The 104045-nt window shown below is 37.4% G+C and overlaps 14 protein-coding genes, 5 long non-coding RNA genes and 3 pseudogenes across 27 annotated transcripts; 9 read left to right on the top strand and 13 right to left on the bottom strand.

Annotated features, from left to right (window-relative positions):
* Positions 1-2321: 2321 nt before the first annotated feature.
* On the bottom strand, positions 2322-2843 carry LOC119990020 (calcium-binding protein KRP1-like). Its single transcript, XM_038835828.1, has one exon. It carries the CDS (start codon positions 2773-2775, stop codon positions 2422-2424), a length of 354 nt encoding a protein of 117 aa, XP_038691756.1. The 5' UTR covers positions 2776-2843; the 3' UTR covers positions 2322-2421.
* Positions 2844-6962: 4119 nt separating this feature from the next.
* Positions 6963-16095, top strand: LOC119987812. The gene is made up of 15 exons (XM_038832723.1): positions 6963-8397; positions 9301-9411; positions 9520-9752; positions 9844-10054; positions 10192-10429; positions 10516-10663; positions 10761-11066; positions 11350-11410; positions 12133-13509; positions 14046-14183; positions 14279-14445; positions 14542-14752; positions 14835-15072; positions 15174-15324; positions 15402-16095. The coding sequence occupies exons 1-15, from the start codon at positions 7086-7088 to the stop codon at positions 15711-15713; spliced, it is 5214 nt and encodes a 1737-aa protein (XP_038688651.1). The 5' UTR covers positions 6963-7085; the 3' UTR covers positions 15714-16095.
* A 3018-nt stretch (positions 16096-19113) lies between these two features.
* On the top strand, positions 19114-20638 carry LOC119989071 (U-box domain-containing protein 8). Its single transcript, XM_038834375.1, has one exon. It carries the CDS (start codon positions 19207-19209, stop codon positions 20335-20337), a length of 1131 nt encoding a protein of 376 aa, XP_038690303.1. The 5' UTR covers positions 19114-19206; the 3' UTR covers positions 20338-20638.
* Positions 20639-26249: 5611 nt separating this feature from the next.
* On the bottom strand, positions 26250-28827 carry LOC119989069 (transcription factor bHLH112-like). Of its 2 annotated transcripts, none has more exons than XM_038834372.1 (7): positions 28406-28827; positions 27795-28290; positions 27616-27717; positions 27432-27497; positions 27234-27299; positions 26966-27010; positions 26250-26857 (listed from the first exon to the last, which is right to left on the bottom strand). In XM_038834372.1, exons 1-7 carry the CDS (start codon positions 28738-28740, stop codon positions 26705-26707), a joined length of 1263 nt encoding a protein of 420 aa, XP_038690300.1. In that variant the 5' UTR covers positions 28741-28827; the 3' UTR covers positions 26250-26704. The 2 variants fall into 2 exon arrangements, with proteins under 2 accessions (XP_038690300.1, XP_038690299.1); XM_038834371.1 differs by having other exon boundaries at positions 27795-28293; positions 28406-28826.
* A 9196-nt stretch (positions 28828-38023) lies between these two features.
* LOC119989075 (DAG protein, chloroplastic-like) lies at positions 38024-39881 on the top strand. The gene is made up of 5 exons (XM_038834381.1): positions 38024-38422; positions 38878-38975; positions 39062-39127; positions 39220-39409; positions 39642-39881. Exons 1-4 carry the CDS (start codon positions 38064-38066, stop codon positions 39396-39398), a joined length of 702 nt encoding a protein of 233 aa, XP_038690309.1. The 5' UTR covers positions 38024-38063; the 3' UTR covers positions 39399-39409; positions 39642-39881.
* Positions 39525-42571, top strand: LOC119987811 (annotated as a pseudogene).
* Positions 42572-44012: 1441 nt separating this feature from the next.
* LOC119987810 (pentatricopeptide repeat-containing protein At3g13150-like) lies at positions 44013-45158 on the top strand. Its single transcript, XM_038832722.1, has 2 exons — positions 44013-44393; positions 44442-45158. Exons 1-2 carry the CDS (start codon positions 44013-44015, stop codon positions 45156-45158), a joined length of 1098 nt encoding a protein of 365 aa, XP_038688650.1.
* Positions 45159-46929: 1771 nt separating this feature from the next.
* On the bottom strand, positions 46930-51777 carry LOC119989068. 2 transcript variants are annotated; one of them, XM_038834370.1, is made up of 6 exons: positions 51427-51777; positions 50170-51175; positions 49884-50074; positions 48033-48069; positions 47883-47953; positions 46930-47775 (listed from the first exon to the last, which is right to left on the bottom strand). In XM_038834370.1, the coding sequence occupies exons 2-6, from the start codon at positions 51115-51117 to the stop codon at positions 47259-47261; spliced, it is 1764 nt and encodes a 587-aa protein (XP_038690298.1). In that variant the 5' UTR covers positions 51118-51175; positions 51427-51777; the 3' UTR covers positions 46930-47258. The 2 variants fall into 2 exon arrangements, with proteins under 2 accessions (XP_038690298.1, XP_038690297.1); XM_038834369.1 differs by having other exon boundaries at positions 51423-51775.
* Positions 51778-53493: 1716 nt separating this feature from the next.
* LOC119989072 (protein HEAT-STRESS-ASSOCIATED 32) lies at positions 53494-56390 on the bottom strand. 2 transcript variants are annotated; one of them, XM_038834376.1, is made up of 5 exons: positions 56143-56390; positions 55720-55911; positions 55416-55626; positions 53927-54150; positions 53494-53832 (listed from the first exon to the last, which is right to left on the bottom strand). In XM_038834376.1, exons 1-5 carry the CDS (start codon positions 56269-56271, stop codon positions 53722-53724), a joined length of 867 nt encoding a protein of 288 aa, XP_038690304.1. In that variant the 5' UTR covers positions 56272-56390; the 3' UTR covers positions 53494-53721. The 2 variants fall into 2 exon arrangements, with proteins under 2 accessions (XP_038690304.1, XP_038690305.1); XM_038834377.1 differs by having other exon boundaries at positions 55720-55972; positions 56141-56272.
* Positions 56391-59674: 3284 nt separating this feature from the next.
* On the bottom strand, positions 59675-61161 carry LOC119989070 (probable transcription factor At1g11510). The gene has a single exon (XM_038834374.1). It carries the CDS (start codon positions 61083-61085, stop codon positions 59910-59912), a length of 1176 nt encoding a protein of 391 aa, XP_038690302.1. The 5' UTR covers positions 61086-61161; the 3' UTR covers positions 59675-59909.
* Positions 61162-63465: 2304 nt separating this feature from the next.
* On the bottom strand, positions 63466-70948 carry LOC119987809 (annotated as a pseudogene).
* An 849-nt stretch (positions 70949-71797) lies between these two features.
* Positions 71798-73203, top strand: LOC119989082. 2 transcript variants are annotated; one of them, XR_005465728.1, is made up of 3 exons: positions 71798-72380; positions 72553-72638; positions 72986-73203. It is a non-coding gene; the product is annotated as an uncharacterized LOC119989082 (long non-coding RNA). The 2 variants fall into 2 exon arrangements; XR_005465727.1 differs by having other exon boundaries at positions 71805-72389.
* A 220-nt stretch (positions 73204-73423) lies between these two features.
* LOC119989084 lies at positions 73424-77883 on the top strand. 2 transcript variants are annotated; one of them, XR_005465731.1, is made up of 4 exons: positions 73424-73659; positions 74592-74689; positions 77214-77365; positions 77742-77883. It is a non-coding gene; the product is annotated as an uncharacterized LOC119989084 (long non-coding RNA). The 2 variants fall into 2 exon arrangements; XR_005465730.1 differs by having other exon boundaries at positions 73424-74022.
* Positions 73697-74579, bottom strand: LOC119989086. The gene is made up of 2 exons (XR_005465733.1): positions 74211-74579; positions 73697-74099 (listed from the first exon to the last, which is right to left on the bottom strand). It is a non-coding gene; the product is annotated as an uncharacterized LOC119989086 (long non-coding RNA).
* LOC119989061 (putative receptor-like protein kinase At4g00960) lies at positions 74927-78824 on the bottom strand. Its single transcript, XM_038834362.1, has 7 exons — positions 77620-78824; positions 77406-77531; positions 77203-77321; positions 76897-77107; positions 76547-76784; positions 75899-76049; positions 74927-75800 (listed from the first exon to the last, which is right to left on the bottom strand). Exons 1-7 carry the CDS (start codon positions 78401-78403, stop codon positions 75453-75455), a joined length of 1977 nt encoding a protein of 658 aa, XP_038690290.1. The 5' UTR covers positions 78404-78824; the 3' UTR covers positions 74927-75452.
* A 2266-nt stretch (positions 78825-81090) lies between these two features.
* On the bottom strand, positions 81091-81984 carry LOC119989073 (cysteine-rich repeat secretory protein 38-like). The gene has a single exon (XM_038834379.1). It carries the CDS (start codon positions 81945-81947, stop codon positions 81210-81212), a length of 738 nt encoding a protein of 245 aa, XP_038690307.1. The 5' UTR covers positions 81948-81984; the 3' UTR covers positions 81091-81209.
* Positions 81985-83120: 1136 nt separating this feature from the next.
* On the top strand, positions 83121-83860 carry LOC119989081. Its single transcript, XR_005465726.1, has 2 exons — positions 83121-83278; positions 83377-83860. It is a non-coding gene; the product is annotated as an uncharacterized LOC119989081 (long non-coding RNA).
* A 214-nt stretch (positions 83861-84074) lies between these two features.
* LOC119989083 lies at positions 84075-84731 on the bottom strand. Its single transcript, XR_005465729.1, has 2 exons — positions 84595-84731; positions 84075-84478 (listed from the first exon to the last, which is right to left on the bottom strand). It is a non-coding gene; the product is annotated as an uncharacterized LOC119989083 (long non-coding RNA).
* A 5439-nt stretch (positions 84732-90170) lies between these two features.
* Positions 90171-95848, top strand: LOC119989078 (putative cysteine-rich receptor-like protein kinase 30). Of its 4 annotated transcripts, XR_005465725.1 has the most exons (5): positions 90171-90580; positions 91490-91632; positions 91728-91879; positions 95128-95280; positions 95718-95848. XR_005465725.1 is itself a non-coding variant. In XM_038834382.1 (3 exons), exons 1-3 carry the CDS (start codon positions 90352-90354, stop codon positions 95155-95157), a joined length of 411 nt encoding a protein of 136 aa, XP_038690310.1. In that variant the 5' UTR covers positions 90171-90351; the 3' UTR covers positions 95158-95264. The 4 variants fall into 4 exon arrangements, 3 of the variants coding, with proteins under 3 accessions (XP_038690310.1, XP_038690312.1, XP_038690313.1); XM_038834382.1 differs by lacking the exons at positions 91490-91632; positions 95718-95848 and having other exon boundaries at positions 95128-95264; XM_038834384.1 differs by lacking the exons at positions 91490-91632; positions 95128-95280; positions 95718-95848 and adding an exon at positions 93363-93493.
* LOC119989077 lies at positions 91890-92730 on the bottom strand (annotated as a pseudogene).
* LOC119989060 (putative receptor-like protein kinase At4g00960) lies at positions 93238-96519 on the bottom strand. Its single transcript, XM_038834360.1, has 7 exons — positions 95535-96519; positions 95321-95446; positions 95117-95235; positions 94811-95021; positions 94461-94698; positions 93812-93962; positions 93238-93713 (listed from the first exon to the last, which is right to left on the bottom strand). Exons 1-7 carry the CDS (start codon positions 96316-96318, stop codon positions 93366-93368), a joined length of 1977 nt encoding a protein of 658 aa, XP_038690288.1. The 5' UTR covers positions 96319-96519; the 3' UTR covers positions 93238-93365.
* Positions 96520-101338: 4819 nt separating this feature from the next.
* On the bottom strand, positions 101339-102207 carry LOC119989074 (cysteine-rich repeat secretory protein 38-like). The gene has a single exon (XM_038834380.1). It carries the CDS (start codon positions 102187-102189, stop codon positions 101452-101454), a length of 738 nt encoding a protein of 245 aa, XP_038690308.1. The 5' UTR covers positions 102190-102207; the 3' UTR covers positions 101339-101451.
* Between the last annotated feature and the right edge of the window lie 1838 nt (positions 102208-104045).

Raw genomic sequence — 104045 nt, 5'->3', positions numbered from 1 at the left:
TTATGGAAACTTGCTCTTTGCAAGATATAATTATTTTGAGAAAAAGGTTGGTATGAAAAATACTATCAACTCATGATAGCTTTGGAAAAAGGGTTTGAAATAACACTTATCAACTTATGATAGTGTTTGAAAAAAGGTTTGGAATATTACTATCAACTTATGATAGTTTTTATTTGGGAATACACTGCCAACTTTGGTAGGTTTAAATTTAAATACCAACTTATGGTTTATTGAACAAAATGCCCTACCAACTTTTGGTAAGTTTGATTTTAAATACCAACTTATGGTATAAATGATTATATGTACTACCAACTTTTGGTAGGTTTAATTTTCAATACCAACTTATGGTGTAAATGATAAAATACCCTACCAACTTTTGGTAGGTTTAATTTTGAACACCAACTTATGGTATAAATGATTATTTGAAAAAAATGTCATTTGCCAATTTAATCCATTATTGCCAACTCATGGCAAATTCATAAATGAAATCAAATATGGTCCATAATCCAGATAAGTGAAATCAACTTATGATTTCCTTAATTGAAATGACAACATATCAAAGAATCAAGATTTGCACAAAACAGATTTTCAAACCACACATTGCGCACAGATTTTTCAACTCTGATTTCACCTATCAAATGAGGTCGAAATGCAACGAAATTTTATATACAATGTCACAACACCTCAATAAACACTATATCAAAATTTCAGAGCAAAATTCAAAGTTTAAAGCAGTCTGCTAATCTCGGACAGATTAGGGTCTTGAAAATCCTGCAATTTGAAGTCCTTGATTGTAGAGGCTCGCATTGGAGAAGATTGTTGTAGCAAAAAAAATAACAGGAAAGCTTGATGATTGATGAACTTGATAGCAAGAAGTTTCTCCCATTTTCTTTCTCTCTTTTTCTTTTTCTCCTCCCCTAGCTCTCTATTTTTGCTCTCTTCCCTTAGCTCTCTCCCCTAGCTCTCTATCTTGCTCTCCTCCTTTAGCTCTCTCCCTTAGCTCTCTCCCTTAGCTCTCTATTTATAGGAAATTAGGAGCTACCCATCCATTGAATGACCAACCATGGCAACCTAAGTGGAGTCACCACCATTGAATAACCAATTTGCACTAAGTAAGTGGATTCACCACCATTGAATGTAAATGGAGTCACCACCATTGAATTTGCACTAAAATGATGGATTCACCACCATTGAATGTAAATGGAGTCACCACCATTGAATTTAAGTGGAGTTGCACATCAATTTGCACTAAAATGATGGTGATGCATGGAATGATGTCAAGAGAGATATACATATATGTGTATTTATGTATAGGTGGAAATAGTAATGGGTTTGACAAATCATGTGGTGGGCTTTCAAATGATAATCAAGACATTGGTCAAGATGGTAGTGGACACAAGCAAATTAGCTCTTCATGAAATGGGCCAACAAATGTTGAACATAGGTTGGTATGAATTGGGCTAAGATATGAGTATTTGTGGGCTTAAGAATCCAAGAAAGAGAATATTTATGGGCTTATAGGTACAACAAATGTGTTTTTTTGCATTTTTGCATTTTTGTGTTTTTTCTCATTTTTGTATTTTTTTGTATTTTAGCCGGACGAAAATCGGGTACTACACAAGGGAAAGGAAGGATTTTGTTTGGATAATGATTTGTTTAAAGAACTACACAAATTAAAATTTTAATGATATGTTAAGATTCAATACTTTTTTTTTATTTAATTTAACATCTTTCTCTTGTTGGAAAGTGAAAAAATAAAATAACGAAATACCCAAGGTTGGGCTCAAAGACCATGTGTGATAGCCCAATATTTGGTTTTGGGCTTATATAGGCCCAAGCTCTTTCGTAAGTCCGAAGTGCATATTATAGAGCATGTCCAATTTCAAATCAGATTTTCACGATCTTTGTATGGTATATTTTAAATATTTATCAATTTAATTGAATTCTCAAAAATAGAATTAGTACGAAACAAAATTTTCCAGTAGCCAGAAAACTACCCACCAAAGAGCAAAAAAGTTAATTTTTTTTTTAACTGAGAACGATATCGAACAAGTTTGTCCTTTCTTTAAATATCTTATATGAGTCTAAACTTAAACCGTCAGACATGTACACACAGAAATTTTTCACCCATGCCAACAGAGTAGGTTGAACCAAAACATAGCGCATGAGCACAAGGGTTAACAACCTAGCTATGAGAGGATAACAAATTAATTAAGGACCGCAAAAGATGATGAACAAGTGACATACATATATACATACATATATATATTCATCAAAATTAATATTAATGCCCTCATCCAACAATTCAGTTGATAAATAGATGAAAAAGAGATGAAGATAGCAATTCCACTAAAAACTAGAAACTGAATTACATTGAAATCAATAGAGAGCAACAAGAACATATATAGATCATAATATAACCTACATTTCTTCAAAACTGATATCAATGGCTTCAGCCAACAATTCATGCGAATCTCTCATCAAGGCAGGACTCAACCTAAACATAAGGGCACAGAACTCCATCTCATCCAAACCTCCATCTCCATCCAAATCACCTTCTCTAATCATACACATTACCTCCTCATCACCCATATCTTTCAAACCCAACCACCCTGACTTCATCTTCAAGCTCTCAAATGTGATCACTCCCTTCTCTTCATCCATCAACAGACGAAACCCATTGCACAACTCCTTTATAAACCCATCTGCCCCTAACTTCTCCATCATTGTAGGAAAGAAATCCTCAAACACCACTCCTTCCCTTCTTGATTCCATCACAAGTTAAATGATTGGGGAGTTATTGAAATTTTTTGAATGTAGATGAATAGGTGGGTTTCTATTTATATAGATGGAGGAAAGTGAAACAAAAAACACATTTGACGATGAGATTCTGATGGGATTGACAAGGAAGCTACGTATAGAGATAAATAAGGAGGTTGGTTTGCTTCATAAACTTCGTGGCATTTTCTTATGTGAACAAATACTCCTTCCTCGAAGTTGCATGAGAAGTTACCAAATTTAGGTTTGGTCGTTGAGAGCATCTTCCTATCAAAACACCCAAGCTTGGCTTGAAGCATAATTTACAGAGAAAAGTAATACATTATACTACATTCAAACGTAGCAGATTCCCAAGCTTGGCTTGAAGCATAATTTACAGAGAAAAGTAATACATTATACTACATACAAGCGTAACAGATTGAGACACAAGTATCTTGTTCTTTTCAAGGAGATTCGAATCATCAACAGTACTTCTCATTTATCTTCATAACCGGTGCAACAATATTCTCTTGACTCGACCCTTTTGTGATACAACAGTCCAACTTGATCTTATACAGTGTTATTAAAATCGACTCATGCATCGCCCTGTGACAATACTTTTTGAATATTCAACCAACTGACCCGAAAGATCAAGGGTTGAACCTCATTTTTTTTTTAAAAATAATTTATTTCATTTATGAGTAGTAGTAATAATAGAATTACATAATAAATCAAATATTTACGCATCCCAACTCCAACGAGAAAAATACACCTGAGCCACTAGTTGGAGTGGTAAGAATAGTGTGTATCACCCTGGTGATCAGGGTTCGAATCCCCCTCGCCCATTTTTTTTTTAAAAAAAAAAAACTCCAACGAGAAAATTACCAAGAATAAATAAACCTGTCAAATAGAAATATGTGACGTACGAAAAATTGAAACCCATATTTTAAAATTTAAAATGTTAAATTAATGAGTTTGGGCTTGACACATATTTGTTGTTGTGCCTTACACTGATGTTGTTGTGCCTTACACTGATGTGTTTGGGCTTGACCCATTACACCGAAGGCCTAGTCCACAACAATAAATAAATAAGCAAAAATAATGGCCTTTGAAGAAAGGCAGTGTGAATGGATTATGAACTCTAAAGTCTCAAGCACGTGGTCATAACGTGACTCCACAATAAACCCACGCAATCGGGTGTTACGCACACGGGCTATCAAAATTTCGTCTGGTTCGGATGATCGAATTTGTCCAACTCAGATTAAATCAAGTTTGGACATCAGTGATACGTTCAAAATCTAGGTCCAAACATAAAAATTTTATCCTGTTTAAAACCGGGTCCGAGTCCTAACACGAAAATATTGTCCGATTTACTTGTTCGGACCCTAACCCGTATTAGATTATTGTTCGATTTACTTGTCCGGATTTAAACCAATCCGGGTATTGTCAATTAAATACGTCCGAAATCCAATCCGAGTTAGGGTTTGGACATGTAAATATTTCTTAAACATGTGTTGTTGTTCGACTCGAATCTAATTTTTTGTCATCCCTAACACCCTGAGATTGTTGGGTCAACGTATGGGTGAGCTATTTGCTCAGTATAGAAGTGTGTGTGTGGGCTAGTGTGGCTAGAAGGAAGGTTGTATATATAGTTGGGCTGGAGTAAATGGACTTGTACAGTTAGAGTGGAACGGGCTAAGAGATCTTATGTTCAATTCTCACGTCCAACAAATTTTTTTAGAGTCATCCACTTGGAGAACTCACTTGGCTGGAGTTTACTATGTATTTCGAGTTAATTATCTGTGTGCAGATTCGAGTTAGTCATACAACGGAGTTGGCATGTCGTATTCTCAAAAATTGTTTGATTCTTGACCTTGCGAAATATTGCTCTGTCTTAATGATCTTATATTCTTGCATCATCGAAGTTTTGAATATCATTGTGCTCTTGGATTTTATCTTGGTTAACCTGTTGGTGCGTAGCTTTGGATATTTCCCTAATAATTGTGAGAAAAGTCTTATCGAGTGTCCAAGAATGCCGCTCACTTAACATTTCAAGGCAAAAATATTTTATCAAACTCAAAAGTGCATATATTGATATAGCAGTGGCTATATTTTCCCTCAGTATGCAATGGGAGGGCATATTTAGGAGAAATATGATGTCTTTAGCATTGTAGGTTATAACATTGTCTATTCATTCTTTATGGTTTTGAATATGGAAAAAAAAGAAGAGATTCTCTTTATTGGGTTTTTTAATTCAAAATCAATCAATGCTGCAGGTATTTCCTGGAAACCCAACTGCCTTGGAAAGGCTATTGACTAGGGACCAAGGATTCTCTACTCTAATAATCTCCTTCATTACAGCTCGAAATCCAGGGCATTAGGTGGGTTTATTGCGTTTGGTGTGCCCCTCTGACCTCTTGTAGATGCGTTTTCTTGGGCCTAAGTATCATTGGCGACGGCTTATGAAAAACAAATCTATGTGGATCCATGGTCCAGAGTGGAATATCTTCAATGTGTTTGGGTTGACAATTTCAAGATGGTATCATAGCTATGTCTTGGTCCAGTTGAACATGTCTCTACATGTTCACTTGTTGGGTTTGACATAACCCAACCCATAAGTGCAGGAGAGTGTTAAGACTGAAATCTCACATCGATCTGGCATAACCCAGTCAAGTAGTTTATAAATAAAGTCTAGCTCCTTTCACATTGAAGACGCGTAGAAATAAAACTTTGAGGGTAAATCGATATATCCACAAAGAACCAGAGCCCAAAGAGGACAATATCCCATGTGGGTTTAGTGCGTCTGCTCCATCACTTTGACTCATTGTAAATGCGTATAAATAAAATCTTGTGGGTAAACCTATGTATCGAAAAAGAACTAGAGCCCCAAGATGACAATATTTCATGTGAATTTCGTGTGTCCGTTGCACCATTCAAACTCATTGTAGACGCATTTTCATGAAAAACAAATATGTGCGGACCACATGCCGCTAAGTGAACAATATGTTTAATGTACTATAGCCAGAAATTTCAATATCAACATTCCAACTTGTTTTTCCTTAAATGTCTCGGAAAGTATGTGTCACATGGGAATATTGTTCTTTTTTTCAAATTATTAAAGGGACTTTTGACCTAAAATCGACATGGGTAGGGCCTTAAACTTGGTAATTTTATGTATTCCAGCATCCAAAAACATATATCAACTTTTCCAAATATATATCTATATATATTTAAATACTCAACCAAACGGAATGCTAATTTTCCAGAATTATTTACAATGAAAAATAAAATACTCCCTCCGTCTCATTTTAATTATCCCCTTCAATTTTATACACAGTTCAAAAAATTGCATTACTCCCCTTCAATTTGATATTTATACCCTCATTTATAGAGGACAATTAAGATGTCAATGACTCATTGAGAATTCACTCCATCAGTTTTTCAATTTAAGGGTAAATAAGGATAAGATGGGAAAAATGAATGAAATTAGTTTTAATTAATTGAAATGGACATGCATTTTGGGACATCCCAAAAAGAAATATAAGACAATTAAAATGGGACGGCGGAAGTACAACTTTGTTATCTACCTAACATGGTTGTTAAAACTTAAAAGAACTGAAATAGAAGGTGTGAAAAAGTGAAGCAAGACACTGAAAATCACGCGGTCAATCTTCCTGAAATCAAATTGTATAGTATTGAAATATCTTTAGTTTAGTTTTCATTTAAAGCAATACTCTTGTGATCACGAACTGAACTTAAAGATGAACCTTTTGGGAAACATATAATCAGAATTACTTGACAAAGATAGTTGCTTAAACCATACCACATCGTGCATCAAATGTGAAACAAAACATAGGATTAGTACAAAACCTTAGTATCACATCACATCATCAAAAACGTCAAAGGGAAGCTTGGACGGTTGTGATGGAATGTGGAACGCGGGAGATGCCCAACTGGGTCCCAATGTTTTTTCGTAAAGTAAGACTTGATGAATTCAATCAGTGTTTCATATTTTACCAAATCGTCACATGTTTATTGGATATGAAGTACTGTAGAATTTAAGCTACAGAGAGAAACGACTCGGAGCATGAATTTTCATTGCCACGTGTTTCAACTCTCTGAAGTCTGAACAAAGAAATGCTTCGGTCAAAGCCGGGCCTTCGAAGTTGACGACTCCACTAGTTAAATGAGGCTTTAAAAATTAAAAGTCTTAATTCTCAGCCACCAAACCTTGGCCACCTTGATTTTTCTTCATCTTCTTCTTCTTTCGTTTCTTCTGAATTTCTGTGTATGTGCTTTGGAGGGTACTGGAGATTTTAGAACTTGCCATGATGGGCATAAACCCTGTTTCTCTGTTTCTTTTTTCATTATTTTGGGTTCTGTCTTCTGTTGGTTTCTTTTGCAATGCAAATAACACGATCACAAGAGCTCAATCCGTAAGAGATGGGGAATCCCTGATATCAGAAAATGAAATCTTTGAATTGGGTTTCTTCAGTCCTGAAAATTCTTCCTGGAGATATGTGGGTATTTGGTACCACAACATTGAGCCTCAAACAATTGTCTGGGTTGCTAATAGAGAAATCCCAATTTCGGATAACTCTGGGGTTTTAACTATTGGGGGTGATGGGAATCTGGTGGTTTTGTCTGGAAATGAGACGCTTGTCTGGTCCAGCAATGTTTCAATTTCGTCTGGAAATGAAACAACAGCAATTCTTGATGATACTGGGAATTTCATGCTGTCGAGCGGTGACAGCATTGGTGATAGTGACCAGGCGTATTGGCAGAGCTTTACAGATCCAACGGATACATACTTGCCATACATGAGAGCATATATGAGTTCTGCAACTGGAGATATTCTTCCCTTCACATCATGGAGATCTATAAACGACCCTTCCCCTGGAAACTACTCTATGAGGATCGATTCAAGGGGGCCACCGCAAATAGTGATACAGGAAGGATCGAAAAGGCTGTGGAGAAGTGGCTACTGGAATTCCCAGATATTCCTAGGTGTCCCTAATATGACAGTTGCGACTAATTACCTTTATGGGTTTAAGCTTACCAATGATGGGAATGGGAGTGTTTATTTTACGTATATTCCGGCGAATAGTTCTCATTTGTTAAGATTTCAATTGAGATGGGATGGAGTGGAGGAGCAGTCTAGGTGGGATGCAGATGCAAAGCAATGGCAACAGGTGCAATCACAGCCTGCAAATGAATGTGAAGAATACAATTATTGTGGAAATTTTAGTACTTGCACTGTGTTTGATTCTCCTAAATGTAGATGTATGGATGGGTTTGAGCCAACACATCAAGAGCAGTGGAGAACAGGGAATTGGACAGGTGGGTGTAAGAGGAGGACTCAATTGCAGTGCCAGAGGAATGGGAGTGTGGCAGGGGGAGGTGGTGGAGAGGATGGGTTTAAAGGGTTGAAATGCATGAAATTGCCTGATTTTGCAGATATGGCGCGTCTTACAGACTCCGAGACGTGTAAGGAAAGGTGTTTGGCGAATTGTTCTTGTACTGCATATGCAGACGTTCCTTCCATTGGGTGCTTGATATGGACTGAGGACTTGGTTGATGTTCAGCATTTTGACAAAGGTGGGAGTTTGTTCTTTCTCCGCCTTGCTGATTCCGAATTAGGTAAGGAAAATTTCTTTCCTCACCATCTTTATTATTGTGTTTGCTGTTGTTTTTGCTCCTTTTTGAATTTTGATATCATCTGTTGTTTAAATTGGATTATTTAGATCAGTTTGTTCAGTGTTTCCTGGTGAATTTATAAACGAAATTTTCATTTAAATTTTTATTTAGAAGTTCAATGAACCCACCACAAATGCGAGGCAAGTGATGTGGATATATGGCACTTCATCTAAGTTCAAGATACTTCTTTAACAATTTGACGTTAAAAATTGATTGCATGAGGAAATTCGAGGGAGTGAGAGGCCGTTTTGTAGTTTTAACCAATTGATTGATGTTGATATATTTGTATTCTTGCCCTTGAAGCCGTTATATGTATGCAGCAGCCTGTGATGAATGATCCAACATATCAGATTAGGACAAATAATCTGAATATTTAATAGCACCATTATGTTTTGACAGTAATATCCTGCACCGTATTCTATGTTTCTAGCTTTGCTGTGAGATTTTCTTTAGCATGTTTTAGTATTTTTACTGATTTGCCAAGTTCTTTCGTTTCAGACAACTGCAATACCTTGATATTTAGGGCAGATTTGGACCTTGCCAACTCCCTTATTCTTGATTAGATTAAGGAAACCGCAGAACATAGTGTTCTAAGGTTAGCATAAGCAACTTGAGTGCTTGTGATTTGAGAAGTATGTAGTAGAGAGCTTGCCTAATATGCAATTGAACTCATCTATAAATTTAGCCAATTTCTATGAATTAGTGTTTCTTCTGATCTGTTTTCTTTGTTGATGATGAAGAAAAAGACGAAACAGATAAAACCTGTAGTAGTTAAGATAGATGCTCTGCTGTTTTCGCAATTCGTATGAAAATTGTGACTTTTCTCATTCCGTGCTTCATTTGTAGGCGGCAAGAGAAAATTATCAACACCTTGGATAATTGTAATTGCTTTTGCCGGAGCGTTCTTCCTTGGAATATTCATATGGTTCCTGTGGCGAATGAAGGAAAAGCTGAAAGGTAAGATTTTGGTTAGTTATGGAAAAAAATGTTTCAAGGTAGCTTAATCAGGGCACAACTACTTCAAACAATTGACTTATCCTGTTGTTCTCAATTTGTCTTCTCTAGTTTTACCCACATCGGCCCCACCGTCATTGATGAGGACCAGCGAGATACCAGCTTTTGAAGTAAGCAAGGAATACTCAACAGATCTTTCAGGACCAGCTGAACTTTACTTGGGAGGAAATGAAATTGATGGGTCAGACTTGCCTATGCTCAATTTCGATTTTGTAGCAGCTTCTACAAACAACTTTTCCATAGAAAACAAGCTTGGGCAGGGGGGATTTGGACCTGTCTACAAGGTTGGTATCTATATTAAAGCATAACAGAAGAGTAAAGAAGTTCCGAGTTAAAATTCTAACGAGATAACTGAACTTTACTTTTGTTTACCAGGGAAAGCTCCCCGGGGGACAGGAGGTAGCTGTAAAGAGGCTGTCGAAGAAATCTGGACAAGGGTTGGAGGAGTTCAAGAATGAGATGATACTGATTGCCAAATTACAACACAGAAACCTTGTTAGATTATTAGGCTGCTCTATTAAGGGGGAAGAAAAGATGCTGCTATATGAATATATGCCGAACAAAAGCTTGGATTGCTTTCTTTTTGGTTAGTTAATTTCTCATCTTGTTAGTGCCATTTTAAGCAAATTTTGAAGCACAAAATCATGAATCCTTAAGAGTTCGCCATCTTAATGGGTCTTGTCCTGACAATGGTGTACATTTTGTTGGTTAATATAATGGCAGACCTGGCCCAGCAGGCAATTCTAGACTGGAATCGACGCTTCATGATCATATCAGGGATTGCCCGAGGACTCCTTTATCTCCATCGAGATTCAAGACTTAGGATAATTCATCGAGATCTCAAGGCCAGCAACATTTTGTTGGATGAGGACATGAACCCGAAGATTTCAGACTTTGGTATGGCCAGAATATTTGGGGTGAGCCAAAATGAAGCAAATACCAATCGTGTTGTTGGCACATAGTAAGTATTACATTTCAATGCGATTCCGCCCAGTTCTACAATTTGGATTTATCCTAATACCACTTATTTTTTACTTTGAAAATCAGTGGGTATATGGCACCTGAATATGCAATGGAGGGTCTATTTTCAGTGAAGTCAGATGTTTATAGCTTTGGTGTGTTACTGCTAGAGATTGTGAGTGGCCGGAGGAACACTAGCTTCCGGTTAACTGAACAAATGACCCTTGTAGCTCATGTAAGTACATATGCCTTGTTCGTTAATCACCTTGTGTAGTTTTGTTACTCTAAGCCAAATTATGATGAGCTCTTATATTTGAATCTCGGTTTTGCAGGCATGGGATCTTTGGAGTGAAAGTAAAGCAATGGAGCTCATCGACCCTTCCATCCAAGATTCTTGCTCTCCAGATGAAGTTTTGAGATGCATACACGTGGGGATGCTGTGCGTACAGGACTCCGCAAGTTCAAGACCAACCATGGCCTCTGTGTTACTAATGCTAGAGAGCGAAACTGCAACCCTACCATTGCCTAAACAACCCACTTTTACTTCGATGAGGAGTTCCTTGGATACGGAGACTTACTTGGAATGTCATGAATCTCGCGAGATTGTATCCTCAAAAGAATTGACTGTTACGATACTTGTTGGAAGATAGATTCGATTCAGTACTTTATTGCATACACTCATATGCCATCATAAGTAATAGATATGTATACTGAATCGCCACCACATCACAGGCCCTCCACGGGCTTTATATATAAGTAATAGATAGATAGATATGTATACTGTATAGGCAATGCATAGCTTCCTTTCTGTTCTTTTTTTTCTCCTTCTTACACATTGTGAGGAAAAGAATTATTTTCATGTTCATAACTAAATATGAATGAATATATAGAAGATTGGTTTTCATTAACTCGTGTGATCAGTTCGAAGTTTCAGAATTTACAGAAGAAGCAGAAACTGAGTTGATGCTTGTCTCAAGTGCAGGTTTGAGCCCAATGGATGTACAGATGCAGAGAGTCTGAAATCATACAAAGAAATCATGGCCTGTTATTTGAAAAGCTGGTCCCTTGGTTGTTAAGAGTGGGATGTATCCTGCCATACATCATAGAAATCATGTAAAATGTGAAATAAGCAAAAACATATGATCCAATACAAAACATATAAGTTAAATCTGGCATGTTACGACTTATGAGCATGTATTGTTTGTACATGGATTTTTCTTATAAATGACCCAACAAGTGGATATGTCGAGACTTTGATATCATGTTTAATATCTCAGGCTACTCAGATCAATTTGGAGCCCTACTTACATAAACGATATTATCCGTCTTGAATTTATCGATAAATATATATCGAGTCCACATAATTTTGTTCTTCCTAAGTCGTCCTAATTAATGGTACTTAAGCTTAAGAAAAAAATGACAATGGGATAGGGCATGAATTTTTCTTCTAAACCATCTGGTTTGACTTTACCAAACGAATGTTGGGAATTTAACACAATGGTCAATAGAGCCAATTGTATGAGTCATTGACTTGGGTCATTTTTGTAACCAATGGTTCAATGCATCGATTAAAATATACTCTGAAAATGAAGGATAACTGGGACTTCGCATTTATTTATGTTGGAAAAAGGCTTTGGCATGACTAGGACTTTTTAACGTCAGAGAAAACAGACGAGGCTTGTTCACATCCCATTTGTCCATGACATTTCTTCTCTTCCTATCAAACCACACTAAATGTCATCTACATGAAGAGACTAAAGAAAGCATCTTCACTAGAAAACCCAGATCTCTTGAGAGAGGAAAATCCCCTTATTGAAGGAATGATGGCCGAAAGAAAGCTGTTTATCACTTTTTTCACCCTCATCCCCTCCATAGTAATTTCAACGGACACCTTAACGGCAACCCAGTCACTCACAAATAACCAAACTCTTGTCTCTGCAAGTGGGGTTTTTGTTTTTGGGTTCTTCACACCAGGCGATTCAAGGAAATTGTACTTGGGTATTTGGTACAAAACCATTCAAGTCAAGACAGTCGTTTGGGTTGCTAACAGAGATAGCCCACTCACAAACCCCTCTGCATCTCTCAAGATCAACAACCAAGGGCTTCTCCTTGTTGATGAAGCAGAGAATCTCGTTTCGTCGCTGAATGAAACCAAAATCAAGGCTGATAATCCAGTTTTACAGTTGTTAGATACAGCAAATCTCGTTATAAGAGAAGCAAACAACAACGATCCAGATGGGTATTTATGGCAGAGTTTTGATTACCCAACTGATACTCTTTTACCTTCAATGAAGCTAGGTTGGGATCTTAATACCAGTTTGAACAGGTACTTAAGTTCATGGAGAAACAGTGATGATCCTGCCTCTGGTGATTTCTCTTACGAGATAAATTATCATGGATTCCCAGAAGTATTTTTTTACAACAGAGAGGTTCGAATGTTTCGAAGCGGGCCATGGAATGGTTTGAGATTCAGTGGTGGACCAGAAATGAATCCTCTTCCTTACGTACACTTCACTTTCGTCACTAATCAAGATGAGGTATATTACACTTATGAAATAACAAATAAGAGTTTGTTTTCAAGGTTAGTCATCGCTCCATACGGGGAAATACAAAGATTGACATGGATTGAAAGCAAGCAAGAATGGTCAAAATTCTGGTACGCACCCAAAGATCAGTGCGACAATTACAATGAATGTGGTCCATATGGTATTTGTGATTCAAATTCTTCTCCAGTCTGTAAGTGTACAAGAGGGTTTGAGCCTAAAAATCCAACAGTATGGAATTTGAGAGATGGGTCTGGTGGGTGTGTGAGGAAAACACAGTTGGAATGTGTTAAAGATAAATTCTTGCGTATGAAGAACATGAAGTTGCCTGAGAGTATTACTTCATTTGTGGATGCGAATATGAGTCTTAAGCAATGTGAAGGTTTGTGTTCCAAGAATTGTTCTTGTACAGCTTATGCTAATGCTTATATTACCAATGGAGGCACAGGTTGTGTTATTTGGACAAGTGATCTCTTGGACATTAGACAAAGAAAATATGGTCAAGATCTCTATGTTAGATTGGCATCTTCTGATCTAGGTACGTTCTTTCTCTCTGTCTCTACCTTTTAGTTTCCTCTGTTTTGTTCTGTTTTCCTAATGGAAAAAAAAATATCCCTAAAAACTCTATTAGATGTAATGACATGGTAACTTTTGTATTTGATTAGCTTTGGAGGGACTAGTAATGTCACTAGAATGTAGTAAAGTTTTGAGCTTTATGTATATCAGTACCATTATCAACCAATAAAGTCGGCTATGGATTTACCAAGGGATTTGCGACTTGTTCGGACTCCATTGAAGTAATTTGTGGGTCCTGTGGGTAAGTCAGGTAGAGAGCCACACCCAAGTTTTCATGTCATCTGTTGATTTATTTTCTTTCTGGTTTTATTTGTTTTTCTTCAAGCGGTTCTACTTATATCCTGTTCAATTATGATGATATATGATCTACTTGGTTGCTTCCACTGTTATAGAGTTGTGTTTTATAAATTCTTAGATATAATTATACTTGCTGTTTTTATAACTGTGGCGGATGAAGATAGATGGGAACTGAGGTGATGACCAATTTGTACATTTCAGATGATGGAGGGAACATACACCTTGTGGTAATTGGGGTTGCAGTTGGTAGTGGAATTTTAGTATTAGTGCTAATTGGGTATTTTGCATGGAAGAGGAAGGCAATGGGAAGTATATACAAGGGAGAAACTGATAAAAAAGGTAACATAAACATGATATTATATCCATTATCAGAATTGGATATCTCAATGATTTGTGCAGAGAGTTATTGTCTTGTGTTCCTGTGTATGAATCAGGTGAAAGAAGCCAAGATGTGCTATTAAGTGAAGTAGTAATCTTGAGTGAGAAGACTGTTGATTATTTGGAACTGCCCTCATTTGATTTTGGTACGATAGCAATGGCTACCAATAACTTTGCTGATGAAAATAAACTGGGACAAGGTGGATTTGGTTGTGTTTACAAGGTGAATATTCATCGTTTTCGCTCAAAAACCAAATGCATTTAAGCTCTAATACCTGTGGGAAATTAAAATCCTGATAAAACAATGTCACAATGCCAGGGTAGGTTGATAGAAGGTCAAGATATAGCGGTGAAGAGGCTGTCAAAGATTTCTGGACAAGGAACGGAAGAATTCAGGAACGAGGTCAGGTCAATAGCCAGGCTTCAACATAGAAATCTAGTTCGCTTGCTTGGTTGCTGCATTGAGATGAATGAAAAGATTTTGATTTACGAGTACATGGAGCACAGAAGCCTTGATGCTGTTATATTCAGTTAGTCCGTCTTGGTTTTCTTTGGTGTTTTATACTCCAGTAGAGTTTTCTTGGCATTCGTTCATTTGAAAAGCTGTTCCAGGTCAATCGAGGAGTGCCTTATTGAATTGGCCAAGGCGGTTCAACATCATATGTGGGATTGCTCGAGGACTTCTATATCTTCACCAGGATTCCAGATTCAGAATCATCCACAGGGATCTCAAAACAAGCAATGTTCTACTTGATGGAGATATGAACCCCAAGATATCAGATTTTGGCTTGGCTAGACTTTTCGGTGGAGATCAAATGGAAGAAAAAACTAGGAGAGTCATTGGCACGTAGTAAGTATCATAAACCAAGTTTTGCATTCGGGTTGAGATTGGCGACACTTCACTAAGCTTTGCCTTTTTGTTTTTTTTGTTGTTGTTGTTGGTGCATGCAGTGGATATATGTCTCCTGAGTATGCCATGGACGGTCTCTTCTCTGTGAAATCTGATGTTTTCAGCTTTGGCGTTCTCGTTTTGGAGATCATAAGTGGCGAGAAAAACACGGGGTTTTATCATTCAAACGGTGGACTAAATCTTCTTGGACATGTAAGTACAAGTGAACAACTAAACAGTCTTCAATTGATCATTCTTTTCCAGTAAACCTAAAATGTGAGACATTGCAGGCGTGGAGACTATGGAGAGAAGGGACGGGACCGGAACTGATAGATCAATCAGTGGGTGAATCGTATTCCCCGAATGAAGTTTTAAGGTGCATACAGGTTGCTCTGTTATGTGTCCAAGAGCGAGCAGAAGACAGGCCAACCATGTCATCTGTGGTCTTGATGTTGAGCAGTGAAACTGCAACTATGCCAAAGCCTAAAAAGCCCGGGTTCTGTCTTGGAACAGATTATATTGAATCCAGTTCATTTTCAATTAAGCAAGATGAATCATGCACCGTGAACCAAGTGACAGTCACAGCGCTTTACCCTAGATAGAATAAGGGTTCATCCTTATCCGGCGCATCTGTATATTGAAGGCAACTTATGCAGTTTCCTCTGTATATCCTCTGCTGCAATTTTTGCAACACATTTGAGCAGCAGCATGCTTAACACTACTCTAAGTATGGATCTAAAGAGATTTGCTGAATGTGGGAGTTGAACGTAGCTAGGACCTCTTGCCTTTGGCAAGAATTAATCCCGTCAACTTACCACCCAGTAGAAGTGCAGACATAGGCATAGGCATAGGCATAGGCATAGGCATCCTATTAACTGTATCAAAAACAACAATGAATATGTATTTCTTTTGTAATGAGTTATTACCATTTACCACAGAGGAAAAAACAATTGTTTCAAGACAAAATGATAGTCTACCAATCCATATGTATTTGTTCATTTTCCTTTATCAGTTGATCAGCAATGCAATTTGGACATAAATCCCAGCCTAATATCCATTGGTCATACATTGTAAGAAACGATCACTAAGGCACAGAAGAGAATTTGATTAAACATGAATGAAATAGGAAGAGATAATATGAGTGCAGCAACGGCCCAACTGCCATGGATATGGACGAGAGGGAACTCCCATGATTTTGATGAATTGGAAGATTATGATAATGAAAAGCAAAGCAAAGAGACCACCCACAGGTTGTGGTTTTTGATTGGTTTTGGGCTGATTGTCAGTGACTGCCATTGTTGTGTCCCTCTCAAGTAATAAGCCAAGGAACACTAGAGGCTGAAATTGTTGAACCAATCTAATCCGTCCGCCCATCACTCTCTGTACTTTCCCAAGATAAATCTAAGCCGTCACTTTCTCAGCAGTCGTCTGTGCACTCCCACAAGAGTTAAACTAATAACTAGTGTAGACACAAACACAAGATTGAATAAAATTTTCTTTTTTTTTTTTTATTGAAGATTATCAACAACTCAGCAAAATATATTCCTAGTCAAATCCCATATTTTTCACGTTCAAATGAATATTATATGATTGATTGATGGCACATCACTACATCAGAAGATGAGAATCTCTCAGTACATGTAAGAACTGAACTTTCTATTTCTCTTTACCCTTTTGGTTTTACAATTTTAAGTTAGTCAAACGAATGGTGGTTTGTTTCTTTTCTTTTCTTGAGAGCGGCGGCTTGACAATTGGAGCTTTTCTTTTTTGTGTTTATAAAATATGCACCTCACGAATGGCAAAAACAATCAATCCGAGCACTATTCGCAGGGTACCCGATACATTTTAAACCCAAAAACCGATCTTATAGTTTTTGGAAACTGTTTTGGTTTTGATTTTCAAACCCGTCATGATTTAGGGTCGGGTTTGGTTTTTAGTATCAGGTTTAGGGTACCCGAACCGTTTAATAAAAAGATTTATTATAGTAATAATATTATAAATCATCTATAAAGGTATACTACTAGGATACTAAATTATAATATGATAAAGCATATTAAAATATATATATTTATAGAAACATACTAATAAAACTATAAATTAGACTAATTTGAATTATAAAATCATGATTAATATAAACCATACTCAATATTAATTTATATTAATATAATCATCAAAGAAACAAATAAAAATATTAAAAGTTAAACGGTAAACGGGTGCCCGATGGTAAACGGTTATGAAACAGTTCCGGGTTTGGAAATTTAAATGGTTTTAGAACGATTTTGGTATAGAGTATTTTAAATGGAAAAGATTTTGGTATTTCCTAATTGGAAGGGTACCTAATCCGTTGTCATCCCAAACCTCACAAGCTCACATCACTATCACATTTTTGTTTGTTAGAGCCAAAGCTTTTACCCATCTGACTGACATAAAATCTTAAATTAATCATATGTACGTTATTTACAGTCAGCACTTGATATTCTGTATTCTACTAGGGTTAATAGAATTCTATAGTCTTTGTCTTGTAACAATATTAGGAACGTATCCAAATGAAAGATGAATGTTTTGAGTTTATACAGGATGGTCTAAACTATTACATTCAATTGTGATCAATTAGATTTTTGTTTCCAATAAAACATGTCTTTAGATTTATTATATGAAATACTACGCATTTATGAGATTTTTCCCTCCCACAATCCCTTGACAACAAGTGATTTCATAAAATTAAAAGAGAGTTGAATTGAAAGAAAGAATGATTTGAAAAGTAAGAGGAGAAAAAGCGAAAATGTTAAATATCTCAGCAGGTTTTATATTAAATCTTCTCAAATATATGTGACATTGTCATTTATGATGCTTACATGGATAACTATGCTTATATGGCATATATTTGAAATTCAAATATTTCCTCTTTTCTCACACTTCTTTTCTTTTAAAAAATTTGAAAATCAAATAATCTCTCTCATATTTCCTTATTTTCTCCCACTTTCATCTTCTCTCATATTTTTTTATGCACAAATCAATGTAATTTCCAGACAGACCTGCAAGTTACACTGTTTCTTACCAAACAAACCTACAGGTTACACTATTTTCTTGTTAGACAATCATACGGGTTACACTATTTTCAAAATAGGCCAAATACAAGTTGGGGAGAAAAATAGTCTACAAACCAATCAAAAATAACAAGGCAGATACATTGTCTCAAAAGCATATACATTGCTGGAGCTGGCGGGAGGCGCGGTTGGAGGTGGCTGGATGTTCGAATTGAAAAATTACATTGTTGTTAGAACAGTGTAATTTGCTCGAGTTGCTAGATTTCGGTAGCTATCTGATCGGAAGTAGGTGGGTAAGGAGAGCCTCGACATGTGGGAGTCCAAATACGAGGTCAGTTGACGGAGATGTCGTCGGAGGTGGCCGGATCGACTCGATTTGTGTCGTGGTTACCTCCTCCTTTGGATGCCTTTTTTCTACGATACGAGCGGCGATGGGTGGTGCAGAGGGTCGGGAAATGACTGTGGTGGTGGGGCGCTTCCGTTCAGTGGGTCGATGGCTCCGATCAGTGGTCGGACGGAGGAACTCCAGTTGGCTGTGGTGGTTGTCTTGTGTGAGTGGGAGGGAGAAAAGGAGAGAGGAGAGAGAAAGTGGAAAGAGAAGAAAGAGAGAGGGAGAGCGTATATATATAGACATAAATGTTGATGTGGCATGTGATGTGTAATGTCTCATGGGATTGGGAACAATTGAGATAAAAAATACTGGGTTATTTAGTAGGACTGGAGAAAAAGTCCTAACCATTCAACTTATTCTTTGTTTCCATCAAAGTAACCGACAAAACCCTAACCAGATTTCAAAATCTACAGTCCCTACTCACGAAATCCCCAACATACCCTTTCCCTTTTCGTCACCAAACCCCATTGCCATGGGTAATTTGCATGGTTTTGGAAAGGACGTAATGGTCATTTTCGGTGATTGATCCAGTAGCCTCTCACGAGCTTAAAGGCCGAGACCTTTTCTTTCCAAAACCTCACAAAACCCTCCCCAAATATTAGAGAGAGAGAAACTGATAACTGGATTTTAGAGAGAGAAATTGAGTGAGGAGAAGAAATGGCGTGTCAGTTCCCCGACGATTTCAAGTGCCCCATTTCGCTCGAGATTATGACTGACCCGGTAATCTTGACATCGGGTCACACCTTTGACCGCCCTTCAATCCAACGGTGGCTAAACGCAGGTCATCGGACGTGTCCGATTACCAACCTTCCCCTTCCTGAACAACCATCTCTAATCCCCAACCACGCTCTTCGGAGTCTCATTTCCAACTATATCCTCGTCTCCCCTCTCAAGTCGCAACCCGACCAACCATCACCAACGTATTCCCGGCCACGGCTAGAGCCGCGAGAATTAATATCCTCTCTCACTTCGCGAAGTTCCTCTAGTGAGACCAAATTGGACTCCCTTGCGCAACTCAACAGACTCTCCAAGCGAGACCCGGCGATTCGTCGCCACTTGACCGAGTCAGGCGCCGTGTCAGCTGTTCTCCGCTGCGTTAACTCGCCCGAACAAGCGCTAGGAGAGAAAGCCCTCTCTTTGCTACTGAATTTATCTCTGGATGACGACAATAAAGTGGGTCTCGTTGCAGAGGGTGCGATTGGCAGGGTAGTGGCTGCTCTCAAAAGCGGGTCACCGGATTGCCGTGCCATAGCCTCCACGATTCTAACGAGCCTTGCGGTTGTGGAGGTGAATAAGGCGACAATTGGTGCGTATCCAGACGCAATTAGAAACCTTGTGAGGATTATAAAGTATGGAGAGGGCAGAGAGGTGAAAGAGGCAGCCACTGCTTTGTACACAATATGCTCTTTCCCTGATAATCGGAGGCGTGCACTGGATTGTGGGGCGGTACCTATTCTGTTCCAGATTGCAGAATTGGGACTGGAGAGGGCAGTGGAGGTGTTGGGAGTGTTAGCAAAATCTAAGGAAGGGAGGGAGGAGATGGGGAGAATTGATGGGTGTGTGGGAATTTTGGTGAAGGTGTTGAAGAATGGGAGTGCAAGGGGAGTTCAATGCGCACTCTTGACATTGGATTTTTTGTGCAGGTATAGCGAGTTAATGTGCAGGGAAGCAGGGAGAGAAGGCGTTTTGGAGATATGTGTGAGTCTGGTGGAGGATGAGAATGAGAAAATAAGGAGGAGTGCTTCGAGTTTGGTGCAGACTCTGAATGGGAACCGCTTGATGTGGTAGTGAAAGGATTGAAGTTTTGCGGCGGTGAAGGGTTGTTGTCGGCCATGGAGGTGAGTTTGGAGGTCTTTTTTTGGTTGTTGATGGCTCCGCTGATAATTTATGTAAAAAAGAACATAGGTAAACTGAAAAAAAAGATAGATTTTGAAGGAAATATTGTGTTCTTCAGATTTTTTTTTGGCATTTTGTACATTTGAATAAAGGAGTCAAAATTAAGCTCCCCTCTGAATGGGAAGGTTTCTTAATTGAAAGGTTTCAAATTGGTTGTAGCTTGCTACAGTTTTGAGAAGTTTCTTGGTCTCAATTCACTTTTCGCTTCGAAATATTCATGTTACTTTTAATAATGACAAATCACCTTAAGTTGGGTAAGTAAACTGGAATGAAATTCTCGATATGCCATTTTCCTTTTCTGACTATATGAGAGGGTTTGTGTTGTAGTATGTGTAATCAATCAGACACAACTTGATAATATACTATTATCATGGAATAAATAGGGTTGAATTGTCGTCTCTAATGAATTTGGGTGATTGATGGTTACTTTTTTTCTTGTTGAAGCACCATAATTTTTGTGAAAATGTCTTATTTGTTGCTTACTTGCATGTATTACTGAGTTAATGGTATTACGTGGTGGTGCATCAATTAGTTTCTTAAATATTCGATTCTGCTGTTTCTGCTTTTTGCGTCAATTAGTTAATGATACTTGAATGTTGTTGGATTTGCAATTATATTAATAATGTGGTTGATCAACATTTTACTCTTTTTCCTTTTGTACTTGTAATTGCACACAGCTTATAACCTGGATTTACTCTTATATTGTATGTAAACGTTCAGGTTTGTCTAGAATTTGTTGTACATTGTGATTGATTTAAAGTGGGTATTCTTCGGCATGTTATTTTGTGTTTAGTGGAGTGTTACTTTTTTTTTTTCTTTTTCCAACTGATGTCCCTTGAATCCTTTCAGTGGGGTACTGTCAAGGAACATATCCATGGAGAGATTTGCTCTGTTCATGAGACAAATGTGATTCCAAAATGAAATTAGATCGACGTGATTTTATGAAGACAATTATCGATAGACTTGAACAATTATTTGACTCAAACACCGACTCTAGTGACGTGATTCTTGGAAGCCTTTCCATCAATCTTGCTGTGTTAGGGAAATATTCAAGTCAACTTTTTGGGACACTTTTAAATCTTCCTCTGAAATTGATTTGTTTGGAGGTTGGAAAGGTGGGCAATGCAAGTTTCTGTGGCATATAGACTGGTTGTTGGGTGGATGAATTTGCTCCGTAGATGGGGTTTCTTAGATTTTGTCCATTTTATTAAGTTTTTTTGCCTCTTATGAGAATACCTCTGATGTGGGTGTTATACTGTAGAAGGACCTCATTTACGATAAACTCTGCAGTCGCCATCACAAATGTGAAATTCTGGCTGGCAAGCATACATTGCAGGCTGAAGAAATTAAGTAGCTTAGACATCCTAATCTTCTGAGATTAGACAATCTATGCCTTAAAAGTGTCTTTTTTTAAGAAGGCATGCTAGTGATGTAGGTATTGTCATCTTAAGCATGCCAGTAGTGTATATATTGTCCTCTTAAAGCTTATATGATCTTTCATTTTGTGACAAACTGTTATATTTTGGATTGCGCTGAGAACGAGTGGTCCGTTGGACACAAGCATTATATTGGTGCATGTTCTGCTTGATGAAGGTGGTTGCTTGGCCTTGGCGTATATATTTATTGTTCACCTTTTTTTTTCTGGAGCTTATGAGCTGTGGGCATACAATGGCTTTAACGTGAAAACCTTATGTAGACGGCTACTTTCTTCCAGGAACATAACCTTGTATAGTTGTTACATTTATGGAACTGCGGAAGTGTCTATTTGTATATCTATGTATGAATGTTCTTGAATATAAGTAATATATGCATACTTTTGAACATTCGTTCTATACAGCCATAATTGGATATTGATTGTGTTGGGGGAGTTGGTGAGTCCCGTTGAGGAGTTGTTGTCTGCATTCGGTAGGTTTATCTGCCATGAAAAGAATGCTCTATTAGGTACTTGCTAAGTTGTTTTATGTTATGATTCCTCAGCCAAACAAGGTGCATTCAAACCCCATAGCCTTCTTCAGTCATCAAACTTTGTCGTCCAGATTCATTGAAAAAGAGTTTGCGTTTGAAATGTGGGGGCTACTGTTAGCTAATTATTTTGTCATGGTGGTTCCTTCCATATAAGACTCCATGATGAAGAAAAAATGAAGTGGGTGGGTACTAAATTTATCCAGTTTGACCTTGATTGGGACATGTTGAAAGAAGGGAGCCACAATTGCCTACCTCATACTCTCCTAGTGGTGTACACAGCTTGAAACAAAAGGAAAAAAAATAAAATCATAATACAATCCTTTGAAATCCCAACACCAACCACCTAAAAAAGAGGAAAATTTTGAAGGCCATGATTATGAAGTGGAAGCTTCTGGCTTTCTAGTTAAAGAAATGAAATTTATGAGAAGACATGTATGGCCGCCGCCTCCTCCAATTATTCCTCTTCACAACCAATGCTTAATTAATGGAGCTAAAGCCATTTTTCCTGTTTAAGCACAACCGGATTATATTGTACTATTTGATAACACAGATAAAAAAAAAAAAAACTAATTAAGACAGAAGACAATTAAGTCCTAGCTGTTCAGAAACAAAAATAATAAAGATCCTAGTAATAATCATCTCAGAAGCATCCCAGCAGTGTATGATATGCATTGATTGAGTGTGGTTTTCAATGGGTCCCTTGTTATGATGTCACCATACCCAATGAATGCATGTCACACACTGCTGGGATGGTTATTACTGGGATCCCTAACATTGTTGGTTCAGAAAATTATGAGTCAAATGCTTTGTTTGAATCAACGTGTCAAGCCCAGTATAAAAAGCTCATGTTATTAATATATAGGATTTCAAATGCATCATGTGAGATATGTAGAGTCTACAAATTCATTTGGAGTTTGTATATTCAACTCAGCATTGCTCGGATGTTTGTCATTAGGTAAGAGAATAACCTGTTTGTCTTTCTAAACATGGTCTCATCTCATGATAAGTATACTGATTAGGAAGAGAAGCACGCTTGAAGACAATGATCATTCGCGTCATCTTTCAATTCCTTGAGACAGAAACATAGTTGATGCCTATTTAATGTTTTATTGTACTTTAGTAATCTGTTGGTGATTTGGACACTTTTTTTGGGTGACTAATAATTCTCCAACCCAACATGTTCACCAGATAGTTGGATTAGCTTTAAATTTGGATTGTCGATCCAATCTGCTTCACGCTAGTGAAAGTTTAAACTGGACCAAAACTCATACGGGAAGAACCCCCATGGGCCTTTGGCCCATACAAAGAAATAACGCCAAAACTGTTGGACTTTAATTGGGTTAGCTTTAAATTTGGACTGTTAATCCAGTCTGTTCCGCGCTAGCGACAATTTAAACTAGACCAAAACCCATGTCGGAAGAACCCCCATGGGCCTTTGGCCCATGTAAAGAAATAACGTCGAAACTGTTGGACATGTGAATTGAACCTATGACCTTCTGTATTTACAAAGAGTTATCACAGTGAACTTCACTACTCCATCCACAACTTCTCTATTTTGGGACACTCTCTCCCTTAAACGTATCTCTAAAAATGAGTGGAAAATGGAATATTGACATTGTTGCTTGAGTTTCTTCAATTCTGTAATGGACATTTTATAATTCTATTATTAAATTACCCTTTTATAATTTCGTAGTATGCACCTGTTAATGGGCTATTTTGTCTACCTAGAAAGATGGATCGGCCCATTTTCTCTACAACAATATGGGCTAAATATATAGGCCCATATACTTATTGAAATCTCAGTCTTTCTCAAAGTAGGCCCACATCAAAGTGATTGTGTTGACTTTTGAGTCTTGACCCCCTGGGCAGCATACAAACTGTCCTAAAAACTAGTTAATAATTAATATACAACATAAATAAATGAATTGTTTCATATCTCTTTCTACAAAGAATTATGTGAGAGAGGTATGTCGATCATCATCATGTAGCCGTGAATGTGAAGGAATCTACTATGTACAAGTTTTTAAAGCATTTTTTGAGGGCTAAAATCATATGATTTGGTTCTCAAAAGGGTTACAAGATTAGATTCAAAGGCACAAAAAAAGAAATAACCCTTTAGAAGATTATTAGAGGGGAAAAACACTTGTGGCAGAAGACAGAATATATGTTGATTTCTCCTTTGATTAGCCAAAACAAGAAAAAAAAAGAAATTCTTGGTATATTGATTATAGTAATATAGCAATTGTGTTGTTGACTACTCATAGAGCAATGCTACGGATCATCAATTTATAATCCTCATTTTACCTCTAATCTTATATGTCATGTGTGATAGTAATTGATTATAAATACACATGGGGTATGTTGTACTAAAATTGCATTAGACTAGATGTAGTCCTTTTGGGGGTCGAAATTTTATATGTATTTTTTAAAAATCATAAATATGTAGTATTCGGTCTAACGAACCCAATAATATATTTTTTTATTCGAAACGAAAATCAAAATTCATCGTGATCGAAATTTATATTCAATGGTCTAGAAATGATATATATTTTTCATATTGAATTTGATTTTTGTTTTGAACAAAAAATATATCGTTGGATTCATTAGACTGGATACTACATATTTACGATTTTTTAAAAAATAAAATATTTTTTGATATGAAAATGACAAAATGGTATTACAACGGGTTTTAGGGATAAAATCATAAAATGAGGTTATAAATTGAGAGTTTCAAGTATTTTTCCTACTCAAATTTGCCTCGTTTTGTTATTAAGATCACGACAATACTGCCCTTAAGATGCTTTTTCCTTCTTTCTTTTTTTTTGGTTATCCCTGTCATCTTTATGTTAAGTAACAGAGATTTAAAAGAATTCAATTCTGTCAATTGACTCATTGGAGTACCAATCCCGATGCTTGGAGGTACCAATCCATCGATCAATTCAATTTCAAAAAGATGATAAAAGTAAAGTAAGAGATCGAGCCGAAGAACATCACTCGGAGAAGATATTTATATTAAAGTAGTTTTTCCATGATTAGTCACTTGGAATCTTCAATATTAAGCTACTTTGCATATTAGCATACTTGAATATTAATCTCTTGATATATATGTATCCATTGGTTCGCATATTCTTATAGTAAGTTATGCTTTGCAGGCTTAACTATTGTGTGTAATTTGTATTTAGGTATATTTTTAGGGAGTCTTTGATAGGAAGTATAAGTACCTAAAGATTTTTCAAGGATTCTCTAACGCGAATTCTTGGCTAGCTAATCTTAGAAAATTCATCCCAAATACATCAAGGTGATATTGTCCTCTCTGTGTTAAAAGCTCGCACAAATTTGTTCGACTGCATTGTCTCCAAAATATTTAGTCCCACAGAAAACGTGTCATTAGAGAATTGAAGTGACATAGCGACTGTATTAGGCCCATGCATGCGATACTGTTCTCTTTATCACTTGAGTACTTTTGGCTCTTGATGTGTTAGTGGAGAATTAGATTCAATAAAACATAGTCATGCATCAAGATCATCACTCACCTCTAACTGAGACAATATTATTGAGTCGGCTAGCTTCTCCACTATCAGATTATATATAACAAGCAAAGAACCCATAATGTATCAATATCATGTCTGTCTTGAAGCACACACAACAATTTCATACACGCGCACTCATGCTCTCTCTCTCTCTCTCTCTCTCTCTCTCTCTATATATATATATATATATATAATATATCAAAGAAATGATGAAAAAAAAACCCTAAAAGCAGGAACAATGGGCCTTGCCCTTCTGACTTCCACTAACACATTCCAAACACACACAAACAAATACGAAAAAGAAAAAAGTGAATCCAGAAATTATCTCCATTCACTTCCATTAATAATCTTGAATAACAAGCAATAATTCAATAAAGAAAAATAAATAATTTCCTTTTTGTTTATTTTTGTTTCGTTGAAATAATAAAAAAGGTGATGGTTCTAGAATCCCTTAGTCTACAAAATTAAACACATAAACATGGAGAGAAGTCACAGGAACAAAAGGCCCTTCATCCCCAATCTACTAAATTCAGCTCCTAATTAAATTATCTCTCTGAATTTAGCACTTGTTCCTGTGCCTAACCCACCTTTAATTTAAAACTATAAATAATAACAAAAAAAATACTTATCAATTAGGTTATTACAAAGATATATTCCTAGCTAAATCTAATCATTTGCTTTCTAGCTGGTCCTAGCTAGCTCCCTCTCTTTTCATTTGTAATCAAACGAGAATATTTATAAGTTTTTGTAACTTTGTCTTGTCTCTACCTGAAAGTTGCACCAAACGTTGGTGTCCAATAATCAGCATTATTAGTTTCATTGGCGACCGGGAATGTGCTGGAAATGGGTACCAAACAAAGTCCTCGACTCTTTAGGTCTTGCTTTTCCCCTTCTGATGAGTCCAATTGATCACAAGACTGCATTGTAAATAAAAGTAAATTACTTTAAGTCACAAAAGATAGCTAAAATCTTCTGATTAATTCATGTGGTGGTGGTCATTTAATTAGTAGGTAGAAGGTACGTACCTGCTGAATGGAATGACCATTTTTCATATAAGGAGTACTCAAAACCTGAAATAATATTTCCATTGAAACAAATACGTATTAATAGAATTTTATCCATTTGGGTTTCTATAAAAATGCTCAGGTGTGGACGTTTATAACTTACAAAGTTTTAGACTTTATTCTAAAAGTGAAATAACAGTGAACTCTATAACTTTACGTACACACCGCACATGAGCATTACATCTAGAAATTAAGGGAAAAGAACAGTAAAGGAAAAATTGAAACATACATTTACTTGATCGTGAAGGAACTTGATGTACTCTACAGCTTCTTGAAGAACTGATGCTGTATCCGTCTGTAAAATAAGAAGAAACAATAATTCACAGTGCATTAATCCACACTATCTTTTTTTTTTTGTTATTGAGATTTGTATGTTGCGCAGTAATCTTTGCAGAAGTAACGTAGAGAAAAATACAAAACAACTCACCTTTCCAAAAGGTGAAACCAATTGCTGGAGCACAGTTATGCGGTCCCCTAGCTTCTCTTTTCGCACCTGATCATACAAAGAAATATATATATAACCACTTCACATTATCCATTTCTGTTTTCGGACAAAATTCAAAGAATCACAAAAGAAAAATAACTAGTCAAGAGAGCATATGGTAAAGTACCTTAAAAGTCGGTAATGGAGAGGGTGTCTCAATTCGAGGCTTCTTGAATGGAGGTTCATTGCTTCCTTTGTTAACCATCTCTCCAACTTCTTCAGTGTTAACCTAATCAATTGTTACAAGAATCTTTAATCCCCAAACCCAAAATTTATTAATCACTACCCAATATGAATTATATTTACCTTTGTTGGGAGGGAAGAATTGGGTTTTTTCTCAAATGTTGTTGGTCCAAGAAATTGTGCTTGTTGAGTTGACGGAAAGAATCCAGCTGCTTTGTTGTCACTTAAAGCAGTCCCAGATGAGGCATTCCAAAAGGGTGTGTTGTTGGTGAAGTGTAAGCCTGTGGGTTGCAATGAGGGTTTCAAGTAATTGTAAGCAGAAGGCATTAATTGATCATTCAAATCAGTCCCATAATTGCCCGTCGCGGCAGCCGGATAATTCATCGACCGATTGTTGAATAAAGATTGTTGCGGATCTGATGTTTCAATCAAACTTTGTATCAATGTTGAAGTGTACCCATAAGAAGCAGTAGCTGATACTGGAAACCCAGCAGACAAGCCTTGACAAGAAGTTGTACTATTGCTTGAAGTGTTGATAGAATTCAGTCTTTGTTGATCTAAAGAGAATTCTTGATTCATCGCAATGAAGTTGTTAAGTACAGAAGAATCTTCTCCAGTACTACTGCAAAATAAAACCCAATTCGTTTGACTACTTAATTTACTTCACCAAACAAAATCACCGATTAAGTGAGTCTTGTGCATGAAAGTCGGTTAAAATAACAAAAGGAACTTACAGTGAAGTTGGGTTCCAATCTGAGGATGATTGGAGCCCAAAACCCATCATTTGCAAGGTTGAATCAATCAAACGACTACTGCTACTGCCTCCGCTATGATCCGAATCCGTCTGTTGTTGAGGTTTCTGAGGTGTTTGAAAGCTATCGGCCGAGGCAGAATTATTAGAGTCTTGATCACAAGACGTTGTTTTCATGTCCATATAATCAACACCCCAACCCATATAATTACTAGTAATGGCCGTAGCACACGGCGAGCCTCCCGCGAGCACATTTCTCGACGAATCCATATTCCACCAGCCTCCGCCGCGAATACCCGCATGAAACTCCTCTGCCATGACTAAGATAATATGATATCAGAAGTAATTGTTTAGTTTTGTGAGTTTTGGAAGGTCCTCTTCCTATAAAATGAGTTTTTGTGTGTGTGTGTATATATCAGTAATAATAGGTGTCCGAGCAGTTGGTATCCCAGCTGCTACTGAGTTATACACATGATTACATATGTATGATGTGGGACATATGAAATCCATAAATTCACTTGAATCTTGTACATTCAACTCAACAGTTGGGATAACTATGATATGAACGACTGTGGTATTTATCATTTTCTGTGTATATATATGGTTGTGAATACAGTGATGTTGTATCATGATGAAAATGATGAGAATTCCACATCACAAATTTGGACCAATAATGGGACGTTGCTTTTTGTGAAATCGAACGGTTGATACTGTGGGTTGATTATTATAACGAAAAGGTCAAGTAAACCTGAAAATAAGGAGTATTCGATGGTCCCTCGTATATGATTGTAGAGACAATTAGTCGGTTACGTTTCTATATTCCAATTCACAAGGTGGCGCGTGTCATCCATTTTCTCTAAAGTGATTGAAGCTAAAAATATTGTGATTATCTTTTCAATACTAATTCATGTGACTAATTAAATTTTGTATACGGAAATGATAAAGATCTCAGTACTTGATATTTCAGATATCTCAGTTGTTGAGTTGGACGTATTAGATCCAAGTGAATTTGTACACTCTACATGTCCCACATGATACACATAAATATTTATATTGTACTCAGTACTTAATAGTCGGGATAACTGAGATATCAACCGTGATGAGATTCCAATCATAATTGTTTTGCATATCAGGACAACCCCTAACAAATTAACACAAAGTAGGCAACACCAAAATCATCCAAACCCTGTTCATTAATGATCATTTGAACGCAAATGAATTCATGAGTTGGAGTCAAATGATGGTCCATGTCAAGCTAATTAATAGTAGACGAAGAAGAACCACAATTCATGGAGGAAAATCCTCAAGAAAAACAAGGCATTTAGGGAACGCCCTTAGAAGTTTATTAGGAAAAGAAGGAGCTTTCTCAATTACTTGCTCGAATGGACGAGATATTGTTCAAAAGTTGAAACAAAAACTCTATGAAAAGTGGACCGTTGATGCAAGAATTCAACAATAAAAAATGATAAGTGTTTGACTTAAGAGAATTAGGAAATAACAAACGGATTTACGTGGTTCGGCTTTGAGCCTAAATCCACGGTGTTAGAGTGTGAGTCATCTTATTATTTGGTGGTTATTACAAAGAGTATAAACTAAAGATCAGACCTATTAGCCAGAATATAGACTCAAGATCTCCTCAAAAATTATATCCCCCTTCCATTGTTGATTGTTTCTCTTTTATACTTGTCTTGCGCAGTTTCGTAACAATTGAGGAAGTTTGTAGCAGTTGAGGAAGTTGGTTGTCTCTTTTGGAAATAACCGTTACTATATAACTGTCCGATTTTCGGCTTCGTCAATCGACTGTCTCTCTTTCGCCTTTTGGTCCGCCTTAAGCATCATCTGTTTTTGTCTGCCGGGTGTTCGGTTTAATGTGAAGTATTGAGCTTAATGACCATGTCCTTTTGGATTTATGTTTTGGTCTGTTGTGTTGTGTTGTGTTGTATTGTATTGGGCTTATGGACCTTGCCTCTTTTGGGCTTACGTTTTGGTCTTGCCCTTTTTGTATTTGAGTGAGCATGGTTAATTTTGACCCCTACATGGACATTTTTGCTCCTCTTAATAATTTATGGGGGAATCCATCGCAGATCAACATCTAACAAATAAATGACTCTTCAATATCTCTCATGAGCCTTTGATTCCAAAGTGGCATCGATCAAAAATATACATCAACCCACATCTTTACTCGGCCAATAAAATCACTTATGTAAAGGTGTGGGGGCATGTGATGATACCAAAAATATTCTTCAATGATACGACGACACGTGACACTAAGATGTCGAGTTCATATGGTGTTGTGGTGTTGAACAAGCTCCCATGAGCTGTCAATTAAAGTACATTCGATTGAGGTGTGGTGTAGTGCAAATGGCACCTGAGTAGCAACATCTCAAAAATCCTCAAGTGACCAAACACCAAAGGAAATTTGAAGTCTTAAGTGAATTAAACCCCTACCAGAAAATGAAGAAAAGATATTCACTCCCGAAGAACTCTTCTAGGAATCTGGAAAGAATAAACTTTCTTATCAAAATTGGACTACCCAAGGCCATATAAAAAATGGGCCTCCTCATCAGATAATTCTTAGTCTCAACATTCGTAACTTTTGACTACTAACAAAGGGAGAGTTCTCTCGAGTATCAACCCGGCCCCCCATAGTTCACTTTTTTTTCTATGCGGGTCATCGAAGAACAACCAAACAATCACTAATCCTGATGATTAGTCCGACCTATTGATATCTCGAAAACTCGAATAAATTTTGAACGTTATCAATTACTAAAAACTTAAAGCGAGAATTCGGTCGGATCAAGCAAGGAACCTACATGGCATTCTCTATCCCCATCAAATGGAAGATTAAGTTACACGATTCCATTTGTGGAAGGAGTTGCTTTTTTCTTTCATAAATTCCTAATCCATACAATAAATAGTATTATTCCCACATATAATATTTTCCCTACTTTTCCATATTCGTTAATTGACAGCTTAAATTTTCCAACCCAGAAAAACCAAAAAAAGAGAAGAAAAGAGAGCGGGAATTAAGTGGTCATGCTTAATGTTGATTCTATTCGGGAGTCAACGTGGAGCCACGCGGCATGCGCGCGTGCTACGGCACCTGGGCCCTCTTTTCGCGTAAATCTCTGACTTGTCGAACGTCTTCGATCCGTATTATTATAAAACCATGGCGGTCAAGTTTGTGTACGTAAATATACGTGTATACTAGTGATAGGGACTTCGCAATTGTTGAAAATTAAACTCTACAATTTGAATTCAATTGTTGGAAGGCCATAAATCACACACGTTAAGTCATGTCTAAGGGGTATGAAGGCCATTACAGTTGATAAAAATTACTCAAATCTCAATTCCCTGGTAAGAATGAAACCCTGGACCTCAAGGTACTGGACAGACAACCTGACTAATTAGGCTACCCCTCAATTTGAATTCAATAGTTTGAGAGGTGTGTCATATCATAACGTATTTTTGTTTTTCTACTTTTAAAATTTGTGTGATTTTTTTCTCTAACTAATGATGTGAATGGTAAAGTTTAGGAAATTATGGAATCCCAAAATCCGTGATAGACAGCGCGTGGAAGAAAAGAAATATTGACCCGATTATTCTATATGATAGGGTAGGACACCATGGTCGCTCTCTCTTTGATGAAAAAAAAAAAATCGATATTAGGTCGTCACTCGTCACAAACTCGATCATCCAAATCTTTGGATTTTCTACTTGTCTTGTTCTTCCCTTCTAATGTTCCTTTTCATTTTTGAAATTACCATTTTGGACCTTCTTGCATTGCTTATGTCATGCCTTATGACTCCCACCATACACACATGAAGTTGTTCAAACTTCTTATTACCATATCAAACACTAATTAGAATCAGAATTCGTGAGCAACTACTTCCCTTAATTATATACTCAGTTGACTACAATTGTTAACCAACGAAACTCGAATGTAGAAAATTGTGGAAACAAAAAAGAGAAAGAAGACATAAAATTTAACGAGGTTCGACATTACTTGCCTACATCATCGGAGAAAAACAACGAAGAATTTCACTAACGTGAAGAAGATTACAAAAGGGATAAACTCTTGAACTTAAGAACTAACCCAAAATCCCTTTCTCTCGTATTATCACACTCTTCTCGGGCTCAGACCAGATTGTCCTTCCTCGAGAAAATCTCGTTAAATATTGTGTTTTCTTTCTCTTTCTTATTTCCTTAGTTTTCTATATTCGAGTTTGTTCGTCAATTCACAACAATATCATCACGACGGTACAATTTAACCACCAAGTTTAAGATGGATTAGTGTGGTTTCTCTACGCCTAGGACACCAAACCATCGAATCATGAACAAAGAAAGACATGATAAAAAAAAAACATATAGGCTACTAATTGTGAGGCCACAATTCTTAAATGGAAGGGACACCAAATTGATCAAATTGATCAGGTCATGTAAGAACAAAGTTCAAGTCTATCGGTCTTTTAGGATGCCTCAATTGCACACATCACTACACCTTCCACTTAACTCCTTTCTATAGTTTTGTTCTTCATTTAAAATTAAACCCCACTTACAGAGACTACCAACACATGCATCCTAATTTAATCAACACTAATAAACTAGGAATGTGATGTCATGCTACGGTAATATTGAGGTGTTGAAGATGACAGGGAAGGACAATTGGGCGCACAAGTATATTGTGGTCCGTGTTAAAGTAGAATGGAATCACGTGACAGTCGGAATTAGAGGGCAAAAAACACGTGCCAATGGACCCACCAAAGAAAAAAAAGTAAAAGACTTTCATTTCTTTTGTTTTTTTGAGTGTCCTTTGAACATCATTAAAAAAAAACAAACAATTGATGACAAAAAGAATAAACGATCACGAGTTGACTTGACCATGAGGGTTGGAGTTGGAGTCCATATGTTACATAAATCCAACATAATTTGCTAATTTGGTCAACCCCAAAACTCATTACACACGCACCCCCATAAAGACCTAGCCGCCGCCCATTATATAAGCAATTCACTCTACTTTATAAAATTTAATTTCTGGCCATTCAAATATTCTTCTTATTAGGACCATTAGTGCTCGGTAATATGTTTAAGATTATATTTTTGCAATTATGGTCATTGTAATGGTAATACTCGTTTAGATGTAATCACAATAAACTTTAAGGGTATAACTTTTCTCTCCACACACACACACACTTTGATGACGTGCAAAATTGGACCGACTCCTCGATTGTTCGATAACCGGTTGCTTGGTTCTATAGGTGTATTAGTTGATCAGTCTAGGGATTAGATGGTTAATGTTTTGTATCTGCATAGTAGAAAACATGAGCTTTGAGGCCCTTGAGGTGTAATTCAGGGGATGCTTCACTCAAGTCAGCTCGGTACATAATAACACTATTGAGATTATTCGGTGTTTAGATCTCTCTCCTTAACAAGTAGTGAATAATGCGAAAGTGAGAGAGATTGACCTGAGTACAAGTCTCCTTTTATATGAATTTTGAATTACTAATTGATTGTAGGCAAGATTTTTGGTGGTGAGTCTCATATAGATCTATTGTATATTTCTTTCCTATTCGGTGGTGAATGCTCCTCAATACTTCGAGGTGTTTGGGTCATTTGGGTTTTTCGAGGTTATGCTTGTTAGGCCATAACAAGGAGTTTAGGCCAAGGTGATCTCTGGTTTGGCCGAGATGCTCCCCAACATGATATCATCTCCTTTGTGGTGATAGATGTTAGCATCTTGTTGGAGGAGTATTTTTGATATTATAATTTTCTATCTTTACGGTAAAATTTAATTAAAAAAATTCAACAAAAAGAATGCTAATTGTACCGTTCGCTATTTTAATGGTAAGGTTAACCAATGGTTTGTCTAATGACAATACTATTTTCATGACACAATTTATTTACTTATTTTAACAAAAATAAGAGACAAAAAATTCTATCAATTATGGATATGGCATGCTTGATAAAACATTGATGATTATAGATGAAATTATTTATCTCCCTAAACTTGCTTTTCTTTTATATTCCTGCCGTCCTAGTGGTGGTTGAATAATTTAATTTAGGAGTAATTATTAGTGTTTAGGATAGTTGTTCAAATCCTTGTAGTCCTCACCTACTCTCATTCTCTCCCGAATCCTTATTATAATAAAAATTTCTTGAATTAATGTTATATATACGTGTTCCTTTTATTCCATGGCCACCCTAGCTTGTCTAGATTGACTTTTTTTTATGGGTTGAATTTTTTTAAATGCATTTTGCACCACAAAAGAAATCATTGCCTTTGTGGACTATAAAATTAGTCCTAGCTCCCTTTGGTGGGCCGGGTTGACATGGATGATAATTGACCCGTATTTGATCACCAAACATTCTTTAATTTGTTCGAAGTCACCTTAGTAAGAAATTAAAAAAAGAAGATTGATATATATCTTTGGACATTGATTGATATATACATAGGGGGTCATTTCTTGTCAACTACTCGTGTGTTCTTTACGTAACATATGTTTTGATTCCCCTAAATTCATATATATATTTTTCTATACAAAGTTAGCAGGATTTGACATCTCCTTTTTCCCTTGATGTTTTTTATTGTTTGCTAATAATACTCAATATATCCCACTACTAGAAATCTCGAATTCGAAAAGGAATTCTAATATTTGTAATTGGTTACTAGTGAATATGTGTTGAAAATGGTGTCTAATCTATCCTAGCTGACTAATTAAGCTAATTAAACAAGTATAAAATCTAGCTAGATGCACACAAATGTTCACACTTGGGATAATAACAAATTGAGGGTTTAAATTGCGGAAGATAAGGGCTTGTTTGGATTGATGTTTTAGAGAGTTAAGTGAGAAGGGTTAAGGAGGGAGGGATAACTTCACATTGTTTAGATTGTAAGAGGGAGAGTTAAGTGGGGTGAAGGAGGGGGAAAGGTCCCCCTCACCTAACCCTTCAACTCAACATTTTGTAAACCCTCAATTTGGGGGTTTGTGAGGTGGGAGGAAATTTTTGTTTAGCATTTCTTAAATCATCCCATTATCTCACATATCTTATCTCTCATTAACTCTCATTCACTCTACCCTCTATCCAAGTAAAGGTGAGTCATGACACTCCCCCTCCATTAACTCTACTCTACCCTTCATTTTCCAAACCGAGCAAGCCCTAAGGTTTGAACCCAATACCTCATGTTCCGATACCATGTTAAGATTAGTTATTTTGCCATTTAACCCAACAAATCAATTTTTTGGATTTGAACATTTAATGTCATTTATATATATTTAACATTTGAAATTAATTGTTTTAGGTTTCATGAAGATACAATAGAGTTTATTAAGAGATGGGTTAGACCTACTCTTGCTGTTTGTTTTCTCGTATTGTCATGATTGCCGATAAAACAATAATTCCCACTTGCATAATCGTTTGTTTGGACATAATATTCATGATGTTCGCATTGTCCCAAATCTAGGATCATTTAGTACCACAATCTAATCATCGTTCACATTCACGTGTGTTTGCATCTTCTATATATTTCATATCATGTTCTTTAAAAACTCATTTTAGGACATTATAGGAGAAGTTCTATATATATATTCTCACATGCGAACGTCCTAACATCCGCAAACTGTTGGAGTAAAGATCTGTAAACAAAGTCGGTAGGAGAGAAGTTCTTTATATATTTATTTGAGAATATTAATGTCCAAACAATATTAGTGAAGTTGGGATGCTTAGGTAACTTGCTCTATATAATAATGGAAGCAAACACAGGACAAAGTATGTACAGATGGAGATCCAGCACGACATCCAGCTTCTGCTTGTACCATGTGTTTAGGGGACAACTAAGTGTGGGAGACATGATTAGATTTATATTTGCCTCATAAGAGTACCAGTTTAAGTCAAACAGCATATGACGTGGCATGTCATCCTATACTGCTTACCAAATAGTCAACATGGCTTTCGTCCATGAACAACATAAATTATAGCCCGATAATACATCAATGTATTTCTCACAGCAAAAGTCAATCGCAAATTAAGGGATAAAATAAGATACGTATACATACCGGTGAATCTCTTTGGGACCAAATTTTATAGATTTGGAAGATTATGAGTTTGATTCTCACTAGAAGTAATATTTTTTCTTACCACATGCTGAGTTTTAACCCAATTTATTATCGTCAGATGGAAAACTTTTATGCGTGCAGGCTTGACGGCCCAAATTTGGGCCCATATTAGTTGTCCAAAAGACAAACTTGTATGACGTGGTTTTAAATAAAAAAACTGTTATGTGTATATATTATATATATGTATAGGTCCAAAGGGTAGGTTTTGTTTTGATAGACTTCACCACATATGCCCAAGGGTGGTTTGTGTTCCTTGCTTCTTTTTTTTTCCCCTGCATCTTCTCTAAAACAATCAATTTTTGTTAAACCACACTGATGTTATCCAAGATTTGGTCAAATAATTATAACTAAACTAATCCTCACTTATTTCAATATTATTAAACGAATAATTAAGAATAAATATTCAATACTATATATCTAAGGCTCATACGATAAATCACCCCAAGAGGAGTTGTTTAATCGTTGACGTATATCTCAACAACTTTTCTATTCTTGTAGTGATATCATGTGTACCAAACCTTGTATGTACTATGAACTAAAAAACGTTTTAGTCAATGCAGGAATTAACATGTAGATACGATATTTATTAGATTTTTACGGGGCATTTGGTTTGTATTTAGAATATGGAATAAGAGTTGATGAGGGTGACAATCATCAATTCCCTTGTGAAGGCCAAGCTAACCAAAATGCGAGAATGAATATTCTCTATTGTGGAGAATGAGATTCAATATATAAAAAAAAATGACTATACTCTTATTACAAATTAAAATTCTCACATTCATATTCACTTTCTATTTCATGTGAAACATGGTCGTGTTCATCTCATACTTATTGCTATTGGTACACTAATCTCATGCTCACCAGACACTCATATTAATTCATTCAATTATGAACCGAATACTCCGTTAGTTCCTTCATAAAGATTCGTTGAATTTTAACATTTGCAAGTTAATTCCATATGAGAAATACATATGAGGGGAGGTTTAATTGTGAAGTCTGTATATCATGTTCCCTAAGTATGACTTGGACACACAATGATGTGATAAATAAAAAGGTAAACAATTTTCGAGCACAAGAGGCTCCCGCCCGTTGTGGGATTGAAGAGATGGGTTGAGATAAACACGCACAAAAATATCAACAATAAAACATGTACTCTAAGTTAGATAAGTTGGCTTAATTAAAGCTAAATCTCTATTTAAATGCTTGATCTGGATACAATTGTACAAGCCCATGACTCATGATCTACATTCCTGGAAAAGTCCACAATGCACAAACAAGTTGGGCCCAAGGCATGTTTCCAGGTCCATTCAGATGGGTCATTGAGCTGGATCATTAGCTTTTTCTTATTGGCCCAACTCAACAGTTAACTGAACTAAGGCCCATTATACAAGTTAGATTGGACTGGATCCAAGCACCGCTAGAAGTCCAGCTGAATGGGCCCAATAATATAACCTAAATTTTCTCCACTAATTCGCCTTATCCTCTGAACCTCTACCGCCTACACTCTCTCAGGCCACCAGTCCTGTAATGGCTACATTTACAATCTCTGCGAATTTCTCACTTACCTCTAAAACCCTAACCCCACCCCTCTCTAACCTCAAACCCTCTTCCCTCAACCCCTTCCGTAACCTCCACTCGTGCTCTTCCTGGGGTTTTACGCATCATAAATCATGCCCGATTCAGTCCAGGTCGTCGGTTCGGGCTGCAGTGGATGCTGATTACTCATCGAAGAGAGGCAGCAGTGGCGAGACCAGAGAACCCATTCTGCTCCCGGGTTGCGATTACAATCATTGGCTCATTGTTATGGAATTCCCCAAGGATTCCCCTCCCACGAGGGAGCAGATGATTGAGACTTACCTTAACACACTTGCCACAGTCTTAGGAAGGTTTGCTAATTGTGTTATGAATTTGTTTATATCTGTGTGTTTTGTGCAAGTATGAGGCATTGTTCCTTGTCAGTTGATATTTTAGATAATATTTGATTAAAGGCACTTCTATTACATTTGGGGGAGTGATGATAAAAAATTTCTTGGAGATGTATTTAATGTAGTTTGTACCCAATAGATTTCATCACATTTTGTTTGGAAAATGTAATATGTTGTTTGAGATATCATATACTGTTGTTTGCTGTTGGTCTGTTTTTGCTTTCATATAAATTCACATGGAATAACTGTCGTTGCCACATATAGTTGAAAATTTCCTGGCTGCAACACTTGTGATTGGAGTTTGATACATGGCATTCATGAATGGTAATTGTGAATAATAAGAATTCGGTGTTTTTGTTTAAGGAAATATTATCTTAACTCTTTAATTCTTTTTCTCTTGCATGTGCCTGCATCAGTATGGAAGAGGCAAAAAAGAATATGTATGCGTTTAGTACCACGACGTACACTGGTTTTCAGTGCACTGTTGATGAAGCAACTTCTGAAAAATTCAAGGGTACACACTAATCAGTTATCTTAATTACAAATTGTTCATTGCAAGTACTTTACCTCTTAAGTGTGATTTTATATACATGATTACAGGTCTGCCTGGGGTTCTCTGGGTATTACCAGACTCATACATAGATGTGAAAAACAAGGATTATGGAGGTGACTTTTGGACCTTGATTTCTTTTGACTTGCTTCTTGTTCATTTTTTCTTTACGTTTTTAATTGATTTTTATTTGTGCCCCTCATTTTAGGAGATAAGTACATTAATGGAGAGATTATTCCTTGCACTTACCCTACTTATCAACCAAAGCAACACGGTAGTTCAAAATTTGAGAGCAGAAGGTACGAAAGGAGGAAAAATGGGCCACCTTCACAACCAAGAAGTTCAAAACAAGCAGCAACACCTTCATCAGAGTCAACATCTGGATAAGCTAGTAGAAAGTAATTTACATTCTATACTTTTTTCCTATATGAAGTTCTGCTTTTTCTTTATCCGTGGATTTTTCTTCTTTGCAAACTTCGTCCTTGTTACTTTGAATCTCTCCTATCTGTTATTATGACTTGTAATTTTTTTCTAGAACTATATATTTGATTATTGTGTTTTTTTATCTTAATATTCCTTTTCATGATTTGATAATGCGAAAAAACTATCTTGTCTTGTTTGTTTTTGCAGGCTGTCATGTTTTTGGTCTCAAGGTGGATGGAGTTTTTGGAGTTGTATCTATGGTGCCTTTGGCTTTTGCTTTGGTGGAAAATGGGCGATGATAATTAGGTTGAGGTTAGAAATTAGAAAGCATCACTTACTTAGCAAATTCTGAAGGTGCATAATTTGTGTATCTCTTGAATGATGAGATTAATAGTTCCTTATCGAGAGAGACGAAATTTGACTAATAGAATATAGAAGGTTATTTAACAAGGATGTGTCATTCTAAATTCCTTTTTCGATGTTAATTTCCTGGTAGTTGAATTTGTTTGTCAGATTTCTTCATGAATTCTGTGGTATGGTTAAAAATCTGTTGAAGATTGTTAGCTTTAGGCTTTAGCCATTGCCACACCTTGATCTAGCTTTGACATCTGGCTTCATAGCATTTTGAGCTGTACCTAGGTCTGATGAAACATGATTTGAGTTCCATTTTTAACAGTCTCTATTACCACCCCCATTTGTTAAAAAAACAGAGGACAGAGCTTGTAGAAAATGGATTTATGCTATGCTTTTATGAAGTCTGTGAGGTTCATGTAGCTGGAGCGCCATTGGACAGTCCAAAAGGCCTCTCTATTAACATTATTTACACTTTTGAAGAGCAGCAATCCCATGCTGATGACTATGATAGCAGCCATGAGAGTTCTCAAGGAGACCAATTAGACTTTAATAGAGAAGAAGTAGAAGCATACATATTTGGCAGCAATTATGTAAGTGGAGATCTGGATATAACTATTTTAGGCTAGGGAATCAAGTTCCATCTGGGTATGGTCTGGAAGCCATGGACATTTGTGAAAGTTTATTTGGGTATTGGCCTTGCTTGGCTCGTGCCAAGAGCAGCGAAAGCGCAGAAGTTTATGGTGAAGTAAGCAATGTCAATGAGTGGAAAGGAACCGCTGATTATTTGTTTTGAGATTCATATCCGTAGGGTAATAGCAGTGACATGGGGGCCAGTTCTGGATAACCAATTATTGACGAGTTAAGTAAACTTTTGGTCATTAAAAATATCTAAGATTTCATTTTGGTCACTCAAAGATCAAACGTTCCAAATCAGTCACAAAAAAAAAAAAAATTGCTACATTTTAGCCACTCAGGTAGATTTTGGGATTCTGGACAGTCAACTGTTCTATATGTCACTTTTGACCATTAATTCCTCACTAATAAATACACCAAAATCAATATTGGGTTTCACATCTATTACAACAAAAATTAAACCAACAAATCTATATCATTATACCAATATATTTTGTTGTCCCATCCACATTAACAAAACATGTCTCCCAATCCATTTATTGTCCCCAGCAAAAAACCATCGTTGCTCTATAATGGCATCAGTAACTCCGTACGTTAATGGGGCCTTGAGCCCATCGATCTTGTAATTACCTTGATGATCGGATAAAGATAAAAAGCCCAATTAGTCATACATTTGAAAAGCCCTTAAAACCCCGGAAGACCCAAGGAATAAAACCCTCAACACTCCAAGCCAAATACCGACCCAAGCCAAATACCAGACTGAAATATGTCCCTCTCTGGCTTATTCAATCCCTCCGCCGCCACCAAATCCACCACCGCCATATCCACCACCACCAAATCCACCACCGCCGTCCCCAACGACGCCTTTTCCTCTATCTACAAAGAGCGCACCTCAAGCTCCTTGTCGAGAAATTCAAGAAATTTTCCGAATTTAATAGCTTCCGCGGAAAGAATGGCTTGTATGAGAATACCGTTCACCGGCTTGCTTCCTCTGGGCGCTTGGAATTGGTCGAGGAGATACTCGAGGATCAAAAGAGGTATAAAGACATGTCCAGTGAAGGATTTGTAGCCCGTTTGATTTCGCTCTATGGGAAGGCAGGCATGTATGAAAATGCCCAAAAAGTATTCAGTGAAATGCCTGAACGTAATTGCAAGCAAACGGTTTTGTCCTTCAATGCGCTGTTGGCGGCTTGTGTCAATTTTAAAGGAATTTGACAAAGTTGATAGACTTTTCAAGGACTTGCCCAAGGAGCTGTCAATTGAGCCGGATTTGGTTTCATATAACACAGTTATCAAGGCGTTTAGTGAAATGGGTTCTTTGGAGTCGGGGGTTTCAATGGTTCAGGAGATGGAGAAGAAGGGTTTTAAGGCAGATTTGATCACATTTAACACTCTTTTATCTGGTTCTTATCGGAGTGGTCGGTTTGAGGAAGGTGAGGGGATTGGGCTGCTCTACTGAAGGAAAATAATTTGGTTCCTGACATACGGAGTTACAATGCAAGATTGGTTGGGTTGGCACCGGAGAAGAGAGTGAAAGAGGCTGTTGAGGTTTTTGAGGAAATGCGGACTAAAGGTGTTGAACCTGATAGGTTTAGTTTCAATGCTTTGATTAAGGGGTTTGCTACTGAGGAAAACTTGGAGGAAGCTAAGCGATGGTATGGTGAAATAGAGAAGAATGATTATAAACAAAATAAAGCAACTTTTGCCATACTTGTTCCCTTTCTTTGTTATAGGCTGAAATTGCCTTCAAAAGGGTAATAAATATGCCTTTACTGTTCTGAAATCGTGCCTGGAAAATGTTGGAAGACCATAAGTTTTGGAACTAGGAAGGTTGAGTTATTATTCTTATTTTAGCTGCAAGAAATGTAGTTCAACTGCGTTTCTGTTGTATTCTCGTAATTGCGCTTCTGTTGTCATGAAGATATAGGTACTGTATTGGAAATTTGTTTGATCACACTTGTCATAATTTTGCCTGTGTATATATTTTTTCCTTTTGGAGCTATAAGTTATGTTTTCCATTTTCATTTCAAGAAATTCAAGTACAGAAATCATTCATGAAAATCCCTTTGATGTGCTATGCAAGCTGAAGTACGGCGTAACCTTAAGGAAATTCGGTAGATAAGCTTTATTAATCTATTTATTTTGTATGAGTCTGCAGTATCTTTCAAGTCTCAAGTTTGAACCTACAAAATGCTCAAAATGTCTTGATTCAAAAGATTAAGTTCTCTATATATTCTTGCATTGCACTCTTAGTGTTTAAATGCTTGAAAGAGGGTTGTGTTTGTCTCCTTCCTGATCTTCTGAGTTAGTGGTATTTTAAGAATCAAGCATTGCATCTATACTGTACTGTACTGGAGTACCTTCTACACTGCAGCTTGATTTCTTCCGTTACTTCTATCATATAGGCTGCTTATTCTCACATGTAACCTGCTGATGACAGTATGGGAATTGATGCGTGGACATTCTCTTGCAAATGGTGCAATTGTTAATTGATTTTGGAACAACCGTCGAGTTCTTCTGTGTGCTTTATTGTGTTGGCTGCTCATTCCTCCATGTAACTAGCTGATGACAGTACCAGTACGTGAATTGATGTGTGGAAATTCTTTAGAAATTGTGATTATGAGTTGACATTGCTTGACCTTTTCTCTGTCCGTTGTTTCCTCTGTTTCATAGGTGCACTCTGATCAGATTTTCCCTTGTTCAACTGTTCCTATATCATGATTGTCATAGAACCTTCAGTCCTATATTATTCTGATAAATTCTGTACATATTTGAACTCTGGATCTATATTTAGCTAGTTTCTCGCAGAGACAGCTACAGGGAGACAGAGAGAACTTCGCAAAGACAGAGAATTTAGCTAGTTGCTCGCAGACACCTACTGGGAGACAGAGAGAGAACTTTGGACAGAGACAGAGCCACCACCGACTCCTGGCCTGGCGTTTTGACTGCGAAATCAAGATATAGTTTCAGTGAAGCAAAATCAAGGTATGGTGTGTTCCTGGCAACCCCATCCCCTGCCCATTGTTTGACGCGTCCTCTGAAGTATCTAAACAAGGGCTTCTTCTATATTGGCCTAGGAGCTGGGTCTCTGACAATGAGCTAGAATTTTTGGATCCTTGGAGAGAAGTTTTGTTTGTTTTCCAACTCTCTCCCAAGTACCCAGTTGAAGAGTTCTTTAGGGCTATTGATTTGAGCTCGCATGGGAGCTTGGTAAAGACAGGCGATTCTGGAGTATCATGACCGACTTGTATGTGTAGGGTTGCTGTTACATGGTCGAAAGCTGAGCAGTCTTATATGGTGCAAGTTTGTTTTCTTGTAGCCTGAAACTTTGCACAGGTTCTTGTTGAAGTTTTTGTAATATTTGATGTTATGTACTATTAGCTGTTTCTGGAGTTAATTTTTCAATGTGTCAAATAAGGGTTTCAGTTGACCACTTAAAATTACACTTTCAAAATAGTTGCTCTTTTTCAGCATTTACTGTTAAAACGGTGCGCATAAAGGGTTATCCATCTTACTGTAGTACAACGGTAGGCAGTCTTCAAGTCTTAACCCCTGGCATTTTCCCTAGCCGAAGTCACCGGCAAAACCTCAATGTCGTCCCTTTACAGACGCCTCCACGGCTTATTCCTCACCAACAAGAGTTACAAACCCGCCACCAGAGTCACCAAGGCTACCACCACAGCCACCCCTAATGAACTCAGACTCCGAAAGATGGTTGAGAAATACAAAAAGTTATCCGAAACCCCCGAGTTCCGTGGCCACCGTGACAGGTACACGAAAGTCGTTCGCCGCTTTGCCTCCGCAAACATGCCTTCCCTCGTCCACGAATTCCTCCAACACCAGAAGAAGGTCGATGACATTACTAACGAAGAATTCACTGCTCGCCTCATTTCGCTGTACGGAAAGTGTAAGATGTTTGATTATGCCCGCAGCTTGTTCGATGAAATGCCGCAGTTGAACTGCCCCCGTACAGTTCGCTCTCTCAATGCACTGTTGTCAGCGTGCGTTAATTCCCGATAGTTCCCAAAGATTGAGGAGATTTTGGGAGATCTGGCTCCGAAATTGGGGATAGAACCGGACAGGGTATCATATAATACTGTTATCAATGCATTTTGTGAGATGGGTGCTTTGGATTCTACGCTTTCAGTGGTGGATGAGATGGAGAAGAAAGGAATACAACCTGATGTAATCACTTTCAATACGCTACTCCATGCTTTCTATTGGAGTGGGCGGTTTGCAGATGGAGAGAAGATGTGGGATTTAATGGAGACCAAGGATATTGTTCCTAATGTGTGGAGTTATAATGCGAGGATGCGAGGATTGGTTTCCGAGAATAGGCTGCAAGAGGCTATTGAACTGCTTGACAAAATGAGGAGTAATGGAGTTCAACCCGATGCTGCAACTTACAATGCTTTCATGAGAAAGTTTTGTCTGGATAAGAACTTGGAGGAAGCTAAGAATTGGTACCACAAACTACGCGAGAATGATTGTGAACCAGATAGGGTGACTTATCTGACCCTTGTTCCCTTTCTTCGTGAGAAAGGTGAGTTTGATATGGCTCTTGAGATGTGCAAGGAGATCATAAACCGAGGTTTGTACGTTCCACCTACTTTATTACAGCCGCCTGTGGTAGATGAGTTGATCAAGGAGTCGAGGATTGAAGATGCTAGGGGGCTTGTTAAATTGGCGAGGACTAATCGTCGTGTCCGTTACTATAAACTAAATCTGCCATCATGATACGTGTGCTATTAGTTTCCCTTTTCTTGTCTTGTTTTGCTGGTTAGAAGTTTTATTGGTTATTTTGTGCTTTTCAAATGATAAATATTCGCAAGCTCAATTTTTTTTTTGAGAAAACGCAAGCTCAATTATTATTCTGCTGATATTCACATAACGTGGTGTATGTTGTTCGAGCATGTATATGATGGAGAATGTTGACTTTGACTACACCCATCACTTCTTTCAATCAAATTTAAGTTTGTTGATTCATTGAGGTAGCTGAGGTGATTCAAATCAAGAAAAAAAATACATTTCATGCATTTAACGGTCACATCAGCACCAATATTTAAAGTACAGGACATGAACTTGTTTAGCCCGAAACAAAGGAAAGATACTTGCTTGGAATTTTTTGAAATACAAAGGTCATTTATATACTTTTCCCTTTTACTGGCTATATATACATTTCAATTCACTGAAGCCTCGTCACCAAAGAGCAAATATGAAGCTATATTATTTCTGATTAGCTTGTTAAGCAGGTTTGTCCAGCAAAACATTTGCTAGAGACGGAAATGGAATTGCAAAGCAGAGGACTCTGCAAGTTCAATACAAGAGAATTCCAGATTTTGTAAGTAGAAGACATTGTGGAGTGAGAAAGCACAGAGGACTTCCGGTACTGATCCTGATCCCACATTGTTTTAGCGGTAATGCTTGTAATGGTGAATGTTGTTGTTTATATTGTGAGCAGAATAGGGAATTAAAGAGGAAAACAAAGGCTACGATTGAGGGCGGAGATGGTGGAGATTGGGGAGGAACAAAAATACATAAAAGAGGGGCAAAGACAAGTGAGGAACAAGTACGAGGAGATTGAGGCAGAGCTAGAGCAACTCAAGAGGGAAACAGAGGTCAATTGCCAAGCAGAGTGCGAGGATTCATATTTTCTCTTGGGTGACGAAATACAAGAAAGAGAGATTATGCTTAAAAAGGTTAAACATAACCAACCAAACCAACCGTATTGACTGAGTAAGTTGATCAACCAAAACAGAATCGTTTTGACCTCTTGCTTTCAAGATTTTGAGCATCAAATTTAGACTCGACTGAATGCTCACACTCTGCTTGGCAATGTCCTCTGTTTCCCTCTAGAGTTGCTCTTGCTGTGCCTCAATCTCCTTGTACTTGTTCCTCACTTGCCTTTGCCATTCTTTTATGAATTCTTGCATTGAACCTGCAGAGTCCTCTGCTTGCAATTCCATTTCACTTGCTAGCAAATGTTTTGCCATACAAAGCTAACCAGAAATAAAATAGCTTCATATTTGATGACAAGGCTTCATTGAATTGAATGTATATATACTTATATAGTAAGTGAAACTGCAGACGAAGTCAATGTAGTCTTTCAATTTTCATTACATAATAGTAAGTAAAACTGCAGACGAAACCCATGGAAGTCTAGCGTTGACAAGTCATTGTAGTAGTCGAGCGAAGTCGCGCGAGGGAGGTATTTCTAAATACACAACAACGCATAAAACAAATTACTGGGCTAATCTAAATTTCTTAGTATACAAACCATTCAGATACACAACAAAGCATAAGACAAAACAAATTACTGCGCTAATCTAAATTATGGACAGAGTTTGGAGAACAATTTCATTGTATCTGCCTTTTGGGGCTGCATTATTTAGTTTTGTCACATTACATTGCATTGAAAATTCACGGTTTGTCAACTTTTAACCAGTCATATTGTATAGAAGATCTTGACCACTACTTCTACAAGGGCAGCAGTAAAGTAACAGTCCTCTTATAAAAAAAAGAGTCGAGTTACCATTCATGATTTTGTAAATTATTAGGACAAAAACAAATCAATCGTCCTCTGAAAAAATTGAGGAACCATATAATTGTCAACTAAAGAGACATTGTCAATAAGGAGGCCACACTCAAAAAAGTGGACAACGCAATCCCTTCGCATGGCCATCATTTGCGTGAAAAATCAGTGAGTTGGAAGTCAGACGCCCTCTATGCTTCCCAGCTGTGGGCAACCCAGCTAGCACCTAACTATATCTAAAATAACTGAGACCATCTTTTTACCACCAATGTTGCAAACACCATTGCGCAAAAAAGTATTCAAAGCTAGTAGCCATTGATCTTAGGTCTTGCTGCTGGGTCCATGAGTCTTGAAAAGGGCACTTGTGTCTTGCCTGGGAGGCCTCTTTGACTAGAATACGGATCTGCTACATTTGGATCTGAAAATGATCTTGAAAATGCTTGGGCTAGCTCCACCGCTGAAGCCGCTTTTCCATGGCGCGCACCAGTTGCATCAGACAATGATTTCGGTTGCTCAACAGGCTTTCGCCAAGTTTCTGGAGAAGGCTGCCTCTCCTGTGACAATTGCTGCTGCTGCTGCCGCCTCTCATTATTCTTCTGGTTCTCATTACGCCAATTCTTCCTCTGCATCTCACCTTTTTCAACATCCGCACCATAATTCCTCCTCTGCATGTCACCTCTTTCAACATCTGCACTGAAATCCTTCCTCTCAAATTTCTTTACCGTTCTCAGATGATGAGTAGGATTCTCAATTCTTTCACTGTGGCTAGTGGAAATTGAATGCTCGGCACCTCTTTCAGTCTTGAGAATGCTATGTTTATTCCTTCATATCACAACAAATAACATTTAGATAAAGACATTTGTCATCAAACATGACAAAGAAATCAAAAAGCAAAGGAAGGGAAAAAAAAAAAAAAAAAACAAAACTACCCATCAGAATGTTGACCCAAAATATCAGGCCTGGTTATAGCAACATCATCCAACCCTCGCTCCTTAAGAACCTGAGGAGACCAGGAATAGGACATCAAGCTTCATCGACCATAACAAGGAAAACGAATAATATGAAATATATTTACTCACTTGTTCTCTTGGACGAGCACCACCAAACAATGCCCTCCTGCATCAGTTAAAGATAACATAATCAAATCTAGTTTCATGACAGAGTACCTCAGTAGGTATGGTTCAATAAATATCCTTTCAATTAACTTCCAAATAAATGCCCACTACGAAGTTAAATAGCAGGAGAAGAAAACAAATTCTACTGAAGGTTAAAATATTAAACAGAGATTGAGTAAGACAAAAAATTTAAAGGAAACTGCATGGACTAAGAAGCATAAATTAGCCATTGTCAGTCAAATCAATGTCCACAGTCCAGTTATAAAAGAAAACAACTTCTCCTCTATCATTTACCGAAACTTATGCCCAGCACAAATTTACTCAGCTTTTTACTACCATGCCATGTAGTATAGCCTTCCTATTGCCCATTTTCACTTCTCTCTTGTTTTCATTTTGCGTAGGCCCATTCACTTTTCAACCGCCCATTGTAACCATTGCAGTTAAAATAACAACACTACAACCAAAAATCTTGTTCAAAATTTTCATCCATTACGGCATTACCCACTGGCTCTTACACGTCGAAATTCCATGTACATATACAAAAGTGACATCAAGAGTTGCTAAAACATTTTCCCAAAGATCTTTTTAAAATGTCACAAATAAAAGTCTACAATAGAAAGATATTGATTGACAAGCAATTAAAAGATTTGGGACTCATCCGTAGAATACTGTAAACTCTAAAGAGACTGTATCCAGATATCTTGAGATGTTTCCATCATCAAAGTAAGCAAAAGTGTGTCATTTCCCTTGCAACTGTCACAGTATAAGGAACACTAGGGATTGAAAAGACCAAGGCTCCCTGACCAACGTATTGAAAGGGTATACCGAAGAAAATTAACAAGGACTCCTGCCAACTTTATACACTCCAACATTTATAGCATAAAAATCCTAACTAGACAGAATATGGATATGCAAAAAATACATTTTAAAAAGCCATTCATTTCTCTTCTTAACTATGAAGTATAACCTATTAGATTCATGACAATATACTTCTTTATTCCCGAAGCATTCATGATGCAGGTATCCAACACCAGAGTGCATTCAAGTGGTTTTATGAACCTCATATAAGAAGCCAGGAAGATCCAAGACTTTTCAAAATGGCAAAGAAGACCTAAGTATTGAAAAACTAAGCTCCTCTGAGTCTAGAAGCCCCACTTGCGCAACTTTTCAATTATTGAATCTTAGCTTGATTATTGGATATACCTCAACCCACATAAATTAAAGGTTAAATGTTCTGGAGAAAATTCAATACTTTAACAACCTAATTGAATAGGTAATGAGTAATTAAAGACATGCTTTAAATCTAACTCTATTTATTTTTGACACGCAATGAGGTTGCTCTCCTTGACTATATGTTCCGAAGCCACTCAAATATCTCATTGTCTAGTTATTAGCACATAAAAAGTAATTTTAATGGACTTGATTGCAATAGATTCATTATAGGAGCAATTATTGGTCAAGTTCTTATTTTATTTCTTATTTCCCGCTAATATACCCTGACCTACAAGCAAATAAAATATACAATATCCAATTCCATTTCCACTTCACCTAGGTACCAAAGGGGGTCACATCTAAAATCCCATCCTGCCATTTTGGGCGAAGGTAATGAAGAAATCAAGGTAAGTTACCATGTTAGTAGCTCGAAAGGTAAGTTATAATGCCGGTTTTGGTCAACAAACATTTACACCCTATGAGTAAAAGGCATAAATAAGTATCAACGTGTCTATCTACATCCAAAATTTTCCAAACTGAATTAAACTTTTTGAAACTCAGAAAATGCAGAATGGATGACAAGTGTCAAATCATAATACTAACCCTTCCCGAATATCACTCCCTTCTACTTGTTGAGGCTGTGATCGTGGCTTTAGATTTAATTTCGGGCGTTCTACTGCATGGTTTCCACCCATAGAGACGGCTAAACCAGGTTTTGCGGGATTTTTTACTGTATGAAATACAGTAACTGTTTCAGTGATACCTTGAGCAGGACTGATCGGCTGTTGGCAACCCTTCATTCAATCATAACAAAATTGTGTTCAGTTAATGAATTGAACCAAATAATAACAAATTATGAAGAAGACTCAAGTGGTATAAATGTGGATACCTGCTTGTGATCAATGGCAGGAGGTTCGCCACTCTCCAATGTTTTTGTTCTTGGAAGCAACTTCAGTATAGGACATTGCAAAACTTCAGAATGCACTAGCGATTGCACATCAGACACACCATATTTGCTCTCATTAAGAGGCAGTTGAGCGCCATCAGCATAACCTAATGATTTATTCAATTGTACTTCTGAAGCCAATGGACACCCAACCATTTCATGATCCAAAAAGTCCTTTCTAGCAACCTGGAACTCGTGATCAATATTCATGCCCCTCTCCATTTGCCTTGCCAATGTCGCATCAGCATACTCTGTCTGGCCGACCACATCCACCCTCTTGTACATATTATCATCATAACCCTTGGAATCTAGGCCACCATCTGTCTCCAAATTCTTAACCGTATCAACCTTCACAGGACAAGGGATGGTGTTCTTCGACTGCCATCTTCCCGACGAGACTTTCTCAAGCGCACTGGCATGCGTCAGCTTCTGAGCAGCACTCTGCCTAGACCAGTTTGATTGCAGTGGCTCAGGAACACCCATGGCCTCCTTTCTTGCTGCCCAAACATTTTGATGAGGCCCGCCAACACTCTTCCCAATATTAGCCCCCACATTTTGTTGATTCCCAACATGCACAGCTTCAGTAACCCTAACAGAGTAGGAACTCACCGCCCCACTCTGCACAACCGGACCCATCCCTTGCCTAGGGGTAACACAACTGGTTGACACAGGCTCCGGTCTCAGCTCTGTACGATTCAGAGGGGCCCGAAAGCTGTCATCACTAACAGTTCTCCTGGGGGCCGAACCTCCATCCAAGGGTTTACGTTCATCTTCATCAAAATTACGGCCAATCTGCGCTGTATGAGTAAGAAATGGGGATTTATCATCGAAATGCCTCGTAGCTGGAGATGAGTGAGGCCGGGCACGATGATCAGGCCGGCCCATACCCATCGAGTGTCCCCGAGATCCTGGTCGGTCATAACCGGACCGATCCACAGGTCTAACAGTTCTAAAACAAAGCGAAGATTTACGAGTTAGGGTTTTACAATTAACAGATCTAGTTCATCCAATTAATCAAAAATCAAAGAAGCAGACCGCTAGCTATGTAAATTGAGATAATAAAAAAGATTGATTGAATTAATATAGGGAGGGCACAGATCCTGTCTAATTAAAAGCAAGAAACCATCAACCATGATAAATAAAAAATTGATTGAATTTAATTTAAACAAGAGAAAGAAGGGTCAACTGATACTTACACACCAGGAGCTGACGGAAGAGGCAGATCAGATGGAATGGAGCCGCCATGGAAGTCCTTGAGGGTCATAGTGCTGCCAGCGAAAGCTTTCTTCTTCGACATGATTCTCTCTCCTCTTCTCTCTGTCTCGTCTCTTCTCTTCTCTCCGTATATGCGCGTGTGATTCGGTGGTCGAGATGTAGGGAGTGAGACTGCGAGGGAGAGAAGGCGGAGAAGAGGAAGCACCACCTAATTCCGTCAAGACGAAAATAAGGACGGCGCTCAGATTGGAGAATTCACGGTGGGCTACCACTTACTCCCCAAGGCAATCACTGGCTTTTTTCTCCTGGTCCGCTTGGTCCAATACATCCATCCACGCCACGTATTATTTCATCCTGAGATTTTCGGTCCATTTTTTAATTTCCGTACATTACATATATGTCCATCAAACTAATCACTAAAATATAGGAATTAGGATAGTATAATTTTATTATCAAATGTATAAATCAATTATTGTCTTAAGTATTTGGACAAAAATACTTATATAAAGTATTTGGAAAAAATCTTTTATGTATAGTATATTTCTTATATAATAGGGTACTTGAGTTGTATGTTATACAAAATGATAATATAAAATTTGTTATTCTCTATTATTTGATATATTCCCTCTTATTTTAAGTGTTTCGTATTCCATATCATAAGATCTGCACCATATCATAGCAATTTTTACATAAAATTATGTTATTTTGATTTTTAAAACATCATTCAGACACCTAATAATATTATTAAATAATAATTTTACATTATAAGGAGCTTTATCCTTTCTTCCAAATGGACGCTCAACACACCCCATGCATTTGACTATAGTTATTCAAGGTAAAAAAAGAAAATGTATTTGTGATTCTCTTTATTGTTTACAAATATACATTCCTGTGGATCATTGAAGCAAAAGGAGAGTTAGCGATGTCAATGGCTACTTTCGGATTGATATTTCTCACTACCTGTCAAGCCAAATTACCAATCATGTTATGCTGCTGGTAATTTCACCAACAATAGCACCTTTTTTTTTTTTGATAAGCAACCAACAATAGCGCCTACCAATCAAACCTCGATCAAGTCCTCTCTCATCCATCACCCCTAACACCGAAATCAAAGGATTTTACAATCTCTCTTTCAGGCCGACACCCTGACAACTTTCTTTCCTTAAAAAGGGTACCCAAACAGAGCAAAATCCTGTTATTTCGATCCATTCGGTGGATACACCATTTCCCTATCAGTAACACATAATGAATGACCATAACGTGTATAAGACCCCTCAATACAATCTCAGAAAAAGAAATTCTCCATTCCAGGGTCCATTTTTATGAGGAGAAAAAAAGAAACTGTCAATTCCAGGGTCCATTTTTATGAGGAAATGCAAACTAGGCTCAATATAGAATAGATAGCTTTGAGAACTAAACCTTACTCTACGTCTCTTCCGACAAACTTGCATTACAAGTTAAACAAAAGATTCAAGAACCTTTTCACCCCCTTTTTTGACAGAGGTGATTTATTAATGAAAATGATTATGCAAAAATAGTGCAAACATATACACGTAACTGTCCCAGCAGCCACAGACCTAATAGAAAAAAGACAAATCTAGCAACACAAACCTAAGAACAGAGATGCAGGAAGAAAGTGACTTAAAAGCAATACAGGGAATGAAAAACAGGTACATAGATTAAAAACAAACGGCATTGTCTCCCCAGCAAAAGAGCACCAGGAAAATAGGACCCCCAAAGAACATTTTCACCAATGATGTCTCGACATTTTGTTATAATTGGGTAATAGACCAGTGGGGCTTTATTAATCAAAGCAGAATTCTTCAAAATTCGCCACAATTTGACAGTGCATGCAAGCCAAGGCTGAAACAAATTAGCCACAGTCATTATGTTACTACACTTGATTTGCAGTTCACTCCACATTGTGTCGAGTGTCGACAATGGCCACTGTCTCATATGTACAAGTGAGACAGAGCCATGAAATCCACTAGAATATCAAGGAATTGGCGGAGAACTCACTCCGACACAAGGAAAATCACATGCAAAAGAATGCAGGATGCAAGGAGGACAAGTTTAGGACAAAGAAACATTGGCCATAGACTAATTCAAATACATAAGTGAACACCAATCCACATACTTGGCAAGCTTTAAAAGTTCTCATAAGATACCACACACACTTATAAATTTTCTTTTTTATTTTAGAACAAACATCCCAAAACTACAACATTGATATAATCAGTTCTCCCAAGGCAGGGGCACAACTCTACAATATGCACCAGTTCAAAAGAGAAAATATGAGGAACCAAGGACTGAAGCATGATTTTTACCCAAGTTACGCCCTCGGAAGCACTCTAAATCCATTACTTGCGAGTGATCCACAAAGAGGTTAACCTGGAAACACGGGCACATTAAATAAAATGCAATTAATGTGTAGCACAATGTCGATGCAATTATTTCAAAAAACAGAGAATGAAAGGCATGGTACCTTGGGTCCATAACGTCTGATAAACCACTCCGAGGTTCTTGCATTTGATGCCTCAAACATGGTCCTCTCAAGCCCGAGACGCCCAATGACCTTTGCAATTATGTCTGATCGCATAGACTCTGCATGTTTGCAGACATCATCAGCATCAATCATTATAACGTCTGCCCCAGCTTCTAAGCATCTTTCAGCCCGTCTGATCAAGAGATCTACATCTTCGACAAGCTCTGCAGAAACAAACATATTTAAGTTCTGGAATTTGACTATTATTCTTATATTAAGAAAAACATCACTATACATAGAATTCACAAGTCTTAGATAAAAAGGATTAAATCATCCAAATGAAAACATTTGGTCAAACTGAAGAAAGATTTTGTCAAGTATAAATATATAACTCCAAAGGTTTTATATGACAACTGATTTCCATATTTGCAGTTTCATTGCTTTGACTTTCCTACGTTATTTTACTAGCAAAAAATGGAAACTATGTAATTGACACCAAGAATATAGGCTATAGTCTGTTCCATGCTACTACGTAAAACCTTCCACGTCTAAACACCCCACCAAGGAGGTAAGAAATTAGTTGAACAAAGCGGTGAATGCATTCTCATAGAGCAGCACACCAAGATCATTTAAGGAAATGGAAACAGACATAGAAAGTCGCAAAGTTCTATTCACTTTTAGCAGAAAAACACATTACATTTTTTTCAGCGATTGACAGTTCAACCCTTTACGTGTATAATATGAGGGCATAGAGAGAGAGAGAGAGAGAGAGGAAAAAAAGGGGGAGAATTAAAACTACCAAACACTGAAATCACCACACAACCAAACACTGAAACCACCACTTATTTGAAGACCCACATCCAAGCAACATAGAGGAACTAAGACCTAAAGGTAAATGTCTATACACTTTTTCAGTTCTCACACCCAGACTGACATCGAGCACAAATATCTTCATGAGCATGATTATTTTACTTTAAAGAACAATATATCACCATTATTCCAAGATCACAAAATCATAAAACATAAACTGTATGCAAGAGGTCTTCTACCAACTGAGGTAAAACTCTCTACTAGACAAACAAACATCCTCCTACAAGTTAGCCAAAACCCTAGAAGCTCCAAAAAATGCTACATATGTCAAAGTTAACAAGGGTACACAAGATTATCTAAAAATGAGGAATTGCATATCACAAACTAGCCACGAAGCTACTTGAACTTTGCCAAAAGATTAACGATCTACATAATTATGACCATTGAAAGAAATACAATTGTGTGAAACTAACTTCACAGGCTTTGTATTCATATCTTCATGGACAAGAGACAGCCATATGCTAAAACCAGGTACAAGTACAATAAAAAACTCTAGGTGCCAGTTAATAAGCAGAAATGAGCTTAGGAAACAGACATGAATAACAACAAATCTAGCATTCATTCATTCTAAGAAAAATTGAATTGCAATAGGTCTTTTACTAAGAATCTGCATCCTTACCATTTGTTCGAGGTGTTGGGGCAACATATGCCCCAAATGCTCTATCACCACCAGCAGGGATGTCAGACTCGTTAAACTTGACTGAAAATTGAGGCTTGGCCTTTAAACCACCACTCTTAATCAAGCGCACATATCTCAATAGAGTTTCTTCAGGAACTCCAAGTGATCCAACATTTAACTCAATTGTGTCAAATCCCATGTTTTTGCATTCCTACAACGTAAGATGATAAGAAAGACTCAAACAAACTCTTCTTCCCATATACTTCAGATAGACAGTAAAACAAGATTCCTTTCCATATCTCACCTCAACATATTCCTTGAAAGCGGACGGACCCTTACGGATCATATGTTCAGCCCAGTCTCCAGTACTGACATACACATCATGTCGGTGAGCCATGTCAATCACTTCTTTAATAAAAGACTTGTTCATCAAGCTATGAGAACCTCCAGAGAACTTTAAGCCATCAACAAACTGTCCCATTGACTCAAAAATGTCCTGCAACAACATAATTGTCGAAATCAAGTGTAAACAACACAACCAACCAACTCACAACATCTGAAAGAACACAATAGCGCTCGATCAATATCAAGCCAAAGCGTGGAGTTATTTTTACATTTCAATTGAAATTGGCGAATAAATCATTAACCCTTTCATTCTACTTGCTACCGAAAGCCAAATAACAGCAACTACAATAATGAAAGAGAAAAGGAGCGAGCAGGTGATTACTTGAAGGAAATTTTGGCTGAGGAGGTTGTAATTGGGGCCTCTCATCTCGGTGACTCCAAATCGACGGGGCTTATCCGGCCGATCCTCGTCCTCGTCGAAGCTCTTCCATCCGTAATAACGCATTGCCATCTTAGCCGAGAGAGATGAGATTTCACGAGGGAGAAGAGGATTGCTTCAATTTCCTTTCCTTCTCTTTGCCTTCCCTACCGAACACTAATATGGAGAAAATGTCCATGGTAGTAGTCTGTAGAAATATGAAGCTCCTTCTAGAAATTGATAGTGACTCCCATCATTAATTTTTTATGCCTTTTTTTTTTCAATTTTATCTTGACACGTGTCATTCATAGGATTTTCTTTATAACTCAAAACAACCAATACTCCCCGTCTCATTGTAGTTGTCCATCGTTTCATTTTAGACGGTCTCAGTTTCGTTTTTCTTGATTAATTAACAATTTTACTATCCTATTTTAAAATTGTCTTTGTTACTTTAATTATACTTATTTTAAAGAAAAAAAATATCATCATAAATAAGAATAAATTTAGAATAACCGTTACTTTAATTATACTTATTTTAAAGAAAAAAAATATCACCATAAATAATGACAAATTTAGAATAACATAATTATTTTGTGTAGTTAAAATTGATTATTTTGTATATTTAAATTTTCAAAGGATGACGTATGAATTGGGATAGATGAAATAAGAATTTTAGCTGGGAATTTTTCAATTCAACAATTTTTGAGACCCAAAATACAATTCGCATTTTATCAATGAATATTTCACCTACAAAACAAAGAGGTCGTATTTAGGAATCTGTAGCATTACTCTTTTCCATTAATGACTCAGTTTTTCAAAAACTGTTTTTGTTGATTTGAGATGTGGATATTTTTAGTGTAGAGAACCAAGCTCCCAAGCTTTCAAGCTATGGTTTTCCGCAGCTCTAGTGTATTTTCTGGCACTTGCCCATGTCATTGCTAATTTACTTGGTGGGCGCACCTGCATTTTTTCCAAAGAAGAATATGATCGCATCCCCTAACAGGCAATTTTCCGTGGCTTCCCTCTTCTTTCCATGCTAAGCAATCTGAAGAAAAGTTGTTTTTGTTTATGTAGACATACTGTGACTCACACATTTCCATCCACTTTGCACATCAATCCAGTAAGTGACATTGTCAAGGCAAACATTCTGCCTAACCTTATGTTTTTTCTTGAACGCAAGGATGGAATTTGAAGCTTGTATTCCACGCGACATGAGCTTTTTAGTGATAGATCAGAAAACGCAGCACATGATTTATCGATTTTACTGATACAAAGGCAGTCACAGAACTGTATCCACCAAGAACAAATGAGTTTTTCAAACTAGTAACAATGAGTGGAAGGGAGCAAAAAGCAATTGGGGAATCCCGCAATGCTTACTATAGAACAAGGACGGATGAACAAGATTCAACCGACAGAAGTGAAAATACAACACACACAACGAACGAGCGGCAGCAGCATTCAGATGCAACAACAAAATTCTCAACTGTAGAACGAGACATGGAAAAAGAGCTGATAAATAAGCAAACATCTATGGCACATAAAAAAAATTCACCAACTACAGGAACCCCTCACATCTTCAAGAAACAGCAGACAAGACCACTGAATCTTTCTACGCAGGCTTTCTTTTTTATGCCTCTCCTTATGAAAATAAATGTCACCGTCAAGACAAATAAAGGCTGTGTGAGTAAACTCAAGACATTGCAGAACAAAGTCGAAAATTGGTAAATACACTATCCAACACTAGGTCAGAGTACTGCTGCAAATTCAGTGCATTACACAAAAAATCAATAATGATTTTAACAGCAGAAATATATCCACTTTTATCAAGAAGCTGAAATTCTCTCTATAATTCAAGATGAATGCATATCTCTACAACTCTACTGCAATAGTATTCTGTTAATTTCTTTTGGCCGGTTGAATCTAACATTCTGGCAACCATCACAATTGAAATTTCCAAATAAGCCAGGATCATACACCCATAAGATTAGTCCAACTGTCTTTAGAGTTTAGAAAGACGACGTGATCTCATTTAGCATGGTACTCTTTACCTAGAAAGCATAACCTCAATCTGCAAGGATACCTTTGCACCTCTAGCAACTCAACGATTTTCATTCATCAAATCATTGACGCATAAAAATTAGAGACATTTAATAAGCATAAGAAACAAAAGCCTCTTTCCCAATTTTCTTCAATGAACTTTTAACAGCAAACAAATACCCTTGTGAATTTGCCAAAGTAACATGAACTGCAAAAAAATGTGACTACACCAATAATCCAAATCCAGTCTGTAAATTACATGAACTATATGATGATATGATCCATTCAAAAAATGACACAATAGTTACGATTGCCAACTTAGAGAACTGCTATCATTCAACTCATTAAATAATAGCAAACAGGAAAACAAAAAAAACTCAATTCGTTGTTAAAGATTAAACTAGTTAGAATAGGGGGGGGGGGAGGGAGGGAAGCAAGCGAGACACTGAGCTTTTAAATGAGTCGAATCACCACAACTCTCATGCATGGCATCGTAAGATCATATACTCACATGTCACATCACATATAAAAATAATAACTATCAAACAGTATAGTTGCATAAAAGAAGTGATGATCAAACATCATTCGCAACAAACACCAAATAAAATTCCATCAAGCACTTGAGTGGATCCCAATTGCTCAAACAATAAAAATATGCCAAAAATATACAGGTGACATATTGATGCAGCGGGCCCCACCCCTTGGAGGACCTCGGCCTCTCAAGGGCGTGGGCTGTCAACCCCTCCCATTGGGCCATGGGCCTAGCCCAACCACATCAGGCCTGCAGACCATACACCCCAACCCATCATAATCCATTCCTGGAATATAGGTTGTTGGTGCCGGGATTCGAACCCGCGGCACCCTTTAACATAAGGTCCGCAGACGCTCATGCTAACCATTGAGCTGCAGCTCAATGGTTAGCATGAGCGTCTGCGGACCTTATGTTAAAGGGTGCCGCGGGTTCGAATCCCGGCACCAACAACCTATATTCCAGGAATGGATTATGATGGGTTGGGGTGTATGGTCTGCAGGCCTGGTGTGGTGGGCTAGGCCCATGTCCCGATGGGATGGGTTAGTCCCACGGCCCATGCGGGAGGGGTTGACAGCCCATAGCTCCGTGGCCCTTGAGGGGTTACGACGGAGAGTGGGGCCCACCTGCATCACATATGATGCTTACAACAGAAGCACTTGTCTGCATCAATTGTGACATGCCACGAAAACCACCGTCCACATTCAGTAACAAACATTACCAAGTCTAATTTCACACTCAACCTTGTAAATTATAAGAAACACTAAATCATAGCAGCCTGAGCATGATATACTACTTGGAACTACTACATATAAAAAGATTAGCAGTACCAACAACTCAAGATAAACAACGCCATGTGTTATATAAGTCATAACAGGAACAATCAGCAGGAACAAAGCAGAAAAATAAAAAAAGAAGCTAACATAAAAATTTAAGAAATTAAATAAGTATGACACCTCTAAGGTATCTAACTGATAATTAAACTCAAAATGCAGCTCAACTTCATAAACAGAAAAAGAGTTTCAGGCATTGTACTTATAGTACCTTAATTTGGTAATAGACAAAACTCCTACCTTGGGGATTGATAAAACATAAAAATAACTGACAATATAAATACTAAAGTATTTAACTACGAAAATCCGCAACTTATATACCTTCTAACCACCTAATTCTCCGCTGACTTGTATGCCTCCAGCACCAACTTTGCCTGCTCCGCGATCACCTCTGCCCTTCTCACAAACAGCTCCATCTCCGCCAGCTGAATGCTCTTCCACTTCTCCTCAAACTCCACTCTTTTTGATTCCTCGACCAAGCCCAACCCATTGTTCAACAAAAACCCTTCCATCCCAGCTAAGCCAATGCTATTGTCAATTTTTACACTCTCATTCCCCCTCAGCAGAAGGGGGCCGTTCCTCTCCTTCGCACTCTCCACCACCTTCATTTCCTCCTTAACCCGAGGGGTAGAAATAAACTCCGAACTCACACCTGCAGAACTCTTGCTCCCCGTCTGACCCTTCTTAGGAGCTTTGCCATTGGGCTTCACAGTAGATTCCACCCCAGCACCATTTGTTCCTTCTCCACCCCAGATTTTCTTGGACAACTCGTAAGCTCTCTGCTCGTGGGGTTTGGAAAACGTCATTTCCTCACCCTTCTTCTTGCCTTTACCAGCATTGTTTTCGTACTTCTTCTTCAACCTCCTCATCTTCTCCATCAATTTTGATCTGGTTGCATCAAAGCCCAGCGATTTCTTGATAAATTCGAGGAAACCATCAACATCGGCATTCGGACTCTTACCGTTTTTCTCAGTAAAGTCGATCATACCTTCCAAAAGGACGATTTCGTCGTCCTCACTCCAAAGGCGTTGGAACAGAGGCTTCTTTGTATCGTCGCCAGACTTTTCTGTCGATGCGTCATTAGGAACATCTTTTTCCTTCTTCTTGGCCCGTTTAGAGTCCTTCGGTTCCTGATCTGTCTCGTTGATCCGCTTGGATGCAGTAGCAGATTTCGAAGCAACAGAGGGTTTGGATTGGGGCTTCTTCGTTGCGGTGGTATTGTCCTCCATATGTATAGAAGCAATGGGCTTGACGTTGGAGTGAATGGGTTCCGAGTCAGAGCCGGAATCAGATTCAGATTCAGTTTCAGAATCTGAAGCGTCGGTGTGCGTAGAAGCCGTAGTTTTCAGTTGTGGAGGGGTAGGAGATGGTTGTTTGGGCTCAGTCTCTTCTTCTTCTCCAGAAGAGGATTCAGCTTCCTCTGCTTCTTCTTCAGAGGAAGCAACTTCTTCATCTGACGAGGAAGCAGCTGGCGGCTCCTCCATGGCTGTTAAGCGCTTCTTTGCCATCTGTAGCGAGATCGCCAAGAAAAACAGGGAGGGGAGTTGGAGAGTGTTAGGGTTTTTCTGAATTTATGAGAAGAAAATTTGAGAATTGAAGTGCGAGAGTCGATGAGGACTCGACCTTTCGTTTTCACGGCTGACAGCGTGGCATCTATGGGTGGCAGGGGTCTGCTGTAATAAAAACTAAAGCAGATCCCGCTGTAGGTAATTTGGATCCCAAAAAATTTTTATTTTATTTTGAAAAAATTATAAATGTGTAGTTTATGATCTAACGAATCCAACGATATATTTTTTTGTTAGAAACAAAAATCAAATTCATCGTGGTCCAGACACCGAATGTTTTGAGTTTATATCCGACGGTCTAAAATTGTTAAGCATTTTTCATATAGCATATGATTTTTGTTTTGAACAAAAAATATATCGTTGGATTCGTTAGACCGTAAACTACACATCTATAATTTTTTTAAAATAAAATAAAAAAATTTTTCGTGTCAAATTGTTATTACAGCGGGGCTTGCTGTAATTTTTTTACAACAGAGCCCCGGCACCCGGCATCTATAGTGCAAGTCACTGCCACGTACTACACCGCCCAACCCAGATCTAAATCGTCAAAATTTTAAATAATGGGCCTGGATGTGGGCTAGACTAAGTAACATTAAAAAAAAATAAAATAAAATTTTAGTCACACCCCATTGTTTACTAAGTATACCTTGTTAAGCGTAACCTATAAAATCTTATATTTTTATAAATGCTCCAAAAGTAATAAAAAAATTGAGAGATTTTAGAAGGGCACCCCAAGTTGAAAACAGAGAAAAACAAATAGGGATAGACAATAAACACGGCAATAATCAACCTGCAATCAAGATCCAATGAAAGGGGGGAGAAATTAGCCTCAAATGGGGGCTATTCAATCAAGATCCAATGAAATACCAGTGGGTAATCGATGGGAACAAGACTATTTTCTCTTGGAGGTGGAAGCTGGAAATGAACAAGTCAGGAAAACTAGAATTTGACAAGTGTCGAGTGTTTGCCAAGTGCTTCCCTTCCCTTCCTCTCTTTCCCTTCTCTTTTGTTGGTACATCTTCTCCAATCCACAAGCATTTTCATTCCCAGCTCACCCCCATGCACACAAGAACAAAACCTTAACAACTCACCATTGTGAGGCTTTAGCGATCCACATAGTTGTGGTATGCATAGGTCTTCCTCTACTCTATTCCGGTTGCTCCAATTCAGAGAAGGGTCGTTGAGGGCTGAGGATCCACACTAGGAAGTCTTGGGTTGGATGGGGATTCTGACGGGGTTTGGGAGGAGGTGGGGCAGTGGGATTTTGTCAATGATAGCAAAAGCAAAGCGAGAAGGAGAGGAAACAAAAGTTAGATTCGATAAAGAAATCGCAAATCACTTTCAGGCTTTCGTCATTTGGGCAGAAGAAGTCACGACTCTGCCTGTTTTTCAAAGACAGTGGGGGGTGGGATGTTATAAGCTGAGAACCAAAAAAAATAAAGTCAATGGGAGTCAGGGTGTGCTTAGGAAATAATGGGGTGTGATTAAAGTTTTTCAAACAAAAAACCAACCAAGCCGCCCGAGAAGGATTTTTAGCTGACAAGCTTTATTTACAACTCTATTGTTTTCCAACTACACCTCAGTTTTAGTCAAATTAATTTTGACCTTCTATTTTTTAAGAAGCATGATTATCAAACCCCACCCTTTTTTTTCGGAAATGATATATATCTATAGGATTTTTCATATATAATCGTCCATAATCATGTGGCAACTACATTATTTTAACAGTCTCTTAATACACTTTTCTGTACATAATCACATTAGTGTTGCAGATTTTTATACATTGTTTCAAAAATAATGTAATAAAACAATGTAATTAAGAACGCCCAGGTCAAATCTGTCAACAATTACTCTTTTTGGAAAGAGTTTTACATGCTAAATCCGAATAAGTGATTTTTTTTTAAAAATCTAACATGTATTTTAAGAGACAAAACATTTTGAAGTTTTGTTTAAAAAAGAAAAAATAAAAAGTTGTGATGTTTATTTCTTATTAAGCATACCACATTGATTATGAACCCTTATTAATGATTTCATTATGGATACGTAATGCTGTCTTTTTTTTTTTAAGGCCCCGCCCTCTATTTTTTGTAGTTTGGTGATGGACTGATGGGTGAGTCCCAGTGTGACTGCTAGCAGCAAACATTAGGCACACGCCCTACCAAACACACCTTTAATCCAGCTGGGATAAAAAAGCAGGGTATCAGTGGATGTAAACACAAACGAAGAATAAATGCAGGGTGGATTGACACCCGCATTGCTGATGTCTTGGAAGAGTTTCGCTGTGAGATCCTTTAGAGATTGCTTTTCTTCTTGAGGCAAAAATAAATACGAGATTTTTATAAGCAAAACACTGTATAATGTATATCCTTTCCAACTTGATGAATACAAAATTATAGGATAAATTACATGCTTTACTAATTCATTCAACTTCAATCCTTAGGTGCTATCGGGGATCTAGGTCAGTGATTGAGGCCTCGTTTCTTGATAAATGACCAACGTTGGTGTTTAATTGATCTGACTCAATTGCCTCTGAATTATGCTCCAACAGCGAAGATGTCTCTTGATCTAGTGTACTTCGCATAAAGAAGGCAGGTTTAGAAGGCTGTGGGAGATTCATGGCATAGTTGGCAAGCATCACACCAATTGAAGCCATGGTTGGTCTGCTAGCTTCATTTTCTTGAACACATAGTCGTCCTATGTGGATGCATCGCATCATTTCATTTGTTGCTCCACCAGCTAATGTGGGATCAATCAGATTCAAAGCTTTCCCCTTGTTCCAGCTTTGCCATGCCTGCAATACAATTAGTCCAAATGCACATCCAATGTCAGTGCCTCTGCTTGAGTCCAATAACAAGGGGTAGAATAGATTAGTTCTTACATAAGTTTTAAGGTCCACAACATTCTCCCCGATACGGAAACACCTGTTCTTTTGGCCACTGACAACTTCCAATACTATCACACCAAAACTATATACATCTGATTTTGCTGAGAAGTGCCCGTTTGCAACATACTCTGGAGCCATATATCCACTGCATATCACCATTGGAGTGAATGATCTTTAGTTCCAAAAATTGATGCTAATATAATTTTTGAAAAAGTACTTGTAATAAACCAGGAAATTCAATAACAATTTGCAGCATATTACAGGGAAGAGTAACCGTACGGTTTATGAGAGTTCAACATTTTTTACCAAAAATAGAATTTCGAAATTGAAATGTGACCGAAGAAACTAGAACTAAGGATTTTCCTTTGTTCGTATTTGGGAATGTCAACGGGGCAGGGACCCCTTTGACCGTCCCCTCGTTACATAAACACTTACATGTCCCCGCTAAGTATTTTAATCTTGACCTTATTTCCAAATCCATCTGGTGGAGAATTCCCACCCCTTTATCCGTCCCGATCAAATACAACAATGTCAAATTTAGTAAGTGTACAATAAATAAATTGAAATCACCACTTAAATGTATACATTTCACAAATAAAGATTTGAAAGTGAGAGAATAGTTTTTTTCAGAGGTTAGAGATTTTATAACAAGTAGTATCTAACTATCTATATACAAGTAAATAAAAAATATCATAACTAATATATACACAACTAATATTACACGCGAGTTTGGAGTGAGATTGATTTCAACAAACCCGTCTCCATCTCCGTTGTTTTCCCCATAAAAATACTTATATCTATTCCCGACCCGTTAATTAATGGGACATACTTGTCTGATTCGGGGCAATGACAATGTACTTTTTAAGCGAATTGTGAGGGTTTAGTCAGATAAAGCCCATTAAAGTAACTAAGCTGAAATAACATACGGTCCATCTGTAATCACCCAACCATCTTATAGAATATAGGCTAAAAGCTCAAGGATTAACCCAAACTTGAAAGGCTCGGAGTTGTGGCCCTCTCCGAGTTCTAATCCCCAAACACAAATTACACAATAAACCCCCAACCCTAACAGCTAATTACCAAACTTCATCTCTAGCTTTCAACTTTATGTTCTTCTCTATGGATCATCCCTCTTTTTAAGCATTGTCAGATTTCAAATTACTTGTTCAGGGTTCGTGTTAGTAACAATAATCATCAATGTTGCTGTTATATGAGGTGATAGGTAATGCAAAAACAAAAGTTCAATTCTTGTACTTACTATGTACCAACGATTCTGTTCGTGTCATCTTGTTTTTGATCAATAGCAAACAATCTCGCCATACCAAAATCTGAAATTTTCGCATTCAGAGCTACATCTAACAGAATGTTACTAGTCTTGAGATCGCGATGAATTATCCGATGTTGAGATTCTTCGTGCAGGTAAATCAGTCCTCGAACTATGCCATATATAATATTGTATCGACGTTCCCAATTCAATTGTGCACGCGTAGTGTGATCTGCAAAGTAAGATTTCTCTATGAACTGTATATGTTTGTTGGTTTTGAGAGCATCCCCAATTACGTAAGCATCACTACATCATATAATTGAGGGGGAGGTTTAATCATACCAGATAAGACGTTGCTGAGGCTTGAGTTAGGCAGAAACTCATAAATGAGAAGTCTTTCTTCGCGTTCATAGCAGAAACCCATGAGCCTAACCAAATTCCTATGCTGAAGCTTGGCTAATAACTGCACCTCATTCTTAAATTCTATTTCTCCTTGTGAAGATTCCTTTGACAATCTCTTAACGGCTACTTCTCGTCTGTTTGGAAATGTACCCTGAAGAAAATCATAATAAAAATGGGCAGCTTGATTTACCTTCATTTTGGATTCAGCTGACTTATGGTGATTGATGATCAATTTTTTTACTTGCCTTGTATACAGGTCCAAAACCACCTCGTCCAAGCTTATTAGCTTCAGAGAAGTTATTTGTTGCAGCTCTAATGAAGCTAAATCCATATTGCAAGCATTCCTCTGTTTTGATTTCATCAACTGCTTCAACAAAAGAATAAGTAAAAGAAAACACAAAGAAAGGGGATCTTCAAACTATTTTGTTTAAAACTGATTCAACGTACTTGTGATTTGTGTTTTGGGTTTCTGTACTCTTAAGTAGATGAAGATCATGACAATAACCAATACTACAAAAACCTTAACTGCCATGAGGTTAATGATGACAGTCTCAGATCCATGGCTTTCCTTCCCTGCAAAACAAGAATTTAATCTAATTAAATCAATTGGAGAAATGCATAGTTATTTATCTGCCACTATAAATAGATATAGCTAGTTACCTTTGGAAGTAGAAGAAGGTGGTAAAGCTGCATCAACAATGGCATTATAGAAACGATTCGTTTCATATCTAAAATTACAACTTGGAAAAATCACTCTTCCTCCTTGTCTTTCTGTGCAACAGGTTGTTGGAATTAGTGCAGAAGCATTATATAAACAATATTTGCATTCTTCCTCTGATAAATCAGGAGTACATTGCACAAGAGCAAATACTGGTGAAACGTTCAGCTCTGCTAATTCTCCCACAGCATACTTCCTTTGAGAATTTCCTTTTGCAGCTTGATTCCCGAGCCTATCCAACAAGGTAAACATTGACCTATTGAACCCAACTGCATCTGTGACATTTTCAATATTATAGACCAAAAGGAAAGGTCTTTCTTCGCTGAGGCTAAATATGTTGCGGTTTGCATATCGTAATAGACATAAATCATAACCTCCGACTGCCTCCATGTAGTTGGAACAGGTTCTTGGGAGGGCTTCACTAGCATTTCTTATGCATTTGCGACAAACATCTGGAGTTATATCTGGTCTACAAAGCGCAATTGAATAAACCTTATTGGGGGTTTCTCCATATGAAAAGTTGTAGAAGCCATAGTCTATTTCATTGTTGGTGTAGATAGAGGTGAGGAGGCGATCGAGGTTGCTCTGATAGATGCTGTTTGTGGTGTAATTCCCCCTGTTTGGGCAGTCGTAGTACAGCAGAGGTTCCGTCTGAGCAACTGCAGGATGAACAACATTTAGAATGAAAACAAAGCAAGCAAGGAAAAACATTGGTCCTGAAAAAGCCATGTAGTATGTGCTAACTTTGTTGAACTTCTTCTTAAGTTAAAATATATTCAGAAAATATGGATGATGAATGAATGATTTATACAGGTTTGTTTTGGTGCAATTTTAAGTCTATACCGTATCAGAACATGGATGAGGAATGAATGGTTGGTATACCACTGACTATATTCATAATTTTTTGGTCCAAATTTTAAGTCTATGTCGTATTAAATTATTGATGAAATATTTTTTTTTAAATTCCACGTCATCATTTCTAATTTGCCAAAATATTAACGGGTCAGCTACGATGAGAAATTAAATTAACCAGAATTGGACTGTAGTAGTCTATTTGTCTAAATTGAAATATTCAAGGGACCTAATTTAAAACGTCTCTCTTTCCTAGCCCAATTGTCAACATCTTCATCATTAGATCAGCATAATTCAGAGTCAATTGAGTCAGACCAATCAAACACCAAGTTTGGTCATTTATCAAGAAACGAGGCTTCAATCACTGACCTCCATCCCAGATAGCTCCTAAGGATTGAAATTGAAATTCGAAGATGCTCTGTCGCTTCTTCTCTTTTCCTTCTTCATAAGTTGCTCTGCTTTTATGCATCTGGACATGATTTATCTTCTTAGTTAAATTTGGTTGAGGAACATATTTAAATTATAAAAATAATTAGTTATGTATTAATTATTGCAGCAAAGATGCGGGCTTAAGTTTATAAACCACACATTAACACTCCCCGCACTTGTGGGCTGGGTTATTCCAAACCCAACAAGTGAAGTAGCGCGGAGTAGAGGTCATGTCCAACTGCACCGAACTGAATTGCCACACATCAACACTCCCCGCACTTGTGGGCTGAGTTATTCCAGACCCAACAAGTGCAGTAGCGTGGAGTAGAGGTCATGTCCAACTGGACCGAACCGAATTGCCACACATCAACACTCCCCGCACTTGTGGGCTGGGTTATTCCAGACCCAACAAGTGGAGTAGCGCGGAGTAGAGGTCATGTCCAACTGGACCGAACCGCATTGCCACACATCAACACTCCCCGCACTTGTGGGCTGGGTTATTCCAGACCCAACAAGTGGAGTAGCGCGGAGTAGAGGTCATGTCCAACTGGACCGAACCGCATTGCCACACATGAACACTCCCCGCACTTGTGGGCTGGGTTATTCCAGACCCAACAAGTGGAGTAGCGCGGAGTAGAGGTCATGTCCAATTGGACCGAACCGCATTGCCACACATGAACACTCCCCGCACTTGTGGGCTGGGGTATTCCAGACCCAACAAGTGGAGTAGCGCGGAGTAGAGGTCATGTCCAACTGGATCGAACCGAATTGCCACACATTAACACTCCCCGCACTTGCGGCCCAACAAGTGGAGTAGCGCGGAGTAGAGGTCATGTCCAACTGGACCGAACCGAATTGCTAACAAGTGGAGTAGAGGTCATGTCCAACTGAACCGAATTGCTCCGATACCTGTCCGCTTTGGGTTGTTCGATTCTCGTGAATACATCGAACCCGCACAGTTTTGTTTCTCCTTAGGCCCAAGTAGGTGAGCTAGGCCCAACCCACTCAAGCCTAGGAAAAGGCCTTGTTGGGTGTGAAGGGGTGGGCTTAAGTTTATAAACCACACATGGTTGGTTATCCCAACTGATGTGGGATATTGTTTAACAAAAGAGGATATAGAATTAAATTGTCGTAAAACTGTGTTGGTTGTTCAGTGGTTCTGGAATCTGGAGGTTGCGCATTGAAATTTTTTTTATTATGCTAAATTCATTTTTTGGAAAATCGCAATTTTAATTCCACATAAACTAAATTTTCAGTGAATTTGACTTGTAAATTTGTAATTGTTCAAAATTAGACTTATAGAAATTATTGACAAATATTAATTTGATTTAGACCAATTAGTTGGTAGCTCAATCTTACAATAATCAGAATATGATCATCCTACTTCTTTTTAAATTTTTTAGCTGTTTGCTATTTTCCGGGGAGGAAGCTGTTTCTTGTTCGATAGGAAGTGAGCTTCCTTGTGATTTGACTGGTTTCAAGGTGGACTAGTCCAATTTCTGCTAATGGAATGTTTTATGGAGTTTAGTGGTCATCCCTGCGGAAGATTTGCTTTTGCAAAGTCTACGTCAATGCACCATGGTTTACTCTACCGTCTACTTATCATGCCCGTTTGCTAAGGTGGTTAGATTGGTTTTCAATGCTAGTAGAAAAATTGAGTTTAAAGCTGTGTAATATGTTGCGAGCTATTGCCAATGGATTTGCCGGCGACAGTGCACCGTTTAGTATTCTTATTATCATCGGTGATGATTGTAACAGCAGCACCATTAGCAGTGTAGATTGACCTAGATACAAGATGTTGGCATCGCAGTCGAGCTGATACCGATTTCGTGATACAAAGAGGATTCATTTAAGAAATCAAATAGTGAATATAGGCCAATTTATGGAATGTGAAGTGAGAATTATGAGGCACGAGTGGCAGTGTTGTAACATGGTGGAAGTAGGCAATCTTGGCAAATAAATGCATCTTGCTTGTATTATTTTTGAATTTCACATCTAGAGCTCGTCTAACTTGATACCTTAAAAAGAATACTGCTGCAGCAAAACAAAGTACAGTTCACAATCAAATTGGTTCAACTTTATTTCACTTGGGCTTTTTTATTCCTGGATCAATTCGATCTCCCATATTGAGCATCACAAAAAGAGTACTGAAACCAGAGTTATGGCAGCTGTGAAGACATTGCTTTGCTTCCCTGGAAAATCATAAATGAAATCAAATTAGAGAAAGATGAGAATTAGGACCAAGTATTTTAGCAGTAACTCGTTATATATTCAACACACTATTGCTTAGCTTGTTATTTCAGTATGTTTAAAAGCTTGACAAATATGTTTTACCTTTTGTAGTCGCTGCGTTCATCGATGGAGGAGGAGAAACCGGTGCTGATGGAGGTGGTGGTGGCTGTGGTACTTGTGGCGACGTTGATGGAGACGGTGGAGGAGAAGAAACTGGTGTTGGTGAGGGTGTCGATGGAGACGGCGCATCAGCTGGAATTACGTCATAGAATTGCTCTTTCTCGTACCTAAAGTTACAGCTTGGACCTAAAACTCTCCCACCTTGCCTCCCGTCACAACATTGTGGAAGCACTTTTGTGGTATTAGTCAAGCACTCACTACAATCTTCCATGGACAAATCAGGAGTGCACTGAACAAGTGCAAATATATTTTGTGAGCTTGCTGTGGTTGTATTTCCTGTTGCAAACTTAAGATGAGAATCGCCCGATGCAGCTTTACTTGTGAGGTTACCCAACAGGGAGATCACTGCCTGATTGAACTCGGTCGGCTACGAGACATTATTCAGGTTATACATCCAAAAATAAGGTCCAATTTCCATTCTGCCAAAGATGGAGCGATTGGAGTACCTCAACAAACGATTGTCATACCAGACAATGGCCTCCTTCTGGGCTGGACAGAGGTTTTTGATATCTTGGGTGGAGTTACTTAAGCAGCTACGACAGACTTCAGGCTTAACATCTCCTCTACAGAGTCCGATGGCATGAACTTCGTCAGGGTTTTGGCCTGAAGAGAAATTGTAAAATCCATATGTGATTTCGGTGTCAGAGGTGATGGAGGAGAGGACTTGATTGAGGTTTGATTGGTAAGTGCTATTGTTGGTGAAATTACCAGTATGATAACAGTCTTGGTAATTAGGCTGGGCAGTAGTAGTGAGAGCTAAGAGTAGTATGAAAATGGCGCAAGAGAGAAATATAAATCTTGAAGCAGCCATTGGTATCACTATATAAACTCTGCCTTTGCTTCAATGATCCACAAGAATGTGTATCCTGGTATTTGTAGAGGTTTGTTTTAGTCTAATTTTTAAGTCGATGCCCCACTTACTTGACTATATTCATTGACTTGGTCGTTGGTCCAAATTTTAAGTCGGTGTTCTGCCAAAAAGTCGGAAAACCAAACAATACGTTCACGTTCATTAGCAATCAAGGTCTAAGAATGGTCAGGAGTCGTAAAACCAAACAATACGTCTACGTTCATTAGACGTCAAGATCTAAGAATGGTCATATATGATTCGGGTTCTGGGTTATCGGATCGGGTCAGGCCCGACCCGGTGTTTTTGGATAATGGAGTGACCCGTCCGATAACCCTATTAAAGGATCACCGGGTTACAGGGTCCTGGGTCACCGGGTTATCGGGTTTCGAGTGACCTGATATCCTTAACATGGTCAGTCCATTGTCACAAACCCGCACTAGTCACATAAAAGTATCACATTAATCACATAAAATATATTTTTTTAAAATAAAACAATGTTCTTACCGAGTTATTGGGTCCCAAAAAAAGGCACCCGGGACCTAGACCTGTTAGGCCAAGATCAGACCCGGTCCGGTAAGAATTCGTTCGGGTCGGCTTGATAATCACCGAGTCAGACCGGGTCTTTGGGTCGGGCTGGGTTTCACCATCAGATAGATATCCCTAATAGGAGGTTTGTTACCCTTTATAAACTAGACTCCAAACCCATCATATTTCGATATAAGATTCTCATCACTTATATTATAGACACCGCAACATTTGTAGAGATTGTTTGGACCTAGGGAAATTAGAGCGATAACAATAGATGGGCTAGCCCGGAATAATCTTGCAAGCTTTCTTGGGGTCCAAATTCTTGAGGAATCGGCTTTTACTCATCCGTTCTTGTTGGGCTTAAGGTCCAAATTATTGGTATTGTTCAATTTACCCCAAATGGTATTGTTCAATTTACAGTCAATGTAGCTTCAGCTACTGAACGGAACCACGACGGTGCTTAGTGTTGAAAAATACTTCCTTCTTTGGGCGATGAAGAAAGGACATACTTTCTTCTTCTTTGTCAATCAGCGCAATCATCTCTTTCCGATGTCTTGATCAAACTACGGCATCATGTTACGATACAGGTAACTTCACAAGTAATGCTACCTATGCCGAGAACCGCAACCCTCCTATTTTATTCTCTGGCTTCCAATGTCTCTGCAAATGGGGGTAACAATATATGCACTTGTGCAGTGCACTCCATATCTCTCTCGCAGTGATTGCAGCTATTGCCTGAAAGAAAATTTTGGGTCACTTTCATAGATGTTGCCATAAGAAGCAAGGATGTTTTGTTAGAAGACCTAATTTTATTTTCCGGTGGCACTTGAATCCCTTCTATAATTCTACTACTGCCAATCCCCTTGCAGCATCTCCTCCAGGGTCAACCAATATAACAGGTATAAATGGTATGTCTGTTCCTCAAATGCGCAACTTCTATATGAATAAATATGATGTAGTGTAGAGTCATCTTCTAACATAGGTAATTGGTACACATTACTGGGCTTCGCAGACGATGGTAGCATTAATCATCAAACAATTGTAGCTAACTAGCTATTCTTGTTCCTACAGGCTACAGGTACCGTGATTGCCTGTGTGGCCATTGCTTGCATCTTTTTTTCCTCGGGGGAGGACGAAGCTCGGGCTGGAGAACGAAAGTAAGTTTTGAAAAAAATGCTTTGATTCATGTTTCTGCTTGAAAGGATCTCAAGGAAAAAACAATAGAAAATCTTTAATGCCTCAACCTTCTGTTTGTAAAAACGTGGATGACATTGATAGCACAAAATCCTTGCATTTAGAATTTGGGATGATTAGAGCTGCAACAAATAACTTTGCTGATGCAAATAAGCTTGGACAAGGGGGATTTGGTGCTATTTAAAAGTTACTTGTCTGTGGACGCCTGGGAAGGATGTTATATCAAAATTCCATGTTAAAACCCTAAGATAAAAAATGTCTAGCTCCTTGTGGATAAAAGATGCAGTTTTAAGTTTCATGAATTTTCCAGGGCACACTTTCAGATGGACAACAAATAGCAGTGAAGAGGCTTTCCAGACATTCGAGTCGAAGGGAAGGATAATTTAAGAATGAGGTGTTGTTAATGACTAAGCTTCAACGCAGGAATCTGGCCAGGCCTCTTGGCTTCTAGCCTTCTGCTTGGAGGAAATGAAAGACTTCTTATCTACGAGTTTGTGCTGAACGCAAACCTCGATCATTTTATATTTGATACATACTCTTACATCTATCTGCTTTGATTTCGAGTTCTGTTTTCCTGGTCAGATTTTGGGAAGGGGATGCATGTTTTGGTAGGCCACAAATTTTCTTCTATCCCAAAATAGCAACTAAGACCTAGACAATAAGCAAAACATGAAACATGTTGTCTTGTAACCCCTCCCACATTGATGATTGATATCCACAAACTGTAACAATCTTGTGAACTTCTAGATCCAATGGAGCGTGCTATACTGGATTGGGAAATGCGATACAAAATCACCTGGGGCATTGCTCAGGGACTTCTTTACCTTCATGAAGATTCTTAACTTCGAATTATTCATGGTGATCTCAAACCAAGCAACATTATGTTGATTCAGAAATAAATCCAAAATTTTCAGATTTTGGAATGGCAAGTTTGTTCGCAATGGATCAAACCCAACACGATACAAGCAGAGTCATGGGAACCTAGTAAGTAAGATAGTCATCGTAGAGCTTCCGACTACAGTTTTTATCAAACATTAAAAAAGATCTTTAGATTACTTGTTAAGCGTTGGTGTTAGTAACAATAATCATCAATTTCGCTGTTATCTGAATTAATATCAATTTCGCTGTTATCTGAATTAATAAATAATGCATGACAAAAAGTTTGATTCTTATACTTACCAGTTACTATGTGCTGACGATTCTACTCGTTTCATCTTGTGTTTGATCCATAGCAAACAACCTTGCCTTGCCAAAATCTGAAATTTTTGCATTCAGTGCTGCATCTAACAGAACGTTACCAGTCTTGATATCGCAATGAATTATCCGATGTTGAGATTCTTCGTGCAGGTAAATCAGTACTCGAACTATGCCATGTATAATATTGTATCAACTTCCCCAATCCAATTGGGCACGCTTAGTGTGATCTGCAAAGTGGGATTTCTCTATGAACTACAATATGTTTATTGGTTTTGATAGCATCTCAAATTACATAATCATCACTACATCCTATAATTGAAGAGGAAGTTTATGCATACCAGATAAGAAGTTGCTGAGGTTTGAGTTAGGTACAAACTCATAAATGAGAAGCCTTTCCTCGCGTTCAGCAGAGAGCCGAAATCCCATGACTCCATGAGCCTAACCAATTCCTATTCTGAAGCTTGGCTAATAACAGGACCTCATTCTTAAATTCTACTTCTCCTTGTGAATCTTTGACAATCTCTTGGCAGCTACTTCTTGTCTGTTTGGAAATGTACCCTGGAAGAAAATCATAATAAAAATAGGGACGCTTGATTTACCTTCGTTTTGGATTAATCTGACTTATTGTGATTGATGATAAATTTTTTTTACTTGCCTTGTATACATGTCCAAAACCACCTTCTCCAAGCTTATAGCTTCAGAGAATTTATCTGTTGCAGCTCTAATGACGCTAAAGTCGAATTGCAAGGATTCCATAGTTTTGATTTCATCAGCTGCTTCAACAACAGAACTAGTCAAAGACAACACAAAGAAAAAGGTATCTTCAAACTATTTTGTTTAAAATAGATTCAACCAGCTTATGATTTCTGTTTTTGGTTTTTGTACTCTTAAGTAGAAGAAGATCACGACAATAACCAATACCAAAAAAACTACAACTGCAATGACAATAATAATGACAGTATTAGATGCATTACTTTCCTTCCCTACAAAAACAAGAATTTAATTTGATTAAATCAATTGGAGAAATGCATAGTTATAAAGTACAAGGGCTACATTGACCCAAAAATAATAACTTTCAAAACATTCAAACATAAGATAGATATTCTCTGTTGGCTTTTTACATTTGGACACGTGTCAACATTTCTATGGACATAGACACGTGGCTAATGAGTCAGCAAATTACAAATTAATAACAAATATTTCAACTCATTAGTTAACAGAAATTAAAGTCAGTTAGTATCAGGGGCTAACGTGGCCCATTCTCAAAAATACAGGGGTTAAGTTGAGTAGGAAAAAAATAAAAGGGCTCAGTTGAGCCCTTTTGTAAAGTAGAGGGGCTTTCTGATACAGTGATACTTACCCCAAGATTTTTATTAGCAAAACACTGTAGAAAAATTTTCAACCTGACGAGTACAAAATTATAGCATAAATTACATGCTTTACTAATTCATTCAATTTCAATGCTTAGATGCTATCGGGGATCTAGCTCAGTGATTGAGGCCTCGTTTCTTGATAAGTGACCAATCTTGGTGTTTGTTTTTACATGCTTTACTAATTCATTCAATTTCAATGCTTAGATGCTATCGGGGATCTAGCTCAGTGATTGAGGCCTCGTTTCTTGATAAGTGACCAATCTTGGTGTTTGTTTTATCCGATTCAATTGACTCTGAATTATGCTCCAATGACAAAGATGTCCATCGGTTTAGTGTACTTCCCATAAAGAATGCAGGTTTAGAAGGATGTGGGAGACTAATAGAGTAGCTGCTAAGCATGACACCAACGGAAGCCATGGTTGGTCTGCGAGCTTCATCTTCTTGAATACATAGTAGTCCTATGTGGATGCATTGCATCATTTCACTTGTTGGTCCACCAGCTAATATAGGATCAATCAGATTCAAAGCTGTCCCCTGATTCCAGCTTTGCCATGCCTGCAATACAATAAGACCAAATGCACATCTAATGTCAGTGCATTTGCTTAACCGAGTTAGTCCAATAACAAGAGGATGTAGAATAGATTCATACTTACATAAGTTTTAAGGTCCACAACTTCCTCCCCGATGCGGAACGACCTGTTCTTTTGGCCACTCACAACTTCCAATACTATCACACCAAAGCTATATACATCTGATTTTGCTGAGAAGTGCCCGTTTGCAACATACTCTGGAGCCATATATCCACTGCATATAACCATTGGAGTGGATGGTCTTTAGCTCCAGGAATTGATGCTGATGTAATTTTTGTAGAAAGATTTGTAATGCAAGACAATGGTTTACGGGAATTTCACTTTTACTAAAAATTGAAATGGGAAAGAAGACATTGAAATCTGACTAAATAAACAAGAACTGAGGATTCTTCCTTGATCACACTGCAGCGGCTTTGCTAGAGTTCCCCTTTAATCATAATTGATAGGGTTTAGTCTTTCCATACCCACGAAAAGAAAATCTGACCCTCTCCGAGGCCTAATTCCCAAACACAATCAACCCCCCGAATCCTAATGGCTAATTACCCAACTTCATCTCAAGCTTTCATGTTTCTGTTCTCTCTAGATCATCCCTTTTAAGCATTGGCAGATCTTCAAATTACTTGTTAAGAATTGGTGTCAATAACAATAATCATAAATATAAATTTCAATTGATAGATAATGCACAATCAATATCACGATTCTTATACTTACTATGTACCGACGATTCTGCTTGTGTCATCTTGTGTTTGATCAATGGCAAACAACCTCGCCGTGCCAAAATCTGAAATTTTTGCATTCATTGATGCATCCAACAGAATGTTGCTAGTCTTGAGATCGCGATGAATTATTCGATGTTGAGATTCTTCATGCAGGTAAATCAGTCCTCGAACTATGCCATATATAATATTGTATCGACTTTCCCAATCCAATTGTGCACGCTTGGTGTGATCTGCAAAGTGAGATTTCTCTATGAAATACAATATGTTTGTTGGTTTTTGAGAACATCCCAAATTACACAAGCATCACTACATCATATAATTGAAGAGTAAGCTTAAGCATACCAGATAAGAAGTTGTTGAGGCTTGAGTTAGGCACAAACTCATAAATGAGAAGCCTCTCTTTGCGTTCATAGCAGAAACCCACGAGCCTAACCAAATTCCTATGCTGAAGCTTGGCTAATAACAGGACCTCATTCTTAAATTCTACTTCTCCTTGTGAAGATTCCTTTGACAATCTCTTAACGGCTACTTCTTGTTTGTTTGGAAATGTACCCTGGAAGAAAATCATCATAAAAAAGGGCTGCATGATTTAACTTCACTTTGGATTAATCTTACTTATTGTGATTGATGATCAAATTTTTCACTTGCCTTGTATACAGGTCCAAAACCACCTTGTCCAAGCTTATTAGCTTGAGAGAAGTTCTCTGTTGCAGCTCTAATGAAGCTAAAGTCGTATTGCAAGGATTCCACAATTTCGATTTCATCAGCTGCTTCAGCAAAATAATAATTCAAAGACAACATAAAGGAAAAGGTATCTTCAAATTATTTTGTTTAAAACAGATTCAACTTACTTGTGAATTCTGTTTTTGTTTTCTGTACTCTTAAGTAGATGAAGATCATGACAATAACCGATACCACAATAACCATAATTGGAATGACGATAATGATGACAGTCTTAGATGCATGGCTTTCCTTCCCTGCAAAAACAATAATTTAATTTGATTAAATCAATTGGAGAAATGCATAGTTATTTATCTGCCACTATAAATAGATATAGCTAGTTACCTTTGGAAGTAGAAGAAGGTGGTAAAGCTGCATCAACAATGGCATTATAGAAACGATTCGTTTCATATCTAAAATTACAACTTGGAAAAATCACTCTTCCTCCTTGTCTTTCTGTACAACAGGTTGGAATTAGTGCAGAAGCATTATATAAACAATATTTGCATTCTTCCTGTGATAAATCAGGAGTACATTGCACAAGAGCATATATTGGTTGAAGGTTAGGCCCTGCTAATTCTCCCACGGCATACTTTCTTTGAGAATTTCCTGTTGCAGCTTGATCCCCAAGCCTATCCAACAAGGTAAACACTGACCTGTTGAACCCAGCTACATCTGAGACATTAAATAGACTATAGACCCAAAAGTAAGGTCCTCCTTCCATGAGGTTAAATATGTTGCGATTGGCATATCGTAATATACATAAATCATAACCTCCGACTGCCTCCATGAATTTGGGACAGATTGTTGTAAGGGCTTCACTAGCATTTCTTATGCATTCGCGACAGACATCTGGAGTTATATCTGGTCTACAAAGTGCAATAGAATAAACCTTATCAGCGTTTTCTCCGTATGAAAAGTTGTAGAAGCCATAGTCTATTTCATTGTTGGTGTAGATAGAGGTGAGGAGGCGATTGAGGTTGCTCTGATAGGTGCCGTTTGGGGTGTAGTTCCCCTTGTTTAGGCAATCCTTGTACAGCATAATTTCTGTCTGAGCAACTGTAGGATCAACAATATTTAGAATGAAAACAAAGCAAGCAAGGAAAAACATTGATCCTGAAGAACCCATGTAGTATCTGCTACTAACTTTGTTGAACTTGTAAGCTTAATTATATTCAGAAATTTTCATGGTTAAATGATAATTGAAGACTAGGAAAGTGGGAGTTTAAGACTCAGGATGTCCTTTGGGATTTAGTCATTGATAATTGTTCATCTGCTGACGTATTTTGAACAAAACAAACCAGTTTCTATCTGGAAAATAGTTCAATAAGCTAGAGCTACAGAAATTTTATGGAGGATTTTCTTAGATCTTGACTCAAAGCACTAGTAAAACTTTTCGTTGAATTGTTGCCAGCTTCATTAGATTAAACTGTGTTGCTTCAGGCATCTGCTAGTACAGTTGAATGTTCACAGGGACATTCAAATACTGATATCTGCTGCCATTAAGTCATAGAGTTGGTCTTTCTCGCACCAAAAGTTACAGCTTATTGGAGCTGACTTTCCCATCTTGTCTACCCTAAATTATTGGGTAGAAAGCCGCTCAAATTGACGTAGTCACCATTGGGTGGGGGGGCCACGTCATTGTCGTCTTTGAATAAAATCATGTATTTTTCCACATTTTTTCTTCTAAATTCTAATATTTATGATTAGACTTGGTCCAATTTCTGCCAATGGAATGTGTGTGGAGTTTGGTGGTCCAAGTTTTAAGTCCTCCACCAATATTAAATATTAGTGGTCATCCCCGCGGAAGATTTACATCCGAAAACCCAACAACAGCTGACTCAAATGAGTGCTTTTAGGATCAAGTTTATACTACGATACCATGTCAGAAAATTCAATCCAAACAACTTTGTCAGAAAATTCAATCCATCTTTTACTAAAGATACCTCAATTTGAGTTGACCATCCCTTATAAAACTCAGTTGACGGGATGTCTTAAGTAAAAAGTGGGGTGTGATTAAAGTTTTCCAAAATTCAATCCAAACAACTTTGTAGAAATATCATCTGCTTTGGGCCTCAAAGCCCACGTGGTCTTGTTTTGAAAGGGGCACTATAAAACGCACTGTTGTATTTCTAACAGCTTTTGAAAAGTCTTCGTCAATATACCATGGTATACTCCACTGTCTACTTATCAGATATAGATGCCCAGGCTGATGCCCACCTAAGAGTGGGCGGCCGCCCCTTTAAAATATTTTCTCAAAGTAAACCCTTAATATATTAATATCTTAAAATAAACCCTTAATATATTAGCTTATTGTGCACAATAAATGTCCCACATCAGCCTAATAAAATATTAATTATATAATCTGAGCCTAAGAGAATAGATTACTGACGTAATTAATGATGATGATACGTATCCCTTAACCCAATAAAATATTAATCACCACGAGTTAGTTATATTTGATAAGATTGAAAAGTCATAGTTATATATATGTATATATAATAAAATAAGTTAACAAGTGATATATATAGAAGAAAAAAAAAATCCCAACCCCGAACCCCACACAAAGTTCTGATCCCTTAAAATCCAATCCTGGTTCCGCCCTGCTCTGGTTATATCCAATTTCTTATAGTAGTACGACATAACTTCTCATGGTTGTCATGCTTAAGCAGTATTTATACCAAACCTCAAATGAAATTGAAGTCGACCAAATAATAAATGGTAAATAGAGTTTAGGTTCGAATTCCATAGATGATATGGGCGTATTGTCTATAATGATAGATAACTGAAAGAGTCCCTAACGAGTTTTATTCATCCTTAAAAGGGCTGTTGAACTTGAAACTTCACTCATTATGTAAACAACACACAAGATGTACGCACTATTTGGCTTTGTTTGGATTGAAAAATGAAGAGTTAAGTAGAGTTAAGGGAAATAGAGTTAGGTGAGTAGGAGTTATGGGAGGGGAGACTACCTATACTCACCCTTATTTGGATAGAATGTAGAGTTAGTGAGAGTTAAAGATTTGAGAGTTACAAAAGTTGAAATGAGTGTAAAATTTTTATGGATGATTAAATTGAGGGGTTACAAAATATTGAGTTGGAAAGTTAAGTAAGGGGGAATTTCCCCCCTTCTTCACCGCACTTGACTCTCTCTTCTCCAATTCAAGCACGGTGAAGTTAATCCTCACTCCTCAACCCTATTCACTTTGAACTCTCTAAAACACCAATCCAAGCAGTGCCCTATCTCCACATAATATGACTTTATCCCCACGTAATATGTGAAGAGGTTAGTTCCAGAAATTCAACTTGTAACCTCTAAAGAAGGATTGGGGGGCTCTATAATTAGTTTAAAATTGTAGAGTCAACAATTAAAACCCAATGGCTTGAGAGATGTGTCACAGCACACCACATTTTTGCTTTTTCATTTTTAAAATTTGTATGACTTTCTCTTCACCATTGGATATGAATTGTAGACTCTAGGGAATTGAGGAGCCCCAAATCAAATTGCACATCTGCAACTCTATTACCGGGCCACATTGAATTTAAAGAGGGAGTTCTCAGAAGAACATTTATGTGTTGGTTGCTTCTTAGTATTGTTATTATCATCATTGATGATTGTAGCAGCACCACTGTTAATTTTCACATCTAGAGCTCGTAGTACTTGGTAACTTACTAAGACTACTGCTACAGCAAAACCAAGTACTATTGATTGAAACACAATTTGCTTCAAGACCACTATAATTGGATTGCAGTATGTTCGAACTTTCTAATGTTAAAATTAGAAAACTTTCTTAGATCATGAATGACTCAAAACACTAGTAAAACTTTTCATGGAATTGTTGCGACCTTTATTAGATTCAACTGTTTTATTTAAGGTACATGCTAGTACAGTTGAATGCTCATATGGACATTCAAGTATTTATATCTGCTGCAATTTAGTTATAGAATTTGTCCTTCTCATACCAGAAGTTACAGCTTGGAGCCATAACTCTCCCACCTTGCCTCCCATCACAACATTTTGGGAGCAATCTTGTGGTATTAGTCAAGCACTCGCGACAAGCTTTCGTGGACAAATCAGGAGTGCACTGAACAAGTGCAAATATAGTCTGTGAGCTTGCTGTGGTTGTACTAGCTGTTGCAAACTTAAGACGAGAATCACCAGATGCAGCTTGATTCGTGAGCTTACCCAATATGGCGGCCACTGCCTGATTGAACTCTCTAGGGTTTGAGACATTATTCAAGTTATACATCCAAAAGTAAGGTCCAGTTTCCAAACTGCCAAAGATGTGACGGTCGGAGTACCTAAACAGACAATTGTCATACCATACAATGGCCTCCTTCTGGGTTGGACACAGGTTTGTGATTTCTGTGATGGAGTTACGTATGCAACTACGACAGATATCGGGCTTAAGATCTCCTCTACAGAGTCCAACTGCGTGAACTTCGTCAGGGTGTTCGCCTAAAGAGAAATTGTAAAATCCATATGTGATTTTGGTGTCAGAGTTGATGGAGGAGAGGACTCGATTGAGGTTCGATTCGTAAGTGCTTTTTTTGGTATAATTACCAGTAACAGCACAGTATTGGTAATTTGGCTTGGCAGTGGTAGTGGGAGCAAAGAGTAGTATGAAAATGGCGCAAGAGAGAAATATCATTCTTGAAGTAGCCATTGACATCACTAACTCTCCCTTTACTTCAATGATCCACAAGAATGTGTATCTTGGTATTTATACAGGCATGTTGGGGTCCATGTTAAAGTCGAAACCTTACTTGATGCACGTAATGAAAGCAACGTGAAAGCCTTTTTTGTATAAATACATTATTATATCATTCAATCCCCGAAATTTTGTGCATTTAAACCTAACACACGAACACCTTATTATTTATGTATTTTGAAATTGTGGCCTTTTTTCATATGCATAAGCAATGAACTCCTCCACCCCACTTAAGAACTCTTCAATAATTTTGTCCTGACTAGGTCCAACTCTGTTGTATATCCACATATGATGCTTAGGCACTTCCATAATACATAGCGAATCAAAGGTGAATGGAAGAAGGAGAAAGGGGTAGCAAGGTAAATGAAGTAGAGAAAGGAGAGAATGATAAAAGAGATAGAAGGGAGCAAACTAGAATGGACGTAAGAAGAAATATTGTCGGTATAAACAAATTTAGCGATGGAATTTAAATTCTTTTGCTAATTGTGTAAGAAAAAACAAATTTTCTCTTGTGGGTTGTTGGAGGAATGAACTTTTTTTTATCCTTGTCAGCATGTGAAACTATTTAGCGATGAAATATGTTTTCTTGTCGCTAACCATGTCAGATAAAATTATGCCCTAATAATTTCCGCATCAGTTGTCATGTAAGGAAACTTAGCGACGAAATATAGTTTTTGTCGCTAATTTAAGGGGAAAAAAAGTTTTTTATTTTAGCAATGGAATATGAATATAGAGACGGAATTTAGTTTCCATCGTTACTCCGTTGCTAATTAATGCGGTAATTCGCACGAAAAATTTAGTTTCCGTCGCAAACAGACGTTTTTTCTTTTTCTTTTTCTTTTGTGATTTTCCGTTCACTAAACTCATGTTTTCTTGTAATGTAAACTCAAGAACTAACTCACAAATCCCTTTTTTTGAACTTTCACACCTCGAATAACTCTCTCTCCTCTCGAGAAATTATTCAGTGGTCCGGACACACCACGTGGCTGGCTGATGTGGTGTGCCCGGACCAATTAAAACTCTACATATCAGCAGCCAATGACAACTCATTGGGAGAGTTACAAAACTAACGGAGCTCAACCTCCGTCAAACTCGAAAATTGAAAACAAAAGAGAGCGGTTATAATTGCAAGTTCAAAAATTTTCAATTGGCCGCCAAACTCAAATAATTACTTAATTTTATCCTTATTGACACTCTCATTATCTAGTCCTCTTTCATTAGTCGCTATTTTCTTCTTTAGAGAGAGTGAGAGACCTAGCGAGAGCTGTAACAATGGTGGCGGGCAAGAAGAGGTATACTTCTAATCTTCTCCTTCTACCCTTTGTGTTTATCTGTTTGATTTTGTCTACTTGTATGTTGATCTGGGTATGGGTTTTGATTTATCTTTCAGATAAAACACTTGAGAGTGGTTTGGTGTGAGACGAATCTACAGGTACACGAAGGACTCCTACCCAGATCGAGAATTTCAAGAGATTGCAAGCACAAGCACAATTCACATAAATACTTGTGTAGAAAAGAGAGAAAATCCTCCGACAATACTCTAGTTTCATTTCTTTCAGAACCTTTGTTAGCGTTGCTTGGAGATCGGAGAGTTGCTGGAGAAACGAAAGACAATTATTGAATCTGTCAAGGCCGTCGACATCACCATAGCCCTCCACTTTGCCGCAATTGCTTAACTCATGTGTCTTGCGTTTAATTTTAGATCAACTGGTGTTAGTTTTGTTGGTTTCAAGAGACACACTAGGTGTTTGATAATTTGCTTGTGAGAAAGCCTTATTGTTTCTCTCTATCAACTGGTGTTAGTCTTGTTGTTCGTGATCATTACTTATTAGATAAAAAACCATGTGACTTTCGCTTAACAAAGACTACTTCAAATACATTTTCGTAGCACTTGCTGATAGCTTTGATCTTCTCTTCAACTTCCAAGAAAATACAAGTAATCACAGGGACATTTTATCACTCTTATTAATCGATGATCTCCACTAAAAATGGTAGAGATAGCCAGAAGAAACATCATCGAAATTTACTTGATAAGTTTGTGTCAAATGAAACCAAAACCATACACAATCAAACACCATTACCCAATCCTGGAAATAAAGTGTCTCCATATAAGGTATAATCAGATGCAATTACATGCAGAAGAAAAGGGGCATTCTGTAATCCCTCAAATACACCATAATTTTATAGGAAAATGTATCTCTATATCTCATCAAATACATCAACACATTCAGAGCAAATATACCACCTCAACCCCTGTATTCTGTTATCACATTGTTGATGAGGGTGAGATCCAAAATGGATTGCTGCAGAAAACTTGACTTAATAAACTTGTAAATGATATATTTTCTCCACTAATCATCTACATTCCACCAGAAGGAGCATGCTGCACAAAAAATCATTCCAACACGAAATTCAACTTCATTCCAACACGTTCAACTTCATCATTCTTGTTGTTTGCATCAAATGGATTCTGGTCACACATTTCATCAAATCTGCAAGCAAAATTAAGTCAAAAAATAAGTTACATTTATATGCAATATCACTTAATCTAAGCAATATACACAATCGAAGAAATAAGATTTGAGAAATTAAGGGACATTAGACTCACTTTGCAGTCAGATGAGTTCGACCTAGAAAAAATGGTGCTAGATCGTGAAGAAAGAGAGAGAGTGAGAGAATGGGGAGTCCGGAAAACAAATGCGCAGGTTCTCAAAAAGAAGGAGGCGAGGGTTTTGTTTTTAGGAGAAAAATTAGGATTTTTTATTTTCGAATTTAACGGAGGTTGAGCTCCGTTAATTTTATAACTCTCCTAATGAGCTGCCATTGAATGTTGATATGTAGAGTTTTAATTGGTCCAGGCACACCACATCAGCCAGTCACGTGGTGTGTCCGGACCACTGAATAATTTCTCCTCTCTCTAAGACTATCAGAAAATTACACAAACCTTAACTCTTATGAACTATCCTAAAACACAAGAGAAAAAAACTCAAATTCGTTTTAGATTCTAACTCAAAACCTACTAGAATTCTTATTTTACAACTTAAAAAATATTAGGTCCTTCCTTCTGTCCGGACTGTTTCTCCAGGTGTCCGGACAGAAGCTTCAGACAACAACTGCAGCACCAACTTTGAGCCGAAAGAACTCCACAGATTCAGATTGGAATATCACTAACCATTCTCAACGACCTTGTTTTGGTCCAAAATGTAAGTTAATGTTCAGCAAAAAAGTCAGACTTCGGAAGTCATATAAACGAACAATACATTCATTAGCAATCAAGATCTAAGAATGGTCATATAATCGTGGTATACCACCATATTCACTAATTTCTTTGCATAAAATCATGGATCGATCTAATCCACTTTCTTTTTTCTAATAGTTATTATTACTAGACTAGTCCAATTTACGCTAATGGAATGTGTGTTGAGTTTCTTGGTCCAAGTTTAAGTCCTCCACTATAAGAGTTATGGTGCATGTGATACCACTCACTTTGTAAATGGTATATTCATAAAAATATTCGAAAGGCCCAACAATAGGTAACCCAATCGGGTGTGGAGGTCTTTTTAGGATCGAGTCTTTTATATGATAGCATGTAAGAAAATACAACGCAAATAATTTGTACATATATTGTCCGTTTTGAGTCTCAATGACCGCACAGTCTTGTCCTTAAAATTTTCTTCCACAATTAAGAGGAGTTGAACTCAAACTTATAAATCACGCGATTGTATTTTTAATCGCTTTTGCAAAGTCTTGGTCAATGTACCACGAGTCTTCGCCAATATACCATGCTCTACTTTATAATTGTCAGATGTAGATGACTTGATAGCAACATCCTTCAATAATAAGCTTTGGTTATGGACTTCACCCAAAATTTTGTCCACTGTAACCATTAATATTGTCTTTATTCATTTTATTCTTGGGTGGATTTACGTAAGCATCTACGACAGATTGCAGGCTTAACATCTCTGCAGAGTCCAATTGCGTGAACTTTGTCAGGGTGCTGGCGTAAAGAGAAATTGAAAATCTATATTTGATTTTGATGACTTTTTTCTCATCCTTATTGGGTACTCATTCTCCCATCACTAAGAGGTCATAGATTCTAATGAAGGAGACAGAATATTATGCTAAAATAAATAAAAGCTATGCAGGGTGGCCTAAGGGTACTTAGCGCATAGGTCCTTAAGTGGGAGCACGAGATCGAAAAAAAAAGAGTCAGCACATAAAAGGCGAGATATTATTTTGAAATAAATAAAAATTATAAGGGGCAAACCCATGATTACTTAGCGCACAATTTCGTGGGTGGGAGGATAAGACAAAAGTCACCACAGTTATTATCATCGTTGATTATTGTTGGTCTTTGAGTCACAGTAGGACTCAAAATATGTCCACATTTCTTTGTAAAGAGATAATTGATTCTAAGTAAAAAATTAATTTAAAGTCCAATAGGAAATAGGATTAAATATCCTAACTAATTTGGAATTGGTGTACTACTAGAGTCACCATTTTCGAACTCTTAGACTTGGTGTGCGGGCAAATATAGGAGCTCTGGTAGCCCCTTGATCAAGAGTTGTATAGTGGAATAACAAAATCCAGTGATTTAAATTAATTGAATAGCTAAAATCTATTATTTTAAGTTTAAGAATCAATCTAAGAAATGTTAAGTTTAAGAATTAATCTCAGAACAAAAGGTGATTTCATTGACTTCCGTGAAACCCCCCAATTAAGAATATCTTTATTCCACAGATCTAAATCAGTGGAAGGAATATTTAAATCTACTGATTTAAATCAATGGAATAACAATATCCATCGATTTAAATTAATGAAATAATGTAATTCACTGATTTAAATAAGTGAAATAGCTAAAATCCATTGTTTTAACTTGTAGAGCTCGTCAAGACAATTCCAACGGTAGTGTTAGTTTGCAGAGGGGTGGCATACAGTGGCCGGACAGGCCTCCAAAAGTTTTGGTTGACCGCTGTTTAAGTCGAGATTCTAACGAAGTAAGCATCTACGATAGATTGCAGGCTTAACATCTTCTCTGCATAGTCCAATTGCATGAACTTTGTCAGGGTGTTGGCCTAAAGAGAAATTTAAAATATATATTTGATTTTGGTGACTTTTTTCTCGTACTTATTGGGTACTTATTCTCCGATCACCAAGAAATCATGGATTCTAACGAGAGGCGAAATTCTATTCTAAAATAAATAAAAGTTGTGGGATGCGAGCCTAGAGATACTTAGCGCATATTATGTTGAAATAAATAAAAAATTGTGCGGGTTAGGCCCATGGGTACTTAGCGCACAATTCCTTCAGTGGAAGGACGAGAAAAAAGTCATCACAGTTAATATAAATTGTTGATGATTTTAGCAGCACCACCAATAATGTAGATTAATGTAGATACAAATTTTGTTGGTAAGTAAGAAATGTATTAAAAAAAGAAACTGTACAAATACTAGGGGCGTATCCAAAAAAAAGTCTAAAGAGAGCAAGAGCCCAAAGAAACGCCCAAAAGCCACTAGACTGGAAAGCCAACAACGAACCAATGCCTAAAGGCACCAAAGCCCAAACAAGAAAACCAAACAACGAGGAACAAAAAGGCCATAATTCTACAAGAAACCGGAAAAAAAATCGAGAGGTAGACCTGCACTCACTCGCAGCCAATTAATCTAGGAAGGGCTCTCGTAAGTGAAGCTTCAGGTCCACCTGTTGTCTGGACAGGGGCCTGCATTTGGAGGCGGAACACAAGCTGTTCGGACATGTACACCTGGTGTTTGGAAAGGAGAAGCAGTCAGTCGCTTATAAGTTGTTTTATCGGGACATAATTGTTATGTTATGTTTTGTTTTAGATGTTTGAGAGAGTGAAATCGAGTGAAGAGAGCTTTATAAGATCAATTCTTGAGTGAACAAAAGTGAGATTTCTTGTGAGATTCTTGAGAGATGTTATCAAAACTTGGTTACGCAAACTTGGAGGTTGTCGTAGAGGCTTGAGTTTTTCATCTAGTAGAATACTCTTGCAACCCCTTCAACGTAGGCTTATTCTAGCGGAACCACTTAAATCTCTCTGTGCTCCTACTCTTCTCTACTTGTTTTTACTTCCATTATTGTGTGTGATTATTGCTTGTTGATTGCACAACCTTCTCCCGATCGATTATGGCCAGTTATTGTTATTTGTGATGTCATACCTTGTGTGTGTTCCAATACGTTGTGCCCCAACAGTATCTGTTGCCATACCGCAGCCCGACATGTGAGCTTATCCAACATGGAGATCACTGCCTGATTGAACTCGCTAGGGTTTGAGACATTATTCAAGTTATACATCCAAAAATAAGGTCCAGTTTTGAAACTGCCAAAGATGTGGCGGTCGGAGCACTTCATCATACAATTGTCATACCATACAATGGCCTCCTTCTGGGTTGGACAGAGGTTTTTTGATTTCTTGAATGGAGTTACGTAAGCAACTACGACAGATTTCAGGCTTAACGTCTCCTCTATAGAGTCCAATGGCCGAAAATGTGTATATAAATCATGTTCATGGATTAACGAAAATGTACAAAAGCTCTATAGAAATTGTAAAATCCATAATTGATTTCGGTGTCAGAGGTGATGGAGGAGAGGACTTGATAGGGGTTTGATTGGTAAATGCTATTGTTGGGGTTTTGGTGCATTTTGCATGTGTGCCGATACTTGCAAAGAAGTAGCCTTGTGAATGAGCTTGAGATCAAGGACGGAGTCAAGAATTTATAATTTATAGGAGGGTGTGAAAGTTTGATGGGATTTGGGAGAAACATCCTGACATTTTTTTAGAGTTATTTAATGAAAAGAGAATAATAAACAAATATCTATATAATCATTAACTTATACATTATAAATTAAAACATAAAATATTCAATAGAACAAAAAAAAAATAAAAATTGTCTTGATCGTCGGAGAACATTTGGCTGGCACCCCATTAGTCTCCTACAGCTTCAGCCCGTAACTCACCACGACGTGGTGACACCCCAATGCACTGCATGCCCAAACTATTTCGAACCAAACACGGTGTGGTATGTTTTGGCATGATGCATTTCTAAGCTACAAATGCACTGTCAAACGGACCCAAATTTAAGATATAGTGCCTGTTTGGCACAGCGGCTTGCAAAGCGGGTCCGCTAACGGTCCCGCTTTGCGGAACCGCTGTGCCAAACGGCACAGCGGTGCCAGCGGAAACGCTGGCTATGCAACAGCGTTTCCGTTGGCATTTCATCCGCTCCCAATGGGAGCTTCTGAAGGCGGAAACGCCTTCTTTTTTTTCTTTTTTTTTTAAAGTTCACGTGGGGCCCACACTGGCCCCATAGTTTGTACTTAAATAAAATTTTTAAAAGATAACAGTGGGCCCATACTGACCCACTGTTTGTAAGAAAGCTGTAATTTATTTTTTTAAAATTAAATACAATTTATTCAGCTTTAAATTTTTATAATAATTAATGTGGACCCCACAATTTTAATAATATATATTTCTACTTAATATTATAAAATTATTTTTTACGAAGAATTATAAAATTAAATTTAATATTTATAATTAATTAATATTTTCTAAATTAAATTAAATGATTAAAAATATATGAAAAATTATTATTAAAAATAATTTATATTATTATTTCCACTTGTATCATATTAAAATATTTAATTAATAAAAAATATGCTTAAAATTAATTTAAATAAGAATTATATTTATTATATTAAATTTAATATAAACTTTTGATATAAAAATAAAAACTAATATTATAATACTTTATTGTAACAGTTTTTCCGCTAGCGTCAGTTTTTAGTTCACCAAACACCTCATAGCATATTTCACAGCTTTAAGCTCAGCATATTTTTTACAGCATTTCCGCTAGCATTGAAAATCAAGCTTTTCACTCTGCCAAACAGAGCCATAGTGGATTATGGAATATGACGGAGAATGTTAACTAATAACATATTCTATTAACCAACTACAAGATTTTAAATTTGTGGAGATTGTTTGGAGTTTGGACACCAGGGAAATCAGAGCGACAACAACTGATGGGCTAGCCCGGAATAATGTTGAGAGCCTTCTTGGGCCAAGCCTTTTATACACCTGTTTCTCGATGGGCTTGGGGTCCAAATTCTTGAGGAATGGCCTTTTACTTCTGATGTTCATGTTCTAAAGCTTCGTTGCTCCTCTCTCCCGTTACAGGAAACCTTGAGCTAAATCCTATTTATGTTGGTAATATTCTGGGGAGCATAAATTTGAATCTAACAGATTTTGATCAGATATGGGAGGGTTTCATGGACAGACTTGTCGAGAGAGCTTCAACGGGGTTTCCAGGCTTTTGCTACTGGAGAAGTGAAATTGAATGAAGCTTCAATGGGGTTCTCCTGGCAGTGCACTCCAGATGTTTCTCGCAGTGATTGCAGCTATTGCCTGAAAGAAAATGTGGGTTACTTTTATAGATGTTGCCATAAGAAGCAAGGAGGTTTTGTTAGAAGACCTAGTTGTATTTTTCGGTGGAACTTGTATCCCTTCTATAATTCTACCACTGCTGATCCTCCTGCACCATCTCCTCCAGGGTCAACCAATACAACAAGTATAAATGGTATGTCTGTTCCTCAAATGCCCAATTTCTATATGAATAAAATGTAGATCATCTTCTAACATAGGTAATTGGAACACATTACTGGCCTTGGCAGATGATGGAAGCATTAATCATCAAACAATTGTAGCTATTGTAGTTCCTACATTTACCGTCATTGCACTTGTGGCTGTTGCTTGCATCTTTTTTTTTTCCCTAGAAGGAGGAGGAAGGTCAGGCTGGAGAACGAAATTCAGTTTTGAAAAAATGCTTTGATTCATGTTTCTGCTTGAAAGAAAATTAGAAAAACGATAGAAAATCTTTAGTGCCTCAACCTTCTGTTTGTAAAGATGTTGATGACAATCATAAAACCTTGCAATTTAAATTTGGGACAATTAGAGCTGCAACAGATAACTTTGCTGAGGCAAATAAGCTTGGACAAGGGGGATTTGGTGTCGTTTTCAAGGTACGTTTCCATGGACGCATGTGAAGGATGTTATATCAAATAGCAGATGGACAACAAATAGCTGTGAAGAGGCTATCTAGACATTCTGAGTCAAGGGGAAGGAGAATATAAGAATGAGGTGTTGTTAATGACTAATCTTCAATACAGGAATCTGGTCAGGCTTCTTGGCCTCTGCTTGAGAGGAAATGAAAGACTTCTTATCTACGAGTTTGTGATGAAACTCAAGTCTCAATCACTTTATATTTGGTACATACTTTTACATCTATCTGCTTTGATTTTGAGTTCCGTTCTCCTGGTCAGATTTTGGTAAAGGGGATGCGTGTTTTAGTAGGCCACAAATTTTCTTCTCTACCAAAATAGTAACTAAAACCTAGACAATAAGCAAAACATGAACACATGCTGTGTTGTAACCCCTCCCTTGTTGATGTTCGATATCCACAAACTGTAACAATCTTGTGAACTTCTAGATCCAATGAAGCGTGCTATACTGGATTGGGAAATGCGATACAAAATCACCAGGGGCATTGCTCGTGGACTTCTTTACCTAAACCAAGCAACATTATGTTGATTCAGAATTGAATCCAAAATTTTCAGATTTTGGAATGGCAAGGTTGTTAGCAAGGCCGGACCTTCTCTACCTTCATTTTGGATTAATCTGACTTATTGTGATTGATGATCAATTTTTTTTACTTGCCTTGTATACAGGTCCAAAACCACCTTCTCCAAGCTTATTAGCTTCAGAGAATTTATCTGTTAGAGCTCTAATGAAGCTAAAGTCGTATTGCAAGGATTCCATGGTTTTGATTTCATCAGCTGCTTCAACAAAAGAACTAGTCAAAGACAACACAAAGAAAAAGGTATCTTCAAACTATTTTTTTAAAAATAGATTCAAGCAGCTTATGATTTCTGTTTTTGGTTTCTGTACTCTTACTAAGTAGAAGAAGATCACGACGATAACCAATACCAAAAAAACCACAACTGCAATGACGATAATAATGACGGTCTTAGATGCATGGCTTTCCTTCCCTGCAAAAATAAGAATTTAATTTGATTAAATCCGGAGTACATTGCATAAGAGCATATATTGGTTGAAGGTCCGGCCTTGCTAATTCTCCCATGGCATACTGTCTTTGAGAATTTCCGGTTGTATCTTGATCTGGGAGCCTATCCAACAAGGTAAACACTGACCTATTGAACCCAGCTACATCCAAGACATTATTTTCACTATAGACCCAAAAGTAAGGTCCTCCTTCCATGAGGTGAAATATGTTGCAGTTTGCATATCGTAATATACATAAATCATAACCTCCAACTGCCTCCATGAATTTGGGAGAGATTGCAGTGAGGGCTTCACTAGCATTTTTTTATGCATTCGCGACAAACATCTGGAGCTATGTCTGGTCTACGAAGTGCAATTGAATAAAGCTTATGGGCATTTTATCCATATGAAAAATTGTAGAAGTGATAGTCTATTTCATTTTTGGTGTAGATAGAGGAGAGGAGGCGGTTGAGGTTAGTCTGATAGGTGCTATTTTTGGTGTAGTTCCCCTTGTTTAGGAAATCCTTGTACAGCATTGGTAGCTGAGCAACTGCAGGATCAACATTATTTAGAATGAAAACAAAGCAAGCAAGGAAAAGCATTGATCCTGAAGAAGCCATGAAGAATGTACTGACTTTGTTGAACTTCTAAGTTTAATTATATCAGAATATTGAGGATGATTTATATCAACTACAAAGAGTGAGTCTTAAACTGTTTTCTAGGTTGAATGATAATTGAAGATCTGGAAAGTGAGAGTTTAAGACTCAGAATGTCGTTTGGGATTTACAGTGATTGATAACTGCTTATCGGCTGACTTATTGTGAACAAAACAAACCACTTTCTACGATTCTGGGGAAAATTAGACTCAAGAAACTAAAAAAATGCAGCCCTGAAGACCCATTTTCTTTCCTGGACTTCTTTTACTCCTTAAAATGATTTAATGAAGACTATCTAGAAAACACTATCACAATAGAAGGAGAAAAAGTCTTTTGCGGAATAAGCATTGGACGGAGACAAGAACGAAAGCAGTGTGGCCAACCTTCTCTGTGTAAAGAACTTCTCTTGTCCAATCGGAAAACCTTTTCCACTGTTTGACTTCTTCTGCGTCATTGCAGAATATGGTAAAGTAAAACTCGAGACAAGTTTGATTCGACAAGAAATAATTGATAAGCAAAATAAGCGCAAAAATAAATATGAGATTTTTATAAGTAAAACACTGTTGATAACTTCTTCAACCTGACGAGTACAAAATTATTGCATAAATTGCATGCTTTACTAATTCGTTCAATTTCAATGCTTAGATGCTATCGGGGATCAAGCTCAGTGATTGAGGCCTCGTTTCTTGATAAATTACCAATCTCGGTGTTTGATTTATCCGCCGCAATTGACTCTGAATTACGCTCCAATGACGAAGATGTCCATCGGTTTAGTGTACTTCCCATAAAGAACGCAGGTTTAGAAGGCTGTGGGAGATTCATGGCATAGTTGGTAAGCATGACACCAATTGAAGCCATGGTTGGTCTGCTAGCTTCATCTTCTTGAATACATAGTAGTCCTATGTGGATGCATTGCATCATTTCACTTGTTGGTTCACCACCTAATATAGGATCAATCAGATTCAAAGCTGTCCCCTGATTCCAGCTTTGCCATGCCTGCAATACAATTAGCCCAAATGCACATCCAATCTCAGTGCCTCTGCTTAACCGCGTTAGTCCAATAACAAGAGGAAGTAGAATAGATTCATACTTACATAAGTTTTAAGGTCCATAATTTCCTCCCCGACGCGGAAAGACCTGTTCTTTTGGCCACTCACAACTTCCAATACTATCACACCAAAGCTATATACATCTGATTTTGCTGAGAAGTGCCCGTTTGCAACATACTCTGGAGCCATATATCCACTGCATATAACCATTGGAGTGGATGGTCTTTAGCTCCAGGAATTGATGCTGATGTAATTTTTGTAGAAAGATTTGTAATGCAAGACAATAGTTTACGGGATTTCATTTTTACTAAAAATTGAATTAGGCAAGGAGACATTAAAATCTGACTAAATAAACAAGAACTGAGGATTCTTTCCTGATCACACTGCAGCGGCTTTGCTAGAGTTCCCCTTTAATCATAATTGATAGGGTTTAGTCTTTCCATACCCACAGAAAGAAAATCTGACCCTCTCCGAGTCCTAATTCCCAAACACAATCAACCCCCCTGAATCCTAATGGCTAATTACCCAACTTCATCTCAAGCTTTCATGTTTCTGTTCTCTCTAGATCATCCCTTTTAAGCATTGGCAGATCTACAGATTACTTGTTAAGAATTGGTGTCAATAACAATAACCATAAATATAAATTTCAAGTGATAGATAATGCACAATCAATATCACAGATTCTTATACTTACTATGTGCCGACGATTCTGCTTGTGTCATCTTGTGTTTGATCAATAGCAAACAACCTCGCCGTGCCAAAATCTGAAATTTTTGCATTCATTGATGCATCCAACAGAATGTTGCTAGTCTTGAGATCACGATGAATTATCCGATGTTGAGATTCTTCGTGAAGGTAAATCAGTCCTCGGACTATGCCATATATAATATTGTATCGACTTTCCCAATCCAATTGTGCACGCTTGGTGTGATCTGCAAAGTGAGATTTCTCTATGAAATACAATATGTTTGTTGGTTTTTGAGAACATCCCAAATTACACAAGCGTCACTACATCATATAATTGAAGAGTAAGCTTAAGCATACCAGATAAGAAGTTGTTGAGGCTTGAGTTAGGCACAAACTCATAAATGAGAAGCCTCTCGTTGCGTTCATAGCAGAAACCTATGAGCCTAACCAAATTCCTATGCTGAAGCTTGGCTAATAACAGGACCTCATTCTTAAATTCTACTTCTCCTTGTGAAGATTCCTTTGACAATCTCTTAACGGCTACTTCTTGTTTGTTTGGAAATGTACCCTGGAAGAAAATCATCATAAAAAAGGGCTGCATGATTTAACTTCGCTTTGGCTTAATCTTACTTATGGTGATTGATGATCAAATTTTTTACTTGCCTTGTATACAGGCCCAAAACCACCTTGTCCAAGCTTATTAGCTTCAGAGAAGTTATCTGTTGCGGCTCTAATGAAGCTAAAGTCGTATTGCAAGGATTCCACGGTTTCGATTTCATCAACTGCTTCAACAAAATAATAAATCAAAGACAACACAAAGAAAAAAGGTATCTTCAAACTATTTTGTTTAAAACAGATTCAACTTACTTGTGAATTCAGTTTTTGTTTTCTGTACTCTTAAGTAGATGAAGATCATGACAATAACCGATACCACAAAAACCATAACTGGAATGACGATAATGATGACTGTCTTGGATGCCTGGCTTTCCTTCCCTGCAAGAACAATAATTTAATTTCATTAAATAAATCGGAGAAATGCATAGTTATTTATCTGCCACTATATATAGATATAGCTAGTTACCTTTGGAGGTAGAAGAAGGTGGTAAAGCTGCATCAACAATGGCATTATAGAAACGATTTGTCTCATATCTAAAATTACAACTCGGAAAAATCACTCTTCCTCCTTGTCTTTCAGTGCAACACTTTGGAATTAGTGCAGAAGCATTATATAAGCAGTATTTGCATTCTTCCTGTGATAAATCAGGAGTACATTGCACAAGAGCATATATTGGTTGAAGGTTCGGCCCTGCTAATTCTCCCACGGCATACTTTCTTTGAGAATTTCCTGTTGCAGCTTGATCCCCAAGCCTATCCAACAAGGTAAACACTGACCTGTTGAACCCAGCTACATCTGAGACATTAAATAGACTATAGACCCAAAAGTAAGGTCCTCCTTCCATGAGGTTAAATATGTTGCGATTGGCATATCGTAATATACATAAATCATAACCTCCGACTGCCTCCATGAATTTGGGACAGATTGTTGTAAGGGCTTCACTAGCATTTCTTATGCATTCGCGACAGACATCTGGAGTTATATCTGGTCTACAAAGTGCAATAGAATAAACCTTTTCGGGGGTTTCTCCATATGAAAAGTTGTAGAAGCCATAGTCTATTTCATTGTTGGTGTAGATAGAGGTGAGGAGGCGATCGAGGTTGCTCTGATAGGTGCCGTTTGGGGTGTAGTTCCCCTTGTTTAGGCAATCCTTGTACAGCATAATTTCTGTCTGAGCAACTGTAGGATCAACAATATTTAGAATGAAAAGAAAGCAAGCAAGGAAAAACATTGATACTGAAGAAGGCATGTAGTATGTGCTAACTTTGCTTATCGGCTGGCTTATTTTGAACAAAACAAACCAGTTTCTATCTTCAAAATAGCCAATAAGCTAGAGCTGTCATTCTTGACCTTCATAACTGTGGCTTCAGTAATTTTCTGGGGATTTTCTTAGTTTTTGCCTTAAAACACCAGTAAATATTTTCATGGAATTGTTGCCACCTTTATTGGATTAAACTGTTTTACTTAAGGTATCTGCTAGTAGAGTTGAATGCTCACAAGGACATTCAAGTATTGATATCTGCTGCAATTAAGTCATAGACGTACCAAAAGTTACAGACTGACCTAGTCACCATTTGGGGCCACGTCTTTGTCGTCTTTGCATAAAACCATGGATTTTTCCACATTTTTTTCTTCAAAATTCTAATATTTATGGTTAGAGTCGTTAGACTTATATAGACTGGTCCAATTTCTGCCAATGGAATGTGTGTGGAGTTTTGTGGTCCAAGTTCAAGTCGTCCACCAATATTACGTATTAGTGGTCATCACTGCGGAAGATTCATTTTTGTAAGAAAATCCAACATAAACAACATGTATAAATATTTTCTGCTTTGGGTCTTTATCATTGAGATGAGTTGGGTTCACATTCATAAATCACAGGGTTCACTCTCACATAATTGATATGAGACATTTTGTATTTCTAACACTCACGTATTTGTCGGCTCAATTATGCGAGACTCTATAAGTGGACTATATGAGTTAGGGTCCATGTTATTCTTCGCTTAGTGGGTGGTCTATCTACAAGGACATCTGAAAGCCCCTATGGGTGGAGGTCTATTTTAGGATCGAATATATGCTCTTCGATACCTTGTAAGCAAATCCAACCCAAACAATTTGTAGAAATATTAGAAGTACAAAAATGTCACAGTTAGTGGATATCAATCATCGATGAGGGAGGGATTACAAGACCAAACATGTTTCATGTTTTGCTTATTATCTAGGTTTTAGTAGCTATTTAATTTGTTATAGAAGAAAATTTGTGGGCTACCAAAACATGCATCCCCTTTCCCTAAATCTGACTATAAAAAGTGAAAACAGAACTCAAAATCAAAGCACATACATGTAAGAGTATGTACCAAATATAAAGGGACGAGGCTTGAGTTCAGCACAAACTCATTCATGGATAAAAGTGGCCTACCAAAGCATGCATCCCCTTTCCCAAGGGTATTGTTCACTTTGGGCTATCTCTACGGGTATTCCACCCTCCCCTCATGGTATTTGATATTTTTGACTCCCACACTCGAATCAGTAACTTCTTAAAGGTGGAAAAGTGAGTACCCAAATCACCCACTAGTACAAAATATTTTGGGTGTGTGAATCCAACTCTTAGGCAGGTAGAGAGTAGGTAGAGTCTTGGTGCCGTGAAAGACCGGACACACATCTCCACTATTAAGACTCTGGAATTCCACTTTGAATGCGAAATGTGGAAGACCAATTGAGATTTTAGTCTTTAAGATGCATTGACTAAAGAATTTTATATTTTAATTACGTTAATTATATTTGTTTTGATATTTAAGAACTATGAATGACATTAACGACAATAATAAATTATATTCTTACGAATATGAATTCATTAAAAATTAATTAATATCAATGAAAAAATGTTCAAAATAATTTTGTATGTTAACATCATAATCATATTAGAGAGAATTAACACTTAAGAGTTAAACTCAACCCGCCGTAAACCGCATAAACCGCCCCGACCGACCGCCCCGACCGATTGGTCGGTTTTGTTATAAAAGTTTTTTGATGTTCGGTCGGTGTACACAAACTCAATATTTTAAACAGTCAGTATTCATAATTTTAAAAACATATTTCGGTTAACCGAAACCGACCGAACTTTCTTCTTAAAAGTTCAAATTACACTCACACACATATATATATATATATAATACTCCTCAAAGTCAAAGATATCATTAATTATTCTATTGTATTGTCCATTTGTTTAGGTAGGCCCATTGAAGAAACACTTAAACAGTTAAACTAGTGACTACTACCCAATAGCCAGGCCCATTTGTAATTGAAAATGACGACTACCTTTGTCCTTTCGTTTTTTGCTAGGGTTTTAACTTCATTTGTCTTATTGTTCTTGTCTTCTTGATGGCCGCAACACTCCATTGGTTTCCTAGTGCGTTGGTTGGACCTTGATGCCCTTCTCGGCGCTCGCGACTGATATTGAGAGGTTAGTATTGAGCAAGCCCGCTTTTCTCTTGTTAATTCTTGTTAGTTGTTACTATTATAACTTGATTTGCTATTGCATTTGACAGACCCTGTTAGTGAATTTTATTTGGCATTTACAAATCAGCTTGCTTTGACAGATGGGTAACGATCCACAAATCCAACGGAGGGCAATATTATCAATAAGCAACAAGAAGCAGATCCTGGTACTGCAAGAAAGGTTAGTGAACCTACAAAAATTGAAACTTCTAGGAAAAGATCTTGGGTTTGGGATTTTTTTACTGAGGTTACAACTGCAAATGGTAAACGTAGGGCAACATGTGACTTTTGTAGTAAGAGTTATGCAGCTGATCCTAAACAAAATGGTACCACATCTTTGGGGAATCATTTAGTCAATGTTTGCTTATCTTCTGAAAACCCTTTTAGAGAAAAAGAGATTGAGTTGGAGAAGGGTCAGACTACATTGAACTTCGAGCCTCTAAAGCCAGGTGAGACATTGTCCTCACTTACACAGTCCCGGGATTGCCAGAGAAAGTTAAAAGTACTTTGACTCGTTTATATGATGCATATGCTCAAAATAATGGAGTTAGTAGCACACAAGAGAAAGTGAGTCAATCAAATACATTGGGAAGCAATGAATCTCTGCCAACGGATATGAGGGCAGCGAGATTGGCGAGTTTTAAAAAACATTTGAAGGATTCTCAATCTTTGGAAAATAAATCTGAAGTTGATCGATATTTGGGAGAGAGTTTGGAGAATGACAAAGATGGTTTTAATCTACTTGCTTGGTGGAAGGTGAATGCAAGTAGATATCATGTGCTTTCTTTAATTGCAAGGGATGTCCTTGCGATTCCCGTGTCCACAGTGGCTTCCGAATCGACATTCAGCACGGCAGGGCGAGTTATCGATCCATTTCGCAGTTCTTTATGCCCTTTTACAGTTGAGGCCCTAATTTGCACCCAAAATTGGATCCGTAAATCTTCTACTCCAATCAATCTTCGAGAAGCTATGGATCAAATTGAAGACTACGAAAAGCTTGAAGGTGGTAATTTAAATTATAAAATGCTCCATTTTATTTTATTTTTCTATGTAGCTTATGGCCTTATATATGATTTATGATTGTTTATTGCAGAGATTCATGAAAAAGTTCAGGCATTAAACATGGGAGAAAATATTGTCGAGGAATGCGAGGATCTTAAAGAGATATGATCAAGTGTATGTGAATTTAAGCTAACTTGATTTTTATTACTATTGTTGAAGTATTAAAACTTATGTGTAATTTCATGTGTTCAAACTTCAAACCAGAGTACTTCAGAAGTGCCCCTGCTGCTGCCAAGCAAGAAGTCTCATGAGAACATGGTGGTTTTGGTGTTTTTGTTGATTATTTTAAATGTTTAACTATATGTATGAAACTCTGTAAAATTTTTATTTTTATTTTTATTGGATTTTTCTTTGATGGTCAGCTATTATGTGATTATGTCAGATATCATATATGGATTAATTAATCATGTTTGTTTAATTTAATGTGATAGAGTCACTATTTACCATTTAGCTATTGCGTATTTGTTATGCATTTGACATTATGGAATCAATTTGTGTACATGTCATAAATTTAGCTATTTGGAACTGTGTGTACATATAAATTTTTGGAGTTATAAACATGGAGAAAGAATACTCCAATTTTATTTTTTATGGTCATACAAAAACCGAAAACCGACCTAAATCGATTGGTCGGTTTTACTAATATCAAATTTATCATTGGTCGGTTTTTGGTTGCATCTTATGCAAAAACCGACCGTGTCGGTTTCACCCTCAATGTCGTCAAAAACCGACCGAAACCGACCGCGAACACCCCTACTCCTAGCTGATACCACATCACACAAAGGGCCACAGGGCAACCAAAAATCAGTCCAAAGTACTGCATCCTAATTAAATTTTTATGCACCCAGGAAACCCAAAGAGAGTCACCAGAATTTGATAGGATGCGCCATACATGCTTAAGAATTGCTACCCGATTCCACTCACTCAAACTTTTAATGCCTAGACCTCATTCTTTCCTTGGAAAACAAATAGAGCTCCAAGCTACTTTGGCACCTTCCGCTGCAAGAGAAGACTCCTTCCACAAAAATTGTGATAAAATACTCTCTATTCGGCGAACATTTCTAATAGGGAGAATAAACATTTAAATCAACATGCCTAAGCCGAGTGGTAATAAGAGGAACACCAAGATATCGTTATAGGCAAATCTCCCCTCTGAAAACCCAAACAGTCCCAAGATCTCCTCTATAGCCTCATCATCAACACCTGAAAAAAAAAGACATTACTCTTAGTTGGATTACTCTCCAATCCAGAAAAAATACCAAACAATAACAAAGCTTCATGAATAATCTTCACTGAGTCCAAACTACCATGGGAGAAAATCATTAAATCATCAGCAAAGCTCCAACAAACAAATACGCCAATGAAGCAAAGGCAGAGTTTATATAGTGATATCAATGACTGCTTCAAGATTGATATTTCTCTCTTGCGCCATTTTCATACAACTCTTGGCCACATCGAATTTAAATTGGGAGTTCTCTGTTCAAAACAGAACATTTATGGGTTGGTTTCTTTTAAGTATTGTTATTATCATCGTTGATGATTGTAGCAGCACCACTATTAATGTAGAGATTGATCTACATACAAGATGTTGGCCTACATAGTACAGTCGAGCTGATACAAATTTTGTCGCACGAGAGGATTTAAGAAATCAAATAGTGAACATAAGCCAATTTATGGAATGTTGAGTGAGAATATGAGGAACGACTGGAAAGTGGCTACAATTGCAATCACCTTTATTAGATTCCACTATTTTATTTAAGGTATTAGCTAGTACAGTCGAATGCTCACATAGAAATTCAAGTATTATAGATATCTCTCCTGCAATTTAGTTATAGAATTTGTCTTTCTCATACCAGAAGTTACAGCTTGGAGCCATAACTCTCCCACCTTGCCTCCCATCACAACATTGTGGGAACAATCCTGTGGTATTAGTCAAGCACTCACGACAAGCTTCCATGGACAAATCAGGAGTACACTGAACAAGTGCAAATATAGTCTGTGAGCTTGCTGTGGTTGTACTATCTGTTGCAAACTTCAGACGAGAATCACCAGATGCAGCTCGACTTGTGAGCTTATCCAAGATGGAGATCACTGCTTGATTGAACTCGCTAGGGTTCGAGACATTATTCATGCTATACATCCAAAAATAAGGTCCCGTTTCCAAACTGCCAAAGATGTGGCGATCGGAGTACCTAAACATACAATTGTCATACCATACAATGGCCTCCTTCTGGGTTGGACAGAGGTTTCTGATTTCTTGGATGGAGTTACGTAAACATGTACGACAGATCTCAGGTTTAAGATCTCCTCTACAGAGTCCAATTGCGTGAACTTCATCAGGGTGGTCGCCTAAAGAGAAATTGTAAAATCCATATGTGATTTTGGTGTCAGCGGCGATGGAGGAGAGGACTTGATTGAGGTTTGATTCGTAAACTCTATTGTCGGTGAAATTACCAGTATCAGCACAGTATTGGAAATTTGGCTGGGCAGTAGTAGTGAGAGCAAAGAGTTGTATGAAAATGGCGCAAGAGAGAAATATCATTCTTGAAGTAGCCGTTGACATGACTAACTCTCCCTTTGCTTCAATGATCCACAAGAATGTGTATCCTGGTATTTATAGAGGTTTGTTTTGGTCTAATTTAATCAGCCAATGACATCACTATAGTGACTATCAATACTTTTGGAAGAGCGGTTGAACTGATTTTTAATGTTATAGGAAAAGTTTTGGAAAAAAAGTTGATGCTTGGCGAATTAAAAGTTGACGTTTGCAGAAAAACGGTTGAATTAAAGTATTACGTTAGATTTTATAATATTAAATTTTATGATTTTTATAATAATTTTTGTTATTAAATTTAATCATAATTTAATTTAATAAATATAATTTATTATTAAAATTAATTTTAAATATACAATTATTTTTTCAAATTATTTTTTATGTTATATGACATTAAAAAATGTTAACTAGAACAATAATATAAATATTTTTTTAAGTAAAATTAATAAGGAAACGTTAATAAAAAAATTGTTAAGTAAAACAATAATATAAATATTTTTAAAATAAAATTAGTAAACAAATTAATATATGTAATATATATATATAAAAAATTACATATAAAATGTTAATTAGTAAAAGAATTAATATATAAACTATTACAAACAGTGCTCTTCAAAAAAAAAACCTATTACAAACAGTGGGGCCCACATTAGTTTTTTTAAAAAGAAAAAATAACCCCTCATTACTTTGTGGACCCACGTCAATTTTTTTAAAAAAAAAATATGAGGCGTTTCCGCCAGCAGATGCGTCCCTCCAAACAGGCGGTATATTCATTGGCGTATTTGTTTGTTGGTCCGAATTTTATAGACCTTGGGAGTCATAAAACCAAACAATACGTTCATTAATAATTATGATCTGAGAATGGCCTACCACCACATTGACTGACTTCTTGTTCAAAGTTATAGACTATATAGGCCACCAGAGGAATAAAACTATCGACCCAAAAAGAACATCAAATACTTCATATTGATTGGGGATTATATTTTGGGGGTGTGAAGCATTATTCCCACCAAAGCAGGCTTATGCAGGCATTGTTGATCTGAATTGAAGTGTGAGATTTTTTTTAACGAGGAACTATTCAATACATGGCAATTGATTTCATGGAGTTTATTTAGTTCAATTTAGTTCACACAAGAACAAAACTGTGAGGGGAATGACTTAGGATCCGTTTGGTTGTGCGGTATGTATTCATCTTCTGTGGCGAGGTGAGTTCTGGTGAGAACGATGTTGTAGCTTAATTTTTGGATGAATAAAATTGTGGTGGGCTGAGTTCAACTTTTTAAGTGTTATATTATGTTGATATAAAAAATTATTTTGAACATTTTTTCATTGATATCAATTAATTTTTAATGATTAATATCTGTAAAAATATAAATTATTATTGTCGTTAAAGTAATACACACTTCAGAGTTCATAATTTGTTTCGTAAACTCTCAAGCAGTGGGAGGAGTCACGGCGCCCTGACTGTGTGCTTGTTGAACAATGAGCCGCGGGATGCTTATGCCCATTAGAAATTGCGCAGCCATCCAATATAATTGACGTACTTAAAATGTAAAAATTCTAAAGTCAAAGCATGTTAAAGACTAAAATCTCAATTAGTCTTTCACGGCATCAAGACTCTAGATAGTCTTTGCGTGCCTAAGAGTGTGTTTGGATTAAGGATTTAGAGAGAAGGGAAGAGAAGGGAAGAGAAGGGAAAAGGAAGGAAGAGAGAATACATTTTCCTCCCCATGTTTGGATAGATAAAAAAAGAAAGAAAAGAAAAGAAAAGTATTTTAATTTACTAATTTATCCTTATTTTTTATGTTTAAGTATTATGTATAAGGGTAAAATAGGTTTTTCACTTATAATTGTCTTAATTAGTC

The sequence above is a fragment of the Tripterygium wilfordii genome, chromosome 21 (assembly GCF_013401445.1).
Source record: "Tripterygium wilfordii isolate XIE 37 chromosome 21, ASM1340144v1, whole genome shotgun sequence".
In the NCBI taxonomy this organism is placed as follows: Eukaryota; Viridiplantae; Streptophyta; class Magnoliopsida; order Celastrales; family Celastraceae; genus Tripterygium; species Tripterygium wilfordii.
This window is presented reverse-complemented; position numbering and strand designations above follow the sequence as displayed.

Coding starts and splice junctions, on each gene's coding strand:
- LOC119989074 (XM_038834380.1), bottom strand. CDS start 102,189: ATGTCAACGGCTACTTCAAGAATGATATTTCTCTCTTGCGCCATTTTC.
- LOC119989072 (XM_038834376.1), bottom strand. CDS start 56,271: ATGGCAATGCGTTATTACGGATGGAAGAGCTTCGACGAGGACGAGGAT. Junction 55,912..56,142: donor TCAGCCAAAATTTCCTTCAA/GTAATCACCTGC, acceptor ATGTTGTTGCAG/GACATTTTTGAGTCAATGGG. Junction 54,151..55,415: donor CCCAACACCTCGAACAAATG/GTAAGGATGCAG, acceptor TTGTTTCTGCAG/AGCTTGTCGAAGATGTAGAT.
- LOC119989068 (XM_038834369.1), bottom strand. CDS start 51,523: ATGTCGAAGAAGAAAGCTTTCGCTGGCAGCACTATGACCCTCAAGGAC. Junction 51,176..51,422: donor CTTCCGTCAGCTCCTGGTGT/GTAAGTATCAGT, acceptor GCTTTGTTTTAG/AACTGTTAGACCTGTGGATC. Junction 50,075..50,169: donor CTGCCATTGATCACAAGCAG/GTATCCACATTT, acceptor GATTGAATGAAG/GGTTGCCAACAGCCGATCAG.
- LOC119989061 (XM_038834362.1), bottom strand. CDS start 78,403: ATGGGTTCTTCAGGATCAATGTTTTTCCTTGCTTGCTTTGTTTTCATT. Junction 77,532..77,619: donor ACCTTCTTCTACTTCCAAAG/GTAACTAGCTAT, acceptor TTGTTTTTGCAG/GGAAGGAAAGCCATGCATCT. Junction 77,108..77,202: donor GTTTTGGACCTGTATACAAG/GCAAGTGAAAAA, acceptor ATTTTCTTCCAG/GGTACATTTCCAAACAAACA.
- LOC119987810 (XM_038832722.1), top strand. CDS start 44,013: ATGTCGTCCCTTTACAGACGCCTCCACGGCTTATTCCTCACCAACAAG. Junction 44,394..44,441: donor AGTTGAACTGCCCCCGTACA/GTTCGCTCTCTC, acceptor AATTCCCGATAG/TTCCCAAAGATTGAGGAGAT.
- LOC119989071 (XM_038834375.1), top strand. CDS start 19,207: ATGGCGTGTCAGTTCCCCGACGATTTCAAGTGCCCCATTTCGCTCGAG.
- LOC119989069 (XM_038834371.1), bottom strand. CDS start 28,740: ATGGCAGAGGAGTTTCATGCGGGTATTCGCGGCGGAGGCTGGTGGAAT. Junction 27,498..27,615: donor CTCCATTACCGACTTTTAAG/GTACTTTACCAT, acceptor TTGTATGATCAG/GTGCGAAAAGAGAAGCTAGG. Junction 26,858..26,965: donor ATGGTCATTCCATTCAGCAG/GTACGTACCTTC, acceptor TTTACAATGCAG/TCTTGTGATCAATTGGACTC.
- LOC119989070 (XM_038834374.1), bottom strand. CDS start 61,085: ATGGCAAAGAAGCGCTTAACAGCCATGGAGGAGCCGCCAGCTGCTTCC.
- LOC119989078 (XM_038834382.1), top strand. CDS start 90,352: ATGGGGTTCTCCTGGCAGTGCACTCCAGATGTTTCTCGCAGTGATTGC. Junction 90,581..91,727: donor CAATACAACAAGTATAAATG/GTATGTCTGTTC, acceptor CCTTGTATACAG/GTCCAAAACCACCTTCTCCA. Junction 91,880..95,127: donor AAGACAACACAAAGAAAAAG/GTATCTTCAAAC, acceptor CCTTGTATACAG/GCCCAAAACCACCTTGTCCA.
- LOC119989073 (XM_038834379.1), bottom strand. CDS start 81,947: ATGTCAATGGCTACTTCAAGAATGATATTTCTCTCTTGCGCCATTTTC.
- LOC119989060 (XM_038834360.1), bottom strand. CDS start 96,318: ATGCCTTCTTCAGTATCAATGTTTTTCCTTGCTTGCTTTCTTTTCATT. Junction 95,022..95,116: donor GTTTTGGGCCTGTATACAAG/GCAAGTAAAAAA, acceptor ATTTTCTTCCAG/GGTACATTTCCAAACAAACA. Junction 94,699..94,810: donor CCTCAACAACTTCTTATCTG/GTATGCTTAAGC, acceptor CTCACTTTGCAG/ATCACACCAAGCGTGCACAA.
- LOC119990020 (XM_038835828.1), bottom strand. CDS start 2,775: ATGGAATCAAGAAGGGAAGGAGTGGTGTTTGAGGATTTCTTTCCTACA.
- LOC119987812 (XM_038832723.1), top strand. CDS start 7,086: ATGATGGGCATAAACCCTGTTTCTCTGTTTCTTTTTTCATTATTTTGG. Junction 9,412..9,519: donor AATGAAGGAAAAGCTGAAAG/GTAAGATTTTGG, acceptor TGTCTTCTCTAG/TTTTACCCACATCGGCCCCA. Junction 15,325..15,401: donor GACTAAATCTTCTTGGACAT/GTAAGTACAAGT, acceptor GAGACATTGCAG/GCGTGGAGACTATGGAGAGA.
- LOC119989075 (XM_038834381.1), top strand. CDS start 38,064: ATGGCTACATTTACAATCTCTGCGAATTTCTCACTTACCTCTAAAACC. Junction 38,423..38,877: donor CTTGCCACAGTCTTAGGAAG/GTTTGCTAATTG, acceptor TGCCTGCATCAG/TATGGAAGAGGCAAAAAAGA. Junction 39,128..39,219: donor GAAAAACAAGGATTATGGAG/GTGACTTTTGGA, acceptor CCCTCATTTTAG/GAGATAAGTACATTAATGGA.